Source organism: Denticeps clupeoides, chromosome 14 (genome assembly GCF_900700375.1).
Source record: "Denticeps clupeoides chromosome 14, fDenClu1.1, whole genome shotgun sequence".
Taxonomy (NCBI): domain Eukaryota; kingdom Metazoa; phylum Chordata; class Actinopteri; order Clupeiformes; family Denticipitidae; genus Denticeps; species Denticeps clupeoides.
In genome coordinates this window covers 20001-125000 of record NC_041720.1, presented here as the reverse complement: position 1 = coordinate 125000, position 105000 = coordinate 20001, and the positions used below count along the sequence as shown (strand labels likewise).

The 105000-nt window shown below is 46.9% G+C and overlaps 3 protein-coding genes, 1 long non-coding RNA gene and 1 pseudogene across 8 annotated transcripts in view; 4 read left to right on the top strand and 1 right to left on the bottom strand.

Annotated features, from left to right (window-relative positions):
* The first annotated feature begins 1398 nt into the window (after nucleotides 1–1398).
* On the top strand, nucleotides 1399–22818 carry LOC114803247 (HBS1-like protein; annotated as a pseudogene).
* Nucleotides 22819–31549: 8731 nt separating this feature from the next.
* On the top strand, nucleotides 31550–65192 carry LOC114763837 (solute carrier family 35 member F1-like). Its single transcript, XM_028953632.1, has 8 exons — nucleotides 31550–31802; nucleotides 51296–51471; nucleotides 52333–52460; nucleotides 52571–52730; nucleotides 53123–53279; nucleotides 60349–60401; nucleotides 61352–61506; nucleotides 63817–65192. Exons 1-8 carry the CDS (start codon nucleotides 31693–31695, stop codon nucleotides 64039–64041), a joined length of 1164 nt encoding a protein of 387 aa, XP_028809465.1. The 5' UTR covers nucleotides 31550–31692; the 3' UTR covers nucleotides 64042–65192.
* Nucleotides 65193–71637: 6445 nt separating this feature from the next.
* LOC114763790 (uncharacterized) lies at nucleotides 71638–75012 on the top strand. The gene is made up of 3 exons (XR_003742385.1): nucleotides 71638–71667; nucleotides 74663–74831; nucleotides 74953–75012. It is a non-coding gene; the product is annotated as an uncharacterized LOC114763790 (long non-coding RNA).
* Nucleotides 75013–99099: 24087 nt separating this feature from the next.
* On the top strand, nucleotides 99100–104133 carry LOC114763635 (uncharacterized). The gene is made up of 8 exons (XM_028953406.1): nucleotides 99100–99330; nucleotides 99667–99940; nucleotides 100134–100256; nucleotides 100659–100916; nucleotides 100988–101079; nucleotides 101927–102108; nucleotides 102926–103095; nucleotides 103750–104133. Exons 1-8 carry the CDS (start codon nucleotides 99100–99102, stop codon nucleotides 103932–103934), a joined length of 1515 nt encoding a protein of 504 aa, XP_028809239.1. The 3' UTR covers nucleotides 103935–104133.
* Nucleotides 104134–104348: 215 nt separating this feature from the next.
* The window catches only part of LOC114803276 (centrosomal protein of 85 kDa-like), an 18362-nt gene continuing 17710 nt past the window's right edge, over nucleotides 104349–105000 (bottom strand). For all 5 annotated transcript variants that reach the window (XM_029002742.1, XM_029002744.1, XM_029002743.1 and 2 more), the window contains exon 13: nucleotides 104349–105000. This exon is cut by the window's right edge and continues 685 nt beyond it. The gene's annotated coding sequence lies outside the window, so the exon portion shown is untranslated.

The following is a 105000-nucleotide window of genomic DNA, read 5'->3' as shown; positions in this document are numbered from 1 at the left end:
GGGACGGGGCGGGGCCAGGTCCCTCGCCTGTCTTTGTCCGGACGCTTGTTTGCTTTATCTGCAGCTCGTTTGAATAAGTGGCCCTGGTGGACCTGGCGTGCCGGCGGACGTGGCCCCGGGGGGGGGACGGGGCGGGGCTCTCACGTGGAGGAGGGAGACCCTTCGCCCGGGGCCACGACTTGCACCAGCACCTGAGCAAACGCGGCTGTCCCACCTCGGACGAGACGCGTCTCCGGGGCCACCAAAGCGGCTTGACATCCCAACTGACCCGAACAACAAAACTGTCCCACCAACTGTCAGTCCAGGGGACTGTCCTCAGCGCAGAGACTCTGGACGGGACGTGGACGTCTTGTCGGTTCATACTGTATTTTTGCGTTCCCCCGTGGGTGTGAAGACAATGTAGAGGTGTGCGAGACACTCGTCTTTTTCCACTTAAATCAAGTCATGGGGTGTGAGGACCCCAGGTGCGACCTACACACACACACACCTGCAACACACCTACCAGCACCAGAGACGGAAAAGCAGAAGAGAAGCCATAAAACGTTGCAGAAATGGCCCACGTTGGGGAGTAGAACGAAGCAGGAGTCGCCCTACAAACTGCGCACCCCCCACCTCCACCTGCGCGACCCCGCGGTGCGCCCACCTGTCTCTGGGACGCGCCCCGGCGGGTCTCCAGGTGTCTCCCGTCTTATTTATAGGATGCTGCCGTGTTACAGAGACGTGTGACCCTTTTTGCGTTTACAAGGTTTGGGGTCTGCGTTGACGCTGTGTGCCGGGTGTGTGTGTGTGTGTGTGTACGTATTTACAGTACATACAGAGCAGTGATGTGTCTGCTGTGATAAAGGCCTGAAGTGCCTGGACGTAAACAGGTTTTTCGTTTTTTTTTTTGCAGTGGAATTGTGGGGGAGTTCGTGAAGATCGTATCAATCACTAAAAACCAAAGGCGACTTGTTCCAGACACAATAAAACTGCAATTTTCTGCATGTTTTGAAGGCACAGTGGCCAATTAAAGAAAAGAAAATGAATGGCCGTGCATGGTTACCACTGCAGAATATTACACACAGTCAACACAAGCAACCTTTATAAAGTCATGGCCGACTTGTGGGGCGAACACTGTGTGTTACACACACACACACAAGGTAATTTCCAGGCCCAGCTGTGGGCAGAATGCATTTCTAAGGACTGGTAAGAAGGGACTTTCCTCTTCTTGTGGGATTTTTTTCTTATCTTCTAGATGGACCATGGACGTTGGGACAATAAATCCAATGTTGTATCACGTTGTCTTTAAAAATAATTAATCGACGCAAATCTGGAAGAGCGACATTTTGCAGCAGGCCAGAAAGAGCGCGGCAGGTGCCGGATGACGACGACGATGACGATGACGTCAGCGCCGAAACGCGCGGAGCGCACTGCGCATGCGCATCTCCCGCGTCAACATGGCGGCCACCGAGTGACGCGCGTTGGCCCGGAACCGCGCGGCGAGACCGATCCCGACAGAAACCCGCCTGGAGGCCGAGAGCGGCCGCGAACGCGAACATGTCCCGGCACAGGAACGTCCGCGGCTACAACTACGACGAAGGTTAGAGTCGCCGCGGAGCCCGAGGCCTGCGCACTGCCGGAGCAGCGGAACCGCCTAGAAACTGTGTGCACCGTGTGCTGTGCTGCTGTGTATCACAAGTGACAATCACTTCACTTTCGAGAACCGCGTAGAACCGCTTCCGGCTTCTTCTCGAGCCCTCATGGGTCCTTTTTTAAAAGGGCGCCTGTCATGGTGCCCACCGTCACCAAGGGTTATGGTTAAATACAGAGGACACGTTTCACCGGGTCACCATGTGCACACAAGCACTTCACTTTCACTTCACTATAGTTTTGTGGCATTATTTGAAAATTAAAATTTCAATGTTTGCTCTTTTTAAAAGAACCGTTTGCTGAAAATGATCAAAACCCATCATCTCCATGTAGGGTTCAGACAGTCGAAAGTGACGTGATTGTCATCGTGAGACGCTGCAGCGCAGCACACGGTGACACGGTGATGAAACGTGTCCTCTGTATTTAACCATCACCCTTGGTAAGCAGTGGGCACCATGACAGGCGCCCGGGGAGCAGTGTGTGGGGACGGACCTTCATCAAGGGGACCTCAGTGGCACCTCGGCGGTCGGGATTCGAACCGGCAACCTTCTGATTACGGGGCCACTTCCTTAACCGCTAGTCGTGATCGGTTATCATCCCCCGCCGCCACAATTACTGCTCAGTAATCCCGATCTTGGAAAATTTGCCCATTTCCAAGCTACGTTGTCCCCGCCTGATCTGCGTTGGTACTTCGTAATACACGCGCATTAATTGTGTAATCTGTTCTTCGTTAGTCGCTGGTCCGCTTGACGCTGGGGACCAATCAGCAGCGAGCTGCGTTTCTCTGGATGAGGGGACTGTGTGTGTGTGGTTCTTTTTTCAGACTTTGAGGACGATGACGTGTACGGACAGTCAGTGGACGATGACTATTGCATCTCTCCAGCTACGGGTGAGTCTTTTCACACACACACACACACACACACACACCACACACACCACACACACACACTCATCGTACCAGCATCTCAAAATAACGTATTGTGAGAAAAATGAGGTATACACGCAAATTCCATATGGCTGATTGGCTTGTAAAGTGACGAAGAAGATCTGCGTCTTGTCGTACTAATGAAATAAATGAAGGGGTTAACTGATCGAACAATGTGGATTTTCGGAATGATTGATGTAAAATTATGTAGAAATACCATAACCAGAGAGAACCACGACCTGGATGACTGAGAACCTTAACGGATATATGGTAGAAATACCATAATTATTGTACATCTGGCAACACCGACACATGCGCGCACGCCTAGCTGTTGCCCTTTTCTCATTGGCTGTCAGTGATGGGCGGGGCTCCTTTTTTTCCTCCACAGCTGCACAGTTCATCTACTCGCGGCAGGCGCCGCAGGTGGAGCCGCTGGAGGAGGAGGAGCTCGAGGAGCCGGACACGCCCACCTCCCCTGCTGTCGAGCGCCACCTTAACCCGCTGGACCAGGGTAGGAGTGCGTTAATCGGCGCCGTTCGCTTGAGCCTGCGGTAGACCCCACCGATTGGCCAATACTTCCGGGAATGTTGCACAAATGGATTTTGATTGGCTGGGGCTTTTTAACGTTCTGCCACAAGCAGAAAACGACGGAGCCGCCATTCAGATTGAAGACGCAGTAGGAAACTGGTCTCACGACAAACCAACGCCCTTATCAGTAGTCAGTAGTTACAGGGACAGTCCCTACCTGGGGACACTCAGGGACGCGATGGTAGTAAGTGGGGTTCGAACCCGGGTCTTTGTGGACGTCTGGCTTATAGGTGTGTGTGTCTGTGCAGGACGTCTGTACTCCTGTCTGGACCAGATGCGGGCCGTGCTCGGGGACTCGGTTGCCGGACTCGGTCTTGACTCAGGCCGCCGTACGCTGCGACTTTGACCCGCAGAGGGCACTGGACGCCGTCCTGTCCGGCGAGGACGCGCCCCCCCCACACGCGCAGGAGCAGCCGCTGCCGCAGCGCCAACAGAGAGGTACGCACTGAGGCCGGCCTCGCCGCGTTGAACCAATCAGCGCGCAGTGTGCTGATAAGGGGCGGGGGCACCGTTTCACGCGATGCCGAGCCGACAGCCCAGCCGTCTGGGTGGAAGTTGGCAGCGCCAACCTCACAGTAACTGTGCTGCAGAACATCACGCTTTACTGAGGTCACATTTACGCTAATTAGATCTTTAGAATTACTTTTTTTTTTTTTTATTATTATTATTTTTAAAGAACAGAACACACACACAGAGGCTGTCGTCTTTATTGCGAGCTTGTGTTCAGAGATAATCGTTTAACGTATCGCCTCCCTCTCTCTCTTCCTCTCGGCCTCCATTCATCTCCTGCTTGGTTTTGGCTCCGCCCCTTCTCCCTGTCCTGCCTCTCCTCTGGCTGCGATTGGCTCTCGTAAGGTAAGGAGCCGTATCTTCTTCTGCGTGCGCGGCGGAACACACGGCGGCCACATTCAGCGACCTGCTCGCTCGGTCCGTGCCAGGCGCGAGTGGGCGTCGCCCGGCGGACCCAGGTTCCGGTCTGGGCGGGTCAGAGTCGGGAGGTTTAGCGCGATTAATTTCTGACCACGAGAAGAGGGTTCAGAGCCAATCGGCACACATTACACCTGTGGGTGTGGCCACGCTTTGTCCGCGTCCTCCGTGTGTATCGGGGGGTCCGTCCCTCTCCCGCCCTCCTGGTTTGTCCCTGGGTCCAAATGCCCTAGGGTTGGCATCCCTTAGCTCCTCCCCCTACCTCCTGACCACTCCTCTGGGCAGTCTGAGCTCCGCCCTGCTGGTGGGGCAGACTGCACCAAATTCTGTTGGGGGGGCTACAGGTCACATGGCTGGCCCCTCATTGGCTGATTTGATTCAGGAGCATCAGAGCAGCAACCATAAGATGTACAGCGACCTGCCCGGACTGCAGAGCACACGCCTGCTTCCGCTGGTCCATAATCCGCCCGACGGCGGGGGGGCGTCGCCTCTCTCTGACCTCATGGCTCAGCACCAATCATGTTCCCTGTCTTCTCTCATGGGCGGAGCCATGGGTGGGGCCCAGAAAATGTCACCACTACCAACCCCACCGTCGTGTAAGCCCCTCCCCCTCCACATGCAGACATTGGACCTCCGTGCCCCGATTGCGGCAGACTCGACTGCCGAGTCCGGAGACAACGGTGTTTCATGTTGTCTTCAAGACGAGGTCCCTTCGCGGGGTCACTCACCTTTCACCGATGCCTCCTGTTGTCGCGGTAACCGATCAGGGGTGTTTGCTCGGCCATCGCTGTTTGCCCTGACCTTGTCGCTGAAAACGCCCACGTTGAGAAATGGGCGGAGCCTGTATGGGACATGGCACTCGAAAGCCTTCCTGGACAACAGACAAACTCAGAACCTGCGAGCCAATGAGCAGCTCCTACTTCATGACATCACACCCTTCCCCTTCGACACGCCCTCGCCCGACGACATCGTCCGAGCCAATCAGAGGAAGGCCTTCACCCGGGACTGAGAACAGACGCTTTAAACGGGAAAATGTAAAAATATTTTCAAATATCCACATTTTATACTTTTGTACTGGTTTTATTTTGTAATATTTTATTGCTACTTTTCATAGTTTCTAGTAAAGTATTTTGAGTTTTAGTATCTGTGGAGTATGCTGCCTTAAGTAGACATGATGATGAAGATGTGGAATAGGACAAAATGGAGAGAATTCCATAGACGGTTTTCTTAAACACACACCACGTCTGACCAGTTTCACACTGTTCCTCATCATTTCTTTCTGAAAACCTTTAGATTTATCTTCTGTGATGAAATAGTCCATCTCCATGGAGGCTTGCTGTTCCAGCAGCTGGTTACATGACCCTATGACCCTCAATAGTGCAATATGGTGGAATGGTGACATCATCCCTGAAGTCATCTCAACCAATCAGAATGCAGGTTAGAATCAACTGTAGTTAAGAAAACAGCATCTTCTGTGTTCTTGAAGAACCGTTTCCATAAACACACACACAGAGGAGCTCACCACACCAACACACGCATTGTACGTGTGTGTTTGTGCTTGTATGATGCTACTCGCAGGTTTGTGAAGTGGGCGGAGTTATGTTAGGCTGGTCACGATACTGAAATTAATAATCAATACAATTAAAGAAACTACAGAGAGGAAAAACTTAAAAAAGAAGTATTTTTACAGTTCTTTAATAGCTAAAAGTGTATTAAAGAAGTCAGAACGATATACATTTATGTGTAAGTACAATCTATAAATCATAAAGAATTAAATGAAAGAAACGACAAATGAAAGAAAAGATCTCCCAGTCGCGGCTTTCCTCCAGGAGCGATCGACTCTCGTAATGCACCGCGCCAAATCTTCTGTGGGCGTGGCTAAACCCACGCCATCCGCAAACAGTTGTACCAACCTGTCCCTTGGGTCTAATGCCTTGGCAGCGTCCCATATGCCACTGGCATCCCTTATCTCCTCCCACTACCTCCTGACCACTCCTCTGGGCAGTCTGAGCTCCGCCCTGCAGGTGGGGCAGACCGCACCAAACGCTGATGGGGGGGCTGCAGGTCACATCGGCAGCAGCCGGCTGCAGAAAACCCACCCCGACGACGACGGGGGGGCGCCGTCTCTCTCCGACCTCATGGCTCAGTTCCAATCATGTTCAGTGTCCTCTCTCATGGGCGGAGCCGTGGGTGGGGCCCAGAAAACGTCACCACCCCCACCTTCGTGTAAGCCCCTCCCCCTCCACGTGCAGACATTGGACCTCAGTGCCCCGATCGTGACGGACTTGTCTGCCGAGTCCGGAGACGACAGTGATTCATGTTGTCTTGAAGACGAGGTCCCTTTCACCGATGCCTCCTGTTGTCCTGGTAACCGATCAGGGATGTTTGCTCGGCCAACGCTGTTGGCCATGACCTTCTCACTGACAACGCCCACTCGCGCCGCGTTGAGTAATGGCCGCAGCCGGTATGGGGCGTGGCACTCGAAAGCCTTCCTGGACAACAGAGAAAGTCGGATGCGTCGAGCCAATGAGCAGCTGCCGCTTCACCACATCACTCCCTTCGCCTTCGACAGGCCCTCGCCCGACGACATCGTCCAAGCCAATCAGAGGAAGGCCTTCTCCTGCAGGAAGTACAGAGTCCCCGGGCGCAGGAAAATGTCAAATCGCATGTGACAAAAATAAACTTTTTTTGCACTGTTTTTAGTTTGTACTATTTTCTTGCTTCTTTTCATAGTAAAGTATTCTGAGTTTTAATAAGCGTGGAGGATGGACCAGGACCAGATGGACACCATGTCTACTGGTTTCACTTGTTCTGAATGCACTGGTGGAGATTGTTCATGCTGTGCCTTTAAATAAAGATTGCTCTTGGAATGTGCGCTGCTTGCTTGCTCTGTGATGTGTTCATATTTTACGGCAGTTAGATGATTAAACGATCCAACGCGGTTAAATTCTGGATCGGACGCGGATTTTAGGCGAATGTCGCAGGAAGGAATTGAACTAAAAGTTCGTGTTTGCTGACCAGGGCTCTCAAGTCACGTTCACGTGGCATTTCACACACGTCCTTCACCGTGTTTTACAAACGAATCGAAGCTCTCAGCCTCCAGCGCAAGGACCTACACAACAGCCAATCAGAAAATAGCAACACAAACCACCAATGTAAAGGCGTCCTGGAATTCTTCTGCCTTGTTCTGCTACCTGCTGCTTAACGAAATCTTGCAAACAAACTTCAAAAGTTGAGCGGCCCGTTGCTGACCCAGTCGTTCGCCGGAGGAGCGGCTGTCCGCAGAGACGCCTGTTGAAAGTGTTGCAGTCTGCCGGAAGACACACAACCTACGCAGCTCCTCGTCCAGGTGACGGTCATCTCTAAACTGGACTATTGTAACTCTCTCCTGGCTGGAGCCTCTGCGGTCACCATAAAACCCCTCCAGATGGTCCAAAACGTGGCGGCCCGCCTCATCTTCTACCAGCCGAACCACACCCACGTCCTGCCTCTCCTCACCTCTCTCCACCGGCTCCCGGTAGCTGCTCACATCCAGTTTAAATCCTTGATGCTGCCTACAGGGCTGTAAATGGAAGTTCTCCCTCTTACACCAACACACTACTAGCCAGATACCCTCCTGCACGCCCTCTCAGATCTGCACACCAAACCAGACTAAAAATCCCCTCTTCACAGGGTCTCCGGTCCCAATCCACTCTGTTCTCCTGTGTTGTCCCTGGCTGGTGGGACAACTTGTCCTGCTCCATTCGACTAGCCGAGACTACCAGCACCTTTAAGAAGCAGCTAAACACCCACTTGTTCAAAAAGTATTTCAGACGAATCTAACACACACACACACACACTCGTCCACCACTTAACAATTCCCAGCATGCTCTATTCCTGACAAGTTGGGCCTTATCAGGGCTCTTAGTTTTGTAACTCAAAATCTATAGAAACCGAATGGGAATTGCTGGTGTCGGGAACGTCTGCAGAGTAAAGTAAAGCAACCGGAACGTTTTAGCCTTGATCGATGTCTGAGAGTCGATTTCTCCAGTGTGCGTCCATGTATGATGCTACTCGCAGGTTTGTGAGTTGTGTGTGTGCGCGGGCGAGCTGTGTGTGTGTGTGTGTGTGTGAAGCCACATGAAGGTGTAACCACACCCTCTCCAGCAGATGTGATTTTTGCTTTTTGCTTTTTTCCGGCCCACGACGGGCCGAGCATCGTCAGTATCGGTCACCTCGATGCTTCACGTTCTGTCCGCTGATTCCATATTATCTGATGGTGCACGATGCACTTTTACACTCCAGCCGTTTCTTTCCTTCACTTCAGAGTTTAAAATCTTAGATGGGACTTGAAACGAGCCTGGTGATCTTAAGTGGAAAATTCAGAAGATCCGAAAGTCGGTATCGCGGTTTCGCTCTTCCACGGACGAGCTTCGGGCGTCCGAAGTCCCGTACCAGACCTTCTCGACTCTTCAGACCCACGGTTCTGATCTGCTGTAGTGTCGGTTCTACGTCTAACTCGCTGCAGTCACTGCTTACTTGGGCCCTAGAGGGGTGGATGTGGACAGATCTGAAGTTCTTCTGTTTTTTTACTTTAACTGCCGCCGCCACCTACGTAGGAAACTCTGATGATGGCCGCCCAGCTGGTCTCCTTCATCTCTGCTCGCTCTCGCTTCTCACTCTTTTCTTCTCTCCTTTCTTTTCTCTCGTTGCCGCCGCCCGTGTGGGTTTTGGTTTGAAATGTCAGGGGCCGGGAGGACGCGAGGTCGCCCTGAACCCAGCTTGACCTGCACTGTTTCCTGCAGCGTTGACCTCTGAATAAACGGAGACCACAGCTTCTACCAACACCAGCAGATACTTTCATCCAAGACACGTCCAACAGATGCTCCATCAGACGGAGGTCTGTATATATACCTGCAGAATGATGCATCCTGCTGTTCTGATGATCATGTGGCACGCAGAGGTCAGCGTGGTCCTTCTGGCTGGTCTGCAACTACAGAACCACCACTAGGTGCTGCTTGACCCACGCTCGGTCCGCACTAGTAGCTGCGTGGCACGAACATTCCAGAAGACCTGCTCTGCTGGAGATGTTCCGTGGTTAATGGTCACCTGACCTTGTGTCCGTGGAGATGTTCCGTGGTTAATGGTCACCTGACTGATGAGGGAGGATCCAGAGATCCTGCTGCCGCCGCGCTGCTCTTTTTGACCCTGGTTTCGGTTGGTGCTGATTGATGGTGCGGGTGGAGGTGACTCATTTCTGAAGAGGTGAAATCGATGCATTTAGGCAGACGCTCAGGTCCCAGAAACGCACACACACACTCTGAGCAGATATGAGCAAACTTCAGCTGAGGCCCACGCGCTGGCGAGAGTGAGCGAGGCTGAAGATGAGTGCACGGCGGAACGTTGAATTCAAGTCGGCTGATGCTTTTTATCAAAATGGTGCAACAGTGAAAAGTAGTCGATGAAATGTGAATATGCGACAGGACTCGTGATACTCCAGTAATTCTGCATCACCAAAACAATATAAATATAAAAAAATATTTTATAAAAAAAAAATAAAAAATAGGCTCCTTGCATGGCTGCTAGGAACCTTTACAAAATGCGACACAGAATTTATTAAAGCATCTGACAGTCCTGGGTATTCATAATTATTCAGTCTGGCTGCATGGACTGACAAACCACTGCGGAGTTTAGGCTATAAGTAAAATTATTATTAGATAAAAAAAATAACTTGGTTTGAGGTTTTTTTTTTTTATATATATTATAATAAATACACTAATTTGTCCGGAGCACTTTATGTGAGGTGTGTGTGTGTGATGTATACAATGCGCCCCCTTCAGGTCAAAAGGTGCCATCACCAACCGTGAGTTCAGGTTCTGACCTCTGACCTGCGTCCCACTGTTCAGCTCGTCAACGCGGCTGCAGTGAGGGACATTTGTGAAAAACTAATATCTTTTAAAAAGAAAATGACGTCCATTAAAGTCGCACGGAAGGTTGTGTGTTGTCTGTGTGTGTGTGTGTGTGTGATGTTTGTGTGCTCATTTCAATTTGAGTAATAAACTGATCGAGGTTCTGATATCAGCCAACAGGAAGTTGCACGCAGGACACGTGTAGAAATTCAGGTTGTTACTCAGACCAAGAGAGATTTATTACAGCAAAGCCGACGTAGAATATTCACACTTTTTATGTTGTTACTGAGTTTCAGGCACACGTGTGTTGAAAAGAACTTTCCCGGTCGTCCAGTTTTGTAAGTGTGAGTGAAGTGATTGTCACGGCACAGTGTGCACACAGTGAAATTTGTCCTCTGCATTTAATCATCACCCTGAGTGAGCAGTGGGCAGCCATGACAGGCGCCCGGGGAGCAGTGTGTGGGGACGGTGCTTTGCTCGGTGGCACCTCGGCGGATTCGGGATTCGGCCGCTTCCTTAACCCTAAACACCACTGGCCATTGGTATTTAGTCGAGGAGTTTACCACGGTGGTTTGGTAGTTTATTGACCGTTTACACGGTCAGGCGTTCGGAATAACGGTAATCCTGTTGGTTACCGTGGAATCCCACTTACTACCATTGTGTCCCTGAGCAAGACACTTAACCCTAAATTGCTCCGGGGGAGACTGTCCCTGTAACTACTGACTAAGTCGCTCTGGATAAGGGCGTCTGGTAAATGCTCTAAATGTAAATGAATCCGGCATGTCCAGATGTGGTCCGCATGTCCTGGAAGATCTGAGGAGTTCACCATGATGTCCGATCGGGTAGACGTTCTTGCTGGACCGCAGTGCATCAGCGTTTACTGTGTGGGGACCGCGCGGGGTGTCCACGCTCATCTGAGGGCGAGGGCGAGGACGGGGGTGTCCTGGTCTGGAATGTATTTTGTATGAGGACACGGTTGATGTAGAAGTGGAGCCGGACGGCGGGGACATCACACCAGTTGTCCTCTTCTCACCTATTCCTGGGTCTCAGCCGTCCTGCTGACGCAGAAGCAGATTAACCCCTTCCTGGCCGCGCTGTTCACACGCAGATGACTGGTTCTGGGAGCGTTTCGTATGAATCACTCTGTCCCGGTATGACTGGGGCTGCTGCGAACTGTGTGTGTGGACGGAACGGGACGTCGCTCACTTCTGTGTCCTTTGATCTCAATCTGTTTTTTTTTTTTTTTTTTTTTTTGTTCTCGCACCTTTATTCTGACCATATTGACGCACATTTGATGGATTTGAAGGATGTGTGGTTTCCGTTGAAAAGAATCGTATAATCGATGAATCACGACGCAGACGTGGACAGTTCTGCATCATAATGACGTTGCTTGGCGATTTTCTGGCGCCCGTATAAAAGTTCTGGTTAAAAATGTCGGAGTTTCGCGTGGCCTCGCTCTCGCACCACTTCTACACGCACACACGACGCCGGAATGGCCGACCTTTCTCCGAGTGTCCAGGGAAGAGTGCCGCGTTGTCGCGTTCGGCCTGAAAGCGGCTGAAAGCAGAAAAACGGCCCGTGTTCAGTCCGCACTCACCGGACTCATTTTTCTGCTCATCGTAGCAAACCAAAGTGTCCACACGGGTGTACGAGACCTTGGACACAATCATCATCAACAACTTTTATTTCTTATCTAGCCCATAATCACATGCAGTTCGTCTCCATGGGCTTCGACAGGCCCTACAGTTGGAAAAACTCCACTATAAAAAAGGAGGGAAGAGACGTTGGGAAGGAGTGATACAGAGAGGGACGTCCTTCCAGGGTAGACTGAGCCTGCAAGTTGGTGTCAGTGCAGGGTTGGTGATGTGTATAAGAAAAGAGAGAAAGTCCTACAGTTGAAGAAGTGGAGACGTCCAGAGTGTTGTATAGAGCATCTGTCCATGTTTGGAGGTCCTGGACAGTGCAGAATAGGTTTTAGTCCAGTGTCATGGTCTAGATTACGTGTCCATAATGATGTTACTGGTCCATTTGAAGATCCCTGGAGCTGTAGTTGTAACGGTGGTGGTGGCTGTGGTGACCCTCTGGTTTGTTTCATGGTATGTCCTTGTTTAGCAGTTGTCAGGAACCAGGATTTATCTGCTGGTCTCTTCACTGGGGTCTGCCAGTAGTCTGGACGCTTGATTCCGTGTCTCGGAGAGAACAGACAGAAGCAGGTCAGATGGTGGCATCGTACGACGATACTGAAATATGTGGTTATAGTGGTATATTGGGGCTACAGTGGCCCGGTACCCTAACTAGGACAGCCTAACTAGGGTGAATTTAACACTGTCTGTGTCTAACGGGGACTGTGTGATAACGTGGACTTAATAGTTGACGCTGTGTCTGGGACTTTAACAGATGTGTTTTCAGTTCGCGTGACCATGTAGAACATGTATGGGATGCATCGGGATTCGTCGATATCGGGGCACGGATCATTGTAATTGTGGAGGTTCACACCTCTGGTTTCCGGGTGACTTGTGTGGTTTTAGTCTCTGTGTTCGTGTTCTGTCTCCTGTCTCAGGTAGAGTCCGTGAGTCCTCTCAGGCGCAGCTGGAAACCGAAGTCCTTCCCAAAGTCGCTCGCATGACCGTCTCAGGCAAGAAGCAAACCATGGGCTTTGAGGTGCCAAGGTAATGCAGAGGTCAAAGGTTAACATGACCCCCTCCCACACATCATACTCTGTTCTTTTTTTATGCAGTGGCTTCACACTGCATGCATAGTGTCATTAATTACATTATTAATCACGCTGGCGCTCTGTACTGCAGAAGTAGTGGGAGTGGCTCTGACTTAGTGGGCGGGGCACAGTGTACGTGTGCCTGCAGTGCCCTCTGGGAAGGCGCCAAACCACAAGGGTCGCTGGTGCCTTGAGATTAAAACCCACGGAGCGGACCCCACCCCACACACACCCACACACCAGCTAGCACACAAGGTCTCTTGTCTGGTCCTGGTTCTTTCTCCCCAGAAACCACAGAAGACGCCCAGACACACCCACGTCCCCACCTATCCTCCAGACCACAGTCCCTCACCGTCCCACTGTATCACTCTCAGGATGCTGGACTGGTGGAGAGTGTGTGTGTGTGTGTGTGTGTGTGTGTGTGTGTGTGTGTGCCAGATCCTGAGCTGCTGCTTCAGTGTCTTGTTGTCACCAGAAATGCCAGATTATGAAGAAACATGATGTTCATCTTTCTGTGTTTTTCTTTGGTTGAAAATGTGAGGTATTTAGATGTATTATTTTATAATGTGTGTGTGTGTGTGTGTGTGTGTGTGTGTGCATGCAGCAATGAAGAGAATGGGGTTCCCAGCCCATCTGTTCGTCGAGCACCCAGTCCTGACGTGGTCTCGGTGACCATGACCCCCGAAACGCCATCCAAGCTGCTGGGTGGTGCAGACGAGGCTCCGCCTCCGGCCACGCCACGCCCTGCGGGTTCGAACAAGAACCAGCTGAACGTCCGAGAGGAGCTGGAGAAACGGCAAGGCGGGAAGCCGCTGCTCAACCTGGTGGTCATAGGTGTGAGGGAGACAGACATGAACCTACACACACGGCGCACATGTGGACAGGAGTGGTCCTAGTCCCCCTCTCCCTACACACATACAAAAATATAAAACACACACACACACACACACACACACACATATATATATATATAAACATTGTAAAAAAATTGTGCTCCGTACCGAATTTAACCAAGACCTTTTTTTTGTCCAACTTCCATCGGTGTTAATTTTGCTCGTTCACGCTCACGTCCCCCATATATGGGTGTGATGGAATTTAGAAGACACGACGACGCTGACGTTTGCTCATTATTCGAATTGTCTGTTCCACCTTAAATGCCGCAGGCTGTTATTTTGCATGGAAATTTCCATGTTCCTCATAAATCTATGTGCACATGAGCAAAGTTCCCAGGTCAATTTTACAGTGAAAAATGTTTTGTGCCTGAGAGGTATTAGTTGACACAACTCCTACACATCCTGTTTTACCTTTAACAAGCGACTTTTCTGTGGTCTTTTCTGTAAAAGAATGCCATTCATCAGTCCAATGCACAGTTCCCATGTGACATTTTCAGGCAACACTTGACACCATTTCTAAAAGTTCAGGGAGTTGAGTGTTGACCCCCCTACAGGCGCAATACAGGTACTGCAGCCTGCTGAGCAGTATTTAAGGTGGATCAAGCACCTTTTATTCTGTGAGCTTGTTATTAGATGCCGCTCCAGACAGGCAGAGAATCCCCTGCCGCTCCCCGAAGCAGCAGGCGCACCTCGCAAAATGAGGGTACCCTTACTTCCCAGAAAACAAACCGGTGCCCATGCAATCAGGATGTCAGGGCAGCATGGGTGCCCGGGAGAAAAAAAAATGCAAAAGCCCATGTTGCCCATATCAAAAAACCGCCACTGCATGTTGGGTGTGTGTGTGTGTGTGTGTTAGGCCACGTGGATGCTGGGAAGAGCACACTGATGGGCCATTTGCTCTACCTGCTGGGGAACGTGAACAAGAGGATGATGCACAAATACGAGCAGGAGGCCAAGAAGGCAGGAAAAGCTTCATTCGCCTTCGCCTGGGTGCTGGACGAGACCGGCGAGGAGAGAGACCGGTGAGACACACACACACACACACACAGCTGTAGTTACGTTTCCACTATAGATTTGCAGAAAACTGAAGCCATGTTGTAATGAAATGACTGTTTTCCATTCGGTGATGCTATCTGAGAAACAAAGGGGTTCTCTCGTCTTGGCCGTCAATCTGAGAGTCATGGTGATGGACGCTCAGAGTCCTGATTATTTCTGTTGCAGCAACCACATGTGGCCTGTAAATTAGCGATTTTCTGTAGGATTTTTTAATTGGTTCTGTGTAATGGAAACATGACGCGCTCTCTCTGTCTCCTTCATGTTCATCTCGCAGGGGCGTCACCATGGACGTCGGCATGACTAAATTCGAGACAAACTCAAAGGTGGTGACTCTCATGGACGCTCCAGGTCACAAAGACTTCATTCCCAACATGATCACTGGAGCCGCACAGGTATGGCCCCAGAATGACACAGGAACCCAGAAAAAAAAACACATTCTCACAACGTTCTACCACTGGGAACATATGCAGGCCTGTGATTTGACCAACTCGTTGACTACATGCATTAAAAAGTGTACACATTGTGTGTCGTGGGTTGAAATGGTAGTATGTTCAGGTTGAGGCGTGTAAGGTGTTTGTTCCAGTGCTTCTCTCTTTCTTTCTGTAGCAGCTGGAATGATTACTGAGCAGAAATGTTTTACTCTGGTGGCGTGTGTGTGTGTGTGTGTGTGTGTGTCTCTGTGCTTTTGAAAGTCCCCTGTTTTGCCCCTCTAAGCCATGTGGTTTTGAGAGCTTGTGATATTGGCACTATTGAGATGAGTGTGTGTACATCTTGAGGTGACTGAAATATTGCAGGTTTGTAAAAGTCTGTCACGTTCAGCAGGAAGCATCATTTCCTCCCGTGTTTCCTCTGGCTTTCTGAACGTGTGTGTATGTGTGATGGTTGGTGCATTCAAAAATCCCAGACAAAGTCAACAGACTTCCCTGCGAACTACATTGGAACCGCACACCTGCTATACTACACACAAAAACTACCACCACGCCTGCTGTACTACACACGAAAACTACCACCATGCCTGCTATACTACAAACCAAAACTACCACCATGCCTGCTATACTATACACCAAAACTACCACCACGCCCGATATACTTTACCTGAGAACTACCAACATGCCTGCTATACTATTCACCAAAACTACCACCACGCCTGCTGTACTACACAACGAAAACTACCACCATGCCTGCTATACTACAAACCAAAACTACCACCATGCCTGCTATACTATACACCAAAACTACCACCACGCCCGATATACTTTACCTGAGAACTACCAACATGCCTGCTATACTATTCACCAAAACTACCACCACGCCTGCTGTACTACACACGAAAACTACCACCATGCCTGCTATACTACAAACCAAAACTACCACCATGCCTGCTATACTATACACCAAAACTACCACCACGCCCGATATACTTTACCTGAGAACTACCAACATGCCTGCTATACTATTCACCAAAACTACCACCACGCCTGCTGTACTACACACGAAAACTACCACCATGCCTGCTATACTACAAACCAAAACTACCACCACGCCTGCTGTACTACACACGAAAACTACCACCACGCCTGCTGTACTACACACGAAAACTACCACCATGCCTGCTATACTACAAACCAAAACTACCACCACGCCCGCTATACTATACCTGAAAACTACCACCACGCCTGCTGTACTACACACGAAAACTACCACCATGCCTGCTATACTATACACCAAAACTACCACCACGCCCGATATACTATACCTGAGAACTACCACCATGCCTGCTATACTATACCTGAAAACTACCACCATGCCCACTATACTACAAACCAAAACTACCACCACGCCCACTATACTACAAACCAAAACTAAACAGCATGCCAGCTATACTATACACCAAAACTACCACCACGCCCGCTGTACTACACACCAAAACTACCACCACGCCCGCTGTACTACACACCAAAACTACCACCACGCCCGCTGTACTACACACCAAAACTAACAGCATGCCTGCTATACTACACACCAAAACTACCACCCACGCCCGCTGTACTACACACCAAAACTACCACCACGCCCGCTGTACTACACACCAAAACTACCACCACGCCCGATATACTATACCTGAGAACTACCAACATGCCTGCTATACTATTCACCAAAACTACCACCACGCCCACTATACTATACACCAAATCTACTACTACGGCCCGCTGTACTACACACCAAAACTACCACCACGCCCCGCTGACTACACCCCAAAACTACCACCACGCCCGCTGTACTACACACCAAAACTACCACCCCGCCCGCTGTACTACACACCAAAACTACCACACACGCCCGCTGACTACACACCAAAACTAACAGCATGCCTGCTATACTACACACCAAAACTACCACCACGCCCGCTGTACTACACACCAAACTACCACCACGCCCGATATACTATACCTGAGAACTACCAACATGCCTGCTATACTATTCACCAAAACTACCACCACGCCCACTATACTATACACCAAATCTACTACTACGCCCGCTGTACTACAAACCAAAAACTACCACCACGCCCGCTGTACTACACACCAAAACTACCACACGCCCGCTATACTACACACAAAACAAAACTAACACCAAACCACCACGCCCGCTGTACTACACACCAAAACTAACAGCATGCCTGCTATACTACACACCAAAACTACCACCACGCCCGCTGTACTACACACCAAAACTACCACCACGCCCGATATACTATACCTGAGAACTACCAACATGCCTGCTATACTATTCACCAAAACTACCACCACGCCCACTATACTATACACCAAATCTACTACTACGCCCGCTGTACTACACACCAAAACTACCACCACGCCCGCTGTACTACACACCAAAACTACCACCACGCCCGCTGTACTACACACCAAAACTACCACCACGCCCGATATACTATACCTGAGAACTACCAACATGCCCGCTGTACTACACACCAAAACTACCACCACGCCCGCTGTACTACACCACGTTTGCTATATTTGACCCAGCAGTGTGTGTTTTCCAGGCGGATGTGGCCGTGTTGGTGGTGGACGCCAGTCGCGGTGAGTTTGAAGCCGGGTTTGAGGCCGGGGGTCAGACGCGAGAACACGGCCTTCTGGTTCGCTCTCTTGGTGTCACGCAGCTCGCTGTGGCTGTCAACAAAATGGATCAGGTGGGTGTGTGCGCTGTGTTACTGTGTCGCGAGTGTGTGCCGCTTTGTCGCTGTACATCAGGTCGTGTGTGCGCTCGTGCGTAATTTCGTAGGTGAACTGGCAGCAGGAACGATTCCAGGAGATCGTCAGCAAACTCGGCCATTTTCTGAAGCAAGCAGGTTTCAAGGTAACCAGACACACACACCAACTTGTATGTGATGTGATGGCCACGGGCTGCAGCCGTTCAGAACACCGGTGTGTGCGTGTGTGTGTTTTCAGGACTCGGATGTGTCTTATGTCCCCACCAGTGGTCTCTCTGGAGAAAATCTGACCACCAGGAGTTCAGTACCTGAACTGACCAGTTGGTATAAAGCTCCATGTTTACTGGAGCAAATAGGTGAGAACGACACACATATTTACATTTTACATTTCCAGCATTTACCAGACGCCCTTATCCAGAGCGACTTACAGTCAGTAGTTACAGGGACAGTCCCCCCCGGAGACACTCAGGGTTAAGTGTCTTGCTCAGGGACACGATGGTAGTAAGTGGGGTTTGAACCCGGGTCTCCTGGTTCATAGGCGAGTGTGTTACCCACTGGGCTACTACCACACACAGTGAGACACTGAGCTTGGGAACTCACATCCACGCGTCCAGGACTTCTGTAACGGAAACCGACAGGGACACAGTATCTGTCACCATCTTCAGTTTTTTGTTGTTGCTGCTGTTGTCTAAGATGATTTTAATGATATGATCTGATTGTGTGTGTGTGTGTGTGTGTGAAGTCAGCAGTCTGGTGGCACTGGGACGTGTGACCGCTACCAGGCTGCTGTTGCTTCTCGATATGCGTGTGCAGCAGCGGTGATGTCATCTGAGTACCGAGAACTGCTGGGTTCTGTGCGGCAGCGCTGCTCGCCACCTGTGGCCTGTGATTGGCTGTGTCCTCGGGCTCCTGGCCTGTGATTGGCTGACGGAGAGGGTAGTTTAGGCGGAGCGCAGCTGACTCAGCAGCACGGGCCGTACGAGAACCGCTGACCTGGCGGCGAGAAAGTTCTCGTCTTCTCACTTTCTCCGTCTTTCTGTCGCGTCATGATTCTGAGTCTGACTCACGATCCCTCTGCTCCTGTGACTCTCAGACTCGTTCCGGCCGCCGCAGCGATCGCTGGAGCAGCCGTTCCGCCTCTGCGTGTCCGACGTCTTTAAAGGTGAGGTCCAGCCCCGCCCCTCACCTCCAAACAGTCAGAAAACTTGCTTAGTGTGTGTGTTGTGTTTAGACCAGGGCTCCGGGTTCTGTGTGACTGGAAAGATAGAGGCGGGGTTTATCCAGACTGGCGACCGTGTGTTGGCCATGCCCCCCAATGAGACCTGCACTGTGAAAGGTACACACACACACGCACACTGTATCAGGTATAGGTACATGGTGCGGTCCAGTAGCGCCCCCTGCTGACCTCTACTCCCCGCCCCTTATTACAATGCCCCGCCCACTTTCCCTGCAGGGATTACGCTTCATGATGAGCCTCTGGATTGGGCTGCCAGCGGCGATCATGTGACTCTGTCTGTAACCGGAATGGACATAATCAAAATTAAGTATGAACGCACACACACACACACACACACACACACACACTCTTTCTCAGGTTGACCTTGTTTCTCTCGTCCTCTCTTTCCAGTGTGGGCTGTATATTCTGTGATCCTAAAGAACCCATTAAAGTCTGTTCTCGGTTCCGTGCCCGGATTCTCCTGTTTAACATTGAACTTCCCGTCACACAGGGCTTTCCTGTGAGTAACAGCTGTGTGTGTTCCAATCGATCAATAAGTCCGTTTTAAATGTATACAGCGCTTTTTACAATGCTCCTCACAGTAGAACAGCAGCTGTTCTAATGAAAAGGACTTCAGGTTCCTCTTCTGGTCAGATTTATCCAGGAATTATGGAATAAAGAGGTTATTGCAGTCCAGTTGTGTATTATGATGTAATATTCTAGGTTGTATATTACAGTGGCAGCAGCTCCACATGGGAGTGTGTTCAGTATATTGTAATTTGGTTTATATTTCTGTGAATCTGTGTGTGTGTGTGTGTGTGCCACAGGTGTTGTTGCACTACCAAACCGTGAGTGAACCAGCCACCATTAGAAAACTTGTCAGTGTTTTACACAAGAGCAGTGGAGAAGTTCTGAAGAAGAAACCAAAGTAAGTGTGTGTGTGAGAGAGAGAGAGAGCGATTTGGTGATTAAGAAATTCCGATCTTTTTTTCTAATCCCAAGAAGGCTAGAACATTTACATTTACGGCATTTGGCAGACGCCCTTATCCAGAGCGACTCAGTCACTGAGCACCTTCACACGGCAGCTCAAGACCTTCCTCTTTAGAGAAGATTTAGATGAACTTGCGACCTTCTTCTTGTCTTCTGTACAGAATCTACAACAGAGTGAATAAAAAGATTGTATTCATAGTTGGGGGTTCTAGTGAACCAGAACTGACCACTTCATCCATGGTGACATGGAAGCACGTTGTAAGTGGCTCTGGTTAAGGACGTCTGCCAAACGCCTTCAATGTAAATGTAAGCGGCCTCCTTTTTTTATAAAGACGAACTTATTCATTATTTACATTTAAGGCATTTGGCAGACGGCCGTATCCAGAGCCACTTACAACGTGCTTCCAAGCTACCATGGATGAAGAGATCAATTCCGGTTCACTAGGACCCCCAACTATGAATACAATCTTTTTATTCACTCTGTTCTAGTTTCTATACAGAAGTCAGACGAGAAGAAAATTACAATTTAATATAAATATTCTTTAAAGAGGAAGGTCTTGAGCTAGAAAGCACACAGCTGTTGTGTGGCCGTGTCGGACTGGGGTTTTGTGTAACGTTTCTGTCATTTATATTAGACGTTTCTAGAACATCCATGTCATGTTTCTTGTAACGTTTGTGTAACGTTTTCTGAAGGTGCCTGACCAAAGGCCAGAACGCAGTGGTGGAGATTCAGACCCAGCGGCCCGTGGCTCTGGAGCTTTATAAAGACTACAAGGAGCTGGGACGGTTCATGCTGCGCTATGTCGGCTCCACTATCGCTGCCGGTGTGGTCACCGAGGTAACAGACGAGAAAGTGTCACAAGGTTTTAGGTCCTTAGTCTTTTCCAAAATGGGTTTAAATACATGTTTTCCTCAAAATTCTACACACAACGCATCATAATGACAACATGGAAAGATTTTACTTGAGGTTTTGGCAGATATTTTAAAAGTGAAAAGTATACAAGTATTTACAGCCTTTGCCATGAAGCTCAAAATTGAGTTCAGATGACTCCTGTTTCCCCTGATCACCCTTGAGATGTTTCTGCAGCCTAACTGGAGTCCACCTGTGGAAAAAACAGTTGACTGGACCTGATTTGGAAAGACACACACCTTTTATACAAGGTCCCACAGCTGACGTTCCAGGTCAGAGCTCAAACCACGCAAGAAGTCAAAGAAATTGTCTGTAGACCTCGGAGACAGGGTTGTCTCGAGGCACAAATCTGCTGCTTTTTCTGCTGCTTTGAAGACAGCTATGTGGCCTTCATCATCCGGACTCTTCCTAGAGCTGGCCTTAGTCAGGGAGGTGACTAAGAACCCAATGGTCACTCTGTCAGAGCTCCAGAGGTCTTTGGTGGACAGAGGAGAACCTTTTAGAAGGACAACATTCTCTGCAGCAAACCACCAATCAGGCCTTTATGGTAGAGCGGCCAAACAGAAACCACTCCGTAGTAAAATGCACATGGCAGCCTGCCTGTAGCCAAAAGCCACCTGAAGGCCTCTCGGACCATGAGAAACAGAGTCCTCTGGTCTTTGGTGTGAATGCCAGGCGTCACGTTTGGAGGAAAACAGGCACCGCTCATCACCAGGCCAATACCATACAGTGAAGCATGGTGGTGGCAACATCATGCTGTGGGATGTTTTTCAGCTGCAGGAACGGGGAGACTAGTCAGGATAGAGGGAAAGATGACCTCCTGAATGAAGACCTGCTCCAGAGCGCTCTTAACCTCAGACTGGGCCGACGGTCCGGCTTCAGGACAACTCAATGATCTCTGGTGAGATCTTAAAATGTCTGTGCTTCCATCCAACCTGATGGAGCTTGAGGGGTGCTGCAAACTTGAGGCTGTAATTGCTGCCAAACGTGCATTTACAAAGTATTGAGCAAAGGCTGTGAATACAGAATAAATTTGGCAAAACCTCAAACATGTTTTCATGTTGTCATTATGTGGTGGTGTCTGTATAAAAAAATTAAAAATTTAAATCAATTTTAGAATAGAACTGTAACATAAGAAATGTGGGAAAAGTGATACTTTCTGGATGCACCGTAACTATCGTAATGCGTTTTCTTACATAAACTCTTCCGTTCCGTTGGCATGTAATAATACAATGATGAACAAGATGAAATATAATCGTAGATGTTCCCAGACCGAGGTGAATTGGGTAGAACCAATCCAAAACGCAGCATGCTCTATTGGCATTCTTTCATTTATATGATATTTATTGATGCTTAATAAATTGCAGGGACTAAAGAAATTAGTTTTAGAACAATCACGGTTTCTGAACAGAAATTAGATTTTTATTGTTATCTGTCCCACTTTTTAATAAAAATAATAATTTTGTCTTGTTTTGCTTTTTCTTCTTTTAGATCAAAGACTTTTTCCTGTCACCTGCACCCCGTCTCAGTCGTTCATGACATAACTGGGGTGAAAGGTCACGATGGGGTGACCTATGTTTGGTTCGCTGCTGATGAATAAAGCTGACACAACAACCGGACTTTCGGCACAAACACACGCATACATAACATCTTTATTTAGTGCTGTGGAGGCTCGCTGCAAGGGCTGCTGGGAGGACATGGCCACGTTCCTAAAGTGGTTGGGTTTTGGTGAAGGTTTAGGAACACTACAGCGGAGGAGGAATAAACCCCGGTTCCACACGCGGAACCTCCTCCTCCTCCCCGCCGCTGGTTTCATTTGGTCAAAATTCCAAATAAAACTGTCGCAAGCCATGGTTGCTTCTGTCCGTCATTGTCACGTGTTGTTCCAGGACTTCTGAATTCACCTGCGGTTGAGCATTACGTCGGAGGTCGTGACCCCATGAGGTTCCAGCCTGGATCCCCATTTTAAAACTGCACTAGAACATAAAATAGAGAAAAATAACTTTTTATGCTTCATTATTCCTCACCCCCTGGTACCAACTTCTCCCAACCATCCAAGAACAGTTTGGTGGTGAACGCCTTTTCCAGCACGATGGACCACCGTGACATAAGGCCAGAGTGACAACTCAGGCTCGGGGGACAAATCATTGAAATTTTGACTGACGAAGGATCGGTGTGCCAAGCTTGTGGCATCATATTCAAAAAGACTTGAGGTACTGAGTATTGAGCAGAGACCGCGAATATGGACAAAATAATCATATTGCGATTTCTTGAACGAATATTGCGATTTTATTCGCGAGTCAAACAAGCTACATACATACATTCTAAATGTATTCAGTGCACGAGAAGTGCATAGCAAAACATTTCACAATGAAATAACAGTATTAAGTTTAATAAACAAAACTAGTAAAATTGTCTTTAAAGCAGACAACATAAAATAAGATGAACTAACCTCATCTCTAGTTAATAACATACTGTACACAGCAGTACTAACTGCTTGATCATCAAAACTAATAAATCGTCTTAAAAACAGACAACATGAAAAAAATAAAGATGAACTAACCTCAATTGCAGTAATTACAATAAATAAAAACCAAAAAACATTTCTCTCTTTTTTTGCAAGTAAAACCAGCTTGTCCACCATTTCTGGTTTTAAGCATGAACGGTGACAGCCTTCACTATATAAGTTCCATTGTCTGTGGTGATGGACACTTGTTGCTCTTCACGTGATGCTAAAGCTTCTTTTAAACCTTCAGATATGTTCTCTCCAGTGTGATCTTCTGGGAAGAATGCTGTATGCAAACATCGACTTTTCATTTCAAAGTTGTCATTAATATAGTGGGCCGTTAAACTCATGTACGGCTCCACATATCTGTGGTCGTGGCCTTACATTTCTCGTACATTTCGGGAATTGCAGATCGTGTGAAATGAGTGCGAGAGGGCAGCTGGTATCTTTGGTCAAGTGTTTGAATTAGTCTTCGGAAGCCGCGTTTACCGACGATGCGTGCAGGCATCATATCTCTGCATATATGATGGGTGATGGCGTCAGTAATTTCTTTGTGCCGTTTTGATCGTTCTCATGAGGATAAGGCACGGCGCTTGAACAATGGCTACTTGTTCGCGCTGTCTCTGTGTGCTTTTGTTTGTTTCGATGGACATGCATTGATCATGCAGTTTTTTATGACGCTGTTTTAAGTGTTGGAACAGATTTGTTGTATTGTTTCGTTTCGCAAATATGGACCTGCATCCATATTTTATGTTCTTTTCTCCTGCTCAGCCTCGTCATGCGAGGAGTGAGCTCTGATTGGTTAACATCTTTGACATCAAACTATCTTAGTACATGGTTCCCGTAAGACTGTGCGTTTTTCTACGCTTAAAACTAGCGCAGGTCTATAGTATCTTTGTATGTAGTTCCCATAAAACTGAGCATTTTTCTATGTTTAAAACTAGCGCAGGTCTATAATATCTTAGTACGTGGTTCCAGTAAGACTGCGCGTTTTTCTACGTTTAAAACTAGCACAGGTCTATAGTAGCTTAGTACGTAGTTCCTGTAAGACTGCATGTTTTTCTACGTTTAAAACTAGCGCAGGTCTATAATATCTTAGTACGTGGTTCCAGTAAGACTGCGCGTTTTTCTACGTTTAAAACTAGCGCAGGTCTATAGTAGCTTAGTACGTAGTTCCTGTAAGACTGAGCGTTTTTCTAAGTTTAAAACCAGCGCAGGTCTATAGTATCTCAGTACGTAGTTCCTGTAAGACTGCACGTTTTTCTACGTTTAAAACCAGCACAGGTCTATAGTATCTTAGTACGTAGTTCCAGTAAGACTGCGCATCTTTCTACGTTTTAAAACCAGCACAGGTCTATAGTAGCTTAGTACGTAGTTCCTGTAAGACTGCACGTTTTTCTACGTTTAAAACCAGCACAGGTCTATAGTATCTTAGTACGTAGTCCCAGTAAGACTGCACGTTTTTTCTACGTTTAAAACTAGCGCAGGTCTATAGTAGCTTAGTACGTAGTTCCAGTAAGACTGCGCGTTTTTCTATGTTAAAAACCAGCGCAGGTCTATAGTAGCTTAGTACGTAGTTCCCGTAAGGCTGCGCGTTCTTCTACATTTAAAACCAGCGCAGGTCTATAGTATCTTAGTACGTGGTACCAATAAGACTGAGTGTTTTTCTAAGTTTAAAACTACAGCAGGTATACAAAATCAAGAAAGGGAAGGAGTGCGGGAGAGAAGAAGAAGAAAAAGTCGCAGATCTAAAAATATCACGGTTCTGAAACGTGGTTGTCGTCGTCATCACGGCTCATCACGGCCAGGGGAATGGAAACGTCCGCTTCACCGTAACGCCTGGAGATCTGCAGGATGTGGTTCCTCTAAGTCTCCTTTTATCATGACACACAGATGTTTACAGTGAAATACCAACCAGAACTCCTCCCACTGATTTCAGGTGGAGGAGAAGATCTCCATCTCACACCTGGTACTGTACGTTCAGAGCCCCGCCCGGCCCCTGGGGAATAAAAAAAGTCTCAATACTGGCTTCTTCTACACATCAGGTTCCATCTAATCCTCAACCATGAACCTCACCTGATCTACAAATCTCCACACGACCTTGTGGGGACAAGGGGTCACGTTTGGGGTCCCGTGACCAAAGTATACAAAAATGTATAAATACATTATAATTTTTCTTCGTCTAGCACCTACCAATCTCTGAGCATGCTCTTCACTGACAAGTCTGAGCCTTATCAGGGCTCTTAGTTTGTAAACTCAATATTCTATAGAAATCGAATGAGAATTGCTGGTGTCTTCCTCTTCCTCAAGTCGCTTTGGATAAAAGCGTCTGCTAAATAAAGTAAAGTATTCAGTAGTTCAGCCATCACACGTGACATGGCGACACGCACTGTCACCTCTATAGATTCAGGTTGTGGTGGATGGAATCTGGGACAGAATTGTGGGATCATCTGGCTGGTATAACTAAGAGAAACTGAGTGGACGGTTGGACCTAAAGAGATGGAGTAAAGCGTCCCAGTAACTACAGTACAGTAATAGTTGTATTAATGACAAGTTAGGATGGGTCTCCTGGAAGATTTGGAACTCTTGTTTTCTGGATTTGGTTTTCTGGTCCTTCTCCTGTCGACTTTACACCCCACGTACAGCGCATGACGGGATCATGACGGTTCTTCAGCATGTAGCCGGTGGTGATTCTGGCCTGAATGGGTACGAAACGGGTTTTAATTCCACCATTTACGACCGAACCAGGTGATCTTGTTCATCAATATTTTACTTTTTAAACCCAAGTCTGATAAAATACAGTCAAATCTATTATTCAAACAGCCAACACTGATAATTACTCACATTGTGAAGTAATTGACCCCCTTTTATTGTTTTTTCTTGGGCGTTTCCCTCTCTGAAAGCTTTTCAGACGATGCGCTTGATTGGCTGGAATCCATGTGATTCACAGCATCTCATTAAAATAAATTCATGAACTATAATATACTTTAGTATATTTTATTTGGATTATGTTAATGAGTGAAATATATATTTCTGCTGTATCAGAAGGCGTGTTCCTGTGTACGACTGGTTGATGGATCGTTGTGTGAACCTCTCCAGCTCGGTTGTTACCTTGTTGTGCCACAAGATGTCGCCATTTCTACATTTACAACCGGAAGTGAAAGTGAAGTACACTGCAGCACAGCACATGGTGACATTTTGGACATTTTTATGTGATGCCGGCCATTGAAGTAAGGATGTGCCGCCTCGTCTCCTACATCCAGGTAGGGATGTGAAGAGCGCTGATTGGGCGTGGCCGCATTCGGAGTATCATACACACCATCAGAAAAGTTAGGGCGAGATGAAAGTGAAAGTGAAGTGATTGTCACATGTGATACACAGCAGTAGAGCACACAGTGCACACAGTGAAATGTGTCCTCTGCATTTAACCATCACCCTGAGTGAGCAGTGGGCGGCCATGACAGGCGCCCGGGGAGCAGTGTGTGGGGACGGTGCTTTGCTCAGTGGCACCTCAGTGGTACCTTGGCAGATCGGGATTCGAACCGGCAACCTTCTGATTACGGGGCCGCTTCCTTAACCGCTAGGCCACCACTGCCCCACCACTACATGAGTGAAACTCCGGACCCGGAGTAGCCCTTGCCGGATCGGATCTTGACAGTAAGTGTACAGAGTGGGTAGATATACACATATTGCACATAAGAGAAAGACCTTCTAAATCTCAGAAGGAGCTGCTCAGTGCTGCCAGGGTGTCCTGCATGGGGTGGGAGATGTTGTCCTGCCACTCTCCACCTGAACTGGGTCCAGAGGGCATCCTAGAACAGAGCTGGCCCTCCGGACCAGCCTGTTCGGCCTCTTCCTGTCCCCAGCAGAATACACCATAAAAGATGGTCACCACAGGAAAGGTCTTCAAGAGTGGACCCTTCACCCCAAAAGTCCTGAGCCCCCGCAGCAGCTACAACCTGCTCTGGCCTTTCCTGTAGAATCCTGTCCAGTTTATTGTTCAGATGAACACCACGGTAGGAACCAAGGTTCTTTTCACACATTTCTTTAGTAAACTAGTAAACAGTATTCATTTAATAAACATATTTCGTAGATTAAATATAGAAGTAAAAGATAATGATGCCTCATTATTTTGATCCAGCATATCAGCGGTTTTATGATACGATACTGTTTGTACGCCTGTTTGGCACCACAGTGTTCTTTGTGCTTGTGACGATTTTATACAAGTGCTATGAAACGTATACAGATCATGGCTGTCCGTGTAGCTGTAGGTGCGGCGTCCGCCCGTGGTTCTCACGGAGCATGGACTTCCGCAGATGTGACGCACACAGGCTCGTATGGCGCAGGTGTCCACCGGCTCGCATCTGCAGGTCATACAGGTCCTACTGGTGTTGATCAAGATGGGACGTTTTCAACTTTACAAAGGAACCTCACAGCAAGACTCAACAGAGAAGATCTGCGATTATCTAGTTCCACAAAATCAGATTTCTAACCTCACCTAAAAAAGTGTGTCGTGGTCGCCCATCACGCTCAGCAGCCCTCTCTCTCTGTTCCACGCCCCGAAGTGGTTCTGAGGCCTCTTGTTCTTCAGCATGGAACCGCTGACCAGGCCTGCAGCTCCAACAAAGAGGCCATTACCCCGCAAGAAAATTTGGTCTGTGGAATTTCTGATGAGCGTCGCAACACTGCATCACTGTCCGGCCTACAAAAGACCCCTGACGGCTCCGGGGAGGACAGTCACCCCGTTTTCACGCAGCCAGACTAGTTCTTTTCTAACAAAGGTTCCGCAAACGTGCAGGAACCTCAATTCCGATTCGAGAATTTGATAGACTGAACACAGACTGGAGTTCTCTACACAACTACACAGAACTCGTCGTTCCCAATCTGCACACAGGCTTAAAAGTCCCGCTGGGCCTTGTGAAATGGAATATTTAGTTTAATTCAGTCGAATTCTGTAAAGAACTAAGATGTGTCACGTCCATGCGGGCATGACGCGGCGGGTAAACGGAGAGGAGGACGAAGAGTGACGAGAAGACGTGGAATGAAGGACGCATTCACCTGACATCACGGAACCGGGGTTTAATGGTGAATCACAGGACAGGGGAGACATCCGAGACGAAGACACTGGTGAACATGGAACATAACTTCAAAGACCTGACCGCGGACAGAAACGAACAGGGCAGCTTTATACAATTAACACAGGTGAAAACGATTAGGGAACATTACACAGGACAACAATTAAACTCCGGTCCGGATCCTGTTCCGGACCGGAGTAACCCCCATTTCGGACCGGATCGTGACAGAATCCCCCCTCCTATGGCACGACACCTGGCGGGCCAGACGGAGCAGTCCATGAAGGAGGGAGGAAAATCCAAACACAGAGTCTGAATGGTTCGAGTGGACAGGAGTAATCGAACGGAATTGACTCGAGGAGAGAAAAGATGATGAACAGGGAGGAATGATAAATGACTGAATGAATGAATGAATGGTCCAGTATTCCAGATGGATGAGCGGCGGATGTCCAGCGCAGACGGCTTCGGGCCAGTTTGGTACCGGCACCTCGTCCGCCGTCCGCATGCGTCCGCCGCTTCCTGTCAGTCTCCGGCTCGCCCCGCTGAATGGCCGCTCCACACCTTCAACGCCGCCAGACACGGGAATGAGAGGCAGGGGTCAGGACCCTGCTGAACATGAAGCCATGGAAGGCCAGGGACAAGGAAGCTTTTCTAACAAAGGACAAATTTGTCCTCTGCATTTAACCATCACCCTGAGTGAGCAGTGGGCACCATGACAGGCGCCCGGGGAGCAGTGTGTGGGGACGGTGCTTTGCTCAGTGGCACCTCAGTGGTACCTTGGCGGATCGGGATTCGAACCGGCAACCTTCTGATTACGGGGCCGCTTCCTTAACCGCTAGGACACCACTGCCCGGGTCTACAGTTACATCAAATTGTTTACAATTACAAATGTTATTTAATTTCATCTTGACAATTGAACCTTTTTATTGTTCTTTTCCAGAGTGATTGCACGTAAAGAAAATGTCTTTACTTTTTTACATTTACTTTTTCACGGTTGGTTTGTATTACAGTAGAACAATAATATCAGTTCATTTCTTTACCTTCTGTCACTGCGGTGAAAAGTTTACTTAAAAGTTACTAGTTGTTACAGGCCACCATCTTGGACGAGAACGTCACAAAAACGGTCTGCTCATTGTAGCAAATGGAAGTGTCCACGCAGCGTACGAGACCTTGACCGGTGTATTTGAAAGCGTAATGTGACCATGCAGAACATGGATGGCATGCATCGTAATGCATCGATATGGAGGCGCTGATAATCATAATCGGATGGAGTCATGAGACCAGGTTCACACCTCCAGTCCACAAAGTCCCTGCTCAGGTCTCTGTACTCTTTGTCGTCCTCGTCCTTGATGCAGGTATGACATTCTATACTGTTCCACACTGTCAAAGGTTCTTTGCATGCATTTCTTTAATAGTTCCCTACTAAACAGTATTTATTTAAAGAAATTTATATTTTTGTTTCTTTAACAGATAATAATGCTACTTATTCAGGATATAAATGAACATCCCAAACGTCCCGAATATTTTGACACCGCAGAAACGGGTCCTTTACTGGCAATGTTCGGCATAATGTTTTTTGGTCTTGTGGCGATATTGTACCTATGGTATAACCATATTTGGACCCTTGAGGTCTGAGGTCTGAGCTCTGGCCGGGGCACTCAAGAACATTCAGAGAGTTGTCCTGAAGCCACACCTTTCATATCCACACAGTCCAAATAGTCCCACTGGGTCCTGTGTGAAATTGTATATTTAGTTTGATAGTAAATTTTAAATTAAGTAATTTTTTACTTTTACTCAAGTAGATTTTTCGATGGGTACAGAGTAAAGATTCTTTTCCTTAATGACATTTTTTTCAGGACTCTTTCCACCCGTGGGTATGAAACGTATACAGATCATGGCTCTCGTGTGGTTCTCGTGTGGAGCAGGTGTCAGGTGACCTGGTCATACAGGTCCTACTGGTGTTGATCAAGATGGGACGTTTTAAACAAGGTTATGGACTGACGACTACATAGAACGTAGGAAAATGTCTTCAAAGTCTCTTCTTTTGTGGATGATGTGAAAGACGTCACAAAACTTTACAAAGGAACCTCACAGCAAGACTCAACAGAGAAGATCTGCAGTTTATCTAGTTCCACAAAATCAGATTTCTAACCTCACCTAAAAAAGTGTGTCGTGGTCGCCCATCACGCTCCTCAGCCCTCTCTCTCTCTGTTCCACGCCCCGAAGTGGTTCTGAGGCCTCTTGTTCTTCAGCATGGAACCGCTGACCAGGCCTGCGGCTCCAACAAAGAGGCCATTACTCCGCAAGAAAACTTGGTCTTTGGAATTTCCGATGAGCGTCGCAACACTGCATCACTGTCCGGCCTACAAAAGACCCCTGACGGCTCCGGGGAGGACAGTCACCCCGTTTTCACGCAGCCAGACTAGTTCTTTTCTAACAAAGGTTCCGCAAACGTGCAGGAACCTCAATTCCGATTCGAGAATTTGAAATAAATAGATATTTCTGTTTTTACTTAAGGGTAATTCTTCCATGCATTCCATACGTTATGGGACCGCAATCACTTCACTTTTTTTTTTTTTTTTGAGGTCCCCTTGATGAAGGTCCCGTCCGCACACACTGGTCCCCGGGGGCCTGTCATGGTGCCCACTGTCACCAAGGGCGATGGTTAAATACAGAGGACACGTTTCACCGTGTCACTGTGTATCACAATGACAAAAAAAAAATCTGCACGTCTGAGACGGGATCAGCACGTCATCCAGCACAAAGAAGCAGAGAAATTAAAATTCAAATTAAGACGTGATAACAGTGATTTTATAGTTTAAATGTATTAATGATTATCGTAATTGGTACCAAATCTGGATCGATGTGGGCGGAGCCTGTGCCGAGGCGAGCGCCAGCCACGTGCGCCCCCTGGCGGCTGTGGCGGGCACCGCCCCCTCTCCTCTAAACCCCGCCCCTCCGGTCCGACGCCTCAGTCGTGCGCGACGCGCTGGGGGAACAGGTGCGGTTCGGGCGCACCTGCCAGCCGACCCGGACCGAGCGGAACCGGACCGCAGATGGACCATCCGGGACAGTGAGCAGCGCGGAGCCGCCCGCGGAGCACGATGGTCTGAAGCCCGCTGCTGCACCTCCATCTTCACCGCCGAGATGCTGCCCGAGCAGCAGAACCAGGTCCTCGACGCCATCGAGCCGGTCCGGACGGAACCGGACGCGCCGACGCCCGGCCTGGTGCAGCGGATGCGCCGGGTCTTTAACAGGTACCGGTTCCGGTCCGCTCGGGGCTTCACACGTTTAAACAGGCGGCTCTTTGTGAGAAAGTTTAAAATTCGCATCACGTTCGACAGAAACGTCATCAGTGATCTTCCCATAACACACACACACACTCACACACTACACACACACTCACACTCTCATACACTCACACCTCACATAATTACAAGCACATATACACACACACACACACTACACACACACTCACACTCTCATACACTCACACCTCACATACATACAATCACATACACACCACACACACACACTCACACACACACTGCACACACACTCACACTCTCATACACTCACACCTCACATACATACAATCACATACACACTACACACTCACACACACACTTACGCACACACACACTCACACTCTCATACACTCACACATCACATACATACAATCACATACACACACACACTCACACACACTCACACACTACACACACACTCACACTCTCATACACTCACACCTCACATACATACAATCACATACACACCACACACACCACACTACACACACACTCACACTCTCATACACTCACACCTCACATACATACAATAACATACACACACACCACACACACACACTCACACACACACTACACACACACTCACACTCTCATACACTCACACATCACATACATACAATCACATACACACACACACTCACACACATCACACACTACACACACACTCACACTCTCATACACTCACATCTCACATACATACAATCACATACACACACACACACACTCACACACACACTACACACACACTCACACTCTCATACACTCACACATCACATACATACAATCACACACTCACACACACACACACTACACACACACTCACACTCTCATACACTCACACCTCACATACATACAATCACATACACACCACACACACACACACTACACACACACTCACCACTCTCATACACTCACTCACTCATCATACAATCACACACACACACACACTCACACACTACACACACACTCACACTCTCATACACTCACATCTCACATACATACAATCACATACACACCACACACACTTACACACACCCACACACTACACACACTCATTCACACACACACACACACACACACTAGACACACCACACACACACTCACATACACTCACACATTACACACATACTCACACACACACTCTCATACACTCACACCTCACATACATACACTCACATACACACTACACACTCACACACACACTTACGCACACACACACACACACACACACACACTTACACAAACACACTCACATACGCCCTACACACACACACACACTACACACAGTCACACAGACTTACACACACTCACACACACACACTCACACACACTACACACACAGATGATGACAGTGGTGGCCTAGCGGTTAAAGAAGCGGTGCCACTGAGCAAAGCACCGTCCCCACACACTGCTCCCCGGGCGCCTGTCATGGTGCCCACTGCTCACTCAGGGTGATGGTTAAATGTAGAGGACAAATTTCACTGTGTGCACCGTGCGCTGTGATGCTGTGTATCACATGTGACAATCACGTCACTTTACTATATTCACTATATCTCTGTTGTATGATTAGAACTGTGCGACAGTAAAATATAAGAATACATTATAATATTTGGTACCTCTGTGCTCCTCCCCCTGGTAATTGGTGGATTTATTTGTGACCACGCCCACCATTGTACGTCAGGGAACAGTGTGATTAAAGCAGGTGTTAGATGTGAAATCGGGGTACTACGCGGGTGTGTATAGAACCGGGACGCCGGTGGGGACGTCCTGGGTTCCAGGGTGGCCAGTAGACTGGTGGTCAGGCTCTTTCTACTGGACAGACCTGGTGCCACCACAGGTCCTGTTAACAAAGCTCAGCTTCTGTCCACCATCTGTTCTGTCTCCGCCCCCGTGGCCCCCTTTGTGCTGGACAGGTCCTGCTGAGGCCTGGATCCTGCTCCCCACGGGGCCATTGTGCTCCAGCTGGAGAAGAAAGGAGAAGATGGAGATGGAGGAAGACTCTCTGGGCTAAAAAGAATCCGAATGGGAGCATGACACCGATGACGCGTCCACCATGACAATATAACTCAGTACTTCTTGCTGTGGTGGATTGGAACTTCTGAGGTGATAAATCCAGGCGTTTGGGTTCTAGCTTCTGGGAGCTGGCCTGGTAGAAGCCTGCCTAGAAACCAGAAGACCACTTTGTCCCATTTTGTCCCACTTCACCCCGAGTCTGGGAGTGCTGTGTAGGGATTCGAACCCAGAAAACCTCCCCATCTGGTGGAGCCATTGGTCACAAGCTCCACCCACCAAACGCAACGCCACGTTTTAAAGTGTCGTTGTGGCGCACAGCAGCTGCATTTATATCCCGTCGCCGTGATGGTCCTCACCTACGCCAGTAGTGATGTCACACGCTCACACGCCCTCCAGAACCGCACAGGTTCTACGCGGCACAACGTGGCCGCAGGTTCAGCAGATCTGTGGCCGTTTCAATGCGCCACAAAGCATGCTGGGTACCCCCCCCCCCTTCCGAACACCGCCCTGTGGCCATTATGGTTTCAGGCGAGGGGGCGGGAGTCAGGGCCGCTTTACCCAGAGTGCACTGGGCACGTGGTTCCCCCGTCGATGGCGTATTAAACGTTAGTTAACGTGTTACAGTTTTTTACAATCTCCATGACAGTTTTTTCAAAACATTTAACAAGTTTCCTAAACTCGTAACGCACCGACACACCTAAAACACGCAACTGGCAAAACGGTTAATTTCATGCTCAAAATCACACATTGTAAACTAAACCCCAAAACTAATTTTCAAAATACAATAATACACTACCACAGTACACTATGTCTAGCAAAACCAAAATCAAATAATTACTCCAAACACTAACACATGTTCTCTTCCAACAGGAACATTCAGCCAAAAACAACACTATCATCAGCTGAAATGACAGAAACGGCATTATTTTATGTGTCAGGTCTGCCCGTATATTTGAAGCCTTTCTACGTTTTTGTTTTGTTGGGTTTAGTAAATGCATGCTGCAGAAATTCAATACAAAAAGTGAATGACCATCTCAGAGTAGCTTTATAAAATGTACAGTTTATGTAAAAAAAAATACAGACACAGAACAGACTTTATTTGCAAAAGGACATTACTGCAAGATATACAAACAGAAAAAGCACCGGAATTATAATAAAAAAAAAAAAACAAAGTAATCTTCTATTCTGCCCCGTCTTCTGCATTTGGCCACATGTTCTCATCCACATCACACCTGATATCTTCTCTGGCAAGGCATCGTGGGAAGAATCTTTTGGCATGCCTTATCCACCCCTGGCAGTGTTCAGCTGTGATGTCTTGGCATGCAGCGTCCATTGCATCCAGGAGGGACATTTGGTCATGTGGAAGATGGTCAAAAACCTTCCATCTCCAGGCTGAGAAAAACTCCTCAATGGGGTTGAGGAAAGGGGAGTAAGGGGCAAGGAAATGGGACATCATCCTTGGATGGGCGTCAAACCAGGCTGTGACTGCACGGGAATGGTGGAATGCCACATTGTCCCATGTGGTCTCCCACCTGTCCCCTTTCTACCTCTGGCACCAGTCTTTCGTGCAGGTCCTCTAGAAACAGGAGAAGGTGGTCGGTGTTGTAGGGGCCTGTATAAGTTATGTTTAGAACATGATGTTATATGTTCTGACATACAGTGTGAAAGCATTTGTAAATTTGACTGTAAAATGACATTGTTTCGGTCTTGGTTGAGCTTGAGTGTAAAAGAAGTTCAAGCATTTTAAATTGGTGTTAACTGTATGCATTTTGTATCAAAGCAACAAGAAATGTGTTAATTGTATAGCCTACAAAGACGGATGTTGTGCTCACCGTGTTAAGAGTTTAGGAAACTTGTTAAATGTTTTGAAAAAACTGTAATAATCATTCGCAAGCGCCATATTTGACGAATGGGGTTTTACTCCCAATATGAATATTATTTATTACTGACCGTCGGGTATTACTGATATTAAGGACAATAACTACGCTGCGTTCAGGAGATGGACCATCTACCAGTGATTTGACGGACAGGTTGAATTATGAACACTTTTTAGGTGTTTACGAATGTTGTGGGTTAATTTATTACTGTATATGGTTCTATTATACGTATATATTGCTGTTTATTACTGTATTGTCATCTGAAACGTGATGATTTAGGTCATGGTCCCCGCCGGGACGCCCCGCCGCGACTCCTCGGCGTTCCTGATCGATAACGGCGTCTGCGTTGTGCAGGAATCGTGATTACAGATACTCATCTATAATTCAGCGCGCCATCGAGCGGCTGACACGGTCTCCGCCGGCGCAGCTGCGGCTGCTCTGAGTTGGCCGGGGGGCGGGAGACCCGGGAGACCCCCGAGACCCGGCCCCGCCCGCCCGCGGGCGAGGCGTCTCTCCGGGCGACTGCTGGGATAAAGGCAGGAATTCAGGCCGCTTGTCTTGATGGGCGGGGCTGGCCGGATATATAAACCAGCACAACGTGCCGCGATACGCCGCGAAATCTCACATATCGGTTTACGAGGAGCGGCTGTGGTGATAAATTTATAAAAAAATCAACCGAACAGTCGTACGTTATTCAACGTCTCCCATTTATAACAGTTACATTTACAGCATTTACCAGACGGCCTTATCCAGAGCGACTTACACTCAGTAGTTACAGGGACAGTCCCCCCCTGGAGACACTCAGGGTTACAATCAGCAGTTACAGGGACAGTCCCCCCCTGGAGACACTCAGGGTTACAGTCAGTAGTTACAGGGACAGTCCCCCCCTGGAGACACTCAGGGTTACAATCAGCAGTTACAGGGACAGTCCCCCCCTGGAGACACTCAGGGTTACAGTCAGTAGTTACAGGGACAGTCCCCCCCTGGAGACACTCAGGGTTACAATCAGTAGTTACAGGGACAGTCCCCGCCTGGAGACACTCAGGGTTACAGTCAGTAGTTACAGGGACAGTCCCCGCCTGGAGACACTCAGGGTTACAGTCAGTAGTTACAGGGACAGTCCCCCCCTGGAGACACTCAGGGTTACACTCAGTAGTTACCGGGACAGTCCCCCCCCTGGAGACACTCAGGGTTACAATCAGCAGTTACAGGGACAGTCCCCCCCTGGAGACACTCAGGGTTACAGTCAGTAGTTACAGGGACAGTCCCCGCCTGGAGACACTCAGGGTTACAGTCAGTAGTTACAGGGACAGTCCCCGCCTGGAGACACTCAGGGTTACAGTCAGTAGTTACAGGGACAGTCCCCGCCTGGAGACACTCAGGGTTACAGTCAGTAGTTACAGGGACAGTCCCCGCCTGGAGACACTCAGGGTTACAGTCAGTAGTTACAGGGACAGTCCCCCGCCTGGAGACACTCAGGGTTACAGTCAGTAGTTACAGGGACAGTCCCCCCCTGGAGACACTCAGGGTTACAGTCAGTAGTTACAGGGACAGTCCCCCCCTGGCGACACTCAGGGTTACAGTCAGTAGTTACAGGGACGGTCCCCCCCTGGAGACACTCAGGGTTACAGTCAGTAGTTACAGGGACAGTCCCCCCTGGAGACACCCAGGGTTACAGTCAGTAGTTACAGGGACAGTCCCCCCCTGGAGACACTCAGGGTTAAGTTGGTAGTTGCTCAGGGACACAATGGCAGTAAGTGGGATTTGAACCTGGGTCTTTTTGGGCGACTGTCTCACCTGCCAGGCTACTCTCTGTCCTATAACTTAGTGTGTTCGTGTCCTTGAAATGCCTCACATTGAGGGACAGTCTGGACGGTGTTCTGATTTTCCTCTTGTCTTTTGGCCGAATTTGAATCCAAGACTCAAGTGTTCAAACTGAGAGTGTTCCGGAAATGCCGAGGACGCACGTCAACGTACGTGGACGAAGGACGTGGTCCCTGGTAGGATCCTCCGTATTGGACCAGCTTTGCAAGGTTAAGCGTTCTGCGGCCAGTGGAGTATTTTTGGTCGTCTCTTCGCCAGCTTCTGTTATTGTCCGAGTGCCGATTCAGCGGCATCGATTCCCACCGGGTCGAGTCAGCCGACCAATCAGAGAGCGTCTGGGGTTCCTCCTCCGCCTGCCGTATTTTTCATTTCGTTGGTGGCTGTGACCGGTGACCTTTTCCCGCTCTGATAGTCGATATTCTGCGTCCCGAGACGCGGCAGGACGGGTTTAATAAAAGCAGGAGAAGCTGTGGTGATAAGGGAGTGGGGACGCGCCGCGTCCCCCGGGAACCCGGCTCGTAGATTATAGATGGAGAGAGATGATAGTGGCGAGGAGGGGAGGAAATGAGCGGGTTATCGGCGCACCGGGGTTAATTAAAGGGGCGGGAGCACTGCCGGGGAGCTCGGCTGGAGCGGCTTCTTCTCCACACCATATTTCATGCTGTAAATGTGTATCGAGGACATAGTAGACACAGAACCACCTGGGATCCAGAGAATGGACATCCCTTATCACTTCTTATCTGCTGTACCCACATGGTACCCATATAGGGTGGTAGTAACCTAGCGGGTTTACTACCATCGTGTCCCTGAGCAGGACACTTAACCCTGAGTGTCTCCAGGGGGGGGACTGTCCCTGTAACTACTGATTGTAAGTCACTCTGGATAAGGACGTCTGGTAAATGCTGTAAATGTAAATGCTTCTATTTGACAGACAGTCCCATGTCTACATAATCAGGTATATTCTCCATTAGGCCCTACATCACTGACATGGACACACATCTGTCCTCTTCTGTCCCGGAGATGATTCCCGACCCACCGACATGTTCCATATAAAGCAGCAGTGGGAATTTCAGCTTGGTCTCCAGCAGCAGCGTCCCCGTGGTGACGCAGGACATAATCGAGGCATTTATGGAGACGCTGCTCTGACCTCAGAGACCCCCGGGGGGGCGGTGGACCAGATGCTGACCTTTACCCTTGGTCTGCCATGAAAGACGTACTTGTTTCCTATTCGTGTAATTTCCCAGAATGCAATGGTGGATTATTATAGTTCAAAATGGAATCAGCATGGAATATTTCCTCCGCTGTTAACGCTATCGATGATGAGGAGAGAGGGTGAAGAGGGGTGTAAGCCCGAGCCGAGCCCGACAAGTCCGGCTTTTTAAAGAGGGACCAATCCCAGCGGACCATGCTGAAGGATAGGTACTATAGACCGGTGACCGCAGCAGCTCGACCCGACGGGTCACGATTTACAGCTCTGCTGCAGACCAGGAGCATGTCTTCTCCGTCTTGGCCCCTCGGTGGTGGAATGAACTTCCAGCTCAGTCACTGAGCACCTTCACACGGCAGCTCAACACCTTCCTCTTTAGAGAAGATTTAGATGAACTTGGAACCTTCTTCCTGTCTGACTTCTGTATAGTTACATTTACAGCATTTACCAGACGCCCTTATCCAGAGCGACTTACAATCAGTAGTTACAGGGACAGTCCCCCCCTGGAGACACTCAGGGTTAAGTGTCCTGCTCAGGGACACGATGGTAGTAAGTGGGGTTTAAACCTGGGTCTTCTGGTTCATTGGCGTGTGTGTTACCCACTAGGCTACTACCACCCCACTATTCTTATTCACAACAGAGTGAATAAAAAGATTGTATTCATAGTTGGGGGTCCTAGTGAACCAGAACTGACCTCTTCATCCATGGTGACATGGAAGCACGTTGTAAGTGGCTCTGGATACGGGCGTAAGTGTAAATGTCGGGAGAATTTTGTAGACACCTGCCAGGTAAATATGTTCTGATCCAGGCAGCGATGAGAAGAAGAGTCCTGGTCGTTTGGAGGGATTTTGGGAAACAAAGCAGTCGGATTAAAAGGTTAAAAGAGGCCGCGAGTGATTGTGGACACGGGAGGGGGAGTGTCCCTCGGTGGAGAGTGGGCGGGGCCCGGGACGCGCTGGGTGCGGTCGACTCGCGGTGAGAAGGCTCTCGGCGTCCCTGGCGCCGGTGCCAGCGGGAGGGGGGTAAAGTTATCTCTGTGCTTGCGGTCGATGTGGAACTCGTTAACCCGGAGCCCGCGTCCCCAGGGAACGCCGTAAAAGGGGTGTCGGTGAGCGGCCCTGGCACTGTGCCGCCGGCCCTCCGGTAATTCAGGGCGGCGGCCATTACCAGGATTCACCGAGCATGAATTATTCATCATCCTCGGTTGGCCGTATTGTTCTAGAGACACTTAGCTCATCCTAATAAAAGAGTTTTGGGGGGTGGGGACTGTGTGGAATTCCACCAGTCGCTCCGTGCTGATCTAAAAGGGCTTTTAGGAGAAGGTGTGGAGAGTCGTCTCCTCCAAACCTGACACCGTCATCGTCCTTTATGGATATATACCACTAGGGTGGTAGTAGCCTAGTGGGTAACACACTCGCCTATGAACCAGAAGACCCGGGTTCGAATCCCACTTACTACCATCGTGTCCCTGAGCAGGACACTTAACCCTAAAAATTGCTCCAGGGGGGGACTGTCCCTGTAACTACTGATTGTAAGTCGCTCTGGATAAGGGTGTCTGATAAATGCTGTAAATGTAAATGATATATGTGTGTGTTTATGTGGTTCTGTTCGAGGTTTAGACGGTGGGTACGGAACCCCTAAAATTTCTCACTTTGTTATATTGCAGCATTAATGCAGCCGTTCTTCATTAATGTACACACAGCACCCCATATTGACAGATGTTTTGACATTTTTGCAGATTTTAACAAAGAAAAACTGAAAAATCACATGGTCCTACGTACTCAGACCCTTTGCTCAGTATTTAGTAGAAGTTCCCTTTTGGTCTAATACAGCCAGGATTTGGGGAGATGGGAACCTTACTTCTCACCATCTTGGAGTCCTTCAGGTGTTTTCTTAGCAAACTCCATGTGAGGAGAGGCGTCTGTCTGCAGCGATGGGTGGGTGACTAACTTTCTACCATCTCCCGACTGCATCTCTGGAGGTCAGCCACTGTGATCTTTGGGTTCTTCTTTACCTCTCTCACCAAGGCTCTTCTCCCCCAATAGCTCAGCTCTAGGAAGGGTTCTGGTCGTCCTAAAAAGTCTTCCATTTAAGGACTATGGAGGCCACCTTAGGAACCTTGAGTGCAGCAGAATGTTTTTGCTGGCATCTCCACAATTCTGTCTCTGGGCTCCTCAGGCAGGTCCTTTGACCTCATGATCCTCATTTGCTCTGACGTGCATTGTGAGCTGTAAGGTCTTATATGGACGGGGGTGTGGCTTTCCTAATCAAGTCATATTAGTATAATCAAGCACAGATGGACTCGAATGAAGGTGCAGAACCATCTCAAGGACGATCAGAAGAAATGGAGAGAACCTGAGTTAAATATATGAGTGTCACAGCAAAGGGTCTGAATACGTAGGACCAAGTGACCAGTTCAGTGTTTTTCTGTTAAAATGGGGTGCTGTGTGTAAACTAATAAAGAAAAAAAAACCCAAACTTAAATGGCTGCAATATATAACAAAGAGTGAAAAATTGAAGTGGGTCGGAATACTTTCGTACCCGCTCTATATTCTTGTATATTCTTGTAGTGCCAGAAGCTCTTTGTTTGTGTTTGCGCTGCATGTCTGAGATGTGGAATTCTGGCTTGGGGGACACTGTTCATTCTGAGGGCTCAATGGGCGGAGTCTAGAGAAAGATTTTGCGCAAAATCTTTGCACTTTTTACTTTTTTTTTAAACATTGTCTTTCACTCATTTGCACACCTTCACACTACCTGTTACACATATTTTATGTTAAAGACGTAAAAGTGTAATATTTGGTTATGTTTGCAATATTTGTATATTGGTTCATTGTATACTTGCAATATTTGCAATACTGTGGTCAGTATCAGTCGGTATATCATACCGTGTGTGACTGTGTACGTGACTAATAAATTTGAATTTGAATTTGAAAGTGAAGAAAAAGTGACTTGAACCGGCAACCTTCTGACTACAAGTCCACTTCCTTACCCGCTAGGCCACCACTGCCCCAAAGAGGTCGTAGCCCTGGGGGATTGTGGGTACAGTTTGGAGGGTTGAAATGGCCGGTTGAATGACCTGTGACCCTGCAGTCTGTCCACCCATGTGATGTCTTCGAGTGTGTCTTCTCACACTCCAGTCTTCTCACACAACCAATCAGAAGACAGTGGGCGTATCTCTCAGTTTTCCTTACAGCTGTCAGATGTGGTTCTCCTTATCCCATCAAGACCTCCCATCCCATCAACACACAACACACAGCGGACACAGCGGTAATCTTTCTCGCGCGGTTCTCTGTAGAGGTGAGTAAATAAACTTTGACTCTGTCTTGGGTAGCTTGTTTTTAAGAAGTGCTTGTGTTTTTGTTGACGTGACTAGGCGAGCTAAGTTAATGTATTAGCTTTCGCTGTCGTTATTGTTGTCAATCGGCGTCAGTTTCACCCGAACTAGGTACACGCCCACTCTTGCGTAGTCGTGAAACGGGTTATAGTCAACTCCACTACCTGTGGACCGCACCTGTAGTCACTCACAATTTGACCTGTACTTGTGGTACTACTCTCGCGCTACCGCGTCAGCCCTTGTGTGAAGACCCACTTGGGTAAAGACCTGCGACTCGTCCTGCGCGACTCTACCGAGCAGTAAAACCAAAATACAGGTAAATTCACCCATGCTCTTCTCCTACTTCTTTTTGCTAATCATGTCCATCCAGAACATTCCGCTCATTCACTCCAGGCGCCCTCCTCGATTCAATATACACAGAACACGCAACACACATAACCTCCACACACTCTCCCAGGCCTCATCTTGCCACCCTGAGTACTTGTTCGGACTGTGGAACTGTCAGTCGGCAGTCAACAAAGCAGACTTCATTCCTGCTTTTGCTACAGAACGAAATCTCCAAGTACTCGCACTGACTGAGACCTGGATCCGCCCCCATGACTCCGCTACACCTGCAGCCCTTTCCACAGACTTCTACTTCTCTCATACCCCCCGCCCCACTGGCAGGGGAGGGGGCACAGGCTTGCTCATTTCCAAGGACTGGAAATTCACTCCCGTTTCTGCTATTCAAACAACCAGTTTTGAGTTCCATGCAGTAACTATTACACACCCAGTAAAAATGTCCATAGTTGCTGTATATCGTCCTCCAGGTCCGCTGGGGAACTTTGTAGAGGAACTAGACACAACTCTCTCCTCAATTATAGATGAGGAACTGCCCCTTGTGCTACTAGGAGACTTCAACCTCGATCTCCTCAAGCCACAAACCACTGACTTCCAACACTTCATCTCTGCTTCCAACTTCACACTTCTCTGCACGCCCGCAACGCACAGAGCTGGAAAACAACTAGATCTCGTACTCACACGCAAATGCTCCACAGCCAACACTTCTGTCGTTCCTCTACATCTATCCGATCACTCTTTTATTCACTTCAGACTATCCCCCCTGGCACGCACCACACCCACCTCACACTTAACACAATTTCGCCGTAATCTCCGTACCCTCTGCCCTACTCAATTGTCTTCCGCTGTCTCCTCTGAGCTCTCCCCCCTAGACATCCTCTCTATTCAGGACACTAACCGTGCTACAGACATCCTTTTCTCCACACTAACATCTTGCCTCGAGAGACTCTGCCCTCTAACATCAAAACCAACACGTGCGACTCCACCCTCACCGTGGATCTCTGACGAGGTTCGTCGCCACAGGTCCCACCTTAGAGCAGCTGAAAGGCAGTGGAGGAAATCCAAGTGCCCGCTTCAACTTAATAAGTATCAATCTCTCCTAAAATCCTTCTCTGCTGCTGTAACTACAGCAAAGACCAGATACTTCCAGGACAAAGTAAACAACTGCAATGACTCTCGAAAACTTTTCTCGACTTTCAACCGTCTCCTGAATCCTCCACCCCCTCCCCCCCCTCCACTTCTCTCTCATCTGAAGACTTCGCCACCTTCTTCACAGAAAAGGTGGCTGACATTAGCAAACAATTCTCACCACCTAACCCCAGACCCCGTCCTGCTGTTACCTCTGAAACCAGGAATCTGTCTTCCTTTACTCCCCTCTTTGAATCAGACGTGTCTACACTTCTCCAGTCTAGTCACCCCACCACCTGCTCCCTGGATCCAATCCCCTCACACCTCCTTCAGTCCATACAGCCCACCATATTATCTGCTCTGACACATGTCTTAAACTCCTCACTCACAACAGGAACATTCCCCACTGCTTTCAAACAGGCTGTCATTACTCCCCTGCTCAAAAAACCCACATTAAACCCATCTCTACTGGATAGCTACCGCCCAGTCTCCAACCTTCCTTTTCTTTCAAAAATTCTTGAAAGAGCAGTCCTGGCTCAACTTTCCTCATTTCTCCACAAACATGATCTTCTTGACCCTTTTCAGTCTGGTTTCAGGAAAGGGCATTCTACTGAAACCTCCCTCCTGGCAATGATGGATGACCTTCGTGCTGCAAGAGCTGCCCGCAGATCATCCGTCCTTGTTCTACTTGATCTATCTGCTGCCTTCGATACAGTTAACCATGAAATTCTTCTCACCACACTCTCTGATTTAGGAGTCACAGGAACCGCACTAGATTGGTTCACCTCTTATCTCTACGACAGGTCCTTCAAGGTATCATGGGGAGGTGAGACATCTGTCCTCTCTAGGGTAACCACAGGGGTTCCACAAGGCTCTGTCCTTGGCCCCCTTCTATTCTCAATATACACTCGCTCACTTGGTCACATCATCCAATCACATGGCTTCTCCTATCACTCCTATGCTGATGACACCCAGCTCTATCTGTCATTCCCACCAGAAGATGCTACTATAGCAACAAAAATTTCGGCCTGCCTCTCAGACATATCGGCATGGATGTCTGAGCGACACCTCCAACTCAACCTATCCAAAACCGAGATTCTGATCTTTCCGGGCAACAATTCTCCTCAGCAAAACCTTTCAATTCAAATTGGATCACTATTGTTAACACCCACGGCATCTGCAAAAAGCCTTGGGGTTTGGATAGATAACAAACTGAGTTTGAACCATCATGTTGCTGCGATCTCCAGATCCTGCAGGTTCACTCTCTACAACATTCGCAAGATTCGGCCTTTTCTCTCACAACAGGCTACGCAGCTCCTCGTCCAGGCAATGGTCATCTCCAAACTCGACTATTGTAACTCTCTCCTGGCTGGAGCCTCTGCAGTCACCATAAAACCACTCCAGATGGTCCAAAATATGGCAGCCCGCCTCATCTTCAATCAGCCAAAATACACCCATGTTACACCTCTCCTTACCTCCCTCCACTGGCTCCCGGTAGCTGCTCGCATTGAGTTCAAATCCTTGATGCTTGCCTACAGGGCTGTAAATGGAACTGCGCCCTCCTACATCAACACTCTACTACCTAGATACACTCCTACACGCTCTCTCAGATCGGCAAACGAAAGGAGACTAAAAATTCCTTCTTCACGGGGTCTCCGATTCCAATCATGTCTGTTCTCCGTTGTTGTCCCTGGCTGGTGGAACAACCTACCCTCCTCCACACGACTAGCCGAGACTATCACCACTTTTAAGAAGAAGGTGAAAACCCTCTTATTCCAAAAATATTACAGATAAATTTAACACATACACATGCATACACATTTAACAAACAAATACAAGATGTATAAATACATTATAATTTTTCTTAGTCTAGCACCCAACACTCTCCGAGCATGTTCTTCAATGACAAGTCTAAGCCTTATCAGGGCTCTTAGTTTGTATACTTGATATTCTATAGAAATCGAACGAGAATTGCTGGTGTCTTCCCATTGTAAGTCGCTTTGGATAAAAGCGTCTGCCAAATAAAGTAAAGTAAAGTAAAGTAAAGTAACTCTCTGCATCCACCCTGTAAACCCGGCTGCATTTAGGAACTAGCGTGGCTGGATGTGGGGTCTCCTTATCTGGGTACAAATCCCACATAAACTGGGGGGTGGGGTTATCCTATGAAAGTGAAAGAAAGTGAAGTGATTGTCACACGTGATACACAGCAGCACAGCACACAGTGCACACAGTGAAATGTGTCCTCTGCATTTAACCACCACCCTGAGTGAGCAGTGGGCGGCCATGACAGGCGCCCGGGGAGCAGTGTGTGGGGACGGTGCTTTGCTCAGTGGCACCTCAGTGGCACCTTGGCAGATCGGGATTCGAACCGGCAACCTTCTGATTACGGGGCCGTAATCGAACCGGCAACCTTCCTTAACCGCTAGGCCACCACTGCCCCAGGTTTGAATGTAGATGATTGCTATCGCTGTGAGAGGTGGTTTGGAGGACGGGTTTCTCACCAGTTGCTGCACAATCAAATTTGTCAGTGACAAATTTTGTAGGCCACCACGGGGCTGTCATGGTGCCCACTGCTCACAAGGGTCATGGTTAAATACAGAGGACAAATTTCACTGTGTGCACCGTGTGCTGTGCTGCTGTGTATCACAAGTGACAATCACTCCACTTTACTTTACTGACTGTTGACTGTTCTCGTGTTGTAGGTGGGACAGAGCGCTTTGTCTTGTGATTGGACAATGATCTAATCCTTATCCTCTCGTCTCCTATTGGCATCCCCTGTAGAAGAGGATTTATTTACCGCGGTGGATAATGCCGGGTCTCTGCCTGGGCGGACGATTAACGCCGGGGGCCACAGTGTGTGAGTGTGACAGTCTGCCGGTGAAATATGGATGAGGGCCGCGTGCATGAGTAGCCCTTTATTACCGAGAGAGAGACGCTGAATTATTCATCCGCCGGAGGAGTTCTCGTGGAGATCAGCGAAATGGAGCTGCTGGTACAGAATGAAGATGAAATGTTCATGAGAAACGATTTTGCCTCATCAGGCCCCGCCCACCTACTGCAAGTTAAGGAGGCGGCCCCGTAATCAGAAGGTTGCCGGTACGAATCCCGGTCCGCCAAGGTACCACTGAGGTCCCCTTGATGAAGGTCCTGTCCAAACACACTGCTCCCCAAGGGTGATGGTTAAATACAGAGGACACGTTTCAGCGTGCACGTTTACCCGCCGGTTACGGTCACATTTTAATCTGGTCGCCCTGCACGTAGAGGCGTGAACACATGCCGTATAAACCGGTCTGGTGATTTTTTATTTAATTTAATTTAAAGTGAAGTGTGATACACAGCAGCACGGCACACAGTGCACACCGTGAAATGTGTCCTCTGCATTTAACCATCACCCTGAGTGAGCAGTGGGCACCATGACAGGCGCCCGGGGAGCAGTGTGTGGGGACGGTGCTTTGCTCAGTGGCACCTTGGCGGATCGGGATTCGAACCGGTAACCTTCTGATTACGGGGCCGCTTCCGTAACTGCTAGGACACCACTGCCTAGGTGGACAGTGATTTTCAGATCGTGTCCCTGCATCCCGACACCAGGCCGCCTGTGTTGACGCGGGGACACAATCCTCCGCTGTTGTGTAGTAGCCGTGTCCTGGTGTACGGCTGACGGAAATGTGGAAATGAGCGCCGTTGGGGGTCCTCGGAATTTAGATATATTCAATTTCACTTTCTACTGGCGCAACCAACATGGAACATTTAAACAACGTTACAGACCGCGTACGGGACGTGTACAACAGACAAAAACAGGGGACAGAGACAGTGCCGGACAGTGATGCGTAACGGTGATGCGGCCTGATTGGCTGAGATGGGGGCGGGGCACATCCTGGAATTCACCATGTTGGATCTTTCCAAGGTAGAAGAAACCTCCCCCAACGCTGGCTGTCGCCGTGGTGTTAACGCCCCTCCCCCAGCTGTTCCGCAGTTGTCATGGCGATGAGTTCGTGAACGAGTCCTGTGGCCGTCGCACGTTATTCAGGCAATTATCTCGTCAGGCTTTAATTAACGATAACGGTGCAGCTGAGATTCACGTGTCCTGAAGGACGATTACCTATTGATTGACAGCATTTGTGCTACGAACGTGGGTTGTAGCACGCACACATACACACTACACCCACACACACACACATCACACCACATACATAATCACACCACACACACGCACTACACACCACACACATAGACACACTACACACATCACACCACACACCACACATACACACACGCTTCACACCACACACATAGACACACTACACACACACATCACACCACATACACACACACACACATCACACCACACACATAATCACACCACACACACGCACTTCACACCACACACATAGACACACTACACACATCACACCACACACCACACATACACACACGCTTCACACCACACACATAGACACACTACACACACACACACACACATCACACCACACACATAATCACACCACACACACACACTTCACACCACACACATAGACACACTACACACATCACACCACACATACACACACACACACGCTTCACACCACACACATAGATACACTACACACACACACATCACACCACATACATAATCACACCACACACACGCACTTCACACCACACACATAGACACACTACACACATCACACCACACATACACACACACACACGCTTCACACCACACACATAGACACACTACACACACACACACACATCACACCACATACATAATCACACCACACACACGCACTTCACACCACACACATAGACACACTACACATACACACACACACACACGCTTCACACCACACACATAGACACACTACACCCACACACACACATCACACCACACACATAATCACACCACACACACGCACTTCACACCACACACATAGACACACTACACACATCACACCACACACCACACATACACACACACACATACACGCTTCACACTACACACATACACACACACATACACACACATCTACACACACACACACACCACCACACACACACACACACACTTCACACCACACACGTAGACACACTACACACACACATACACACATCACACAACACACACATACACACACACACACATCACACCACACACACACATATACACACACTACACACACACACGCACACTCGCTTGCTGCGTTGTTAATCAGCTAAATGTTATACGCCATGAATAAAACGTAACTGTACTAAATTGTAAATGTGGTTGAGCTCTTGGCTTCTCCTGGTCCAGTTCAGGGAACCTTCACATTACTGTTAAAGAGCCTGAATTAGAGACGTGGTGGCGCTCGTCAGAATTTAGTAAAGCCTCTAAATCTAGTACGCTCACGCACTGTGAACACCGTGTGTTTTAGTGTCTTTTTTTAGTTTATTGCTGTTCTTCATATTGTCTTTGTGTGTGTGTGTGTGTGTGTGTGTGTGATGTGAGCAATTTCCTCCTGGATTGATAAAGTCTTCTGATTCTGATTTGTTTGGTCACATGACGATTGATTTAGTTACAAGGACGCTTGAAACACAATCAGGTGTGCGCGTGTGTATGTGTGCGTGTGTGCGCGAGGGTCAGGTGGAACATGTTTATCAGAGCTATTATCTGTTTAAATAATCACCTCTCCCAGCATGATGTGTGTGTGTGTGTGTGTGTGTGTATGTGTATGTGTATGTGTGCGTGTGTGTGTGTGTGTGTGTGTGTGTGTGTGTGTGTGCGAGGGTCAGGTGGAACATGTTTATCAGAGCTATTATCTGTTTAAATAATCACCTCTCCCAGCATGATGTGTGTGTGTGTGTGTGTGTGCGTGTACACAGATGGTATCCCACAATGCCAGGTACAAGGTTGCCAGGTCCCTGGTCAGGAATCTGCTGGTGTTTGTACCGCGACGCCGTGCAGAATCTGTCTGTTTGGCTGTCTGTCTTCCATGGATGACGACATCAGACAGAGAGGCAGCAGACGGTGACCTTCTGATGAACCCGGTGACCCTGCACACACAGAGGTCCAGTTGTGGGCGGCGCCTTTGATGTGTGCTGGTGTGGTCCGAATTGGTCCAGGACACAAGGACCTCCTTCTGCCTTCTGATCCTCCACCCTCCTCCATTATTACTGCTCCATTGACCTTGAGGAACGTCTGACCTCCTAGCTTTCTGTGTGAGGAACATGAAGTGACACACACGCACACACACACACAATCATATTTCACTTATATATGATTACCCAGCACAGAGGCAAATTAGTTTCTATCTGAATGCAAATTTCTCGTGCTCGTCTGGCCACTCGGCATGTTTACCCGTCGGAGTGGACATTTTAAAGACTGTCTCTGAGTGGATTGGTCAGTGTGGATAACGAGGCTCCGCCCCCGAGTTCCCGGTCGGTCGGAGTGTGGACCAGCCGCCATGTGACACCAGAACTCGCCCGATTATGTCAGGAGCCGTCGAGCTGATTAATCTCACCAGATTAACTCGTACCGGAGGAAGAATCGGATCAGTTACTCATTCCCGTAACCGTAGTCTTTACCCACAGAGGTCGACGTCGTCATGGCAACAACACGTCCACCGTGAGGACAGAAAATGGATCAATGTGACACTTATATGCTCTATACAGGCCTCCTTTGTAATAACTGTAGTGTTTTCCTACAGAGGTTGACATCGCCATGGTAACAGAACATCCGCCGCGCAGTCATGTGATGATGAATCGCATCCGTTAGCCGCTTTGAGGTTTTTGGAAGAAAAAGAAGTGAAAGTGACTTGATTGTCTTCGTGATACACAGCATTACAGCACACGGTGACACAGTGAAACGTGTCCTCTGTATTTAACCGTCACCCTTGGTAAGCAGTGGGCACCATGACAGGCGCCCGGGGAGCAGCGTGTGGGGACAGGACCTTCATCAAGGGCACCTCAGTGGCACCTTGGCGGGTCGGGATTCGAACCGCCAACCTTCTGATTACGGGGCCGCCTCCTTATCCGCTAGAACCACCACTGCCCCCCTCAAAGTGCATCCTGTATTGCGTAAGTGTAAATGTGAATGTGGGATTGCATGACCCTCCGGAGTCGCTAATTCTATATTACAATCATCTCAGCCTTTGACATTTCAAACTGATTAAAGTCATTTTCACCGTTTGTAATAACAGCAGAGAAACGGTCCTACTGGGGCCATGTTGTCCTCGGGAAAGTAATTGTGTTGGTGAAGCCACAGTCGGAGCAATTTACTTTACCTGCGCTGAAACTGACCTCAGGATATTAGGGTCACATGTGGAGCAGTAGCAGGTCTGCGGGGTGGTGGACAGAGACGATTGGGTTCTGGTTCTACCGACTATGGAACATTCAGGGAAACTTCTCTATTTATAGATATATATAAAATATCCTCCATTTCATTTCGTTCTAATGCGGGGCTGCTGAAGAAGGTGACCTTGGGTGTGGCTGGAACCTTTAGTGTTTTTTTTACATTTACAGCATTTACCAGGCGTCCTTATCCAGAGGGACTTACAGTCAGTAGTTACAGGGACAGTCCCCCCCTGGAGACACTCAGGGTTAAGTGTCTTGCTCAGGGACACGATGGTAGTAAGTGGGGTTCGAACCTGGGTCTTCTGGTTCATAGGTGTTACCCACTAGGCTACTACCACCCATTTCCCCTTTTCTCCCCCTTTAACTCCGCCTCTCTCTCCGCCCACAGGGAGCTGCTGCTGTCGCTGGCTCTGGGCCAGGTGCTGTCGCTGCTCATCTGCGGCATCGGCCTGACCAGCAAGTACCTGGCCGACGACTACCACGCCAACACGCCCGTGTTCCAGAGCTTCCTCAACTACATCCTGCTGTTCCTGGTCTACACCACCACGCTGGCCGTCAGGCAAGGTGCGGCGCTGTTAACCCGCGGGACGATCATTACTTCCGCCACTCCTTTTATCAGCAGCCATTTTAATCCTAGACCGTAACCAAAAGGTTGCCGGTTCGAATCCCGATCCATCGCCAAGGGTGATGGTTAAATACAGAGGACACGTTTCACCGTGTCACCGTGTGCTATGCTTCACCTTCACATGAGTGAATGATTCAGTGTAAAAACGTCCCCGTTATCCAACTTAAGGTGGTGGAGAGAATATTTAGGATCATGTGATATTTCACTTTTTCTTTGTTAATAAATCTGCAAAATGTCAAAAATGAAAACTTTTTGGATTTCAGCAAAATGGCTGCAATATAACAAAGAGTGAATCCCGTAAAGGGGTCTGAATACTTCTCGAACCCGCTGGAAAGGACAAAAAATTTACCTCCACGTTCACTAAGCAATGTGGAAGCTGGTCCTGTATCTTCTTCACTCCTGGGCCAGGAGCCAATGCTGATAAAATCTGAAACGCATCTTCTGGATGGAGCTGATAAATGGCCAGAAGACTCGTCCACACGCCACTTTCTACTACGATCCCAACGTTCCATCTGAAACCTCACATACGAGAAAACCCCAGGAGGACTAACTGCAGCTTGAGACCATCTTTTCTAAATGGCACGGAATGAGGACGAGATGAGGGGCAACCTCCATGTTCTTTTGAAACATCGGGGTTCTTGCTCATGTCACAGTTGAAAGCTGTCAATCATTGTCTATAAACCGTCATTAAAGTTGATATTGTGGGTGTCAGAAACCAGCAAAAAGAGCCTGGCTGGGTAGATAGGTCCTCCTGTCTGACGTTATGTGAGATTGTTCTATCTCTGTACCTTCTTCATCAGGAGAGGAGAACCTGCTGGCCATCCTGAAGCGGCGGTGGTGGAAGTACATGATTCTGGGCATGATCGACATCGAGGCCAACTACCTGGTGATCAAGGCGTACCAGTACACCACCCTGACCAGCGTCCAGGTGAGTGTAGACCCAGTGACCGGTTGTCACCTCTGCACTGATGACCGTCTCCGTGACGACGCCAGCGGTTCAGAAAATGACATCGCGCGTGTGTGTGTGTAACTCCGCAGCTGCTCGACTGCTTCGTGATCCCGGTGGTCCTGCTGCTGTCCTGGTTCTTCCTGCTGGTGCGGTACAAGGTGGTCCACTTTGTGGGGGTCGGCGTCTGTCTGCTGGGGATGGGCTGCATGGTGGGCGCCGATGTCCTCGTGGGCCGACAGCAGGGTCTGGGTAAGATGAACACATGCAGACGTGAAGGTCCCTAATTAATGTCCTCCTCGTGCAGCCTTCCTGTTTTCTCTGGTTTCATGATGAGATGTTGGTGAGAAACTCACCTTGCTCGCATGTGGGAATTACTCTGCAATTCGGGGAGGTTCCTTCCCTCCGTGGTAAGATGACTTTTAGATCTGCGTAGTGTCTCTGGATAAGGTGTATGGAGCTGTAGTTCTGCTGGCACCAGGTCCTCCTATAAACAGTTCATTCAGCAGGCAGAGGATCGACTTCTTTTCAGAAGATCAACCTGATCTTCTGATCTTCAGAAGATCAGAAGATCAGGTTCGGTTGCTCTGAATTCATTTCTGAGGCTCTGTTCTCCTCCAACCACAATGTTTCTTCTGTTCCAGGAGACAACAAACTTCTGGGCGACTTGCTGGTGTTGGCGGGTGCGACGTTGTATGGAATCTCCAACGTGTGTGAGGAGTTCATTGTAAAGAACCTCAGCCGGGTGGAGTTTCTGGGCATGATGGGTCTTTTTGGCTCATTCTTCAGTGGAATCCAGCTGTGAGTCAAAAGCACATCATTAACCGATTTTAGCCAGTCATCATTATGATGATTAACCAATCACAACCTCACATTTACTCCAACCAGGCAGCAACCTCACATTTACTCCAACAAGGCAGCAACCTCACATTTACTCCAACCAGGCAGCAACCTCACATTTACTCCAACCAGGCAGCAACCTCACATTTACTCCAACCAGGCAGCAACCTCACATTTACTCCAACCAGGCAGCAACCTCACATTTACTCCAACCACATTTACTCCAACCTCACATTTACTCCAACCAGGCAGCAACCTCACATTTACTCCAACAAGGCAGCAACCTCACATTTACTCCAACCAGGCAGCAACCTCACATTTACTCCAACAAGGCAGCAACCTCACATTTACTCCAACCACATTTACTCCAACAAGGCAGCAACCTCACATTTACTCCAACAAGGCAGCAACCTCACATTTACTCCAACCAGGCAGCAACCTCACATTTACTCCAACAAGGCAGCAACCTCACATTTACTCCAACCACATTTACTCCAACCTCACATTTACTCCAACCAGGCAGCAACCTCACATTTACTCCAACCAGGCAGCAACCTCACATTTACTCCAACAAGGCAGCAACCTCACATTTACTCCAACCACATTTACTCCAACAAGGCAGCAACCTCACATTTACTCCAACAAGGCAGCAACCTCACATTTACTCCAACCACATTTACTCCAACAAGGCAGCAACCTCACATTTACTCCAACAAGGCAGCAACCTCACATTTACTCCAACCAGGCAGCAACCTCACATTTACTCCAACCACATTTACTCCAACCTCACATTTACTCCAACCAGGCAGCAACCTCACATTTACTCCAACCAGTCAGCAACCTCACATTTACCCCAACCAGGCAGCAACCTCACATTTACTCCAACAAGGCAGCAACCTCACATTTACTCCAACAAGGCAGCAACCTCACATTTACTCCAACCAGGCAGCAACCTCACATTTACTCCAACCAGGCAGCAACCTCACATTTACTCCAACCAGGCAGCAACCTCACATTTACTCCAACCAGGCAGTAACCTCACATTTACTCCAACCAGGCAGCAACCTCACATTTACTCCAACAAGGCAGCAACCTCACATTTACTCCAACCACATTTACTCCAACAAGGCAGCAACCTCACATTTACTCCAACAAGGCAGCAACCTCACATTTACTCCAACCACATTTACTCCAACAAGGCAGCAACCTCACATTTACTCCAACAAGGCAGCAACCTCACATTTACTCCAACCAGGCAGCAACCTCACATTTACTCCAACCACATTTACTCCAACCTCACATTTACTCCAACCAGGCAGCAACCTCACATTTACTCCAACCAGGCAGCAACCTCACATTTACTCCAACCAGTCAGCAACCTCACATTTACTCCAACCAGTCAGCAACCTCACATTTACCCCAACCAGGCAGCAACCTCACATTTACTCCAACAAGGCAGCAACCTCACATTTACTCCAACAAGGCAGCAACCTCACATTTACTCCAACCAGGCAGCAACCTCACATTTACTCCAACCAGGCAGCAACCTCACATTTACTCCAACCAGGCAGCAACCTCACATTTACTCCAACCAGGCAGCAACCTCACATTTACTCCAACCAGGCAGTAACCTCACATTTACTCCAACCAGGCAGCAACCTCACATTTACTCCAACCAGGCAGCAACCTCACATTACTCCAACCAGGCAGCAACCTCACATTTACTCCAACCAGGCAGCAACCTCACATTTACTCCAACCAGGCAGCAACCTCACATTTACTCCAACCAGGCAGCAACCTCACATTTACTCCAACCAGGCAGCAACCTCACATTTACCCCAACCAGGCAGCAACCTCACATTTACTCCAACAAGGCAGCAACCTCACATTTACTCCAACCAGGCAGCAACCTCACATTTACTCCAACCAGGCAGCAACCTCACATTTACTCCAACCAGGCAGCAACCTCACATTTACTCCAACCAGGCAGTAACCTCACATTCACTCCAACCAGGCAGCAACCTCACATTTACTCCAACCAGGCAGCAACCTCACATTTACTCCAACCAGGCAGCAACCTCACATTTACTCCAACCAGGCAGTAACCTCACATTTACTTCAACCAGGCAGCAACCTCACATTTACTCCAACCACATTTACTCCAACCAGTCAACAACCTCACATGTACTCCAACCAGGCAGTAACCTCACATTTACTCCAACCAGTCAGCAACCTCACATTTACTCCAACCAGGCAGCAACCTCACATTTACTCCAACCACATTTACTCCAACCTCACATTTACTCCAACCAGTCAGCAACCTCACATTTACTCCAACCAGTCAGCAACCTCACATTTACCCCAACCAGGCAGCAACCTCACATTTACTTCAACCAGGCAGCAACCTCACATTTACTCCAACCAGGCAGCAACCTCACATTTACTCCAACAAGTCAGCATCATCACATTTACTCCAACCACATTTACTCCAACCTCACATTTACTCCAACCAGGCAGCAACCTCACATTTACTCCAACCAGTCAGCAACCTCACATTTACCACAACCAGGCAGCAACCTCACATTTACTCCAACCAGGCAGCAACCTCACATTTACTCCAACCAGGCAGCAACCTCACATTTACTCCAACCAGGCAGCAACCTCACATTTACCCCAACCAGTCAGCAACCTCACATTTACCCCAACCAGTCAGCAACCTCACATTTACCCCAACCAGGCAGCAACCTCACATTTACTCCAACCAGTCAGCAACCTCACATTTACTCCAACCTCACATTTACTCCAACCACATTTACTCCAACCTCACATTTACTCCAACCAGGCAGCAACCTCACATTTACTCCAACCAGGCAGCAGCCTCACATTTACTCCAACCAGGCAGCAACCTCACATTTAATCCAACCACATTTACTCCAACCTCACATTTACTCCAACCAGGCAGCAACCTCACATTTACTCCAACCAGGCAGCAACCTCACATTTACTCCAACCAGGCAGCAACCTCACATTTACTCCAACCAGGCAGTAACCTCACATTTACTTCAACCAGGCAGCAACCTCACATTTACTCCAACCACATTTACTCCAACCAGTCAACAACCTCACATGTACTCCAACCAGGCAGTAACCTCACATTTACTCCAACCAGTCAGCAACCTCACATTTACTCCAACCAGGCAGCAACCTCACATTTACTCCAACCACATTTACTCCAACCTCACATTTACTCCAACCAGTCAGCAACCTCACATTTACTCCAACCAGTCAGCAACCTCACATTTACCACAACCAGGCAGCAACCTCACATTTACTTCAACCAGGCAGCAACCTCACATTTACTCCAACCAGTCAGCAACCTCACATTTACTCCAACAAGTCAGCATCATCACATTTACTCCAACCACATTTACTCCAACCTCACATTTACTCCAACCAGGCAGCAACCTCACATTTACTCCAACCAGTCAGCAACCTCACATTTACCACAACCAGGCAGCAACCTCACATTTACTCCAACCAGGCAGCAACCTCACATTTACTCCAACCAGGCAGCAACCTCACATTTACTCCAACCAGGCAGCAACCTCACATTTACCCCAACCAGTCAGCAACCTCACATTTACCCCAACCAGTCAGCAACCTCACATTTACCCCAACCAGGCAGCAACCTCACATTTACTCCAACCAGTCAGCAACCTCACATTTACTCCAACCTCACATTTACTCCAACCACATTTACTCCAACCTCACATTTACTCCAACCAGGCAGCAACCTCACATTTACTCCAACCAGGCAGCAGCCTCACATTTACTCCAACCAGGCAGCAACCTCACATTTAATCCAACCACATTTACTCCAACCTCACATTTACTCCAACCAGGCAGCAACCTCACATTTACTCCAACCAGTCAGCAACCTCACATTTACTCCAACCAGTCAGCAACCTCACATTTACTCCAACCAGGCAGCAACCTCACATTTACTCCAACCAGGCAGCAACCTCACATTTACTCCAACCAGTCAGCAACCTCACATTTACTCCAACCAGTCAGCAACCTCACATTTACTCCAACCAGTCAGCAACCTCACATTTACCCCAACCAGGCAGCAACCTCACATTTACTCCAACAAGGCAGCAACCTCACATTTACTCCAACAAGGCAGCAACCTCACATTTACTCCAACCAGGCAGCAACCTCACATTTACTCCAACCAGGCAGCAACCTCACATTTACTCCAACCAGGCAGCAACCTCACATTACTCCAACCAGGCAGTAACCTCACATTTACTCCAACCAGGCAGCAACCTCACATTTACTCCAACCAGGCAGCAACCTCACATTTACTCCAACAAGGCAGCAACCTCACATTTACTCCAACCAGGCAGCAACCTCACATTTACTCCAACCAGGCAGCAACCTCACATTTACTCCAACCAGGCAGCAACCTCACATTTACCCCAACCAGGCAGCAACCTCACATTTACTCCAACCAGGCAGCAACCTCACATTTACTCCAACAAGGCAGCAACCTCACATTTACTCCAACAAGGCAGCAACCTCACATTTACTCCAACCAGGCAGCAACCTCACATTTACTCCAACCAGGCAGCAACCTCACATTTACTCCAACCAGGCAGTAACCTCACATTTACTCCAACCAGGCAGTAACCTCACATTTACTCCAACCAGGCAGCAACCTCACATTTACTCCAACCAGGCAGCAACCTCACATTTACTCCAACCAGGCAGCAACCTCACATTTACTCCAACCAGGCAGCAACCTCACATTTACTCCAACCAGGCAGCAACCTCACATTTACTCCAACCAGGCAGCAACCTCACATTTACTCCAACCAGGCAGCAACCTCACATTTACTCCAACCAGGCAGTAACCTCACATTTACTTCAACCAGGCAGCAACCTCACATTTACTCCAACCACATTTACTCCAACCTCACATTTACTCCAACCAGTCAACAACCTCACATTTACTCCAACCAGGCAGTAACCTCACATTTACTCCAACCAGTCAGCAACCTCACATTTACTCCAACCAGGCAGCAACCTCACATTTACTCCAACCACATTTACTCCAACCTCACATTTACTCCAACCAGGCAGCAACCTCACATTTACTCCAACCAGGCAGCAACCTCACATTTACTCCAACCAGTCAGCAACCTCACATTTACTCCAACCAGTCAGCAACCTCACATTTACCACAACCAGGCAGCAACCTCACATTTACTTCAACCAGGCAGCAACCTCACATTTACTCCAACCAGTCAGCAACCTCACATTTACTCCAACAAGTCAGCATCATCACATTTACTCCAACCACATTTACTCCAACCTCACATTTACTCCAACCAGGCAGCAACCTCACATTTACTCCAACCAGTCAGCAACCTCAAATTTACTCCAACCAGTCAGCAACCTCACATTTACCACAACCAGGCAGCAACCTCACATTTACTCCAACCAGGCAGCAACCTCACATTTACTCCAACCAGGCAGCAACCTCACATTTACTCCAACCAGGCAGCAACCTCACATTTACTCCAACCAGGCAGCAACCTCACATTTACCCCAACCAGTCAGCAACCTCACATTTACCCCAACCAGGCAGCAACCTCACATTTACTCCAACCAGTCAGCAACCTCACATTTACTCCAACCTCACATTTACTCCAACCACATTTACTCCAACCTCACATTTACTCCAACCAGGCAGCAACCTCACATTTACTCCAACCAGGCAGCAGCCTCACATTTACTCCAACCAGGCAGCAACCTCACATTTAATCCAACCACATTTACTCCAACCTCACATTTACTCCAACCAGGCAGCAACCTCACATTTACTCCAACCAGGCAGCAACCTCACATTTACTCCAACCAGTCAGCAACCTCACATTTACTCCAACCAGGCAGCAACCTCACATTTACTCCAACCAGGCAGCAACCTCACATTTACTCCAACCACATTTACTCCTACCACATTTACTCCAACCAGGCAGCAACCTCACATTTACTCCAACCAGGCAGCAACCTCACATTTACTCCAACCAGGCAGCAACCTCACATTTACTCCAACCAGGCAGCAACCTCACATTTACTCCAACCAGTCAGCAACCTCACATTTACTCCAACCAGGCAGCAACCTCACATTTACTCCAACCAGGCAGCAACCTCACATTTACTCCAACCAGGCAGCAACCTCACATTTAATCCAACCACATTTACTCCAACCTCACATTTACTCCAACCAGGCAGCAACTTCACATTTACTCCAACCAGGCAGCAACCTCACATTTACTCCAACCACATTTACTCCAACCTCACATTTACTCCAACCAGGCAGCAACCTCACATTTACTGCATGTAACTATAGCCAGTCTAGATGTTACATTTTCTCCACCCTCAGTAATTACACCCAAATGACAGAATAAGAACCTCATTTACTCCAAGCACACAACCATCTTATATCTATGTTAAAAAGTAAAATTCATTCCAAACGGTTAATTATTCTACAGTCTGATATTGAACCTCATATTGAGTTGTTTGACTAGAGAGGGATCTTGTAGTTAATGAAGATGGAGAACATCGCTCACTGTGCAAATGCCATTTTAATGGGCTGGACTGTTTTGGCTGTAAGACTTCCTCCCCTGGCCGCCCTCATTTATCCTCTTCCTCCTCTGGGTTGCTGGGGTTCAGAACGTGACCGTACTGGACGTTCCTGTGCGGCACGTGTGTGGAATGAAGAAAATAAGTTTTACTCCAGAAAAAGAGGAATGTGTTGAGTAACGCACGTGCGCGCGACGCTCCTGTCAGATGCGGGTGTAGCCTTGGTAACACGTTGTCATGGCAACTGTAGCTGCTGCATTCCCTGCGTGGCCTGCTCGGTTGAGAGGAGGTCCTGTCGATAGAACCTCCAGCATGTCTGCCTGTTCACTGGTGTCTCCTGTAACGTTCTGCAGGTTCTTTTTTCCGTTTTCCGTTTCAGGGCCATCATGGAGCACAAGCAGCTTCTCAGGGTGCAGTGGGACTGGCAGATTGGTGAGTGTGACTCCGCCCTGACAACACAACTGGCCTCTTGTGTGCAATAGACTGAACACACACACACACACACACACACGTGTCAGGGGAAAAACTGCCGCCCTGTTTATTTCACAAGTGCACATCTGACACGCCCTTCACTCGTCCGACATGTGCGGTCCTCGGCTGGTTCTGGGGAGTGTGCTCTTGTTCTTACCCAAAATGCATTTCAAAGTTAATGTGAGCTTGTCAAGTGACTCACGTTGCAGGAAATTGCGGCGCTTCGATTTCAGTATGTAGGGATACGGTAAGACGGATTCTCTGACAGAGACGGCGGAGAAGTGAAACGTGTCCTCTGTATTGAACCATCACCCTTGGTGACAGTGGGCACCATGACAGGCGCCCGGGGAGCAGTGTGTTCATCACAGGGACCTCAGTGGCACCTTTGCGGATCGGGATTCTGATTACGGGGCCGCTTCCTTAACCGCTAGGACACCGCTGTCCCCCGTGCAAACAGCAGTCTAGTGTGGACAAGCTCACTGTAATCAGGGACAGGAAAAGTCCAGCATGCATGTTCTTCACCCAGGTCCGCTCCATATGGTCTAACATGGTTTCCACTGTAGAACGTGGACGGTCAACTGTGTAACACTCTCTCACACACACACACACGCCACACACACACACACACACGCCACACGCTCACACACACACGCCACACACGCCACACACGCTCACACACACACACGCCACACACACACGCACACACATACGCTCACACACACACGCCACACACTCGCTCACACACACACGCTCACACACACACACACACGCTCACACACACACGCACACACATACGCTCACACACACACGCCACACACTCGCTCACACACACGCTCACACGCACACACATACGCTCACACTCACTCACACACACACACACGCTCACGCACACTCCTGATTTGTGTCTGCAGGTCTGCTCTACGTCGGCTTCAGCGCCTGCATGTTCGGCCTCTACAGCTTCATGCCGGTGGTGATGAAGCGCACCAGCGCCACGGCGGTCAACCTGTCCCTGCTGACCGCCGACCTCTACAGCCTGTTCTGCGGCCTGTTCCTCTTCCAGTACAAGGTCCGTCTGGTCAGCTGGTCCCGGTGGGCGGGGTCCGTCTGTAGCGCAGCACTAACTGAACTGGGTGTGAAACCTGGGCTTTGGCGGCTCCGGACGTGACGTGACAAACACAGGGCAGATGAAAGTGAATACAAAGTGATACACAGCAGCACAGCACACACAGTGAAATTTGTCCTCTGCATTTAAACCACTGAGTGAGCAGTGGGCACCATGACAGGCTCCCGGGAGCAGTGTGTGGGGACGGTGCTTTGCTCAGTGGCACCTCGGCGGATCGGGATTCGGATCGGGGGCCGCTTCCTTAACTGCTAGGCCACCAGGGGATGACCAGGGGAATGCTGGGAAGTCATCCACTAGAGCCTTTTTAATGCTCTGGACAAGTGTAAAAAGAATCTGCGGATTTTGATGCCGCGGACGGAGTGAATTGTGGGATTTCCGAGTTTTAGAGGAGAATCCCGGCTACTGGAGCAGGACGAATGCAGACCAGATGATTAAGATGTTGGACTGAGCGATAAACCGTTTAAACTTCATATCCTGTCTCTCCGGTTACGCTAAAAGAACAATAATATACACCGAGTAAATCATGATGTTAATAACAGTCAGTTCAAACTAATCTATCAAAAGCTTACGCGCAATTCAGCAGTAAGTGGTTCAGCCAATCAGATTTTAGCCACTCATGATCATGAGAGTGTAATGCACTTGGATTTCTTAAATATTCATTTTTAGTCTAAAAGGAGGAGCTCATATTTCACTGTGGACCAGACTTTAAGTTCATAAATCTGCACTGCAGATTTATTTCCAGAAGAGACTGAAAAGGGCAGCGTAGACCTGCAGTGGTGCATCCTGCAGCTGAAGCAACATCTAAAGCCACACCCACCCACCCACCCACGGTCCACTTTGGAACGGGACGTGCTGACTGCCGGTGACTGTGTCCTTTACAGCGTCCTCGGTGCAGTAATGAAAGGGCTGAGTGGTGATTGGCCGCTAATGAAGATTGAGTTGACTGCGGTTCTCGACTTTTTCCATCTGTGGGGGACGGACGTTTCGGTTCTAATGACAGCTGATGATGTTCCTTTGTGTTCCTGAAGAAGAACTATCCATCGATCTAAAGGCCAACACCTGCAGATTAGATTGATATTCACATGGACGATATAACGGACGATATTTATCCGGATATGTGATGAATGTGTTTAATGTTTTTTCAAGTATTTAAATTTCATATCTCTGAGAACGCTATAATAGATCGGACGATAAATTGAAGATATTATATTCGGTGTTCATTGCCGATGGTCCTGTACGGTTCTGCACGCTCCAGAAATAGACCCTTTCTTTTCCTTCAGTTGGCATGTTCCAGAGAAGGGCCGATGTGGCTGTTGGCGTTCCTCACCATGTTAATAGTTGATCCATCTGTTTGCTTTTTGGCGGGCGTGGCATTGCTGGACATTTCCAGCGCCGTGGTGACGGAACCGCAGTGGCCCGACGGAACGCAGATTGCTCTACTGTCCGTGTGCCACTGGCTACAGGAATTAGAGGGATCAGACGTGTGCAGATCTGCTCCCCACGAGAGTTTGATGAGCTGCACCCTGGCAGAGAGACTCCTGTTCCGAACCCGGAGGCCAGAATTTCCCTTTCTTGTTCTACAACTCCTGCAGCTCTTCCTGAACGAAAGGACATGGATCTATCCAGCGGCAAACAGGCTGGGCAAGTCCGCCGTTTCACATGGAACATTCCGGAAACGGAGCCGGTCCGGAGGGCATAGCTGTGACCTTGCTATTAGTGGAAGTGGTAGGGTGCTCGTAGCCTAGTGGGGTCACACACTCCCCTATGAACCAGAAGACCCAGGTTCAAACCCCACTTACTACCATTGTGTCCCTGAGCAAGACACCTGAGTGTCTCCAGGGGGGGACTGTCCCTGTAACTACTGGTTGTAAGTCGCTCTGGATTAGGGGGCTTCTGAATGCTGTAAATGTAAATGAAAGTGAAGTGACAGTGAAGTGTGCACGGTGACACGTGTTCACCCTTGGTGAGCAGTGGGCACCATGACGGGTGTGTGGGGACGAAGCTTTGCACGGTGCCACCTCAGTGGCTCCGTCTGATTACGGGTCCACGTCCTTACCCGTCCGTTTTTATCTACCAGTGAGAAACTCTTCCACCAGGAAAAGTAGTGCCCTGTTGTTGCTAGGCAACATCATCCGCTCGGTGGTCTGGTTACTTATGAAATGTGTGGGTTCAGTTTATTGGTCCAGATGATATCTTCATGTTGATGTCATGAGATGATCACAGTCATCGCATCTCCTCTCTTCTGCTCCTCAGTTTTCAGGACTCTACCTGCTGTCGTTCTTCATCATCGTGCTGGGCCTCATCCTTTACTCTTCTTCCTCCACCTACGTCGCCCAGGACCCCCGAGTTTACAAGCAGTTCCGCAACGCCGGCAACCCCGTCACGGACAGGCCCACCAGCGGCCCCCTGGAGCCCTCCGTGACCTACACCAGCCTGGGACAGGAGGTCGAGGAGGAGCCCCGGATCAGAGTGGCCTGAGAAAATGGGCGTGGCCCGCGGGATGCGACCATCGTGATAAACCGAGACGGCTGATAAAGAGAGGGGGGATCAACAGTCTGAAGAAGAGAGCTTTGTCCACTGTGATGCTCCTCGCCACCTGCTCCACCGCGGTCTTTAATGTCTGCTAATGTCTTTTAAATTCTGATTTGATAGAAATCAGTGCCTTGTCACGCGCTATGACCCTGTGACACCAGTCGCCACCGCGACCCGCACTGTCCGAAACCTCCACACCTATTATAATCATGTTCGTTTGGCGCAGAGGAGATCATTCATGCATGAGGTGAACGTCACAGTTACTCCCTTTTCCATTATTTTACAGATGGAATTAAAGATTCACGTGAATTTTCAAAACCATTATCAGTTCCAGCATTAATCTATGACTGTTCTCATTCCCAGTTACCGGATGTGTTACTTAAAATGACGCTTCTTTGTCTTAAATATGAAAAGAGGATTAAAACGGGCTTCATATGAAATGATCTGCTGATGGGTGAGAACATTTCCACTGAAACGTGTTGATATATTCATGCCATTTTCATATATTTCCATTGTGTATAAAGGTCAGAAATTCTGATCTGTAATCTTTTACACTTTCTTTTACTGTAAAATAATGTTCTAAAATGTAAACTTTTCTCTTATATACACACACACACACACACACACACCCTTCTGAATGTATTCTGTCGGTCTGTACAGTCGCCCCACCAGAGTGTGAACAGCCTTACAGCAGCTGGGTGCTGGATCCATCGGAACCCGCGTTTGGGTCGATTTAGTTGGGCTGTTGTGCAGCCACGGACTTTCAAAACCATGAAAAGTTAAAGACTTTTTTTTTTTTTTTATGTAGATGATGCAAACTTCACATCTTTACTTTAAAGAATGGAGTTAAAATGAACAAAGCGTATAAGAAATCGCGGCCTGATTGAGCGACAGGGTATGATGTTTTGCTCGTGAAAGATTAAGATCAATATGCTGTTATTTGTTACGATGAATTTGATTATAATCTGAACGCTGTACAGTCTCGGTTTTCATCTTTGGTGTCGTACACAGTTGTGTTGTGTTGTAAAAGCTCTACTGAAATATGGAAATGTATCAACATTTTGTGTATCTACAACAAATAAACCTCCTTCCTGTTGGTAGCGCTCCAGTCTGACGTTCTGCTGGGAACGACCCTCCCTCCACGTCCTACCGGGCGTATAAACACCAAATATGAATATGAGAGATCACATCACCATGGCTGGTCAGAAATCTGATATTATGACGACAAAAGAGAGATTTCACTGGACTAGTTTTGATTATAGTTTTCTTCGAGATTGTGAAAGAGATCTAGACCTACTCTGCTCCAGAGAGCTGCCATCCTCCCGATGTAACATTTGCGCCAAATGTTACATCCCTTCTCCGTTCTTAGGAGACAAAAGTTGGAAAATTATTAGCATTGAGACAATGAAGTGCAGTTGATTACGGGTCTTTCGCTAACATCAACATAAAATCACATAAAATTTGGTGAAGTTTGAACTATGTTCACAAATTAGCATGTTAGTATGCTAAAGTCAAAAATGCTAACAGGGTATGGCCATGACACGTGTTAACATCAAATAGGCCCACAGGGCGTGGCCACGATGTGTCACATATAATTTGGTGACGTTTGGATCATGTTCAGAAAATAGCATGTTAGCTTGCTAATGCTAGCGTATTAATGTCAAAAATTGTAACAGGGCATGGCCATGACGCGTGTTTAGACCATGTTCCAAAGTTATCTTGTTATCATGCTAATGCTAGCATGTTAACATCAGAAATGCTAACAAGGCGTGGCCACGATGCATGACGTTGAATTTGTTGACGTTTGGAACAACTTCAAAAATGATCATTCTGTTAGCATGCTAACGCCAATAAGGTTCATACAAACATCAAAAATGCCAATGTAGCGCGACCACGGTGCATCACATAAAATTTGGTGATGTTTGAACCATGTTCAAAAATTAGCATGTTAGCATGCTAACGTCAAAAATGCTAACAAGGTATAAGAATGATGCATCGTTTAAAATTTTGGGATGTTTGGGACATGTTCAATATTTAGCATGTCAGCATGCTAAAGTTAGCATGCTAACATCATAAATGCTACCGTGGCGTGGCCCATGGAGCCCATGGATACGCACCTGACATGGGCCAATTGGATACCAGTACAACTTTGTTTATTACTGATATTACTGATACATTTTTATTACATGATCATTTGGGCTGTATTGTTACATTATTTTAATGTTTGTCTTATTTCAGCCCAGGTGTTACAGATGTGTGATTTAGTTCTTAATGTGATTGGCTGATATAATTTTTTTCAGCCAATCACAATGTTTCTGAGCTCTTGTTCTGTAGCGTAATCAGCTGAGTGAAACCAGCCAATCACAATGTTCTTAAGATCTTGTTCCTCCATCTGATTGGCTGAAAAAAAAGTGACATCATCAGCTTCGCTCTATTTAAGGGGTGAGCCGTGAAGAACTTAATCATTTCAGATTTACGAGAGTTCAGTATAGAGGTAGAGAAATGAAGGCGTGGAAGAAGTTTGTTAGGTGGACCAAGCGTCGCTTCTTCAAGAAGGACGTTTCCGTTGAGCCCAAAATGACCGATCTGAAATCAGCTCAGATGGGTCAGGTTGAGGTGTTCGGGGAACAGCTCGGCACACTCGAGGCGGTGATGGAGACATTCCTGGAAAGGGATCCCGGTCATCGTAAAGAAGTGGAGGAGATGTTCATGGCCTCTAATAATAATCTGGAGATGGCTATTCGTGACACGACACAGAACAGCCTGGCTTGGCGTGAAGAGCTGAGGCAAATTGCCATCCAGGAGGCTGAGAATGAAGTAAAAGAAAGACTGAGAGAAGAACAAGATCTGGAACAGCTGCGATTTGAGGAGCTTGAAGCACAGCTGAACGTGGAGATACACAACAGAGAAGAAGCAGAAAGGTGTTTCTGTAACGTGAGAGAAACTGGAACGCAGATGGAGATGGAGACACAGCTCCATACGCAGCTGGGGAGCATGCAGGCTCTTTATGAAGAGACGCTGCAGAACGAGAAGAAGGAGCAGGAAACGCTGAGAAGTCAAATGACAGATGAGCAGAGCAGGAGAGAGAAAGCTGAAAAAGAGCTTGAAGCAAAAAGAGAAAGCAGGAAAGAGGCAGAGAGGCTTCTCCTGGAGACAGAGACAAAGTTCCGTCATCAGCTGGAGAGCAAAGACAGTCTCCACGAGGAGACGCTCCAGCAAATGAAAAAGGAACTTGAGATGATGACAGCCGAACGTGACCATGAGCACAGAGCACGAGAAGAACTTGAAAAAGTGCTCCTCGAAGAAACATCTACCAGGAACGAACTGGAAAAACGTTTCCAGGACTTAAACAATACAAGCAAGAGGCAGGAGATTGAGGAAACCCTGAAGGTCCTCCTCAGAAGGGAGAAGGAACTGTGTGGGCAACTCGAGCAGACAGCGGACATGAGAGCAGCACTGGAGCATCTTCGAGAAGCTTCACAAGGAGACGTGGAGAAAAGAAAACAGTACAAGAACCAGGCTGTCCAGGTTGATCTGGGAGGCTGGTGAACAGGACGCAGCTATGCGGACATCGTAAAGGCGAGCGTAACATGAGCGTTATTACAAAATGCAAATACGCCAAATAAAGAATCTATATAGAAAAGATGAATGAAATCTCCTTTGACTTTCTTGAGCTTCACACGTCCAAAACACAAGACAAACATTAAAAACCACTATGTACTATATTTCACTTGGATTATATACAACTATATTCTTTTACGTGTTCCGTAACAACACATTTACATTCAGTAGTGACGGGGACAGTCCCCCTGGGGACAGAGGGACATGATGGTAGTAAGTGGGGTTTGAACCTGGAACTTGGTAATGATTAAAAAGTGAAAGTGGCAGTAAACAAGAATCTACCACTATGTACCATCCGACCTCTACAACTCATACAGGACTGATGTTCAACCTTCCCAAGTTCTCCACACCGCCCCTCTACTACGTTCCCTCCACCGGCTCCCAGTAGCTGCACGCCTCAGGTTCTATATACTGATGGTGGCCTACAAAGCCAAACATGGAGTAGCACCATCCTACCTCACAGCCCTTATTACACCTCACACTGCACCTCGTTTACTCCGAGCCTCCAGTACTGCTCGCCTGGTCCCTCCATCTCTGAAGGTATGAGGAAGACGCTCATCTAGACTCTTCTCCGTCTTGGCCCCTCGGTGGTGGAATGAACTTCCAGCTCAGTCACTGAGCACCTTCACACGGCAGCTCAAGACCTTCCTCTTTAGAGAAGATTTAGATGAACTTGTAACCTTCTTCTCGTCTGACTTCTGTATAGAAACTAGAACAGAGTGAATAAAAAGGTTGTATTCATAGTTGGGGTCCTAGTGAACCGGAATTGATCTCTTCATCCATGGTAACTTGAAAGCACGTTGTAAGTGGCTCTGGATACGGCCGTCTGCCAAACGCCTTAAATGTAAATAATGAATAAGTTCGTCTTTATAAAAAAAGGAGGCCGCTTACATTTACATTTAAGGCGTTTGGCAGACGTCCTTAACCAGAGCCACTTACAACGTGCTTCCATGTCACCATGGATGAAGTGGTCAGTTCTGGTTCACTAGGACCCCCAACTATGAATACAACCTTTTTATTCACTCTGTTGTAGATTCTGTACAGAAGACAAGAAGAAGGTCACAAGTTCATCTAAATCTTCTCTAAACAGGAAGGTCTTGAGCTGCCGTTTGAAGGTGCTCAGTGACTGAGCTGTTCTGACCTAAAGGGGAAGTTCATTCCACCACCGAGGGGCCAAGACGGAGAAGAGTCTAGATGAGTGGAAAGCTGACCTGATTGTGTTGAAGATGAGGGTCATCATCTCCTTGCTGTTCCTGCTGTTCTCCACATTTAGAGCTCTTTCTCTGAACAACCAGAGCAACCCTCTAAATATTAATTCAACAACACTGAGACCAGTATGAACATCATTCACAGACTTTAATGTTGGTATTTAGCTCATTTACATTTACATTATTACATTATTTAGCTCAAGATGTGGAGATAAAGACCATGAAGGATGAAGTGGAGAACACGAAGAAGGAGAATGCAGGTGCATAAATGACATTTGACAAATATTATAGTTATACAAATAGTATTAGTTAATCACTCATAGTATTAATTCCATGTTACTGTATAATTAACATAAACAGTGAATTATTATTCATTGGTTATGATTAGTTTAGGTTATAATAACAGTACAGTAATTCATTTCTCTACATGTAATGAGTAGATATAATTTAGAATAACAGACATCTGTATTATTTTGTATATACGCGCAAGATGCTGTCCTGTCAGACGTACAGAAAGACCTGGAGAATCTGAAGATGGAAAATGCAGGTAATGCAGAACAGACAGTCCAACGTTCACATCCAAGCTGCTTACAAGAGTGACCATTTAATTTTTTACAGTAATTCTGAGCATGGGAACAATCAGCGACATCTCATCAATATACATTGTTATACATCCATACATACAGTCATGTACATTCATATACCGCCATAAACTATTATATACAGCCATATAAATTAACTGTTATATGCAACCATAATCATCCATAAACTATTATATACCGCCATAAACTATTATATACAGCCATATAAATGAACTGTTATATGCAACCATATTCATCCATAAACTATTATATACCGCCATAAACTGCCATATAAATGAACTGTTATATGCGACCATCCTGTCATAAAAACTCTTTAATCTCCTATAGAAATAAGCCATACCATAATCTACCATAAAGTACTGAATTATTCCTTCATTATTGCAGCACTTGTGGCAGAGCTGACGACTCTAAAGATCCAAATGTATGACAATGAGCAGAACGTGGAGAACCTGACTCATCAGAATGCAGGTGCTGGATTGAAATGATCTCTAATCATATTTTCTTGGTGAAGATTTGGCTCATTTTTTGTGTTCCACCTACATCAGAACAAGCAGCAGAGCTGAAAGCTGTCAAGAACCAAATAGAAGATCTGCAGCAGAAGAACTCAGGTATCATGTGATGAACTCATTAACCAAGTTTACGTACCAGCGTAGTGGGGGTCTTCATTCTGTTCAGATGTTTATGAATTTGTGTTGTAGAATAAGCAGAAATGCAAAAAGGAGACGGAGAAGTCCACTGGTTCTAGTAAAGCTCACGTAGGAACTGACTGTGGTTTTAATATTTTCTGCTCTGAATGCAGAGATTGGAGGACTGAAGACCAGACTAACATCAGTGGAGACCAAAGTGGAGAAACTGAACAACATGAATGCAGGTAAATGATGGAAAATATGCTGAACAAACTTTGATATGTGTGCATCTGGACTTTCTCTCACATCTCAACATTACCTTGAGCTGATTAAATACAGAGATTCTGGGATTCTGCTGCCAAGCAGATTTATAATGATTTATAATACCCTTATTACAGGATATTTCGGTAAATAAAGAAAAAATGAATGAAATCTACTTTGCCTTTCTTGAGTTTCACACGTCTAAAACACAAGACAAACATTAAAAATAATTTTATATCACGGTACAAATGATCTAATAATAAAATGTAGAATCAAAGTTGTACTGGTATCCGATTGGCCCGTTTGTGTAGGGGGCGTGTCCATGTTAACACTAATGACGTGCAAAACAAATGTTTTTACTGACTGGAACCATGTTGTATAGTTCACTGTGTACTATATTTCACTTGGAATATATACAACTATATTATTTTACTTGTTCCGTAACAACACATTCAGTAGTGACGGGGACAGTCCCCCTGGGGCATACCTGTCAAGTTTTGGATTTGAAAATAAGGGACATTTTCCTGCGCCCACCACAAGCAGTCCCACCACCCCGACCAAGCCCCAGTGTCCCTTACATTTTAAGACGGGTGACAAGAAAGCTAAAATCACCACTTGTCAATCACTTCTAAACTTCAGCTGGCTTTATGCACAGCTGCACCACTCCTGACCTTTGTTTCCTGTCCGCCATTATTGGACAAACTGATGAATCAGGTTTTTGGTACACAGCGTTGCCGTTTGTACCTCTGCACTTGTGACCTGGTCTGCCTCAGTGGCATTTCTCGTCACGAATGCTGACATCGCCCGGGCATGTTTTTGTGCCTGGCGGACATCATTCCTTCCCCCGTGTGCGACGCTAAAATCGCGGTTACAAATGACTGTCCCCCACCCCGCTCTTCTTCATAAAAAATACATTCGGTGTCCCATTGATCGCGGTATTGACACGAGGATGTAGTTTTTTTGGCAGGAGCGCCTTCCCTTCTCTGTCCTGGCGTCCATCATCTGTCTGTTTCTTCTTCTTTTTTCCCGCGTCGTCACTCATCATCTCGTCATCTGACCTCACGCGCTAATCTCGCGAGAACTGCCACCTTCAGTCCCTGTAGTAGCTACTGCAGGCGGCACTTATCGCGAGATTAGCGACACAACTCAAGATTATTTTTTAAATAACGCAGATTAAAATACGGGAGATTTACGGAAAAATACTAATACGGGAGGACGGCGGGAATGAACGGGCCAAAACGGGATACTTGACAGGTATGCCCTGGGGACACAGTCAGGGTTAAGCGTCCCGCTCAGGGACACGATGGTAGTAAGTGGGGTTTGAACCTGGAACTTTGTGCTCTTCCGGTTCAGACGCGAGCGTGTCGGCCAAGTGTAAAACACACCAATAATAATGATTAAAAAGTGAAAGTGGCAGTAATTTGATTTGGGACAAATAGCGTTGACAGCACCTTGTGTGTGTGGAGTTTACATGTTCTTCTGTCTCGGTGTGGGTTTCCTCCTGATTCACTGTCCAGAGAGGCACTTTTTTTCAGCAAGAACAAGAGCCCAGAATTAATGTGATTGGCTGATTTAATTTTTTTCAGCCAATCACAATGTTTCTGAGCTCTTGTTCTGTAGCGTAATCAGCTGAGTGAAACCAGCCAATCACAATGTTCTTAAGATCTTGTTCCTCCATCTGATTGGCTGAAAAAAAAGTGACATCATCAGCTTCACTCTATTTAAGAGGTGAGCCGTGAAGAACTTAATCATTTCAGATTTACGAGAGTTCAGTATAGAGGTAGAGAAATGAAGGCGTGGAAGGCGTGGAAGAAGTTTGTTAGGTGGACCAAGCGTCGCTTCTTCAAGAAGGACGTTTCCGTTGAGCCCAAAATGACCGATCTGAAATCAGCTCAGATGGGTCAGGTTGAGGTGTTCGGGGAACAGCTCGGCACACTCGAGGCGGTGATGGAGACATTCCTGGAAAGGGATCCCGGTCATCGTAAAGAAGTGGAGGAGATGTTCATGGCCTCTAATAATAATCTGGAGATGGCTATTCGTGACACGACACAGAACAGCCTGGCTTGGCGTGAAGAGCTGAGGCAAATTGCCATCCAGGAGGCTGAGAATGAAGTAAAAGAAAGACTGAGAGAAGAACAAGATCTGGAACAGCTGCGATTTGAGGAGCTTGAAGCACAGCTGAACGTGGAGATACACAACAGAGAAGAAGCAGAAAGGTGTTTCTGTAACGTGAGAGAAACTGGAACGCAGATGGAGATGGAGACACAGCTCCATACGCAGCTGGGGAGCATGCAGGCTCTTTATGAAGAGACGCTGCAGAACGAGAAGAAGGAGCAGGAAACGCTGAGAAGTCAAATGACAGATGAGCAGAGCAGGAGAGAGAAAGCTGAAAAGAGCTTGAAGCAAAAAGAGAAAGCAGGAAAGAGGCAGAGAGGCTTCTCCTGGAGACAGAGACAAACTTCCGTCATCAGCTGGAGAGCAAAGACAGTCTCCACGAGGAGACGCTCCAGCAAATGAAAAAGGAACTTGAGATGATGACAGCCGAACGTGACCATGAGCACAGAGCACGAGAAGAACTTGAAAAAGTGCTCCTCGAAGAAACATCTACCAGGAACGAACTGGAAAAACGTTTCCAGGACTTAAACAATACAAGCAAGAGGCAGGAGATTGAGGAAACCCTGAAGGTCCTCCTCAGAAGGGAGAAGGAACTGTGTGGGCAACTCGAGCAGACAGCGGACATGAGAGCAGCACTGGAGCATCTTCGAGAAGCTTCACAAGGAGACGTGGAGAAAAGAAAACAGTACAAGAACCAGGCTGTCCAGGTTGATCTGGGAGGCTGGTGAACAGGACGCAGCTATGCGGACATCGTAAAGGCGAGCGTAACATGAGCGTTATTACAAAATGCAAATACGCCAAATAAAGAATCTATATAGAAAAGATGAATGAAATCTCCTTTGACTTTCTTGAGCTTCACACGTCCAAAACACAAGACAAACATTAAAAACCACTATGTACTATATTTCACTTGGATTATATACAACTATATTCTTTTACGTGTTCCGTAACAACACATTTACATTCAGTAGTGACGGGGACAGTCCCCCTGGGGACAGAGGGACATGATGGTAGTAAGTGGGGTTTGAACCTGGAACTTGGTAATGATTAAAAAGTGAAAGTGGCAGTAAACAAGAATCTACCACTATGTACCATCCGACCTCTACAACTCATACAGGACTGATGTTCAACCTTCCCAAGTTCTCCACACCGCCCCTCTGCTACGTTCCCTCCACCGGCTCCCAGTAGCTGCACGCATCAGGTTCTAAATACTGATGCTGGCCTACAAAGCCAAACATGGAGTAGCACCATCCTACCTCACAGCCCTTATTACACCTCACACTGCACCTCGTATACTCCGAGCCTCCAGTACTGCTCGCCTGGTCCCTCCATCTCTGAAGGTATGAGGAAGACGCTCATCTAGACTCTTCTCCGTCTTGGCCCCTCGGTGGTGGAATGAACTTCCAGCTCAGTCACTGAGCACCTTCACACGGCAGCTCAAGACCTTCCTCTTTAGAGAAGATTTAGATGAACTTGTAACCTTCTTCTCGTCTGACTTCTGTATAGAAACTAGAACAGAGTGAATAAAAAGATTGTATTCATAGTTGGGGTCCTAGTGAACCGGAATTGATCTCTTCATCCATGGTAACTTGAAAGCACGTTGTAAGTGGCTCTGGATACGGCCGTCTGCCAAACGCCTTAAATGTAAATAATGAATAAGTTCGTCTTTATAAAAAAAGGAGGCCGCTTACATTTACATTTAAGGCGTTTGGCAGACGTCCTTAACCAGAGCCACTTACAACGTGCTTCCATGTCACCATGGATGAAGTGGTCAGTTCTGGTTCACTAGGACCCCCAACTATGAATACAATCTTTTTATTCACTCTGTTGTAGATTCTGTACAGAAGACAAGAAGAAGGTCACAAGTTCATCTAAATCTTCTCTAAAGAGGAAGGTCTTGAGCTGCCGTTTGAAGGTGCTCAGTGACTGAGCTGTTCTGACCTAAAGGGGAAGTTCATTCCACAACCGAGGGGCCAAGACGGAGAAGAGTCTAGATGAGTGGAAAGCTGACCTGATTGTGTTGAAGATGAGGGTCATCATCTCCTTGCTGTTCCTGCTGTTCTCCACATTTAGAGCTCTTTCTCTGAACAACCAGAGCAACCCTCTAAATACAAAAAAAGAAATTCCTGTGCAGGACATCAACGCTGAGCTGCAGTACCTGAGGAACACGGTCCACTACCTGCGGGACACGATGCTGGCTCAGGAAGTCCAGTTGGAGAACGTGAAGACCAACCTAAAGGACCCTGAAGACATGGTGCTGGATCTGAGGCTGGATTTCAAAGTTCTGGAGAGAGAAAACGCTGGTAATCACATCTTCTAAATGTGCAATATTAATTCAACAACACTGAGACCAGTATGAACATCATTCACAGACTTTAATGTTGGTATTTAGCTCATTTACATTTACATTATTACATTATTTAGCTCAAGATGTGGAGATAAAGACCATGAAGGATGAAGTGGAGAACACGAAGAAGGAGAATGCAGGTGCATAAATGACATTTGACAAATATTATAGTTATACAAATAGTATTCGTTAATCACTCATAGTATTAATTCCATGTTACTGTATAATTAACATAAACAGTGAATTATTATAATAACAGTACAGTAATTCATTTCTCTACATGTAATGAGTAGACATAATTTAGAATAACAGACATCTGTATTATTTTGTATATAAGCGCAAGATGCTGTCCTGTCAGACGTACAGAAAGACCTGGAGAATCTGAAGATGGAAAATGCAGGTAATGCAGAACAGACAGTCCAACGTTCACATCCAAGCTGCTTACAAGAGTGACCATTTAATTTTTTACAGTAATTCTGAGCATGGGAACAATCAGCGACATCTCATCAATATACATTGTTATACATCCATACATACAGTCATGTACATTCATATACCGCCATAAACTATTATATACAGCCATATAAATTAACTGTTATATGCAACCATATTCATCCATAAACGATTATATACAGCCATATAAATGAACTGTTATATGCAACCATATTCATCCATAAACGATTATATACCGCCATAAACTGCCATATAAATGAACTGTTATATGCAACCATATTCATCCATAAACTATTATATACCGCCATAAACTGCCATATACAGCCATATAAATGAACTGTTATATGCAACCATATTCATCCATAAACGATTATATACCGCCATAAACTGCCATATACAGCCATATAAATGAACTGTTATATGCAACCATATTCATCCATAAACGATTATATACCGCCATAAACTGCCATATAAATGAACTGTTATATGCGACCATCCTGTCATAAAAACTCTTTAATCTCCTATAGAAATAAGCCATAACATAATCTACCATAAAGTACTGAATTATTCCTTCATTATTGCAGCACTTGTGGCAGAGCTGACGGCTCTAAAGATCCAAATGTATGACAATGAGCAGAACGTGGAGAACCTGACTCATCAGAATGCAGGTGCTGGATTGAAATGATCTCTAATCATATTTTCTTGGTGAAGATTTGGCTCATTTTTTGTGTTCCACCTACATCAGAACAAGCAGCAGAGCTGAAAGCTGTCAAGAACCAAATAGAAGATCTGCAGCAGAAGAACTCAGGTATCATGTGATGAACTCATTAACCAAGTTTACGTACCAGCGTAGTGGGGGTCTTCATTCTGTTCAGATATTTATGAATTTGTGTTGTAGAATAAGCAAAAATGCAAAAAGGAGACGGAGAAGTCCACTGGTTCTAGTAAAGCTCACGTAGGAACTGACTGTGGTTTTAATATTTTCTGCTCTGAATGCAGAGATTGGAGGACTGAAGACCAGACTAACATCAGTGGAGACCAAAGTGGAGAAACTGAACATCATGAATGCAGGTAAATGACGGAAAATATGCTGAACAAACTTTGATCTGTGTGCATCTGGACTTTCTCTCACGTCTCAACATTACCTTGAGCTGATTAAATACAGAGATTCTGGGATTCTGCTGCCAAGCAGATTTATAATGATTTATAATACCCTTATTACAGGATATTTCGGTAAATAAAGAAAAAATGAATGAAATCTACTTTGCCTTTCTTGAGTTTCACACGTCTAAAACACAAGACAAACATTAAAAATAATTTTATATCACGGTACAAATGATCTAATAATAAAATGTAGAATCAAAGTTGTACTGGTATCCGATTGGCCCGTTTGTGTAGGGGGCGTGTCCATGTTCACACTAATGACGTGCAAAACAAATGTTTTTACTGACTGGAACCATGTTGTATAGTTCACTGTGTACTATATTTCACTTGGAATATATACAACTATATTATTTTACTTGTTCCGTAACAACACATTCAGTAGTGACGGGGACGGTCCCCCTGGGGCATACCTGTCAAGTTTTGGATTTGAAAATAAGGGACATTTTCCTGCGCCCACCCCGACCAAGCCCCAGTGTCCCTTACATTTTAAGACGGGTGACAAGAAAGCTAAAATCACCACTTGTCAATCACTTCTAAACTTCAGCTGGCTTTATGCACAGCTGCACCACTCCTGACCTTTGTTTCCTGTCCGCCATTATTGGACAAACTGATGAATCAGGTTTTTGGTACACAGCGTTGCCGTTTGTACCTCTGCACTTGTGACCTGGTCTGCCTCAGTGGCATTTCTCGTCACGAATGCTGACATCGCCCGGGCATGTTTTTGTGCCTGGCGGACATCATTCCTTCCCCCGTGTGCGACGCTAAAATCGCGGTTACAAATGACTGTCCCCCACCCCGCTCTTCTTCATAAAAAATACATTCGGTGTCCCATTGATCGCGGTATTGACACGAGGATGTAGTTTTTTGGCAGGAGCGCCTTCCTTCTCTGTCCTGGCGTCCATCATCTGTCTGTTTCTTCTTCTTTTTTCCGCGTCGTCACTCATCATCTCGTCATCTGACCTCACGCGCTAATCTCGCGAGAACTGCCACCTTCAGTACCTGTAGTAGCTACTGCAGGCGGCACTTATCGCGACATTAGCGACACAACTCAGATTATTTTTTAAATAACGCAGATTAAAATACGGGAGATTTACGGAAAAATACTAATACGGGAGGACGGCGGGAATGAACGGGCCAAAACGGGATACTTGACAGGTATGCCCTGGGGACACAGTCAGGGTTAAGCGTCCCGCTCAGGGACACGATGGTAGTAAGTGGGGTTTGAACCTGGAACTTTGTGCTCTTCCGGTTCAGACGCGAGCGTGTCGGCCAAGTGTAAAACACACCAATAATAATGATTAAAAAGTGAAAGTGGCAGTAATTTGATTTGGGACAAATAGCGTTGACAGCACCTTGTGTGTGTGGAGTTTACATGTTCTTCTGTCTCGGTGTGGGTTTCCTCCTGATTCACTGTCCAGAGAGGCACTTTTTTTCAGCAAGAACAAGAGCCCAGAATTAATGTGATTGGCTGATTAATTTTTTTCAGCCAATCACAATGTTTCTGAGCTCTTGTTCTGTAGCGTAATCAGCTGAGTGAAACCAGCCAATCACAATGTTCTTAAGATCTTGTTCCTCCATCTGATTGGCTGAAAAAAAAGTGACATCATCAGCTTCGCTCTATTTAAGGGGTGAGCCGTGAAGAACTTAATCATTTCAGATTTACAAGAGTTCAGTATAGAGGTAGAGAAATGAAGGCGTGGAAGGCGTGGAAGAAGTTTGTTAGGTGGACCAAGCGTCGCTTCTTCAAGAAGGACGTTTCCGTTGAGCCCAAAATGACCGATCTGAAATCAGCTCAGATGGGTCAGGTTGAGGTGTTCGGGGAACAGCTCGGCACACTCGAGGTGGTGATGGAGACATTCCTGGAAAGGGATCCCGGTCATCGTAAAGAAGTGGAGGAGATGTTCATGGCCTCTAATAATAATCTGGAGATGGCTATTCGTGACACGACACAGAACAGCCTGGCTTGGCGTGAAGAGCTGAGGCAAATTGCCATCCAGGAGGCTGAGAATGAAGTAAAAGAAAGACTGAGAGAAGAACAAGATCTGGAACAGCTGCGATTTGAGGAGCTTGAAGCACAGCTGAACGTGGAGATACACAACAGAGAAGAAGCAGAAAGGTGTTTCTGTAACGTGAGAGAAACTGGAACGCAGATGGAGATGGAGACACAGCTCCATACGCAGCTGGGGAGCATGCAGGCTCTTTATGAAGAGACGCTGCAGAACGAGAAGAAGGAGCAGGAAACGCTGAGAAGTCAAATGACAGATGAGCAGAGCAGGAGAGAGAAAGCTGAAAAAGAGCTTGAAGCAAAAAGAGAAAGCAGGAAAGAGGCAGAGAGGCTTCTCCTGGAGACAGAGACAAAGTTCCGTCATCAGCTGGAGAGCAAAGACAGTCTCCACGAGGAGACGCTCCAGCAAATGAAAAAGGAACTTGAGATGATGACAGCCGAACGTGACCATGAGCACAGAGCACGAGAAGAACTTGAAAAAGTGCTCCTCGAAGAAACATCTACCAGGAACGAACTGGAAAAACGTTTCCAGGACTTAAACAATACAAGCAAGAGGCAGGAGATTGAGGAAACCCTGAAGGTCCTCCTCAGAAGGGAGAAGGAACTGTGTGGGCAACTCGAGCAGACAGCGGACATGAGAGCAGCACTGGAGCATCTTCGAGAAGCTTCACAAGGAGACGTGGAGAAAAGAAAACAGTACAAGAACCAGGCTGTCCAGGTTGATCTGGGAGGCTGGTGAACAGGACGCAGCTATGCGGACATCGTAAAGGCGAGCGTAACATGAGCGTTATTACAAAATGCAAATACGCCAAATAAAGAATCTATATAGAAAAGATGAATGAAATCTCCTTTGACTTTCTTGAGCTTCACACGTCCAAAACACAAGACAAACATTAAAAACCACTATGTACTATATTTCACTTGGATTATATACAACTATATTCTTTTACGTGTTCCGTAACAACACATTTACATTCAGTAGTGACGGGGACAGTCCCCCTGGGGACAGAGGGACATGATGGTAGTAAGTGGGGTTTGAACCTGGAACTTGGTAATGATTAAAAAGTGAAAGTGGCAGTAAACAAGAATCTACCACTATGTACCATCCGACCTCTACAACTCATACAGGACTGATGTTCAACCTTCCCAAGTTCTCCACACCGCCCCTCTGCTACGTTCCCTCCACCGGCTCCCAGTAGCTGCACGCATCAGGTTCTAAATACTGATGCTGGCCTACAAAGCCAAACATGGAGTAGCACCATCCTACCTCACAGCCCTTATTACACCTCACACTGCACCTCGTTATACTCCGAGCCTCCAGTACTGCTCGCCTGGTCCCTCCATCTCTGAAGGTATGAAGGAAGACGCTCATCTAGACTCTTCTCCGTCTTGGCCCCTCGGTGGTGGAATGAACTTCCAGCTCAGTCACTGAGCACCTTCACACGGCAGCTCAAGACCTTCCTCTTTAGAGAAGATTTAGATGAACTTGTAACCTTCTTCTCGTCTGACTTCTGTATAGAAACTAGAACAGAGTGAATAAAAAGATTGTATTCATAGTTGGGGTCCTAGTGAACCGGAATTGATCTCTTCATCCATGGTAACTTGGAAGCACGTTGTAAGTGGCTCTGGATACGGCCGTCTGCCAAATGCCTTAAATGTAAATAATGAATAAGTTCGTCTTTATAAAAAAAGGAGGCCGCTTACATTTACATTTAAGGCGTTTGGCAGACGTCCTTAACCAGAGCGACTTACAACTTGCTTCCATGTCACCATGGATGAAGTGGTCAGTTCTGGTTCACTAGGACCCCCAACTATGAATACAATCTTTTTATTCACTCTGTTGTAGATTCTGTACAGAAGACAAGAAGAAGGTTACAAGTTCATCTAAATCTTCTCTAAAGAGGAAGGTCTTGAGCTGCCGTTTGAAGGTGCTCAGTGACTGAGCTGGAAGACCTAAAGGGGAAGTTCATTCCACCACGGAGGGGCCAAGACGGAGAAGAGTCTAGATGAGTGGAAAGCTGACCTGATTGTGTTGAAGATGAGGGTCATCATCTCCTTGCTGTTCCTGCTGTTCTCCACATTTAGAGCTCTTTCTCTGAACAACCAGAGCAACCCTCTAAATACAAAAAAAGAAATTCCTGTGCAGGACATCAACGCTGAGCTGCAGTACCTGAGGAACATGGTCCACTACCTGCGGGACACGATGCTGGCTCAGGGAGTCCAGTTGGAGAACGTGAAGACCAACCTAAAGGACCCTGAAGACATGGTGCTGGATCTGAGGCTGGATTTCAAAGTTCTGGAGAGAGAAAACGCTGGTAATCACATCTTCTAAATGTGCAATATTAATTCAACAACACTGAGACCAGTATGAACATCATTCACAGACTTTAATGTTGGTATTTAGCTCATTTACATTATTACATTATTTAGCTCAAGATGTGGAGATAAAGACCATGAAGGATGAAGTGGAGAACATGAAGAAGGAGAATGCAGGTGCATAAATGACATTTGACAAATATTATAGTTATACAAATAGTATTAGTTAATCACTCATAGTATTAATTCCATGTTACTGTATAATTAACATAAACAGTGAATTATTATAATAACAGTACAGTAATTCAATTCTCTACATGTAATGAGTAGATATCATTTAGAATAACAGACATCTGTATTATTTTGTATATACGCGCAAGATGCTGTCCTGTCAGACGTACAGAAAGACCTGGAGAATCTGAAGATGGAAAATGCAGGTAATGCAGAACAGACAGTCCAACGTTCACATCCAAGCTGCTTACAAGAGTGACCATTTAATTTTTTACAGTAATTCTGAGCATGGGAACAATCAGCGACATCTCATCAATATTCATTGTTATACATCCATACATACAGTCATGTACATTCATATACCGCCATAAACTATTATATACAGCCATATAAATTAACTGTTATATGCAACCATAATCATCCATAAACTATTATATACCGCCATAAACTATTATATACAGCCATATAAATGAACTGTTATATGCAACCATATTCATCCATAAACGATTATATACCGCCATAAACTGCCATAAACTGCCATATAAATGAACTGTTATATGCGACCATCCTGTCATAAAAACTCTTTAATCTCCTATAGAAATAAGCCATACCATAATCTACCATAAAGTACTGAATTATTCCTTCATTATTGCAGCACTTGTGGCAGAGCTGACGGCTCTAAAGATCCAAATGGATGACAATGAGCAGAACGTGGAGAACCTGACTCATCAGAATGCAGGTGCTGGATTGAAATGATCTCTAATCATATTTTCTTGGTGAAGATTTGGCTCATTTTTTGTGTTCCACCTACATCAGAACAAGCAGCAGAGCTGAAAGCTGTCAAGAACCAAATAGAAGATCTGCAGCAGAAGAACTCAGGTATCATGTGATGAACTCATTAACCAAGTTTACGTACCAGCGTAGTGGGGGTCTTCATTCTGTTCAGATATTTATGAATTTGTGTTGTAGAATAAGCAGAAATGCAAAAAGGAGACGGAGAAGTCCACTGGTTCTAGTAAAGCTCACGTAGGAACTGACTGTGGTTTTAATATTTTCTGCTCTGAATGCAGAGATTGGAGGACTGAAGACCAGACTAACATCAGTGGAGACCAAAGTGGAGAAACTGAACATCATGAATGCAGGTAAATGACGGAAAATATGCTGAACAAACTTTGATATGTGTGCATCTGGACTTTCTCTCACATCTCAACATTACCTTGAGCTGATTAAATACAGAGATTCTGGGATTCTGCTGCCAAGCAGATTTATAATGATTTATAATACCCTTATTACAGGATATTTCGGTAAATAAAGAAAAAATGAATGAAATCTACTTTGCCTTTCTTGAGTTTCACACGTCTAAAACACAAGACAAACATTAAAAATAATTTTATATCACGGTACAAATGATCTAATAATAAAATGTAGAATCAAAGTTGTACTGGTATCCGATTGGCCCGTTTGTGTAGGGGGCGTGGCCATGTTCACACTAATGACGTGCAAAACAAATGTTTTTACTGACTGGAACCATGTGGTATAGTTCACTGTGTACTATATTTCACTTGGAATATATACAACTATATTATTTTACTTGTTCCGTAACAACACATTCAGTAGTGACGGGGACAGTCCCCCTGGGGCATACCTGTCAAGTTTGGATTTGAAAATAAGGGACATTTTCCTGCGCCCACCCCGACCAAGCCCCAGTGTCCCTTACATTTTAAGACGGGTGACAAGAAAGCTAAAATCACCACTTGTCAATCACTTCTAAACTTCAGCTGGCTTTATGCACAGCTGCACCACTCCTGACCTTTGTTTCCTGTCCGCCATTATTGGACAAACTGATGAATCAGGTTTTTGGTACACAGCGTTGCCGTTTGTACCTCTGCACTTGTGACCTGGTCTGCCTCAGTGGCATTTCTCGTCACGAATGCTGACATCGCCCGGGCATGTTTTTGTGCCTGGCGGACATCATTCCTTCCCCCGTGTGCGACGCTAAAATCGCGGTTACAAATGACTGTCCCCCACCCCGCTCTTCTTCATAAAAAATACATTCGGTGTCCCATTGATCGCGGTATTGACACGAGGATGTAGTTTTTTTGGCAGGAGCGCCTTCCTTCTCTGTCCTGGCGTCCATCATCTGTCTGTTTCTTCTTCTTTTTTCCCGCGTCGTCACTCATCATCTCGTCATCTGACCTCAGGCGCTAATCTCGCGAGAACTGCCACCTTCAGTACCTGTAGTAGCTACTGCAGGCGGCACTTATCGCGAGATTAGCGACACAACTCAAGATTATTTTTTTAAATAACGCAGATTAAAATACGGGAGATTTACGGGAAAATACTAATACGGGAGGACGGGCCAAAACGGGATACTTGACAGGTATGCCCTGGGGACACAGTCAGGGTTAAGCGTCCCGCTCAGGGACACGATGGTAGTAAGTGGGGTTTGAACCTGGAACTTTGTGCTCTTCCGGTTCAGACGCGAGCGTGTTAGCCAAGGGTAAAACACACCAATAATAATGATTAAAAAGTGAAAGTGGCAGTAATTTGATTTGGGACAAATAGCGTTGACAGCACCTTGTGTGTGTGGAGTTTACATGTTCTTCTGTCTCGGTGTGGGTTTCCTCCTGATTCACTGTCCAGAGAGGCACTTTTTTTTCAGCAAGAACAAGAGCCCAGAATTAATGTGATTGGCTGATATAATTTTTTTCAGCCAATCACAATGTTTCTGAGCTCTTGTTCTGTAGCGTAATCAGCTGAGTGAAACCAGCCAATCACAATGTTCTTAAGATCTTGTTCCTCCATCTGATTGGCTGAAAAAAAAGTGACATCATCAGCTTCGCTCTATTTAAGGGGTGAGCCGTGAAGAACTTAATCATTTCAGATTTACGAGAGTTCAGTATAGAGGTAGAGAAATGAAGGCGTGGAAGAAGTTTGTTAGGTGGACCAAGCGTCGCTTCTTCAAGAAGGACGTTTCCGTTGAGCCCAAAATGACCGATCTGAAATCAGCTCAGATGGGTCAGGTTGAGGTGTTCGGGGAACAGCTCGGCACACTCGAGGCGGTGACGGAGACATTCCTGGAAAGGGATCCCGGTCATCGTAAAGAAGTGGAGGAGATGTTCATGGCCTCTAATAATAATCTGGAGATGGCTATTCGTGACACGACACAGAACAGCCTGGCTTGGCGTGAAGAGCTGAGGCAAATTGCCGTCCAGGAGGCTGAGAATGAAGTAAAAGAAAGACTGAGAGAAGAACAAGATCTGGAACAGCTGCGATTTGAGGAGCTTGAAGCACAGCTGAACGTGGAGATACACAACAGAGAAGAAGCAGAAAGGTGTTTCTGTAACGTGAGAGAAACTGGAACGCAGATGGAGATGGAGACACAGCTCCATACGCAGCTGGGGAGCATGCAGGCTCTTTATGAAGAGACGCTGCAGAACGAGAAGAAGGAGCAGGAAACGCTGAGAAGTCAAATGACAGATGAGCAGAGCAGGAGAGAGAAAGCTGAAAAAGAGCTTGAAGCAAAAGAGAAAGCAGGAAAGAGGCAGAGAGGCTTCTCCTGGAGACAGAGACAAAGTTCCGTCATCAGCTGGAGAGCAAAGACAGTCTCCACGAGGAGACGCTCCAGCAAATGAAAAAGGAACTCGAGATGATGACAGCCGAACGTGACCATGAGCACAGAGCACGAGAAGAACTTGAAAAAGTGCTCCTCGAAGAAACATCTACCAGGAACGAGCTGGAAAAACGTTTCCAGGACTTAAACAATACAAGCAAGAGGCAGGAGATTGAGGAAACCCTGAAGGTCCTCCTCAGAAGGGAGAAGGAACTGTGTGGGCAACTCGAGCAGACAGTGGACATGAGAGCAGCACTGGAGCATCTTCGAGAAGCTTCACAAGGAGACGTGGAGAAAAGAAACCAGTACAAGAACCAGGCTGTCCAGGTTGATCTGGGAGGCTGGTGAACAGGACGCAGCTATGCGGACATCGCAAAGGCGAGCGTAACATGAGCGTTATTACAAAATGCAAATACGCCAAATAAAGAATTTATATAGAAAAGATGAATGAAATCTCCTTTGACTTTCTTGAGCTTCACACGTCCAAAACACAAAACAAACATTAAAAACCACTGTGTACTATATTTCACTTGGATTATATACAACTATATTCTTTTACGTGTTCCGTAACAACACATTTACATTCAGTAGTGACGGGGACAGTCCCCCTGGGGACAGAGGGACACGATGGTAGTAAGTGGGATTTGAACCTGGAACTTGGTGCTCTTCCGGTTCAGTGTAAAACACACCAATAATAATAATAATAATAAATAATAATAATAAAGCCAAACATGGAGTAGCACCATCCTACCTCACAGCCCTTATTACACCTCACACTGCACCTCGTATACTCCGAGCCTCCAGTACTGCTCGCCTGGTCCCTCTATCTCTGAAGGTACGAGGAAGACGCTCATCTAGACTCTTCTCCGTCTTCCAGCTCAGTCACTGAGCACCTTCACACGGCAGCTCAACACCTTCCTCTTTAGAGAAGATTTAGATGAACTTGTGACCTTCTTCTCGTCTGACTTCTGTATAGAAACTAGAACAGAGTGAATAAAAAGATTGTATTCATAGTTGGGGTCCTAGTGAACCGGAATTGATCTCTTCATCCATGGTAACTTGAAAGCACGTTGTAAGTGGCTCTGGATACGGCCGTCTGCCAAATACCTTAAATGTAAATAATGAATAAGTTCGTCTTTATAAAAAAAGGAGGCCGCTTACATTTACATTTAAGGCGTTTGGCAGACGTCCTTAACCAGAGCGACTTACAACGTGCTTCCATGTCACCATGGATGAAGTGGTCAGTTCTGGTTCACTAGGACCCCCAACTATGAATACAATCTTTTTATTCACTCTGTTGTAGATTCTGTACAGAAGACAAGAAGAAGGTCGCAAGTTCATCTAAATCTTCTCTAAAGAGGAAGGTCTTGAGCTGCCGTTTGAAGGTGCTCAGTGACTGAGCTGTTCTGACCTAAAGGGGAAGTTCATTCCACAACCGAGGGGCCAAGACGGAGAAGAGTCTAGATGAGTGGAAAGCTGACCTGATTGTGTTGAAGATGAGGGTCATCATCTCCTTGCTGTTCCTGCTGTTCTCCACATTTAGAGCTCTTTCTCTGAACAACCAGAGCAACCCTCTAAATATTAATTCAACAACACTGAGACCAGAATGAACATCATTCACAGACTTTAATGTTGGTATTTAGCTCATTTACATTTACATTATTACATTATTTAGCTCAAGATGTGGAGATAAGACCATGAAGGATGAAGTGGAGAACATGAAGAAGGAGAATGCAGGTGCATAAATGACATTTGACAAATATTATAGTGTAAAATATACTATACAAATAGTATTATTTAATCAAACATAGTATTAATTCCATGTAATTACTGTATAAATAACATAAACAGTGAATTATTATTCATTGGTTATGATTAGTTTAGGTTAGAATAACAGTACATTAATTCAATTCTCTACATGTAATAGAGTGCATGAGTAGATATAATTTAGAATAACAGACATCTGTATTATTTTGTATATACGCGCAAGATGCTGTCCTGTCAGACGTACAGAAAGACCTGGAGAATCTGAAGATGGAAAATGCAGGTAATGCAGAACAGACAGTCCAACGTTCACATCCAAGCTGCTTACAAGAGTGACCATTTAATTTTTTACAGTAATTCTGAGCATGGGAACAATCAGCGACATCTCATCAATATACATTGTTATACATCCATACATACAGTCATGTACATTCATATACCGCCATAAACTATTATATACAGCCATATAAATTATCTGTTATATGAAACCATATTCATCCATAAACTATTATATACTGCCATAAACTGCCATATACAGCCATATAACTTAACTGTTATATGCAACCATATTCATCCATAAACTATTATATACAGCCATATAAATGAACTGTTATATGCAACCATATTCATCCATAAACTATTATATACCGCCATAAACTGCCATATACAGCCATATAAATTAACTGTTATATGCGACCATCCTGTCATAAAAACTCTTTAATCTCCTATAGAAATAAGCCATACCATAATCTACCATAAAGTACTGAATTATTCCTTCATTATTGCAGCACTTGTGGCAGAGCTGACGACTCTAAAGATCCAAATGGATGACAATGAGCAGAACGTGGAGAACCTGACTCATCAGAATGCAGGTGCTGGATTGAAATGATCTCTAATCATATTTTCTTGGTGAAGATTTGCCTCATTTTTTGTGTTCCACCTACATCAGAACAAGCAGCAGAGCTGAAAGCTGTCAAGAACCAAGTAGAAGATCTGCAGCAGAAGAACTCAGGTATCATGTGATGAACTCATTAACCAAGTTTACGTACCAGCGTAGTGGGGGTCTTCATTCTGTTCAGATATTTATGAATTTGTGTTGTAGAATAAGCAGAAATGCAAAAAGGAGACAGAGAAGTCCACTGGTTCTAGTAAAGCTCACGTAGGAACTGACTGTGGTTTTAATATTTTCTGCTCTGAATGCAGAGATTGGAGGACTGAAGACCAGACTAACATCAGTGGAGACCAAAGTGGAGAAACTGAACAACATGAATGCAGGTAAATGACATTATTATTGCTATATACTGAATACATATTGTAATCGTGATGAAAGATCGGTTTATTTGTACATGATGAGTATTGGGTCATATCCTTAAATATGATGTGCCTTTTATTTGGGATATAAGTTACTTTCTAGTCATCATTCTATGTAAATCAATAGAATTACTTACATATCAGATGATTATGTTTTTGTCTTTTTGTAAAGTTGAATATCAGCAGTGATGTTTGTTTGGTTCTGTTCCACTTTACAGGAGGCAAAGTGGCCTTTTCAGCAGCTTTGACATTTAATACTGAGTATGTACAAGCAGGACCTTCCGAAATGAACTTGGTCTTCAGGAACATCATCACCAATGTTGGAAACGCCTACAGCAGTAATACAGGTGCTCAGCATCTTCTCATAGTCATGGTGTCAGTGGGAGTCACATTCTTTAAACACCTCAGTGCCAGCCTCTTAACGCACTTTGTGAAAGTGAAGTGACTGTCCTTGTGAAACACCACACACGGTGTGGCTCAGGTTTAAAGGCTTAAACCATCACCGTTGGTGAGGAGCGGGCAGCCATGTTCATCTTCTCTGCATCAGCTCGTTTTGCTCCTTACTGGCCCGTGACTGGTTGGCTCGGCCTGTAGAATTGAGCCTCTTGTCTTGGACTGGAAAGGCGGAGTCCCTGGCGTCCACCAGGGTTTGTGGTTCGGTCCGGTGATGAACAGGGACTGATAGTCTCCTGTTTAACCTGACAGGTGCATCATGGTAGTAGATCTGACTGTAGTGAATTTTTCTGTATGGTTCTTGCAGGGTTCTTCACCGCTCCAGTGAAGGGCGTTTACTTCTTCAGGTTCACCGTGGCGGACATCCTCTCATCGCGCACCATGTACACAGCGCTGTACAGGAACCAGCAGAGGATCATGTTGCTGGGGGAGTACGACATGGACCACCACGTCTCCTACCTGGTCGGCGGCGTGACTCTGCAGCTGGAGGCGGGAGACTGGAAACCAGCGACTTTACAACGATGAGAGTAATCACTGCATCTTCAGCGGATTCCTGCTCTTCACCCTGTGAAATGGTGATAATCATCACTTGGTCTGATGTCTAATAAAGTCCTGGCTTACATCATACGCCATTTGGCTTTAAAACAAATAAATCTGGAGAAATATCTAATAAAGCAAATACTTGTTTTACAGCACAGTTAGTCTTAATGTTCGATGTATCTTCCGATAATAAAGAAGCAGGGCTGCTACTAACAATCATTTTAATTATCAATTAATCTGTCGATTATTTTTTTAAATTATGAATAAATAAAAGCATTCATTTCCAACCCTTTATTCAAAAACAGAATCTTTAGAAAATGCACGAATATAATGATAATTAAACACCAAAACATAACACCAAAAACATGCACATGTATGCTTTACTTGATCTGGCAAATATAGACTTTTTAACATAAAGTGCCACCTGAGCTGCCGGAACAACAAATAATTTATGAAAAGAAATACAATACATATCAGAAAATTTTACAGGATTTGTTTGAATGTCAGAACAATGTCTCATTGTACATTTTACCTCTGTTTGTCACGACCACGGGCTGACGGGGGAAGGAAGCGCAGAGACGGGACATCTGGGCAAATGGGCTTTATTAATACGCACAAAAGAAAAAGGCACGAGGGACAAAACAAAGGAAGCCAAGAACAAACCAACAGGCGTGTGGCGGTTGCCAGGAACTGAAATCAAAGTTCAGGATCCACATCGATGCATCAGTGTCGGTTCCTTCTAACAGGGCTCCAACCACAGATGCCTACCCAGCAGCACCTGTCCATGGTTAGAGCCCTGCTGTCAGGCTGAGTGCTGCCAGCTGGGGCTCCTGCTGCACCCAGACGTGGCACCGTTACTCTCCAACATGCATCTGTGTGTTTACCATGTAAAATCCAGAACTGGAACCAGACAGTCAGCACAATTCAGACCAAGCACTCTGTCAATCTTATGCTTCACAAATTATTTGTGTGCATCTGGACTTTCTCTCACGTCTCAACATTACCTTGAGCTGATTAAATACAGAGATTCTGTGATTTATAATGATTTATAATACCCTTATTACACCTCGCACTGCACCTGGTATACTCCGAGCCTCCAGTACTGCTCGCCTGGTCCCTCCATCTCTGAAGGTAAAAGGAAGACACAGTAGGATATTTCGGTAAATAAAGAATCTATAAAGAAAAAATGAATGAAATCTCCTTTGCCTTTCTTGAGTTTCACATGTCTAAAACACAAGACAAACATTAAAAATAATTTTATATCACGGTACAAATGATCTAATAATAAAATGTAGAATCAAACTTGTACTGGTATCCGATTGGCCCGTTTGTGTAGGGGGCGTGTCCATGTTCACACTAATGACGTGCAAAACAAATGTTTTTACTGACTGGAACCATGTTGTATAGTTCACTGTGTACTATATTTCACTTGGAATATATACAACTATATTATTTTACTTGTTCCGTAACAACACATTCAGTAGTGACGGGGACAGTCCCCCTGGGGCATACCTGTCAAGTTTTGGATTCGAAAATAAGGGACATTTTCCTGCGCCCACCCCGACCAAGCCCCAGTGTCCCTTACATTTTAAGACGGGTGACAAGAAAGCTAAAATCACCACTTGTCAATCACTTCTAAACTTCAGCTGGTTTTATGCACAGCTGCACCACTCCTGACCTTTGTTTCCTGTCCGCCATTATTGGACAAACTGATGAATCAGGTTTTTGGTACACAGCGTTGCCGTTTGTACCTCTGCACTTGTGACCTGGTCTGCCTCAGTGGCATTTCTCGTCACGAATGCTGACATCGCCCGGGCATGTTTTTGTGCCTGGCGGACATCATTCCTTCCCCCGTGTGCGACGCTAAAGTCGCGGTTACAAATGACTGTCCCCCACCCCGCTCTTCTTCATAAAAAATACATTCGGTGTCCCATTGATCGCGGTATTGACACGAGGATGTAGTTTTTTTGGCAGGAGCGCCTTCCTTCTCTGTCCTGGCGTCCATCATCTGTCTGTTTCTTCTTCTTTTTTCCCGCGTCGTCACTCATCATCTCGTCATCTGACCTCAGGCGCTAATCTCGCGAGAACTGCCACCTTCAGTACCTGTAGTAGCTACTGCAGGTGGCACTTATCGCGAGATTAGCGACACAACTCAAGATTATTTTTTTTAAATAACGCAGATTAAAATACGGGAGATTTACGGGAAAATACTAATACGGGAGGACGGCGGGAAAGAACGGGCCAAAACGGGATACTTGACAGGTATGCCCTGGGGACACAGTCAGGGTTAAGCGTCCCGCTCAGGGACACGATGGTAGTAAGTGGGGTTTGAACCTGGAACTTTGTGCTCTTCCGGTTCAGACGCGAGCGTTTTGGCCAAGTGTAAAACACACCAATAATAATGATTAAAAAGTGAAAGTGGCAGTAATTTGATTTGGGACAAATAGCGTTGACAGCACCTTGTGTGTGTGGAGTTTACATGTTCTTCTGTCTCGGTGTGGGTTTCCTCCTGATTCACTGTCCAGAGAGGCACTTTTTTTTCAGCAAGAACAAGAGCCCAGAATTAATGTGATTGGCTGATATAATTTTTTTCAGCCAATCACAATGTTTCTGAGCTCTTGTTCTGTAGCGTAATCAGCTGAGTGAAACCAGCCAATCACAATGTTCTTAAGATCTTGTTCCTCCATCTGATTGGCTGAAAAAAAAGTGACATCATCAGCTTCGCTCTATTTAAGGGGTGAGCCGTGAAGAACTAAATCATTTCAGATTTACGAGAGTTCAGTATAGAGGTAGAGAAATGAAGGCGTGGAAGAAGTTTGTTAGGTGGACCAAGCGTCGCTTCTTGAAGAAGGACGTTTCCGTTGAGCCCAAAATGACCGATCTGAAATCAGCTCAGATGGGTCAGGTTGAGGTGTTCGGGGAACAGCTCGGCACACTCGAGGCGGTGACGGAGACATTCCTGGAAAGGGATCCCGGTCATCGTAAAGAAGTGGAGGAGATGTTCATGGCCTCTAATAATAATCTGGAGATGGCTATTCGTGACACGACACAGAACAGCCTGGCTTGGCGTGAAGAGCTGAGGCAAATTGCCATCCAGGAGGCTGAGAATGAAGTAAAAGAAAGACTGAGAGAAGAACAAGATCTGGAACAGCTGCGATTTGAGGAGCTTGAAGCACAGCTGAACGTGGAGATACACAACAGAGAAGAAGCAGAAAGGTGTTTCTGTAACGTGAGAGAAACTGGAACGCAGATGGAGATGGAGACACAGCTCCATACGCAGCTGGGGAGCATGCAGGCTCTTTATGAAGAGACGCTGCAGAACGAGAAGAAGGAGCAGGAAACGCTGAGAAGTCAAATGACAGATGAGCAGAGCAGGAGAGAGAAAGCTGAAAAAGAGCTTGAAGCAAAAAGAGAAAGCAGGAAAGAGGCAGAGAGGCTTCTCCTGGAGACAGAGACAAACTTCCGTCATCAGCTGGAGAGCAAAGACAGTCTCCACGAGGAGACGCTCCAGCAAATGAAAAAGGAACTCGAGATGATGACAGCCGAACGTGACCATGAGCACAGAGCACGAGAAGAACTTGAAAAAGTGCTCCTCGAAGAAACATCTACCAGGAACGAACTGGAAAAACGTTTCCAGGACTTAAACAATACAAGCAAGAGGCAGGAGATTGAGGAAACCCTGAAGGTCCTCCTCAGAAGGGAGAAGGAACTGTGTGGGCAACTCGAGCAGACAGTGGACATGAGAGCAGCACTGGAGCATCTTCGAGAAGCTTCACAAGGAGACGTGGAGAAAAGAAACCAGTACAAGAACCAGGCTGTCCAGGTTGATCTGGGAGGCTGGTGAACAGGACGCAGCTATGCGGACATCGTAAAGGCGATCGTAACATGAGCGTTATTACAAAATGCAAATACGCCAAATAAAGAATTTATATAGAAAAAATGAATGAAATCTCCTTTGACTTTCTTGAGCTTCACACGTCCAAAACACAAGACAAACATTAAAAACCACTATGTACTATATTTCACTTGGATTATATACAACTATATTATTTTACGTGTTCCGTAACAACACATTTACATTCAGTAGTGACGGGGACAGTCCCCCTGGGGACAGAGGGACACGATGGTAGTAAGTGGTGTAAAACACACCAATAATAATGATTAAAAAGTGAAAGTGGCAGTAAACAAGAATCTACCTCTATGTACCATCCCACCTCTACAACTCATACAGGACTGATGTTCAACCTTCCCAAGTTCTCCACACCGCCCCTCTGCTACGTTCCCTCCACCGGCTCCCAGTAGCTGCACGCATCAGGTTCTAAATACTGATGCTGGCCTACAAAGCCAAACATGGAGTAGCACCATCCTACCTCACAGCCCTTATTACACCTCACACTGCACCTCGTATACTCCGAGCCTCCAGTACTGCTCGCCTGGTCCCTCCATCTCTGAAGGTACGAGGAAGACGCTCATCTAGACTCTTCTCCGTCTTCCAGCTCAGTCACTGAGCACCTTCACACGGCAGCTCAACACCTTCCTCTTTAGAGAAGATTTAGATGAACTTGTGACCTTCTTCTCGTCTGACTTCTGTATAGAAACTAGAACAGAGTGAATAAAAAGATTGTATTCATAGTTGGGGGTCCTAGTGAACCGGAATTGATCTCTTCATCCATGGTAACTTGAAAGCACGTTGTAAGTGGCTCTGGATACGGCCGTCTGCCAAACGCCTTAAATGTAAATAATGAATAAGTTCGTCTTTATAAAAAAAGGAGGCCGCTTACATTTACATTTAAGGCGTTTGGCAGACGTCCTTAACCAGAGCGACTTACAACGTGCTTCCATGTTACCATGGATGAAGTGGTCAGTTCTGGTTCACTAGGACCCCCAACTATGAATACAATCTTTTTATTCACTCTGTTGTAGATTCTGTACAGAAGACAAGAAGAAGGTCACAAGTTCATCTAAATCTTCTCTAAAGAGGAAGGTCTTGAGCTGCCGTTTGAAGGTGCTCAGTGACTGAGCTGTTCTGACCTAAAGGGGAAGTTCATTCCACAACCGAGGGGCCAAGACGGAGAAGAGTCTAGATGAGTGGAAGCTGACCTGATTGTGTTGAAGATGAGGGTCATCATCTCCTTGCTGTTCCTGCTGTTCTCCACATTTAGAGCTCTTTCTCTGAACAACCAGAGCAACCCTCTAAATACAAAAAAAGAAATTCCTGTGCAGGACATCAACGCTGAGCTGCAGTACCTGAGGAACACGGTCCACTACCTGTGGGACACGATGCTGGCTCAGGGAGTCCAGTTGGAGAACGTGAAGACCAACCTAAAGGACCCTGAAGACATGGTGCTGGATCTGAGGCTGGATTTCAAAGTTCTGGAGAGAGAAAACGCTGGTAATCACATCTTCTAAATGTGCAATATTAATTCAACAACACTGAGACCAGTATGAACATCATTCACAGACTTTAATGTTGGTATTTAGCTCATTTACATTTACATTATTACATTATTTAGCTCAAGATGTGGAGATAAAGAACATGAAGGATGAAGTGGAGAACATGAAGAAGGAGAATGCAGGTGCATAAATGACATTTGACAAATATTATAGTTATACAAATAGTATTAGTTAATCACTCATAGTATTAATTCCATGTTACTGTATAATTAACATAAACAGTGAATTATTATTCATTGGTTATGATTAGTTTAGGTTATAATAACAGTACAGTAATTCAATTCTCTACATGTAATAGAGTGCATGAGTAGATATAACTTAGAATAACAGACATCTGTATTATTTTGTATATAAGCGCAAGATGCTGTCCTGTCAGACGTACAGAAAGACCTGGAGAATCTGAAGATGGAAAATGCAGGTAATGCAGAACAGACAGTCCAACGTTCACATCCAAGTTGCTTACAAGAGTGACCATTTAATTTTTTACAGTAATTCTGAGCATGGGAACAATCAGCGACATCTCATCAATATACATTGTTATACATCCATACATACAGTCATGTACATTCATATACCGCCATAAACTGCCATATACAGCCATATAAATTAACTGTTATATGCAACCATATTCATCCATAAACTATTATATACAGCCATATAAATGAACTGTTATATGCAACCATATTCATCCATAAACGATTATATACAGCCATATAAATGAACTGTTATATGCAACCATATTCATCCATAAACGATTATATACCGCCATAAACTGCCATATACAGCCATATAAATGAACTGTTATATGCGACCATCCTGTCATAAAAACTCTTTAATCTCCTATAGAAATAAGCCATACCATAATCTACCATAAAGTACTGAATTATTCCTTCATTATTGCAGCACTTGTGGCAGAGCTGACGGCTGTAAAGATCCAAATGTATGACAATGAGCAGAACGTGGAGAACCTGACTCATCAGAATGCAGGTGCTGGATTGAAATGATCTCTAATCATATTTTCTTGGTGAAGATTTGGCTCATTTTTTGTGTTCCACCTACATCAGAACAAGCAGCAGAGCTGAAAGCTGTCAAGAACCAAATAGAAGATCTGCAGCAGAAGAACTCAGGTATCATGTGATGAACTCATTAACCAAGTTTACGTACCAGCGTAGTGGGGGTCTTCATTCTGTTCAGATATTTATGAATTTGTGTTGTAGAATAAGCAGAAATGCAAAAAGAAGACGGAGAAGTCCACTGGTTCTAGTAAAGCTCACGTAGGAACTGACTGTGGTTTTAATATTTTCTGCTCTGAATGCAGAGATTGGAGGACTGAAGACCAGACTAACATCAGTGGAGACCAAAGTGGAGAAACTGAACATCATGAATGCAGGTAAATGACGGAAAATATGCTGAACAAACTTTGATATGTGTGCATCTGGACTTTCTCTCACATCTCAACATTACCTTGAGCTGATTAAATACAGAGATTCTGGGATTCTGCTGCCAAGCAGATTTATAATGATTTATAATACCCTTATTACAGGATATTTCGGTAAATAAAGAAAAAATGAATGAAATCTCCTTTGCCTTTCTTGAGTTTCACACGTCTAAAACACAAGACAAACATTAAAAATAATTTTATATCACGGTACAAATGATCTAATAATAAAATGTAGAATCAAAGTTGTACTGGTATCCGATTGGCCCGTTTGTGTAGGGGGCGTGGCCATGTTCACACTAATGACGTGCAAAACAAATGTTTTTTACTGACTGGAACCATGTGGTATAGTTCACTGTGTACTATATTTCACTTGGAATATATACAACTATATTATTTTACTTGTTCCGTAACAACACATTCAGTAGTGACGGGGACAGTCCCCCTGGGGCATACCTGTCAAGTTTTGGATTTGAAAATAAGGGACATTTTCCTGCGCCCACCCCGACCAAGCCCCAGTGTCCCTTACATTTTAAGACGGGTGACAAGAAAGCTAAAATCACCACTTGTCAATCACTTCTAAACTTCAGCTGGTTTTATGCACAGCTGCACCACTCCTGACCTTGTTTCCTGTCCGCCATTATTGGACAAACTGATGACTCAGGTTTTTGGTACACAGCGTTGCCGTTTGTACCTCTGCACTTGTGACCTGGTCTGCCTCAGTGGCATTTCTCGTCACGAATGCTGACATCGCCCGGGCATGTTTTTGTGCCTGGCGGACATCATTCCTTCCCCCGTGTGCGACGCTAAAGTCGCGGTTACAAATGACTGTCCCCCACCCCGCTCTTCTTCATAAAAAATACATTCGGTGTCCCATTGATCGCGGTATATTGACACGAGATGTAGTTTTTTGGCAGGAGCGCCTTCCTTCTCTGTCCTGGCGTCCATCATCTGTCTGTTTCTTCTTCTTTTTTCCCGCGTCGTCACTCATCATCTCGTCATCTGACCTCACGCGCTAATCTCGCGAGAACTGCCACCTTCAGTACCTGTAGTAGCTACTGCAGGCGGCACTTATCGCGAGATTAGCGACACAACTCAAGATTATTTTTTTTAAATAACGCAGATTAAAATACGGGAGATTTACGGGAAAATACTAATACGGGAGGACGGCGGGAAAGAACGGGCCAAAACGGGATACTTGACAGGTATGCCCTGGGGACACAGTCAGGGTTAAGCGTCCCGCTCAGGGACACGATGGTAGTAAGTGGGGTTTGAACCTGGAACTTTGTGCTCTTCCGGTTCAGACGCAAACGTTTTGGCCAAGTGTAAAACACACCAATAATAATGATTAAAAAGTGAAAGTGGCAGTAATTTGATTTGGGACAAATAGCGTTGACAGCACCTTGTGTGTGTGGAGTTTACATGTTCTTCTGTCTCGGTGTGGGTTTCCTCCTGATTCACTGTCCAGAGAGGCACTTTTTTTTCAGCAAGAACAAGAGCCCAGAATTAATGTGATTGGCTGATATAATTTTTTTCAGCCAATCACAATGTTTCTGAGCTCTTGTTCTGTAGCGTAATCAGCTGAGTGAAACCAGCCAATCACAATGTTCTTAAGATCTTGTTCCTCCATCTGATTGGCTGAAAAAAAAGTGACATCATCAGCTTCGCTCTATTTAAGAGGTGAGCCGTGAAGAGCTTAATCATTTCAGATTTACGAGAGTTCAGTATAGAGGTAGAGAAATGAAGGCGTGGAAGAAGTTTGTTAGGTGGACCAAGCGTCGCTTCTTCAAGAAGGACGTTTCCGTTGAGCCCAAAATGACCGATCTGAAATCAGCTCAGATGGGTCAGGTTGAGGTGTTCGGGGAACAGCTCGGCACACTCGAGGCGGTGACGGAGACATTCCTGGAAAGGGATCCCGGTCATCGTACAGAAGTGGAGGAGATGTTCATGGCCTCTAATAATAATCTGGAGATGGCTATTCGTGACACGACACAGAACAGCCTGGCTTGGCGTGAAGAGCTGAGGCAAATTGCCGTCCAGGAGGCTGAGAATGAAGTAAAAGAAAGACTGAGAGAAGAACAAGATCTGGAACAGCTGCGATTTGAGGAGCTTGAAGCACAGCTGAACGTGGAGATACACAACAGAGAAGAAGCAGAAAGGTGTTTCTGTAACGTGAGAGAAACTGGAACGCAAGATGGAGATGGAGACACAGCTCCATACGCAGCTGGGGAGCATGCAGGCTCTTTATGAAGAGACGCTGCAGAACGAGAAGAAGGAGCAGGAAACGCTGAGAAGTCAAATGACAGATGAGCAGAGCAGGAGAGAGAAAGCTGAAAAAGAGCTTGAAGCAAAAAGAGAAAGCAGGAAAGAGGCAGAGAGGCTTCTCCTGGAGACAGAGACAAACTTCCGTCATCAGCTGGAGAGCAAAGACAGTCTCCACGAGGAGACGCTCCAGCAAATGAAAAAGGAACTTGAGATGATGACAGCCGAACGTGACCATGAGCACAGAGCACGAGAAGAACTTGAAAAAGTGCTCCTCGAAGAAACATCTACCAGGAACGAACTAGAAAAACGTTTCCAGGACTTAAACAATACAAGCAAGAGGCAGGAGATTGAGGAAACCCTGAAGGTCCTCCTCAGAAGGGAGAAGGAACTGTGTGGGCAACTCGAGCAGACAGTGGACATGAGAGCAGCACTGGAGCATCTTCGAGAAGCTTCACAAGGAGACGTGGAGAAAAGAAAACAGTACAAGAACCAGGCTGTCCAGGTTGATCTGGGAGGCTGGTGAACAGGACGCAGCTATGCGGACATCGTAAAGGCGATCGTAACATGAGCGTTATTACAAAATGCAAATACGCCAAATAAAGAATTTATATAGAAAAGATGAATGAAATCTCCTTTGACTTTCTTGAGCTTCACACGTCCAAAACACAAGACAAACATTAAAAACCACTATGTACTATATTTCACTTGGATTATATACAACTATATTCTTTTACGTGTTCCGTAACAACACATTTACATTCAGTAGTGACGGGGACAGTCCCCCTGGGGACAGAGGGACACGATGGTAGTAAGTGGGGTAAAACACACCAATAATAATGATTAAAAAGTGAAAGTGGCAGTAATTTGATTTGGGACAAATAGCGTTGACAGCACCTTGTGTGTGTGGAGTTTACATGTTCTTCTGTCTCGGTGTGGGTTTCCTCCTGATTCACTGTCCAGAGAGGCACTTATTATTCAGCAAGAACAAGAGCCCAGAATTAATTTGATTGGCTGATGTTGTTTTTTCCAGCCAATCACAATGTTTTGAGCTCTTGCTCGTTAGCGTAATCAGCCAATCAGAACTAGTTGAGTGATTTGAGTCATGCCGGATAGTGGACTGGAGCGGGGACCCGTCACCCCCGCTGTTCCGGCCGTGGTTTCTCCCGGACGGTTAAAGGCCGCGGACTCGGCGGCACCGCGGGCGGCGGCTGGCGGACATGGCGCTTCCGGACGGGACGTGGGAGAGCGGCCTGCGGGAACACTTCTCCCTGCTGTCCGTCGCCTCGGCCGGGGACGGGGACGGAGCGGGGCTGCTCGGCCTGAGCGACGAGGTCCTGGTTCTGGTCCTGCGGGAGCTGGACCCGCGGTCCCTGCTGCGCCTGGGCAGCACCTGCGTGGAGCTCTTCCGGGTCGCGTCGTGCGACTCGCTGTGGACGCGCCACTTCCGGGTATGAGTCCACGTGTTTGTAGTGAGTTTGGAGGAGGTCAGAGGTCAGGGTTCCTACAGAGATGATGTCCAGCATGAGCTATATGTCCAGCTTATTTCACCACAGTAAAGTGTTTATTTCATATAATGATCAGCTGAGGTGCCTTCAGGTTCTAGGTGTGGATATTGTGGGTCTGCGCCTCCTCTGTAAGAATGTAGGGTTCCTCAGGAGCCCCGTGTGATGTGGTTTGCTGTAGTAGCCTATAAACCAGAAGGTCCAGGTTCAAACCCCACTTACTACCATCGTGTCCCTGAGCAGGGCCCTTAACCCTGACGTGGTGTAAAAATGTTCCTCCAGACGTCGTTCGGGGTGCCATACGTCACGGGTCCCGTCTCCGCCAAGGAGGCCTTCCGTCTCCTGTTCATGTGGAAGGCCCTCTTCACAAACCTGCACTGCAACCGGGTTTTCCAGGAGAGGCTCCTGCCCGAGAACCCACTCCACCCGCACAAGTACTGGGTCCAGTGGCTGGTTCTGGAGGAGAACGTCCCTCTGCCCTCGGTCCGGCTGCCCTGTGACGAAATCGAGGCTCTGTGGGGCATCGACAGGGGGCTGTTGGAGAAGAAGCTCCAAGGTGAGGTCTTCAGCTTTTTTTACACTGATTCATGAACTTGTCCAGAACCTTCTGGAGAACCAGAAGTTCACCAGACGTCTTGGCCGCCTGGCTCTCAGGAGGGTCTCTGTTCCCATTCGAAACTGGGTTTAATGTGTTTAATGTGGACTGAGGATCAGTCTGGATTTCAGACTCTCACCATTTCTCCTCGCAGAGAAAAGCGGCGAGGGCTTCTTGCTGAGGTTCGAGTGGAAGGAGCTGCATGGTCTCGCCCTCCTGCACCATGGCGGCGCTGAGAGGGTCCATCAGCACGTCCTCGACCAGCACAAACACAACGGTGGGGCTCCGCTCATCTGCGTGTAGAAAGAGGTCCAGAATCAGGCCGACTTTAAAATGTGCATTTCTGGCACGTTTGGAACACATGAACGATGGACCACGATGCTGCGCTTTTTCCCCGTTCTTCAGCGTTTACTTTGTCCTGGGATAAATTCCAACTTTATTTGCCACGTACACGGTACGGCAAACGGTACGATATGCGGTGAAATGCTTTAGCGACTGATACCGAGCGCAGAATTGCAAATGTTGCAAGTATACAATGTAAAGCAATATGCAAATATTGCAAACATTACCAAATATTACACTTTTACACCTTGAACATAAAATATGTGTAACAGGTGGGGAGATTGTGATTGAGAGTGAAAGTTGTGGCGTGTATTGGAGTTGGTCCTCCCGTCCACAGATCACGGCGAGCTGGAACGTCTCTACGCCCAGTACTCCCGCTGCCGCTTCCAGTGGCTCTTCACCTTCTGGCTGTTCCGCCAGCCGCCCGCGCCGAGCCGCCAGCTGCGCTGCATCTACCTGCAGTGGAAGAGGCACGACAAGAGGAAGGTGTCCAGCTGGGGGGAGACGCTGTGCGACGTCCACTACCTGGCGTCCCTCCACCACGTCACCGCCGACTACTGGAGGGGACACCTGGCCCAAGGGGACGAGGCGGTGGGTGAGTGGGCGTGGCCGGTTTTCCTCGTCCTACGTTGCGCCCCCACAGCGAGTCAACTTCTCTCCGTCCAGGGATCCAGACGGTGGACAACTACTTCTCCATGTGCAAGTCGCTGGTGGCCTGGGTCCTGGGGAGAGACTGGGGCAAACTGAAGCGCCGAAAGGTTCTCAACATCGCTCTCTTTTTTTGTCACTTTGTCAGGTCACCTTCAGGAGTTGGACTGGTTGTTCTGCTCATTTACATTTCCAGGACTTACGTCCTTATCCAGAGCACCTTACACTGAGTAGTGATGGGGACAGTCCCCCCCTGGAGACATTCAGGGTTAAGTGTCTTGCTCAGGGACATGATGGTAGTCATAGGGGTTTGAACCTGGGTCTTCTGGTTCATAGGCGAGTGTGTTACCCACTAGGCTACTACCACCTTACAATCAGTAGTGACAGGGACAGTCCCCCTGGAGACACTCATGGTTAAGTGTCCTGCTCAGGGCTTGAGCCTGTGCTCTTCTGGTTCACAGGTGGGCGTGTTACCTGCTTCGTCTCGGCCCTATAACTCCTGGTTCAGTCTAGCAGGCTTAGAACGTGTCTTGGTCATCATGAGGATTCAGGGTCTCCAGCAGAGACAAAGTGGATGACGTGCTTTGGCCGAATCGGCTCTTGTATGTTCTTCCTGCAGGTAGAACGTGTGACTGACCAGTGAAAAGTTCCAGGTTGCCCCTCCAGACCCCTGAGCAGGTTCTTCTGTTGTCTCGGCTGCCGTGTGTTGCAGGTGTGGGCCAGTGGTGTCCTAGCGGTTAAGGAAGCGGCCCCGTAATCAGAAGGTTGCCGGTTCGAATCCCGATCCACTGAGGTGCCACTGAGCAAAGCACCGTCCCCACACACTGCTCCCCGGGCGCCTGTCATGGCCGCTCAGGGTGATTGTTAAATGCAGAGGACACATTTCACTGTGTGCACAGTGTGCTGTGCTGCTGTGTCTCACAATGACAATCACTTCACTTTGACACTTTGACTTAGGTGTACGAGGACACGCTGACGGGCGTGTACCTGCTGCTGCGGCGCGAGATGCGGGACAGGCTGGTGGAGCGCGAGCGCTTCTGGGCCGTGGCCAAGGTGCAGATGAGCCGCGTCTGCGCGCTGGAGGAGGCGGCGCTCAACTACGCCAACTGGAGGATGGTGGAGACGCTGCCCTACTACAAGTGAGTGTCGCCTGGGGTCAGAGGTCGCCAGACTTGAGTGGTCGGTCATGTTCTCCTTCAGACCAGAACTTGGTTGAGTCAGATCTCCTCTAATGGAGTTCAGTTTTAGCTCTTTGGTGGTCGATCATTTGCTCTTGGAACCAGGACTACAATCTGAGCCTTCTGAAATACTGGGACCTCTTCCATGTCCATCTGGTCATCTGGTGTAATAAACACTGCTTCGTCACTGCTTCCATTGAAATGGTTAATCACCATTTGATCCACTTTGAAAGCCCTGGAAGATGGTTTAGGACGTGGAGGAACATTTCAGAACTTTCTTCTGAGCTCTGAAGGCCGGGCTGTGAGCGTGAGACGGGGAAGGTGTGGAGAACACTCGCTGAAGTCCATCACTCGGCGGGACTTTGAAGTGTGTGAAGGCCAGTGTGAGACAAAGCGGCTCGTAGCTTCAAACGTGGCACGTGGAGGGGGACGTTTGAAGTGACTCGCTGATGGTCCCGCAACAGGAACCCTCAGCAACAGAGTGAGGACCACAGGAACCCTCCCCGACGGAGCGAGGACCCGGAGGAGCTTTCATCATCAATCTCGTGGTCGGGACTTTATCTTTTCTTTTCTGCAGGTCTGTCCTCTTCTGAAGAGCAGAAACTGATCCTGAACCAGATTGATGTGGGGAATCCACTCTTCTTCTCACCAAAACGCCATGTTGTGTGTGTGTGTGGAGTTCACTGGTTGCTTTTGCTCAGTTTATTGATGTCTTTATCAGTATGACTAGTCACTTGATTTTTTTTTTTTTTTTTTTTTTTTTTTTTTATCATTTTAGACTCTTCCTGATCTCTGGGAACTCCATCTACCTCGACCACGTCCAGGGCTTCCTGCGTCGGAAGAGGTTGATCCAGGACTGGATCTACCAGGATGAGAACACCTGGGCCCGTGAGGCTCTCGCCGAGGAGCTCTTTTCCCTCCTGCAGTTCCACACCAAGATCTCTCAAGGTGACCGGTGCACCTCAACCACACCAGGTTCCTCAGGAGCAGAGAGTCACTGGCGTTCAGCAGATAGTCATGGAAGTGTGTTAATTTACATAATTGCATTTTGAACCTCGTGATGAGACCAGCACACCTTCGTTCCTCTGCGCAGGAGAGGTTGAGAGCCCTGCAGGACCATGCTCCGTTGTGTACGCACAAAACGAGACCTACAAGACTGGCGTTAGTACATCTGTAATAATTCCTCGTCCTAGCCAGCAATACGCCGTATAAAATTAAGTAATTTTTTCAGTCACATATTTATAATAGTGGATATAAAACATGTCATTCGAATGGAATCTTAACTTGATCTGCACTTTTAATCTGGTTCGGGCCGTACGGATTCGCCGCTGGTAAAAGTGCGGCCGAGTGGTGGTGCGTCGTACGTGATTCTATACGATCCCGACTTCCACTTCAGCCACAAGCGCATATATTTCACTTTCAGAAGATTTTCTCGTACTTTTCCCCTCAATTTCCATGATGCAATGTTTTGGGGGGGGAATTTACATAGTCGTTTTGAATATTCATGAGGGGATTTGCATTTAACATGTATGGTTTAAGAGGGCGGAATATGTGGAATTTATTAAGCTGATCTTTTTCTAAATGAGACCCCTGGTCCTACAGATGGACTTCACGGCGACTCCGTCACCGCGCAGCTCAGCCGCCTGGTCTGGCTGTTCCTGCACTCCGGTCAGCAGATGTACCTGGACGGCGTGAAGGAGATGGTGTTCCGCTTCGCCCAGGAGAGCTGGGGCTGCTACCACGCCCTCTCACCCGCGGCCATACCCGACCCGGGGGAGGCCAGGTGACCCGAGGGTCATGGCAACTGGACTCTGAGAAATTATGTCTTATAATATTTTTTTAATTGAGTCTTTTAAATTTTTTTTTAAGATAAGAATTAATGAGATTTGTACACCTTTTTTTAAACTCTTATTTGGAAAAACTTTTAATGACTGATGACCTGTCCATGCATGACTTTTTAACTTATTTAAAATTTTTTATTTTTTTGCCCCCCGTTTATCGCTGTATGTTACAGATTTCGCTTGGAATCTTGGCAAGGTGCTGCCTCCTATTTATATTTTCTAAATCTGCCTGTGTGTGTGTGCAGGTTGGCACCCCTGAAAAGTGATTTTTCATCTCCATTTTAAATAAAACATCAGTCACCTGCTCCAGGCGCCTGGCTTGCTTCATTATTAACCGTGTGGGTTTTAATTTCCACCAGGTCTTAAAAAAATATTTTATTTGGCATCTGTACAAATAAATCAATTTTACAAAATTGAAAAATAGTTAATACTTTATGAAACGTATATAAATAGAACTTTGGTGTTCATAAACGTTCTAGCAGGAAAGAAACCCCAAAAACGAAATGAAAAGCTCAAACTTGAAAGAGTCCAAACGTCAAGATCAGCCAACCAGCGGCTTCCTTCATGGCCCGCCTCCTTTTGTCCACGCGGTCCAATCACCATCCTCGGCTCACGGTGGAGTGTCAAGGGTGAGCTGCTGATTGGACGAAATGAGCCAGGGCTCTCGTCGTGTGATTGGCCGTCGGTTCTAACAGGTTCCCTTTCACCTGAGTGCGGTTGCATTGTTGGTTGCGATGGCATCTGCGTGACACCTTTCATCGTCCAGAAGGACCAAATCGAAGTAAAGAACGTAGAACACATTCTGTAACAGACGGACGTGGAACAATCATGCGGGCGCTCTGTGTCGCCCCCTGCTGCATAGATCAGTAAAGGCACATGAAACGAGATCATGCACGGAACCTCTTAACCCCTAACACATGCAGAACAAGAAGCAGAGACGGGGCGTGTCCACGCCCTCGCCGCGCCCAAGATACCTGAGAGGAACCGCGCTTCAGTCGGGTTCCGAGTCGCG

Bases quoted from the DNA above. Each gene is read 5' to 3' on its own strand.
- LOC114763837 (XM_028953632.1), top strand. From the start codon at position 31,693: ATGCTGCCCGAGCAGCAGAACCAGGTCCTCGACGCCATCGAGCCGGTC. The intron at 31,803-51,295 runs GTACCGGTTCCG...CTCCGCCCACAG, and splicing joins ATGCGCCGGGTCTTTAACAG to GGAGCTGCTGCTGTCGCTGG. The intron at 61,507-63,816 runs GTCCGTCTGGTC...TCTGCTCCTCAG, and splicing joins TGTTCCTCTTCCAGTACAAG to TTTTCAGGACTCTACCTGCT.
- LOC114763635 (XM_028953406.1), top strand. From the start codon at position 99,100: ATGGCGCTTCCGGACGGGACGTGGGAGAGCGGCCTGCGGGAACACTTC. The intron at 100,917-100,987 runs GTGAGTGGGCGT...CTCTCCGTCCAG, and splicing joins CCAAGGGGACGAGGCGGTGG to GGATCCAGACGGTGGACAAC. The intron at 102,109-102,925 runs GTGAGTGTCGCC...TTATCATTTTAG, and splicing joins GAGACGCTGCCCTACTACAA to ACTCTTCCTGATCTCTGGGA.